This window comes from Phocoena sinus, chromosome X (assembly GCF_008692025.1).
Source record: "Phocoena sinus isolate mPhoSin1 chromosome X, mPhoSin1.pri, whole genome shotgun sequence".
NCBI classification, from domain to species: domain Eukaryota; kingdom Metazoa; phylum Chordata; class Mammalia; order Artiodactyla; family Phocoenidae; genus Phocoena; species Phocoena sinus.
Genome location: NC_045784.1, coordinates 85913835 through 86038748, shown reverse-complemented (window position 1 = coordinate 86038748; position 124914 = coordinate 85913835). Strand labels below are relative to the sequence as shown.

General features: G+C 41.1%; 3 protein-coding genes across 3 annotated transcripts; 2 read left to right on the top strand and 1 right to left on the bottom strand.

Moving 5' to 3' along the window:
* Nucleotides 1-13907: 13907 nt before the first annotated feature.
* TRMT2B (tRNA methyltransferase 2 homolog B) lies at nucleotides 13908-100248 on the top strand. The gene is given in 16 exon segments (XM_032618940.1): nucleotides 13908-13969; nucleotides 17518-17630; nucleotides 17633-17663; nucleotides 18364-18418; nucleotides 20697-20796; nucleotides 22376-22391; nucleotides 22393-22441; nucleotides 35893-35989; nucleotides 35992-36038; nucleotides 37217-37311; nucleotides 37576-37790; nucleotides 37961-38062; nucleotides 39429-39541; nucleotides 39543-39549; nucleotides 39779-39878; nucleotides 97324-100248. Coding segments are annotated over 16 exon segments (1230 nt in total). The 3' UTR covers nucleotides 97352-100248.
* XKRX (XK related X-linked) lies at nucleotides 48569-116480 on the top strand. The gene is made up of 5 exons (XM_032619176.1): nucleotides 48569-48626; nucleotides 49750-50032; nucleotides 103461-104749; nucleotides 108970-109238; nucleotides 114837-116480. Exons 3-5 carry the CDS (start codon nucleotides 104415-104417, stop codon nucleotides 115580-115582), a joined length of 1350 nt encoding a protein of 449 aa, XP_032475067.1. The 5' UTR covers nucleotides 48569-48626; nucleotides 49750-50032; nucleotides 103461-104414; the 3' UTR covers nucleotides 115583-116480.
* Nucleotides 65947-74684, bottom strand: ARL13A (ADP ribosylation factor like GTPase 13A). The gene is made up of 8 exons (XM_032620255.1): nucleotides 74626-74684; nucleotides 74186-74256; nucleotides 70383-70632; nucleotides 69384-69489; nucleotides 68684-68871; nucleotides 67762-67852; nucleotides 67487-67666; nucleotides 65947-66066 (listed from the first exon to the last, which is right to left on the bottom strand). Exons 1-8 carry the CDS (start codon nucleotides 74682-74684, stop codon nucleotides 65947-65949), a joined length of 1065 nt encoding a protein of 354 aa, XP_032476146.1.
* Nucleotides 116481-124914: the final 8434 nt, after the last annotated feature.

The following is a 124914-nucleotide window of genomic DNA, read 5'->3' as shown; positions in this document are numbered from 1 at the left end:
ATTTAAGGGCCTCCACATTTTGACCTCTGCCTCTCTTCAGAGGTTTATCTTCCAGTAATTCCCACTGCCACCCCTCATCTCCTGTCCACTCATGGTCCCATCCAACCTGAGATTTCCTACCTCCCCTACATTCCCTTTCCCTGCTCTATCACTCTTCATTAACATTCAGCCTTTTCTTCAATGTCACCTCCTTTGCCTTCCCTGATCCACTGCCAGCTGGATATGATTTCTCCCTCCTCTGATTTCCTGTGATAGGAACCAATATTTATTGATGATTTACTAAGTGCTAGACACTTTCCTTGACTTGTATTAACTAATTTCATCTTAACAGCAACACTGTGAGCTAGATATGAGTTCCTATTTTATGGATGGGACACTGAGGCACAGGGAAGTTAAGTAACTTGCCCAAGAGTATATATGCTAGTAAGTGGAGAGACAGAATTCAAACCTGGGCAGTCATTTCCAGAGCCCAGGTTCTTATCCATTGCTCTACTGCCTCTCTGTATAATATTTTGCATCGTAAATAGGGCACTTACCTGATACTGCCGAGCACTGTAATCACACAGTGTGCGCGTGCACGTGCACACACACACACACCTTTTTAAGAGGCAGTGTTCATTAAGAAAGAGAGAACAGTCTGGCATTAGACCCTGAAGGTCCAGGGTTTCAATCCCAGCTCTACCACTAACTCTGTGAACTTGGATAAGTCATTTATCTGAGCCTCCATTTCCACATTTATAAAATGTGAATGAGGGCTTTCCTGGTGGCGCAGTGGTGGAGAGTCCGCCTGCCGATGCAGGGGACATGGGTTTATGCCCCGGTCCGGGAAGATCCCACATGCCGTGGAGCGGCTGGGCCCGTGAGCCATGGCCGCTGAGCCTGCGCGTCCGGAGCCTGTGCTCCGCAACGGGAGAGGCCGCGGCAGTGAGAGGCCCGCGTACCGCAAAAAAAAAAAAAAAAAAAAAAGTGAATGAAAATTCTGCCTTAAAGGTTTGTTGTAAGAATTCCATGTTAGTAAATTGCCTAGCACAGTGTCTAACATAATGATACCTCAATGGATGTGGTTCTCTTTTTGCTTCTTCTGCCTTCCTAATCCACTCCACGACTAGTGTAGATTATAAGCATTTAAAGGGGAGGAACAACTTCTGTATATCCCCTACAGTACCTAGAACAACCCCTGTTGTGCACCAGATCCTAATATATCTTGATTGGGAAAAATTTGATGACTTAAATGCAAATATCCTGGGAAGTGGTAACACTTTAAGATTTAGCAATCATTTATATCTTATAGTGGAAGCATTTCAGACTCTTTTCTTATTATGATTCGACCTATAAATTAGTGAGTGACTACAACGTGCATACAAGTGAATTAGGCACTGTAGGAATACACAGATAAATGAGGCATAGACCCTGCTCCCAATGGGCTTGTTGCATAGTAGAGAGTAGGATTTGTTAGAGAGGAGAAAATTTCTTCATACGTAAAAGAAAGACTGGAAAGAATAAACCAAAATGAAATGTTTGTCTTTATAATTTGTTTTCCAAATGTCCTACATTGAATATGGCAGTAAAATGAGTACTTAGGGAAGCACATTCACATACTTAAGCAAATGATCAAAATATACATATGCTATTTTCCTTTCAAATTACATGATAATGGGAATAACTCTATTAATTATAAAAATGTATAAAATACTGAATAATAAATATTACAAGGAAAAAATAACTCGATCCCAGTGTGCAGAGATAAACATTCTTAATATTTTGATGGGTCAATATTTTAATTGACCTTTTTCTTAAATACCTATGTACAAAATATATATAAATTATTTTTCGAAATTTAATCCTACTATAGAGTCAGTTTTATGCCCTGCTTTTTTTTCCGTTGTTAGCAATTTTTCTGTATCATTAGACTGTCTTCAAAAACACAGTCTTTTAAAAATGATTGTATAATGCTCCAGCATCATTTGAATATACTATAATTCATTTAATTATTCTCCTATTGCTAGGTATTGATGTTGTTTCCATGGTTTTTCCTTCTGCATATCCTTGTATATCAGTCTTTTCTGAATTCCTGAATTTTTCCTTAAGATAAATTCCTAGAAGGTGAAATGGTCAAAATTATGAATTTTTCATATATACATATGCATATGTATACAAATTTAATAACAGCTAACATTTACTCATCACTTAGAGGATGCCAGATACTATGCTAAGTGACTTGCATGTATTGTGAGATTAGTACTATTAATTCTCTCCATTTCGTGAATGAGGAAACTGAGCCAGCAGGGAAGCAGCTCCCCAAGTCCAGAGAAGGGCTGCCACCTGTTGGGGTACTCAACTTAAACCTGTATTGTTCCTCAGTTTGCTGCTGCTGCTCCTTTAATTCATTTAGAAGATATGAATATTTAAAAGACTCGATACATATTACTAAAGAGCTTTCCAGGAAAAAAATTTACCCTCTGATCAGCAGTATAGAAATATATATGCATCACCACATCAGATCTTCATTGAGAGTATCAGTGCGTTTTTCATCTTCACTAATTTCATTATTTAGAATTTTGTGGATTATTTGTGTGTTACAACATTTTTTCATATATTTGTAGTATGTATATCTTCTGTTTATGTCCTTTGCTATTTCTATTTTGAGTGTTAGTGGTTTTTGATTGATTCATAAGAGATCTATATGACATCAATCATGTTTTAAATATTTTTCCAGTTTGTGTTTGTCAATAAATTTGATGGAGTCAAATCTAACAACACTTTTATGATTTTTTCATTGCTTTTATGCTTAGAAAATTCTTCCCAATCTGAAAATTAAACATTTGCCTATATTTCCTTAAAGCAGTTCTATTCTTTCATCTTTTTTTACATTTAATATTGTTGACTAACTCTATCCTCATTGGTCTCTGTGTTGCTTCTTTTATTGTATATCAGGTTCTTATCTTCTTCTAGGTGAGTCTCAAGGCTTTCTGTTCAGTCCTACTGATTTGTTTGTTGATTCTTGTGACAGTACTATGTTTTAAATATTATAACTTATGTATACATGTTAATATCTTATAAGCCAAGTCTCCCATCACTATTATTCTTTTTCTAAAATTTCTTTGCCATTCTCCCCTATTTATTGTTTTAGGTGAACTTTAGAATCACTTTATCAAGGTAAAATAACTTTGAATTTTGACTGGATTGAATTAAACATGTAATTAATTTTAAAAGTTGATATCTTACAAAATTTAGCTTTCCCATCCAGAAATATGGCATCAGTTTCCATTTATTCAAATCCCAGTTGCTGAGAGATGTACAAATATCCTTGTTTTCTTTGTGTAGAGCCTATACATTTTTTTAAAGTTATTCCTATGGATTTTATGCTATTTTTTTGTCATCATGAATGGATTTTTTTTCTCCATTATATCTTCTAACTTGTTGCTGACTTACAGGAAAACTATTGATTGGTATTCAACCACTCTGCTGAACTCTTTTCTGAACTCTCTTGTTAAATCTATGAGTGTTTCAATTGATTCCCTTGGGTGTTTTCTGGATAGACAACTGGATCAGCTGCAAATAATGACGATTTTTGTCCCCCTTACAATACTTAATGCCTCCTTTCTTTTTCACATCTTACTGTGTTAGCTACAGGCCAGCTGCTAACGTTTGCCTGGCCTGGGGCAAGAGTACAAATGGAGGCCCACTTACCACATGTCAAGGAACCATGATTTGGAGCACAAAAAGAAACATGAAAGCCAATGCTTGTTACTACTGGGAAACAATCATTGTTATGAAAGAATCTATTCCTATTGAGAGAGGAAGGACTTGACAAGTTAATTTGTGTTTTCTCTTACTAAGCACTTCCGCTGCTCAAATTCTCCCTGTACACCAAAGCAGTGTCTGACATCAGAGGCAGTGTAACTCACATCATGGCATTTGGATGTATTTGCCTTTTGTTGCAAGTTAGTAAAGAGCTATCATTTACTGAGGGCTTACCATGTGTCAAATGACATTCTAGGTGTTTTACATACATAATCTCATTCATTCCTTATAGCAACCCTAAAAAGTAGGAACTATCATTGTTAGGCTTTGATTAAGTAACTTACTCAAAGTCACATGCCTGTATGTCCCTGGGCTGGCATTTAAAACCCAGGTAGGGGGACTTCCCTGGTGGTCCAGTGGTTAAGACTTTGCCTTCCTAATGCAAGGGTTGCAGTTTCGATCCCTGGTTGTGAGCTAAGATCCCGCATGCCTCGCGGCCAAAATATCAAAATATAAAACAGAAGCAGTACTGTAACAAATTCAATAAAGACTTTAAATATGGTCCACATAAAAAAAAATCTTTAAAAGAATAAAATAAAACCCAGGTAGGTCTGAAACCAAAAGTTCATTTTGTTAACAACTACATTATACTAACTTCTATTTTTATCATTTATCATGATGTTGGCTATTGGTTGAGATGGATATTCTTTATCTGGCTCTGGAAGCGAAATAGAATACTGGATTTTTCAACTTGAAGTTGAAACTGAGCTGAGACCCTATACCTGGTTCCTACAAAGAGGTGGCCCTCTTTGTTGTCTCTTAGGGCCTGAGAAATTCTGTTCTTGATCCATCTCATTCCTTACATCTTACCACTTAAATATCTGTAGGTTTTTGCTTCAACTGTAGAGGTCTCTGGATGGTGACTACCCAAGGGTTCACAAACTCACATGCCTGCAGAGAGTGAAGAGTTAACATAAATGTGTAAATTAGTGAGACACTAGACAACAGAACTGGGTTGTTTTTTTGTATTGTGACCCCTGAATGCTCTGGAAATTCTGGGGTAACTGCTAATGAGGTGACCAGCTATAGCACAGATCATCCCGCATTCTTTTGGTAGTTCTCAAAGTGTGGTCTGAGAACCCCAAGTGGTCTATTATTCCCTTGAGGTATTTTGTGGGCTGCTCTCTTAGACTATTAATGTTACTTTGTTTCTGGTTTGCATTTACTTGTGTCTTATTCAAATAAGCATCATTTCCTCAGTTTGTTATGGGAGAGGTTTGCTGTGATGTACAGTAGATGTTCTGCAGAGTCATTTGCATTGTAATAGCAGTCCTGATTGAAAGACTGTGAGATCCACCCAAGAGTGGGTACAACACCCACATCTCCCATAGGGTCACAATCTGAGGACTTGCTCTGTAGACTGAAGTGGGATGCCTTAATTTTATTACTGGCTACCATCTAGAGAGAGATCGTTCTGTGCTAGGCACTGTATCATTACACTGCATTATATAAACCAGCCCATTTAATCCTCCAGACAGCCCTATGGAACAAGTCCAATGGGTTCAATTATTATGCCAGGTTTTACAGACGGAAGAAAGCGAGGCTCAGAGAGGTTAGGCCATCTTTTCCTAAGTGGCAGAGCTAGAAGTGGAGTCTGCCCCATAGCAGAGCCTATATTTTTGGATCATTATTGGTCCTTAAACTTGGTTAGCATTAGAATCACCTGGAAATGTGTTTTTAATGCATATTAGTGGGGCCCATCTGCAGAGACTCTGATTTAATTGGTCTGGGGGGGGGGTTCCCAGCACTGGTATTTTTACAAAGCTGTCCAAGCGATTCTAGTGTGCAGCTACACTAATGAACACCTCACTCTGCTGCCTTGAAACTCAGCGGCCTCAGCTGTATCTCAGGAAACTACAAGGCACATGGTGGAAAAAATGAAAAGAAAAATAACGTTATGGTGGGGTAATTGTTATGTTCAACGTGTGCCTCTGTCTACTGTAGGTAACATGTGTTCTTTATAAGGTAGGTGTGAACAACCAGCTCTAAGGAGAGCTTGCAAGGTAATGGCGCTTTCCTCAGCTTCACAAGTGGTGCTAATCGAGCCCCTCCGCAGCCTCAGACTGAATGTGTGAGTTATATCAAAATCCCAACTGACAGGTAACTATACTCAGCAAATACTGAGCTTCAATTTTAACCCTTCAGGTTACTTCCAAAGGAGAACCAAGATCACATGATACATGCAGCAGGTTTTTATAGCTGTCAGGACTAAGTTAGAAACTGAGCCTAACTCAGGATATGTCCAGTTCTTTCCAGAAATATTATATTCTATGAAAGCAGCCTATGCACTGTGTACTCCCCCAGGGTGGAGTCTCTAGTCAGTTGTCTGGTCTTCCTGGAGTGGCAGAGGTAGTGACTGAAACCTGCAGATCAGAACATCCCCAGGATCCCTGAGCGCTGAGCCACGAGGAGAGCACAAGCCCCTGTGCTTCATTTCAGCTGTAGGCTCTTCTGCTCTTGACCGGAGGCAGTAGAGTACAGAGTGCAGGTCCTATGCTCCAGCAGCATCAGCATCAGCACCACTTGGGCACTTGTTAGAAATGCAAATTATCAGGCCCTGCCCCAGACCTACTGAATCAGAATCTCTGGAGATGGGACCCAGCAATCTGTGTTTTAAGGAGCCCTCCAGGGAATTTTGATGCATGCTGGCATCAAAATTTGAGAACCGCTGGCCGAAAGTTAAAGGATTAAGAGTGGAGATGTGGCACCAGACAGTTGAATTCAAGTTCTGGTTCCAACACTTACTGTGTGACCTAGGGCAAGTTATTGATCCTTCTCTAAGTCTCAGTTATCGCATCTATAAAATACAGCCGCCAACTTTCTAATCTGTAAAATAGGTACTTACATGGAATAATGCACATAGAACACAGAACACAGTGGGAGGCACAAAGTAAGGATTCAATAAATGTTGGATACTCATTACCTTCTTAAATTAATTAATTAGTTAACTTTTGGCTGCGTTGGGTCTTCGTTGCTGTGAGCGGTCTTTCTCTAGTTGTGGCGAGTGGGGGCTACTCTTTGTTGCAGTGCGCGGGCTTCTCACTGTGGTGGCCTCTCTTGTTGCAGAGCATGGGCTCTAGGCACATGGGTTTCAGTAGTTGTGGCACGTGGACTCAGTAGTTGTGGCTCACAGGCTCTAGAGCGCAGGCTCAGTAGTTGTGGCGCACGGGCTTAGTTGCTCCGCGGCATGTGGGATCTCCCCGGACCAGGGCTCGAACCCGTGTTCCCTGCATTGGCAGGCGGATTCTTAACCACTGCACCACCAGGGAAGCCCTGGATACTCATTATTATTATTATATTGGCTGTTCTGGATAATCAACTTTCGTTTCCAATGTGATTGGGCTCCTCTGGAAAAGATCCTAATTATAAGATCAGAAACCAAATAGTGTATCTTAAACAACTCAATGGGAATGGGGCAGAAAGTATTTCATCTACCAGTTTCTTCACAGAATCATGGAATATAAAAGTGGGTGCATGCCTAAAAGCAGTCTAGTTCTACCATTCCATTCAGCCTAATGATGGCTCTTAAAAGAAATCCAGGTACATAGCATCAGGAAAGAAAGTAGAGGTGAGTCTCTTTATTATTGAGCATTTGCTGAGGATGGTGATTTGGAAAGAACTGAAATTTTAGCCTATAGGTAATTTGTAGAATTTGTGCCCTCAGTGCTGAGTCCCAAGCATGAAGCCAAGGTTCATGTACTGATGGCATTCCAGTGTAGAGCAGGATATGGGATAGGTGTCCCCATGTTATTTCTCTACATCTAGATCTAAGGGATGACTGTCAGTGCTGGGATGCTACTGACATTGAATTGCAAATTTCAACACTATAAAAAGCAAAGGGTTGAGACCTTATTAAGTCAGAAAATGAACATTAGCACTAGCCATGTAAATGTGAGGTAGTAAATATCTGTGTTACCCTGGAAACCAGAACATAAAGGTAGCTAGGTAGTTTGGTGACAGTTTCCAGGGTAATTCCTCCCACCTCCAACATAAGAGCTTTCCTATTATGTTAACTCTTTCTCTACATGCCCACTGGACCTTCACTCGATGTTGCACTATCATCTCCCTCTCCCAAAAGATTCCCTGATTTCCCTAAGTAAGTGCCAGTGCCATTCTCCTAAGTACTATTGTCAAAAACCCTTAACGTTTATCAGGGAACTGAAGGGCCCCAAAAGTAATGTGTATCTCCAAACCTAAGAGGTAGAGTTTAGAGAAAATTAGACACATAAATCAGGAAATGATAGACTCTTCAACTGAAAATTAAAAAAAAAAAAAGCTCACAGTGGATGAAACTAGCTGTCTATGACTCTTCCCCGAAGTGGCTTCTTGTAAATATAATTTGTAGATATACTGCAGATGAGATTAAGATGCTTCCCAATATCTCACCTGGGAGCTACCAACCTGGAATGTAATTCATGTAAGATGAGCTGTTACCTTGGCAACTGTGACATGTAATGAGGCTAGGAGGCAGTTAATATTGTAATGACAGAAGATTCTGGCAACTAGTTAGAGATGGTGGAAAAAGAACATTGGAGTGTCAGTGTTTATCCAGCATTGTTCAAGTAACAGGAACACTGATCTGGTAAAGTGTGTTACAAATAACCCAGCCAAAGAGCTCCCTCAAAACCATTCAGCTCCATATATTCAAATTACAAATGATCGTTAGTTTGGTTTCACAGGTACATTAATAGTAGGTAGGTATAACCTTGTACAGGAGATAAGAATGTCAGTCACTAGATACTGTATTCCTCACTGGCATTTGGCTTGTAAGCCAGTCTCCTATTAATCTGCTTAGTGTAAATTAGTCCCTCAGAGTCTAAATCACTTCCACGGGAACTGATGAAATCTAGTTCTCAGTTCCATATACTGGACTATGGGAGCTTCACCAAGATTCATCAAGTCACTTTTTTCTCTGATATTTTAGGTGTTTTTCTCTCCCCCCTAATTTTCAATGTAATGACTGTCTATTGTATAAAAAATTAGAAAGTACAGAAATGGAAAAAAAAATTGCAAATGATCACCCCAAGCCCACTCTCTAGAAGCAACCACTGAAAACAGCTGGCATATTGCCTTCCAATGCATTTTTTTCTTTACAAATTTAAAATCATACTGAATGCACAATTCTTTACCCTGCCCTTTTCACTTAAGGTTGCCTTCTACACATATTTCTATGTCATTATAAACTTTTCAAAGACACAATTTTAAGTTAAAAAATTTTTTAAATTAATTTTTGGCTGCATTGGGTCTTTGTTGCTGTGCGCAGGCTTTTCTCTAGTTGCAGCCAGCGGGGTCTACTCTTCGTTGCGGTGCGTGGGCTTCTCATTGGGTGGCTTCTCTTGTTGCAGAGCACGGGCTCTAGGTGCGTGGACTTCAGTAGTCGTGGCACTCGGGCTCAGTAGTAGTTGTGGCTCGCGGGCTCTAGAGTGCAGGCTCAGTAGTTGCGGAGCACGGGCTTAGTTGCTCCGTGGCATGTGGGATCTTCCGGAGCAGGGCTCGAACTCGTGTCCCCTGCATTGGCAGGCAGATTCTTAACCACTGAGCCACCAGGGAAGCCCTAAGTTAAATTTTTTATTGAAGTGTAACACATACAGAAAAGCACACATATGAAGAGTATAATAATGAATTTTCACAAAGTGAATACATCTTTATAACCAGCACCCAGATGAAGAAATAGAATACTACCAGCACCTCAGAAGCCTCCTCATACCCCCTGCCAGCCACTCCCTGCACCAGAAAGGTAATGCCATCCTGACTTCTAACACCATACTATGAGCATAATTTTTAGTGTCTAATAGTCTATGGACAGACCATATTTTACATAACCATTCCCTATTTTTCTAATGTTGGACCTTGAAGATGGTTTCTTATCTTTAACTTTGAGAGCCTTTGGGCATATATCTTTGTTCACATCTCTATTTCTTTAGAATAGATGCCTAGACTTGGAATTTCTGGGGCAAATAGTATAAAAATTTTAAAGGCTCTGGATTCTAATTGCTTTCCAGGAAGTTTGTATCAATTTACAATCCCACCAGCGATGCATGAGAGCATCTGCCTCACTGTCCATGGTCTACTTTGAGGAATATCAGTTCTTTTTAAAATCTTCATCAATTTTATAGATAAAATAGTATTATCTACTTGATATATAGTTTGCATGTTCTGTCATTATTAGTGAGGTAGAACAAAGCATTTTTTGACTAGTTATGTTTCTTTTCCTGTGAATTACCTCTCCGTGTCTTTGCCAAGGTCTCTATTGTGGTCATTGGATTTTTCTTATCAGTTTATATAGCTCTTTTTTTTTATATATAGCTCTTTATACAATAAAGAAAATGACCTTTTGCCATAGTCGTATATATTTTTCTGTTTGTTTATGATTGAATTTAATTATATTTTTGTCATATAGAAGTTTGCCAGATTTATGTAGTAAAATCTATGTATGTGGTGTTTTTTTCCCACTGCTAAAGTTCTCCTGCCTCCAAATTTCAGATGTATAATCATCTATATTTTATTTTAGGGCTTTTACGATTTGATTTTTTTTTTGACCTTCAACTAATTCATCTGGAATTTGAGTTGATGCCTGGTAGTAGGGCTCAAATTTTCACGGGCATCACTTGGGTGCTTGTTAAAAACCCAGATATTCTTGGGCTCTACCCCTCTCGGATTTTGATTCTGTAAGTGTGGGGTGGGGCTCAGGAATCTGCACGTGTTACAATCACCCCAGATGATTACGTTGCACACGGGCCCCTGTGCACATTTTGAGAAACTCTTGCAAAGTGCAGTGTAGCCTGCCTTAGTACAGAGACTCAGCACCTCCCATCTGGATGACTATAGCAGTCTCCCTCAGCTTCCAAGTCACTACACCCTAAAATCCATCCTAAACACAGCTGCTAAAGTTCACTTCCAGAAACATCTCATGAAAAATTCTTCACTAGCTGCCTGTTGTTAAGGGAACTAGATCAAATCCCTCATCCCAGCACTACAACTCCAGGCACTTCTTTTTTTTTTTCCTATTTAATAAAAATGTTTAATGCTGCCCAAAAGTATAAAAATACAGTATGAATGGCTCCAGGCCCTTTATCTTCCTGGACCTATTGATCTCCACTGACTTTGGCACCACAGTCCCTTCCAGCCGGGCCTGCCTCCTCCTGGGCCTTGGACATATATTTTGCTCATTCCTCTTTTCATGCTGCAGCCCCCACCTCCTCTCAGGTGATTAAAATTCTATGCATTAATTCAATTCTCATTCTCTTCCTTCCTTGACTACCAAGAATATCCTCTGCTTTTCTAGAATTACCAAAGCCCATGGTTGTGTATTCTGACTTTGTGAGCCTTGTCTTTCCATCAGGTCACATACTCTCGAGGGTGCAGGCTATGTCTATCCCTCATGGCCTCTAACACAGGCCTAGAGGCCTGGGAAGCACACCTGAAGAACATGGCTAATGGAACCAAATCAGCCCTAACTGCCAAGTGATTTTATTTGTTTATTTATTTTTCCAAGTGATTTAATACATGTTATTTCTGAGAGCTAATGAAATCTTTAGCCTCTCAGAAATCCTTTCTTTGGTCCAAAATGAGAATATTTGACAAATTTCTAGAGATTTCACTTTGTAGTGATTTGGTTTGCTGGTAACAAAGTTAAGCAAAGGTTATCTTGGTTTCGGCTCTTATTTAATTCAACAATATTTCTTATCACCTATGACATGTTCATTTATTGACTTTCCTGTTGAAGAGTCTAACCTTTTCTATAATATGGGATATTTTCCCCCTCTTACAAATGTAATGCTTTCACTTGTAGAGAAGAACATGGTTTATCAGATTAAATATATATAGAAATGTTAAGGCTAAGTAATTACATTATAGCTTCCTTAATCTCTTTTCTCTGGTCACCCCTCAGGGTTCTGCCTTCTCAAATGACAGACCTGCTTTAAATGAGTTCGATTGGATGCTCAGAGCAGGTGAGGGTGGGGGTGAGCGAAGATATGCCCTTTTCCTTTCAGTAGACAAGGTGGGATTCAAATCAGTTCAACAAATATTTATTGAGCTCCTATTGGGCACCTGGCTCTGGGCTAGGCACAACAAAAGATGCCAGATGAGAAATTATAAAGGAGCAGAAGGGCATGGGAAGGAGAAGAAAGGGGAAGAAGAGGTGAGGAAAGGAGTAGAGCTGGCTTTCTGAATAAGGGGATTAAGAGGAGAGAAAGGGAGAAGAGACCCAAAAGCACACTCTCTGGCCTGGTTTCACTTGCTAGCCCAGTGCAGGCTAGAAACCTGAAGCAGTGGTTTGCACTCCAATTTTGCTCAAGAGCCATTAGAGCAGTTAGGAAGGCCACAATCTGAGTCAAGCACTTACCTGCTCAAGTCTTTAGAATGGGAAGCAAAGATCTCTCTTTTTTTCTTTTTTTTAGTGGATTAAAAAATTTTTTTCATTAGGGTATAGTTGATGTATAATACTCTATTAGTTTCAGGTGTACAACATAGTGATTCAAAACGCTTATAGATTATACTCCATTTAAAGTTATTATAAAATATTGGGTGTATTCCCTGTGTTGTACAATATATCCTTGTAGTTTATTTATTTTACACATCGTATAAAGATCTTTTTTAAAAAAAGGTATATATGCACATGTGTGTGTATATACACACACAGTATATACAATTATTTTTGAATGATAATAGCTGACATTTATTGAGTGTGTGCTCACTCTGTTCTAAGCACTTTGCATGCATTAACTTCTTTAATCTTTATCAAAACCCAGTGAGGTAGGTACAATTGATACGGACATTTTTTCAGATGAGAAAAATGAGGCACTGAGCAATTAAGTAACTGGCCCAAATTCACACAGCTTATAAGTGGCAGATCTGTGCTTTGAACCTTGGTCAGGCTGACAATGTTTGCTGTTATGTGACTTATTGGTCCTTGTTTAACTTACTGCTGTACTCGATAGGGTTAATGCATTGCCTTGCACATAATAGGCATATTATGCTTTGAATAAATAACTGAAATGTTGACTATAAAGTGCTTTCCATTTAAGCCCAATTACTATTAAGCATACAAATCGAGCGTCATAAAATGTAGATTCACTTTGCTGTAAATTTTATTCTGTTAAAGTAACAGAATAAAAACAATTTTTTTTACAGCACATACGTGTGCATCCTTCAACGCTGCGATTTGAGGAAGCCACCCCGCTCTTCATCTCCCAATCTTCCAATCCATTATGGATCTGATGCCTGCAATTCTACCATTAGAAAACTATTCTTTTGGTTGTAGGCTACCCCTATAGAGGTAGCGCTGTTTACGCTACAGTAGTGAGAATTTCTAAGTGATTTAGGAGATTTATCCAGATCCACCAATGGGAGGGTGAGGAGAGCAGGCAGGGGGCGGGGCCGCGCGGAGGGGTCGCTGGGGAGTGAAGGGGCTGGGTCTTAGCGCAACGAGTGCTTTGGCGGAAGATTTCTAGAGAAGCGCCAGGACAAAGTCGGGGGAAGGGCTCACGAGACAAGCTTCCAGGTGTCGGGCCAGTCAGCGCCCAGGGGGAGCCCAGCGTCCCGTCGCGTCTGTTCCGGGAGTAGAGGCGCTGGACGCACCAGGAAGTGACTCTCCCCAGCGGCTGCGATGCGGACCCTTAGCTGATTTTGTCGTTAACCGCCTCCGGTTTGTAAGAAGATTTATAGGTTACGAAGGTAAGAGGGGTACGTGGAGTGTTCGAAAACCCGATTTATCCCCTGCAGTAGAGAAAACTGTTTACTGCGCCAGGCTGCCTCCTGGGCGGGGAGTTGGGAAGGCAGGCGAGGTGGGGGAGGGGACGACCGGACGCTGGCTGCATGTGGTCGCATCCAGCTCTGCGTCCGCCTGTGTTCTGACCTCCCCCTGTTCCCCTTGTCGGCTCTTCTGGCCCTGCAGCCCGCCGAAGTTCAGTGGTAGCCTTTCCTAGTGTCTCTTCCTCGTTACCCTTATTACAAACACGGTGGGCAGAACTTGCCCAAAGAAGAGAGGGATGGAAGGGCTGGTGAAGGGGGTCTGGTGGGGGAAGGAAGGACCTGACTGCACGTGGGCTGCAGTCAGGACGCAGCAGTACCCATCTGTCCGTCTGGTTTAGCCAGGAACCATGTCTGGGGCCAGGCCAGCTGCAAGAAGGGTGAACGGAGAGTGTAAGCAGGATCCTTTTCCGTGGGTGAACATTTGCTCCAAGGAGATTCTTGGCTCTGTGAGGATTAAACCTACTGCATAGTCTCTGCTTTGAACCTCTCTGAGCATTTCAGGCTGGTTAGCTATTCAGCCCTAGAGAGTTAGTATACCTTGCTCTCTGGCAGCTCTGGACCTTGGGTCTCTTTCTGATCAATTCCTGAGGCAGAAATAGAGCAGTTGTCACATTCTTTTTTTTTTTAACCCAAGCATTTATTTAAAACAGGAAACACTATAAAAACAAAATATAACTCACTTTGATTGGTATTACTATACTGCCTTGAAAACTATATTTCACTTGAGAAATTACTAAGTATGATGAGAGGCTCTTTACCAGGAGAGATGTCTGGTTGGCACCCTGAAATAGTAGAGTCCTATTGTAGACTATATCTGACCATTTGGAGAAATGTAGAAGGACAAGGGGTACAGGGCAAGTGGAGCACAGTCATGGTGGCAGTCACCAGGGAGAGGGCCCACACTCTCAAAAAGTCTAAATATCATGGGATAGAGATAGCTGTACTCAAATTCCTCAGCTCCCCTGCCCCTCTGCCAGCCCCCAGTGGGCCTGCAGTTTCCTTCTTCCTTCCCTGCCAGCTGGAGGGACAGGGCCCCTTTCCTGGAAGATCACCACTTTCTCCACCTGTAGTGTGGGCCTCCTCAGTGCCCCTCTCCATACTATTCTTTATTCTTTGTCTCCTGCCCCTTCGCTCATTCCTTTCTCTGGTTTTGCTTTTCAAATATACACATCTGTCTCACCTTGGAAAAAGGTCTACCACAGGTCACACATTTGGTAGTATTAACAGGTGGTCGTGAGTGGGCCTTAAGTTCACCACACTCCAGCAGGCACTGAGGTTAGGAGAGTTTTCGTGTGTGTGTTGTTTAAGTTTCCACGTAATTGTTCTTACGCTCACAGCACTCGCATGCATTATATCTCACCAGATTTACAGGTTGGACACATTAAGGCGCAGAGAAGTCAGGTGACACACTTCGAATCAGAGCCTGAGGCAGGGCAGTGACACATGTTGAACAGCTGCTGTGTTAGGCACAGACCTGAGTGCTTCCTATATATGAGCTCATTTAATTCTTACCACAACCCTGAAAGGTAGGTGTTACCAGTCATATTTTTATAGATGGTGACACTGAGATTCATAACACTTAAGTAACTTGCCCAGAGTCACAGAGCTAGTGAGAAGAAGAGCTGGGATTAGAACATGGCCCCAGAGCCCATGTTCTTAACGACGTGTCCCTTCCTGGGAGCTGGGTGGTGTGTGTTATTGTTAACATCTGAACTCCGGGCCACCTTAAATTTATTCTGTTAGAAATTTGAAATCCTCAGAATGCTTCCAAGCTATGACAGTTACTTTCTTTAGTACTTTGTAAACATACAAAATACTGTATGGGCTAAATATTACAGCACCCATGTCAGCATCCTCTAAATTATGTAGTGATCATACATACTAATTTTACAGTAATAGAGGGAGCCATGGAAGAATCTTTTTAATTCTTAAAATAAATTTATTTATTTATTTATTTTTGGTTGCATTGAGTCCATGGAAGAATCTTTGTTAATAAACCTATTCCATACGTTGGACTTGAAATGTATTTCATTATGAATTAAGGTATGACTTAACATTGGGATGAAATCCAAGGTAGAGGGCAAGGGCAAAAAGGTAATTTCATGGCAGATCAGTGAGGTGTCTGGCCAAGTCCATTCATGTGTCCTGGGTACTCAAAATAGTTAAACATCAATGATCAGGCACCATTAGGTAAATAGGCAACAACAGAGAGTCCTGTGTTGGAGGAAGAGGGGTTCCTTCCTCTTTCCAAAGTGAGGCCCTTCAGCTGTTCTAACTCTTCCAGCTTTTGACTCATAGTTACTCCCACTATTCCTTCCCCCTGCTCCCTTCCTTTAATATTGCCACCCCCATTCAGTCCCATACTGTCTTTAAACATCATGACAGTTGTAATTAACATGTATTGAGTTTTTCCCAGGCACTGGACACTGCTCAGAGCTTTACAAACATCTTGTCTATTTAATCTTCTGCTGAGTGCTTTTTTTTAACATCTTTATTGGAGTATAATTGCTTCACAATGGTGTGTTAGTTTCTGCTTTATAACAAAGTGAATCAGCTATACATATACATATATCCCCATTTCTCCTCCCTCTTTTGTCTCCCTCCCACCCTCCCTATCCCACCCCTATAGGGGGTCACAAAGCACTGAGCTGATCTCGCTGTGTGTGCTATGTGGCTGCTTCCCACTAGCTATCTGTTTTACATTTGGTAGTGTATATATGTCCGTGCCACCCTCTCACTTTTTCCCAGCTTACCCTTCCCCCTCCCCGTGTCCTCAAGTCCATTCTCTACATCTGTGCCTTTATTCCTGTCCTGCCCCTAGACTCTTCAGAACCATTTTTTTTAAGATTCCATATATATGTGTTAGCATACAGTATTTGTTTTTCTCTTTCTGACTTACTTCACTCTGTATGACAGACTCTAGGTCCATCCACCTCACTACAAATAACTCAATTTCGTTCCCTTTTATGGCTTAGTAATATTCCATTGTATGTATGTGCCACATCTTCTTTATCCATTCATCTGTCAGTGGACACTTAGGTTGCTTCCATGTCCTGGCTACTGTAAATAGAGCTGCAGTGAACATTGTGGTACATGTCTCTTTTTGAATTATGGTTCTCTCAGGGTATATGCCCAGTAGTCGGATTGCTGGGTCATATGGTAGTTCTATTTTTAGTTTTTTAAGGAACCTCCATACTGTTCTCCATAGTGGCTGTATCAATTTACATTCCCACCAGCAGTGCAAGAGGGTTCCCTTTTCTCCACACCCTCTCCAGCATTTATTGTTTCTAGATTTTTTGATGATGGCCATTCTGACTGGTGTGAGGTGATACCTCATTGTAGTTTTGATTTGCGTTTCTCTAAGGATTAGTGCTGTTGAGCATTCTTTGATGTGTTTGTTGGCAATCTGTATATCTTCTTTGGAGAAATGTCTGTTTAGGTCTTCTGCCCATTTTTGGGTTGGGTTGTTTGTTTTTTTGATATTGAGCTGCATGAGCTGCTTGTATATTTTGGAGATTAATCCTCTGTCAGTTGCTTCGTTTGCAAATATTTTCTCCCATTCTGAGGGTTGTCTTTTCATCTTGTTTATGGTTTCCTTTGCTGTGCAAAAGCTTTTAAGTTTCATTAGGTTGTATTTGTTTATTTTTGTTTTTTGTTTTTTATTTCCATTTCTCTAGGAGGTGGGTCAAAAGGGATCTTGCTGTGATTTATGTCATAGAGTGTTCTTCCTATGTTTTCCTCTAAGAGTTTTAATGTCTGGCCTTACATTTAGGTCTTTAATCCATTTTGAGTTTATTTTTGTGTATGGTGTTAGGGAGTGTTCTAATTTCATTCTTTTTCATGTAGCTGTCCAGTTTTCCCAGCACCGTGCTAAGTGTTTTTTATTATCCTTTATTTAGCTCTTGCAACCACTCTATAAGGTAGATGCTATTATTATTTGCTCCCCTGGTGTGCCAGAAAACCTCCAGGTTGGTCACAACTCTTTCTGGGCTCAGCATGTAAGGGAAACTTCACCCACATGATAGCCAAGAAGTGTCAAAGAAGACAGAAAAGTCAGAAGAAACCAAGACATTTGGACCACTAGATGATTCCTGGCAGGAAAGGTAAGGCCCTGGGTGATATCCCTTCCCCTTAACAAATCTGAATCTCTGGGCCTACTGAAATTCTGTACGCCTGACGTACAGTGTGGCATTTGCAGGGATTCAGGGGGGCACCTCAGGTAGGATACCCAGGGCAAACTTAAGACATCTAAGGAATGTTGGTGGAAATGCTTTGTGATTGCAGAAAATGTTCTCCTTGCCTTTATGTGTGTTTTTGGCAGAAAGAGAATATTAAACTGGGACCTTGTGTCTCAAAAGGTCCAGGACAGGTATACTGAAAACCAGGGACTTAGAGATGAGATGAATTAGAAATGAATAGTCCCACCGCAGCCATGCAAACACAAATATACCTCATTTTATGCAACAACTGTATTTTCTAAATCAAATTATATTTTAAAAGTGTTAGGGAGGTGAGCTATTTAAAGGAACGCAACAGTGAAGCCTTTTTGTAATATGATTAATTACCTCCTGATAAATCTGGATTTTTCTTATATTAGGTTTGCCCATCTGTTCGGCTTTGTTAAGTAGACAGCACCAAAATGGGCTCTCCTCCCAGACTCCATCTCCCCAGGGGCCTGAGAGTTAGGTCTTCTGAATGATAAGTAAAATGCCAGAGCAAATGGTGGCAGGAAGTACTTATGCGTAGTAGGTGCTCAGTACATATTTAGATAATGAATGAGGTGCCTGGATTATTTTATTCAAGGCTGGCTGATGTTGTGACGCCACTCTGGAGGCTGAGCCATGAAGAACAGCTCAAGGTAGGTACCCAGCTTAAGTCTTCACTCCTCCATTCTATCAGGTGCTAGACTTGTAGGAAGCTTGGCTGAACAGGTCTACCCAGATGCCCCAATGTGTCCTTAAACTCGATATGCTAATGACTCTGAAATTTTCACTTTAGGCCAGTTATGTCTTCCAAACTCTAGAGCCTTATATCCGAATGCCTGTTTCCTTTCTTCCTTGCTTTTTTTGGGGGTTATTCTTACAGCTCTGTGTGTGTGAGTAGCAAGTGCTCTTGCTGCTTCATATATAGCTGCACTTTCCAACACAGTAGCCACTAGCTACACTACATGTGGCTATTTAAATTTAAATACAGTCAATTCTGCTCTAATGCTTGTTTTGAAAATGAAAATTTGTTCCAACAGATTGATGTATTAGGGAACAATTTGAACAAAATGCAGATTTCATGTTTGCTTAGGAGTGATTCTGTCCATGAGAAACATGAGATGAAAGGGGATCTGTACCCGGCCAAACTGAGCTGCATAAGAATTTGTAAAATGAGCACCCACACACATCTCCCAGCTCCCTCAGATCACTGAGTGTGGTATGAGCCACACCCATTCACATCTGCTGTGAGAACTTTCTGTTCCACCCCCATAACCCTCCTTTCACCACCTCATGATAACTCATAAGTGGACAGCCACTTCCACAAGCAAGTTTCAGGTCTTTGTCAGGGTAATGAGCCATCCTTATTGTAGTGTTTATACATTGCTTAACCATTTAACATGTGCAAAACTTTTCTATGTTTATTAATTTCCTACCTTTTTTGTGTGTGTTACTGATAAATTTTTGGACTGTGTGTGCCCAACCCCATTTTCCCATGAGCCCTGAGCCCTGTGATTTGTTTTGAGTAACTTTGCATAGTATGGTTTAGGAATGCTTGTGTCACGTGATAGCAGAGCCGACTGTTAATTAAAATGAAATAAAATAAAAAATTCGTTTCCTCAGTTACATGAGTCACATTTCAAGTGCTCAGTAGCCACCTGTAGCTAGTGTAGGCTGCCATATTACATAGAACATAACACCAATTGAGAACATTTCCATTATCACAGCAAGTTCTACTGGACAGCACTAACATATAGCTGGAATGTTCAGTCTGAAAGGTCAGATGAAATGGTGAGCTTACACAAGAGCTCACTTGACCTTTTCCCAGTACCTCATTAGGTCTGTTGCTGTTCCATCATTCTGAGATCCTTATCTGCTGAGACCATGACCCAAGAATCCGTGGGACAACCTTCTCTTATCCTGTTTGTTTTCTATTCTTTGAGGTGATACTGCAGAAGTCTTTTGTTTCACTGGTTATATTCTTTTGCAGGTGAAATTTGAAGCTCAGAAGAAAATTTTACAGAGACTAGAATTTTACCTACACATGCTCAATGGCGTCAATGTGACAACAGCTGCACCCAGATCTGAGGGCCTCTGTTGTTTTCTCCATCCTATTATACCTTCTGTAAACCCCTACTTCCCTATCCTTTATCTACCAAGTCTCCTTAATAGCTAATACTATCAGCCAATACTTAACCAGGCACTTGCTGGGGACCAGGCCCTATGCTAAGTGAGTAACATGTATCATTGTCTTGTTTACTATTTACAGTTACACTGAGGGATAGACAGTGTCATTTTACAGATGAATACTTGAGGCTCAGAGAGATTAAGTGATTCGACCAAGGACACACATCTAGAAAGTGCCAGAGCTAAGGTTTACACTCAAGTTGATCTGATGCAGAGCCCACTTTCTCAACCAGTACGCTACTGCCTCCTTAGAAAGATTCCAGACTTTGGAAAACTTCTAATGAGGCCGCAGAAAGGCAGAATTTAATTTGTGGCAGAGGTTGGCAAACTATGGCCCTGAGGCCACATCTGCTCTGCTGCTTGACTTTGTAAATAAAGTTTTATTGGAACACAGCTGAGCTCACTTGTTTATGGATTGTCTATGGCTACTTTTGCACTACAGTGTCTGAGTTGAATAGTTGTGACAGGGACCGTATGGCCTGCAAAGCCTAAAATGATTTACTGTCTGGCCCTTTATTGAAAAAGTTTTCTGACTCCTGCTTTATGGCAAGATTGGAACTGCTTTCTCCTATGGAGTGTCTATGGAGTGTTTTGATCTTCTCAGTCATGGAATTTCACCTATGCCATACATTCCAAGCAAACATCATTTATTTTTTCTCATCCAGAGAACATTCTTTCGTTCTTTGTATTGTCTTCCTTGGTTTTATTTGACCTGTTGTCCCTCTCCTGTGCTTCTGCCTTCTCCAGCCTGTCATCAGTGGCTACCGAAATAAGTCCACCTTCTCTGTGAACTGAGGTCCAAATGGCAATCCAAAGACTGTGGGGTACTACCTGGGAACTTGGAGAGGTCAGTCGAAGGCTGTGACTAGTAGAAATAACCAAACAAAAACTGAGAGGAAAGGGGAGGGTGCAGAGAACAGTGTCTGTGGGAGTGGAGAGGAGTGGGAAATATGGTGGCCCTAAAGGAGAAAGTTGAATTGGAAGCCTTTGATGCAGAGCATGATCACAAGATTAATTGGAGATGTGGTATATATATACACAATGGAATATTGCTCAGCTACAAAAAAATGAAATAATGCCATTTGCAGCAATGTGGGCCTAGAGATTATCATATTAAGTGAGGTAAGCCAGACAGAGGAAAACAAATATCATATCATTTATATGTGGAATCAAAAAAAATGATACAAATGAACTTACTTGCAAACCAGAAATAGACCCACAGACATAGAAAACAAACTTACAGTTACCAAAGGGGAAAGTAGGGGAGGGATAAATTAGGAGTTTGGGATTAACATATACACACTACTATATATAAAATAGATGACCAACAAGGGCCTACTGTATAGCACAGGGAACTGTACTCAATATTTTGTAATAACCTATAAAGGAAAAGAATCTAAAAAATATATATATATGTATATGTATATATATATACATATAAAACTGAATCACTGTGCTGTACACCTGAAAATAACACAACATTGTAAATCAACTATACTTCAGTTTTTAAAAAGGCATTAAAAAATAAGATTAATTGGGGATACTTTTTGGTGAGTAGTCATTGTATTATAGTACTAGGAATCAACCTCCCCGCCCCCCAGCTTTCTTCCTCTAGAAGCCATATGCCTGAGACCTAGTAAGCACTTCATAAATATTGATGCTGGTGCTGCTGGTCTCATTATCATCATTGTTGTCAACATCGTCGTCGTCATCATTGTTATCATTTTATGTTACTTTCTGTACTGGGAGCAGTCTCCTGCTTATTAGAGACATGCCCTTTCTATTTCACATCCCCATATCCCTGAAAATTAAGAGCTTTCTGCGATAAATCTGCCTTAAAAGAACTGGTAGGGGAGGTGAGTGCTGGTGAGAGAAATCACAGTGGCATATTTCTGAGACTTAATTCCAGTATCCATTCCCAGATTCCATTCCTGAACTTACCATTTGCCCATTTTCAATAAATCCACTTGAAACACCATCATTTTATATTAGTCACACTGTTTAATATCTATATGCCTTAAACTACAGTTCATTAGGGTAGGCACTTGGCTTTCTTTTTTTCCCCTGTGTGCTGAATTAAATGAGTATATGACATCAGTGTTCTGTTATTCACTAACAGAAAAACAAAACCCATTACATTTTACTTCCCTCTTAAAATCTGAACAGAAAGCAGACATTATCATATTGCACATTTGTGGCATGAGAGAAAATATTGCGGACTAGCTCCATTAAGAATAAGCTTTTTAATGGCCAGACCAGGAAACAGGTTTTCTCTGAAAAATGGCCTTGAGCATGAATTAGGTACTTTGCTTCTTCATATTTGCATATGCCTCTTTGGGTTAGGGAATTTGAGTTGCTAGACATTTTATTCTAAATAATCTTTTAGGAAGAAAACCATGTAAATCAAATTCTTTTTCTTTCCATAGACAGGAACATGGTCTGTGTCTAACCATCTGAAAAACATCCCCAAGAAACACAGTCAAGTGGCACAGGTAATAAGGAACAAAGGCTGGTTGAAGATGACCCCAGGCATTGCAGTCTATAACGGCAGCATGCCTGATACTTTAATCTTAGAGCTCTTCTAGTGCTATAGGGGAGGAGGGGTTCTGTTCTGAAAGTGTAATTCTTAACGGTGGAGAGAACATTGCTAGTGTTTCATTTCAGAGAGGGTGGAGAGGAGGAGAGAGAACTGCATCCATTATTGCAAATGTCAAGCATCCAAGGAATTTAATACAAGGGAAATTTAGGACAGAGAGATACTGATGAGGGCAGGATAGCAAGTGGCAGGTGTCTGTATTTGGAAGGCTAGTGTTTTCAGCAGAACAAGGTTGAAGCATATCATGAGAGATGTGGGAGTGGGCGTAAGGCATCTACATCATTAGATTGGCCTCTGAGACATTTTAGTATCCCTCTATTTCATGTACCCACTATTTATTGAGTACCTACTATGTGTCAGGCACTGGACTAGGTGCTGGGGATCCAGTGGTGATTCAAACAAACATGGTGCCTGCCCTCCTGGAACTTAAAAAGGAAAAAGAAACAGGGCTTCCAACTGACATACTTGTTACCTGTTTATACTTACAGCACCCATCCTCCTAATGATTCAGCTTTCTGACACTTAGGGTGGTGCCTTCTCATAAGACACATCTTGACCTCAAAGATTTCCTGGCTAGAACACAGCTCCCATCATAGGATCATTCTCTGGAAATCTTCCTGCATGACCCTTGTCAGCTTCTTCTCCCATTGTCTTCAGTGACTATTCCAAACTCTTACCTCTCCTCGAATTTCCTATCCCATCACATTTACCCTTGCTCTTGACAGATGGCTGTGCCTGGTTCTTCACTGGAAAATTAAGACCAACAGATGAGGATTCTCTTAGCTGCTTCCCCTACCATCTACCAATTTTGCTGAAATCTTACCCCTCCTTTCCTTCCTATCTCAGTGAAATGCTGTTAGTCTTCTACCTGTCCAAGGCTATTCTTCTTCCTTGAAACACCATCTTAGACTCATCTCCTCTCTCCCCAGGTCCCTTATTCCTTTGTTACATTCCCTCTTTCTCCCGTTTCTTTACCTACTTTTCTCCACCTCTACCGGCTCTTTTCTTTCATAAACATATTCAATTAAAAAAATCTGATGGTTCTTGCCTCTGCCCCCAACAATTCCTAGAAATTAATCTTGCCAAATTCATCAGTGAGCTCCGTTTTGCCAAATTAAATGGAAACTTTCTGCCCCTAACTTACTCACCTTTTCTCTGCCTTTAGTACCACTTATTATTCTTATTTTCCTCCTTGGGAACACTGTCTTTGTTTGGTTTCTGTGATACCGTTCTCTGATGGTTTTCCTCCTATTTCACTGGCCACTTCTTAGTCGTTCTCATGGGATCTTTTTCTCCCTTTCTTTCCCACGATAAGTGTTGGTGTCCTCCAGGACTCTGTCCTTGGCCTTCTTTTTGAATATATTCATGGGAGATTGCACACCACTATAGCTGATGATTGGAATGACCACCTGTAAATTGACAACTCCTAAACTTATATTTGCATACCAGCTCCATCTTGAGCTTCAGGAGGTGGGGTTCCAAAGGCTACCGAACATCCTCACCTAGTTTTCCTGTAGAGCTCTTCAAATCAGCATTGGCCCAGATCCAGATTTCTCAACCTTCGCACTATTAACATTTTGGGTTGGATGGTTATTTATTGTGTGGGCCTCTTAGGTGCACTGGAGGATGTTTAGCAGCATCCGTGGCCTCTGCCCCTAGAGGCCATGAGTTGTGACAACCAAAAATGCCTCCAGATATCTTTTGTGGGGCACAATCGCCTCCGGTTGAGAACCATTGCCCTAAACTAAATTTACCCTCTTCCCTTTCCAAATGTGCCCTTTTTTCTCACGTTAGTAAATGGTAACAATGTGTACTAGAAACATATGTCCTCTTAGACTCCTCTGTCTTAATTCTACCACTTCCTCCTCGGCCACATATAATAAATCTCCACGTCCTTTCAGTTTTCCTTTCTTTTTTTTGTTTTCTGATTTATTTCGTTCAGTTTTCCTTTCTAAAAATACTTTGACTCTACCCTCTTCTTTCTATTTCCACCACCATCATCACCACTCCAGTCCAAGCAACTGGTCTCTAGCATCTGTATTGTTATGACTGTAGATATTCACTCCTGAGCCAAGTAGATGTACTAAGATTTTGTTTCCTTTATTGTACTGTTTTTTTCTTTCATTTTATGTTGTGGAAAATTACAAACGTGTAAAAGTATAGAATGGTATAACACACCCCATGTACCCATTACCCAGCTTCAGTAACTATCAACACATGGCCCATCTTGCTTTCACTATACTCTCACCCACTTTCCACCAGCCCCTTTGGATTTGTTTGAGGCAAATTCCAGACATTATATCATATAAGATATAAATACCACAGCATGAGTTTTAACAGAAAGGACTTAATTTTTTAACATAGTTTCATACCATTGTCACACCTGCAAATAAACATTTATCCCATAATATCATCAACTACCTAGTAAATGTTCAGATTTGGCACTGTTTTATCTCATAAAAAGCTTAATTGATATAGTTGGCTTGTTCAAATCAGGATTCAAACAAGGTATATACATTGCATTTGATTAACATGTCTCTTTAGCCTCTTAATTTGTAAGTACCTCTCCCTATTAATTTTTTTGTCCCTGCAATTTACTTTTTGAAGAAACTGGTTTGTTTTCCTCTGGAGATTCTCCCATTCTGGATTTTGCTGATTGAATCCCCTTGATATCACTGAATGTTCTTCCTCTATCCCCTGTATTTCCTCTAAGCTGGTAGATCTAGAGTGTTGATCAGATTCAGGTTTGATTTTTGGCAAGAATGTTTTTATATGTAGATATCTAATGGGCTCTCTTTCTTGGTGATGTTAACATTGAACAGCGGATTTAGGTGTCATCAGTCTGATTCACTCATTGAAAAGTTCCCTGTCAGTTTTTCGCTTAATGGTTTAGCTGTCATTAGTGATCAGTGCCTAGATCTCTTATTTCGGGGGGGGGGGGGGTTGCAGTGCAGTTCTGTTCTAAATCTATTATTTATTAGCTGGAATTCTTCTAGAAATAACTTTTCCCTATCAACCCTTTGGTTACTCTAAGGTACTCTTACAGGAAAGGCAGGATAAATCCTTGGTTCTTTCACCTTCCTCAAAAGATGATCAGTTAATGTGTTTGTTTTGGTATCATTAGGAACTCATAGATTTTTAACATACTTGATATGTTTCAATCTACTGCAGATACTAGGGGTTTTTTGGTACTCCAATTACTCCATTTTTGGCCAATTGGAACCTCTTTAAATTGGCTGTGAGACCTAGATGGCTGTGATAGTTCTGGAATGATAAGATATTTCTAGCACATCTAGTCCATTTTATGCTTGGGAGCTGGAATCAGCCGTTTCTTTTTTTTTTTTTTTTTTTTTTTTTTTTTTTTTTGCGGTACGTGGGCCTCTCACTGTTGTGGCCTCTCCCATTGTGGAGCAAGGCTCCGGACGTGCAGGCTCAGTGGCCATGGCCCACGGGTCCAGCCGCTCTGCTGCATGTGGGATCTTCCAGGACTGGGGCACGAACCCGCGTCCCCTGCATCGGCAGGCGGACTCTCAACCACTGCGCCACCAGGGAAGCCCTCAGCTGTTTCTTTAAGGAATCCTTGTCTCTGTTAGTGGGAAATGGCAGGGTGCTAGGTGCGTGCTTATTTATACTGAGTTGGTCATATTTCAATGCCTTTTTAGTGGACAGAGCTAGGAAATATTTTTTAAAAGAAAATATATCATGAGTTCACAGTAATATGTCCAAATCAAATTAAAAATTATAGAGTTTTTACTTAAATCCTTTGATTTTATGTTTTTATCTCTTGTCTCTTACAATTAAAACTTTAGTCCTGACAATATTAGAATACTTACAGATGACCCTTGAACAAGGCCATGGTTAAGGGCGCCAACCCCTGTGCAGTCGAAAATCCACTTCGTATCTGTGGTTCCACATCTGTGGATTCAATCAGCCATGCATTGTGTAGTACTGTAGTACACGTTTAGTGAAAAAATCTTCATATAAGTGGACCTGTGCAGTTCAAACCCATGTTGTTCAAGGGTCAGCTGTACTTATTTATTCTATCCTACTCTTTACATATAATTTCAGAACAACAATACTAGTATTATTACTAACAAATGATTACTGAAAAGAGCTCAAGATTTCTGTCCAGTTCTTTTTGTCCAATTATTGTGGCTCTGAAGGAATTCATCTCTGCAGTTACACCACCAACTTGACATGATACATGGATTCTTTTTTTTTTCTTCATTCTTCTTGCTTTCAAATTTTAGGGATTGATTTTTTTCTTTTTCCTTTTGATTAAATTTTTGTTTTATAATTTTGTAAGATATTTACATGGTTTCAAAGTCATATCTACAAAATAAAGGTGTATTTTCTTTTTGTTTTGTTTTTTGGCTGCACCGCATGCAGGATCTTAGTTCCCTGACCAGAGATTGAACTCGCCCCCCCTGCAGTGGAAGTGCAGAGTCTTAACCACTGGACCTCCAGGGAAGTCCCATAAAGGTGTATTTAAAGAGGTCTAGCTTTCACGTCTGTCCCCTCTGCCCAGTTCCCTTCCTCCTTCTATGGGTAACATTTTTATTCACTTTTATTTATTTTAAAAAATGGAAACATATTTGTATCTCCCCTTTTCTTAGCTAAAAGGTAGCTTAATATGAAAACAGTTCTGTACCTTTTTTCCACATAATAATATGCTTCGTGTTTTTAATATTTACAATTGTTATATCTTCTTCTTGGATTGATCCTTTGATCATTTTTTAACATCTTTATTGGAGTATAATTGCTTTACAATGGTGTGTTAGTTTCTGCTGTATGCTTCGTTTAAAAAAAAATAACTGCTTAGTCCTATGTAATATGATGGATTTTACAACTTTTAGTTTTCATTGGCTTGAATAATTACCTCATTTTCTCATTGGCTTAGTTTTCTCTGAACCTATTGCTAATTTTCTGAGTGCTCTAAGAGCTCTGTCAAACATTCATCAGTATTCTCCATATGGTCAAAAACTTGAGTTTAGTATTTTCCCTGAAGACCGTTTTTCTGGAGTCTCCATCCTAGGCTCCTGAGGCCTTTTGCCTAGCTGTTATCTTGGGACTCCTTTTGCTGTTCTTCTGTCTTTACCCCTGTTTCTCAGATCCCCTGTCTTCCTTTTTCTGGTTTACATCCTCATTTAGCTGGAATACAACCTCCATTAGCTTCCTGAGGAAGGGTGCCTAGGAGTAAACTTTGAGTCTTTGCATGTCTATAAATGTCTTAGTTCTTTCCTGACATATGACTGAGAGTATTTCTAGATTTCAAATACTAGGTTTGAATCATTTGCCTTTATAAATTTGAAGACATGGTCTCATTGTCATCTGGCCACTAATATTGTGTAAGTCTGGATGCTACTTTAAGTCCTATTCCTTTGTAGATAATCTCTCCCCTCTTTATTTCTCTAGAAGCTTTTAGGGAATCTCTGTCCGTGAAACTTCATGACCATGTGGCCCTTCTTTCATTCATTGTGATGGGCACTTTCTAGTCCTTGTCAAGCTGGAAACTAATACTTTCAGACATGGGAAATTTTCCTGTATTATTATTTTTTTAATTTATTTTTTATTTTTGTATTTTTGGCCATGCCACGTGGCTTGTGGGATCTTAGTTCCCCAACCAGGGCCTGAACCCGGGCCCCTGCAGTGAAAGTGCCAAGTCCTTACCACTGGACCACCAGGGAATTCCCTATTTTTATTTTTTTTTATTGAAGTATAGTTGATTTACAATGTTGTGTTAGTTTCAAGTGTATGGCAAACTGAGTCAGTTATATATATATATATTCTTTATCAGATTCTTTTCCATAATAGGTTATTATAAGGTGTTGAATATACTTCCCAGTGCCATACAGTAGATCCTTGTTGTTTCTCTATTTTATATATAGTAGTGTGTATATGTTAATCCCCATATCCTAATTTATCCCTCCCCTGCTCCTTCCCCTTTGGTAACCATAAGTTTGTTTCTATATCTGTGAGTCTGTTTCTGTTTTATTTTATGTATGTATGTATGTATGTATGTATGGCTGGCTGTGTTGGGTCTTCATTGCTGTGCGTGGGCTTTCTCTAGTTGCGGTGAGTGGGGGCTACTCTTTGTTGTGGTGCGCGGGCCTCTCGTTGTGGCTTCTCTTGTTGCAGAGCATGGGCTCTAGGCACGCAGGCTTCAGTAGTTGTGGCACATGGGCTCAGTAGTTGTGATTTGTGGGCTCTAGAGCTCAGGCTCAGTAGTTGTGGTGCACGGGCTTAGTTGCTCTGCAACACGTGGGATCTTCCTGGGCCAGGGCGAACCCATGTCCCTTGTATTGGCAGGCAGATTCTTAACCACTGCGCCACCAGGGAAGCCCTCTGTTTGGTAAATAAGTTCATTTGTATCATTGTTTTAGATTCCACAAATAAGTGATATCATACGATATTTATGTTTCTCTGTCTGACTTACTTCACTTAGTATGATAATCTCTAGGCCCATCTATGGGTTACTGCAAATGGCATTATTTCATTATTTTTATGGCTGAGTAATATCTCATTGTATATATGTACCACATCTTCTTTATCCGTTCCTCTGTCGACGGACATTTAGGTTGTTTCCATGTCTTGGCTATTGTAAATAATGCTGCTATGAATATTGCGGTGCATGTATCTTTTCAAATTAGAGTTTTCTCCAGATATCTTCCCAGGAGTGGGATTGCTGGATCATATGGCAACTCTATTTTTAGTCTTTTAAGGAAGCTCCATACTGTCCTCCATAGTGGCTGCACCAATTTACATTCCCACTGACACTGTAGGAGGGTTCCCTTTTCTCCACACCCTCTGCACCATTTATTTGTAGACTTTTTTTTTAATTGGAGTATAGTTGCTTTACAAAGTTGTATTAGTTTCTGCTGTACAGCAAAGTGATTCAGTTATACATATATATATATCCACTCTTTTTTAGATTTCCTTCCCATTTAGGTCACCACAGAGCATTGAGTAAAGTTCCCTGTGCTATACAGTACATTCTCATTAGTTATCTATTTTATATATAGTATTTGTAGACTTTTTGATGATAGCCATTCTGACTGGTGTGATATATTATTTCTTTAAGTACTTCCTCTCATTTTCTTTGTTCTCTCTATACCTCCTATTATTTGGATTTTGGACTCATGAATTGATTCTGTAATCTGCTACTCATTCCTCTTCTATTTTCCATCTCTTTTCCCTTTTGTTCTTCTTTTTGTGAAATTTTCTTGAAATAAATGCCAACATTTTTATTGACTTTTTTTCTACCACCTTTTAATTTTCAAAAGCTTTTGCTTGTTCTCTGTTCCTTTTGTATAGCATCTTCTTTTTTTAAAATAATGTAATATATATACACACACACATATATATTTTTTTTTAATCTTGCTTTTGCCGTTATTTTCCGGTTTTTTTTTTTTTTTTTTTTGCGGTACGTGGGCCTCTCACTGTTGCGGCCTCTCCCGTTGCGGAGCACAGGCTCCGGACGTGCAGGCTCAGCGGCCATGGTTCACGGGCCCAGCCGCTCTGCGGCATGTGGGATCTTCCCGGACCAGGGCACAAACTCGTGTCCCCTGCATCGGCAGGCAGACTCTCAACCACTGCGCCACCAGGGAAGCCCTTTTTCCTGTTTTTTGAATTGTCTGCTTCCTTCAGGGATTTTTTCCCCCTGTTTGTTTTGGGTATTGTCTTTTGCAATGAAGGCTTTAATCAAATAGCTGGTGGTAGTTGCCTGACTGTTCATGTTTAAGCATGAGGCTTTAAATTGATTGGCAATTCAGCTTGAGTGGGTTTGTTGATTCTTGGCTTCGCTGCTGGTGCTTGTGGGTGGGGGCCCATCTCTCTCTCTTGGGAGATCATTACTCTGGGACTATTCAGTTTCTTGAGAGAATTTACATTGAATCTTCCTGTTTCCACCCCTGTGCCACAACTCCGCCTGGTATTTCCTGGTATTTGTGTGTTCATTTTTTCCTAAGGGAAAAAACATCCCCAACCTCCTGCTACAGAAGGATAGAGGTTTTTGGTAGGATGAGGTTGTTTACCAGTTTTATGTCCAGACTTTCAACCAAACCCTGTTTTAAGCCCTGTACCTTATCCCATCTCTATCTCCTTGCACTTCAAATTTGAGCCTTTCCAGGCTTGTGTGGAGCAGGTAAGATTTACCTCTCATCAGATCCCCCTTTGTAGGCAATCCAGATGTAGCTTCCTTCATCTTGCTAAGTCAGTTGACATTCCAGTCTTTTATCTGGTTTGCTCTTGTTGTCTTCTCTCCCATTATCTCTGTTCTTTCTTTCATTTATTCATTCAACAAGTACAATTGAGTACCTACAAATGCCAGGCACTATTCTAGGTGCTTAGGATACAATAATGAAGAAAATATCCCTTCCCTTGTGGAACTTATATTTTAGTGGGGGGAGACAGATTTTTAAAAAAACATAATAAAGTAAATTATATAATATGTTAGAAGGTGATAAGTGCAGTGCTGGTCTGAATGTTTCTGTCCCTCCAAATTTCATATGTTGAAATCCTCACCCCCAAGGTAATAGTATTAAGAGGTTGGGGCCTTTGGGCGGTGCTTAGGTCATGAGAGTGGAGCCCTCATGATTAGGATTAGTGCCCTTATAAAAGAGGACCCAGAGAACTAGCTTGTCCATTCTTTTCATTTATTTGTTTAAAAAATTTTTTTTGGCTGTGTTGGGTCATCGTTGCTGTGCACGGGCTTTCTGTAGTTGTGGTGAGCGGGGGCCACTCTTCGTTGTGCGTGGACTTCTCATTGTGGTGGCTTCTCTTGTTGCAGAGCACGGGTTCTAGGCACGCAGGCTTCAGTAGTTGTGGCATGTGGGCTCAGTAGTTGTGGCTCATGGTCTCTTGAGCGCAGGCTCAGTAGTTGTGGCGCACGGGCTTAGTTGCTCCGTGGCATGTGGGATCTTCCCGGACCAGGGCTCAAACCCGTGTCCCCTGCATTGGCAGGCAGATTCTTAACCACTGTGCCACCAGGGAAGCCCCTAGCTTGTCCATTCTGCCATGTGAGGTTCCAGTGAAAAGACAGAAGCCGTCATTGAGGAAGCTGTCACCAGACACTGAATCTGCCGGAACCTTGATTTTGGATTTCCCAGTCTCCGGAACTGAGGAATTTTTGTTGTTTATAAGTCATCCAGTTTATGGTACTTTTGTTTTAGCAGTCCAAACAGACTAAGACAAATGCCATGGGGAAAATACAGCAGGATAAGGAGGATGAGAAATCATAAGTTTGGGGGAAATGCGGGTTGTAATTTTAAATGGGATCAACGTAGGCTTCATTGAGAAGGTGATATTTGAATAAAGCAGTAGTTTTCAACTGGAATTAGTTTTGCCCTACAGGGGACATTTAGCAATGTTGGAGACATTTTTGGTTGTCACCACTGGGGGGTGGTTGGACGGTGCTACTGGTATCTGTCTAGTGAGTAGAGGCCAAGGATGCTGTTAAACCTCCTGCAGTGCACAGGACAGCCCCCCACAACACAGAATTGACAATAGTGCCAAGGTTGAGAAACTTTGGAATTAAGACTTAAAGGAAATGAGGGTGTCAACCATGTGGAGGTCTGAGGGAAGAGCATTCTAGCCAAAGAGAACAGCCATGGTAAAGGCCCTAAGGTAGGAGTATGGCATGCTTTCTGGAGGAACTGAAGGTAGACTCAGAAGAGTAATAGGAGAAGAGGTAAGGTAGCTAATGGGGACCAGATAGTGTAGTGCCTTAGAGGTCATTGTTGGGACTTTGGCTTTTATTCTGAGCTGTTGGAGGTTTTGATTGGGGGGCGGGCATCTCATGATATGATTTAGGTTTTAAACAGGATCACTCTGGCTATTATATTGTGTATGGATTGTTGTAGGGAAAGGTAGAAGCACGGAGAGACTAGTTAGGAGGCTCATGTGGTAATCCAGATGTGAGATGATATAGCCCAGTGGGAGCAGCAATGGAGGTGGATATATCTTGAAGACAGAACTGCAGGATTTCTTGATTGATTGAGTGAAAGGTATAAGAGAAAGAGAGGAGTGAAAAATGGCTCTAGGTGTTTGGGAGGAGAAAGTGGAACAGTGGAGTTACTTTCTACGGAAATGGAAAAAGCTGTGGCAGAGCAGATTTGAGCAGGGGGAGGTTAGCAGCTCAATTTTGGACATGTTGCATTGAGATACCTATTAGGCATCTGAGTGGATATGTTAAATAGGTAGTTGGATCTGTTAGGATGAGGTTCAAGAATTAGAAATCTTGGAGTTGTTAACATGTAGATGTTATTTAAAATCATGAGACTGGAAGAGATGACCAAGGGAGTGAGAGTAGATAGAAAGAGAACAGGAACATGGACTGAGCCCAGGGGCATTCCCATTTTAAGAGGTCTGGGAGGAGAAGAGGAACCAGTAAAGGTGACTGAGAAGGGGCAGCCAGTGAGGTCAGAGGAAACCAGGAGAGTGTGGGATCCTGAAAGCCTAGTGAAGACAGTGAACTGAGGAGGAGGGGCTCATCAGCTGTGCCAGTGCTGCTGGTAGGTCAAGTAAGATGAGTGTGAATTGACCTTTGAACTGCATGACACGGAGGTCATTGGTGACCATAATGGGAGCTGTTTAGGTGGAGTGGTGGGGACCTGATTTCAGTGGGTGAGGAGAAGGAGAGGAATGGGAGGCAGTGAATATAGACACTTCTTTTGAGGAGCTTTGCTACAAAGAGGAGCGGAGAAATGGAACAGTGGCTGGAGGGGAAAGTGGGTTCGAGAAGGTTACTTTTCTTTTTAAAGGTGGGAGAGTTAGAAGAACATGCTTGTGTATTGATGGGAATGATCCAGTAGTGAGGGAGGAAAATGATGCAAGAGAGAGAGAAGGGAGAATTGGTGGATCAATGAGTTTAAATACGTTTATGTCTTTTTTATTCCTTTATTTCATTTTAGTGGGATTTTTAAGAGGAATAGCCTGTTATTTTAACCAGAAGGCCCTTTCACTCTTTTTAAAAATTTTATTTTATTGAGGTATAATTGACATGCAACATTGTGTAAGTTTAGGGTGTACAGTGTGTTGATTTGATACATTGATACAGTTGACCCTTGAACAACATGGGGGTTGGGGCGCTGACCCTCTGCACAGTTGAAAATGCACCTATAACTCTGTAGTTGGCCCTCCATATCCTTGGTTTTCCCGTATCTGCAGTTCCATGTCTCGAGTTCAACCAACCCCAGATTCAACCAACCCCAGATTGTGTAGTAATGTAGTACGTATTTGTTGAAAAAAATCCACATGTAAGTGGACCCACACAGTTCAAACCCATGTTGTTCAAGGGTCAACTGTATATTGCAATATGATGCTTAGGCATTCCCATGTAAGAATAGGAGTTTCAGGCTCTGTTTTATAAATGAAGAAACCAAAGCCTTGGCTCATACAATGGAGAAGCTGTATTTCATATTTACTTACCCATTATCTTCCAGGTCAGACTCAGTTTTTCAGTTCCCATCCTTCTAGGACCTCAAAGACATTTGAATCTTCTTCCAGAAAACATTCCTTTCCAACCAGCAAGTAAACAACAGTTGAAACAGTCTTCCTTTAAATCACCAACTTCAAAATTTGGAAAAATTTGTTCAGTATAAGTATAGTTAAGCATCTTATGTTGCATTTATATGAAATTATAGCAGAAGTGGTCAAGTGCACCCTTAATTGATTTTTACCCTCTCAAGTGGCACTGTTTTTTGGTGTAACTCTCCTTTCCATGCACTATTTTGGGTTTTTGTGAAAATACAGTGGATCCAGAACCCATGCATTATGAAAACAAGAGGACCTAGTAAATCAGATAGTGTGTCCTGTTGTGGCAGCAACTGGCTTGTGTTTGAAGTTTGGCTTTAAGGATTTTTGATATCTCAACACTGAATCAGGATTGCTTTTGACCTGTATTTACCAGGGGAAGATGAAGGATCCAACTAAGCTGGTTGGCACCTGGTTATATGAAGAAATACAGAAACAATGGGCTTACATCAGGAAGTTATAAGTAAGAATGGAATTATAGCAGCTTAGTAGTATATTAAGAATTGCTGCCAGGAGGAATTCACAGAAATGGATGATTATTGTATTCCACACTGTGTACACAACAAGCTGAAATTCTTCATACAGATACCTTTGCTGTTCTTTCATACCTTCTTTCAATAATAATTATTGAGCACTGGTTATGTGCTAGACTCAGGATACAACTCTGAGCCTTCATGGAGCATACTTTTTGGGCTATCATGGATAGGATCCCTCAGTAAGGTTGCAGGGCAGTGATCATGTTTCTTATATCACTGCATTAGTTTGCTAGGACTGCCATAACAAAATCCCACAGACTGGGTGGCTTAAACAACATAAACTTATTTTCTCACAGTCCCAGAGGCTGGAAGTCCAAGATCAGGGTGTCAGCAGGTTTGGTTTCTTCGGAGACCTCTCTCCTTGGCTTGCAGATGGCTGCCTTTCTGCTGTGTCCTCATGTGGGCTTTCCTCTGTGCACGTGCGCATCCCTGATGTTTCTGTGTATCCAAATTTCCTCTTCTTATAAGGACAACAGTCAGATTGGATTAGAGCCCACCTTAACTGCCTCATTTTAACTAATCACCTATTTAAAGGCCCTATTTCCAAACACAGTCACATTTTGAGGTACTGGGGGTTAGGACTTCAATGTATGAATCCTAGGGGGACACAGTTCAGCCCATAACACTCTCCTCTGGACCCCCAAAATTCATGTTCTTCTCACATGCAAAATACATTCACCCCCATTCCAACAGCCCAAAATTCTTAACACATTCCAGCATCAACTCTAAGTCCTAAATCTCATCTAAATGAAGTGTGGATGAGAGGTATCAGTCAAGGTATAATTCATCCTAAGACAGAATTAGCTATGAACCAGTGAAGTTGGACAAATTATCTGCTTCCCAAATACAATCGTAGGACAGGCATAGGATAGACATTTCCATTCCAAAAGGAACAAATCAGAAAGAAGAAAGGGGTCTTGGGTCCCAAGCAAATCTGAAACCTAGCAGGGCAAATTCCACTAAATTTTAAGGCTTGAGAATAATCCTCTATGGGTTGATACTATCCTCTAGGCCCACTGGTGTGGTGGGCCCACTGGGGTGGCAGCGTGGCCAACTGAAACCACAGCATTCGGACCCACCCTAATGGCCTAATTTTAACTTAAACACATCTTTAAAGACCTCGTCTCCAAATCTGGTCACATTCTGAGGTACTAAGCGTTCAACATACGAATTTGGGTGTGGGGGGATACACTTCAGCCCATAACAGTCGCTCAGCATGAATAATGAGCTGTCAAACTTTGTTAGTTTTGCCTGTGTAATAGTACTGTTTTCTTCCTAGTACTACAAAGTATTCCTTCGGCAGTCCCCATTGGAGCCCTGCCTTCTGTTTCGTGAAGGTGGGTACTGGCGTGAGCTCATAGCCCACACCAATAGCCAAGGCACACAATGGCCATCATCACTTTCCATCCCCAGGAATTAAGGCAGGTGAGACTCAAAGGATGGTAAGGAACAGCTTCTATAGCAGCCCTTACTATCAATATGCTGCAGTTGGTATTTGGAGGTTTCAGGGAAGATAGCAGAAACAATGCATCCATAGAATGTATGGGTTGGAAAGAAGAGTTGGGGATGATGATGAGGAGATGGCAAGGATCCTGTTAACCATGCTGCTGGCATAATGAAACCAAAGAGACTGAGGCTAGGTTACCAAGTTAATTATCATGTGAGGACTCCTGAGGATTTTCACAAGAACTTTGCCCATAGAACTTATTAGGTGTTCTACTAATTCCAGAAGCCAATTTAATAGAGACTAGAATATGGTCAGAATTTCATAATCTACATAATACTTTTACATTTGTAATACACTTAGAGCTTTCAAACATGCCTGTATCAAAATATTCTAATACTTATGTGATCATCTCAAGCAACTTGTGAAGTAGGCTGGAGAGGGAGAGGTATTGTTCCCTTCATTTCACAGCTGAGCAAATGGAGGCATAGAGGTACGCAACGTTAAAGAGCTAGTAAATAGCAAAGCTGTAGGGCTTGAACCCAGGTCGTTGATTCCTGGCCTTTTAACTCTATAGCTCCAACATAGTTTATTGTCATGTCCTTGTGTCGAGCTAATGGATAGGGCTCTCTGTAGTGACGTAAGAATTTTAAAACATTTAGAACTCGAAGAAAGGATTTAGTTACCGTGCTCATTCTGTTCCGTGCCCTTTCTTTCCTTTCTCTTAGGACGTGTGTCTTCTGAGGTGGTGTTTGGATGGGTGGATGGGATATTTGAAGTAGAGAAGTATGAAAGGAATTGAAAGGTTATTGCTTGTTTGTGATGGGACAAAAGCTTAGTTTAGCTCCTAGGTTACAACAAGAATAACTCTCACACTTTCTTTAGAGAACTATTAAAGAGGCTCAAACCAGAGAAAGTGCCGTGTCTGTTGTATAGCATTTGTCAAAAGCCAATAAGCAAAGCAGTGCTTCTGCTGAGATGTGAAAATAGCTTTTTTTTTTTTTTTGGTCCTACAGAACATTGCTTTAAGTGTTATCTATAACACTTGAGTAATGTGCCTTCTTGTCTGACTACTGCAGGGCTGATTACCATAGAGCTTGGAGAGAAAATTTGTAAGAGGTGGGTTTTTGCTTGACTCCTGATTTTGTGGTCTGGGCAGGAGGAGCTCTGTGTCCAGAAGGAGACTGTAAAGAAGTTTTTCACCAAAGGGCCAGGAGCAGTCTGTGACTTGACATCACTTTACTTCCAGGAAAGGTAAACCTGGGACAGCCCAACAGCAAGCCGCAGTCTTATGGCTTGCCATAGTCTGGGTTGTGGATTACTGAGGCAGCGCTGCTGATGACCAAGTGTTTGCATGTACCTCCATCCCCTGAGAGGGAAACTCCTCCAGAGCTCTCAGGGCCATGCCATGGAGGCTTTGTCTCCTAGCTGAGATGCTGGGGCCTCCCTCTCCAACCAACCACTAGAGATAGGTTGGCCTGCCATTCCAAGGTGCTTTCTTCTTTTATTCTTTTCTAGCACTACGACCCGTTGCAGCCATCAGCAGTCCCCCTACCAGCTCCTGTCTGGGGAACCCCACATCTTTGAAGATCTCCTGGGGTTGAAGATCTGCATCTCTCCAGATGCCTTTTTCCAGGTTAACATTGCTGGTGCAGAGATACTGTATCGGACTGTGGGGGAGCTGAGTGGAGTGAACTCTAACACCGTCCTCCTTGACATCTGCTGTGTAACTGGCAAGTGGCAGCCCAGGGCAGAATCAACATGCACCTTATCTCCCCAACACCATCCACGCAGCACCCAGGGCCCTTGCAGCCGAGGTGGGGAGTTGGTGGTAGTGGTGCAGGCATAACCTCATTGGTAATACCATAAAATACCCTCCTCTTATTCTCTCCTACTTCCCCAGGTGTGATTGGTCTCTCTCTGGCTCAGTATACCTCCTAGGTCCTTGGGATTGAGTTGGTGGAGCAGGCGGTAGAGGATGCCAGGTGGACTGCAGCCTTCAATGGTACACTGCTCACATTCTGGGGAGAAATTAAGAGCTGTAGTTGTTCTGTACTATGGGAACGGTTGTGTGGGAAAGGGCATCTACCGTATCCACGACTGGGGAGGAAGGGAAGGTGTTCTGGAGTGCTCAGAGTTGGATCCTGATGACTTTCTAAAAGAGGTCCCCCTTTTTTTTTTCTTTTTCTTTTTTTTAAAATTTGAAGTATAGTTGATTTCAATGTTGTGTTAGTTTCAGGTATACAGCAAAGTGATTCAGTTATATATATATATATATACATATATATATATATGTATATATATATATATTCTTTTTCAAATTATTTTCCCTGGGCTTCCCTGGTGGCGCAGTGGTTGAGAATCCTCCTGCCAATGCAGGCGTTCAGGCCCTGGTCCAGGAGGATCCCACATGCTGCGGAGCATCTGGGCCCGTGCGCCACAAGTGCTGAGCCTGCGCTCTAGAGCCCACGAGCCACAACTACTGAAGCCTGTGCTCCGCAACGGGAGAGGCCACAGCAATGAGAGGCCCGTGCGCTGCGGCGAGGAGTGGCCCCCACTCACCACAGCTAGAGGGAGCCTGGGCACAGCAATGGGGACCCAACACAGCCAAAAATAAATAAATTCATTAAAAAAATTATTTTCCCTTATAGGTTATTACAAAATATTGAGTAGAGTTCCCTGTGTTATACAGTAGGTCTTTGTTGGTTACCTATTTTATATATAGTAGTGTGTATATGTTAATCCCAAACTCCTAATTTATCCCTCCCTAATCTTTTTGTTTCTATCCGGAAAAAGCCTAAGGGAAGGAATAAGCCTAGCTGATAGGAAGGGAACTTGGCAAAACTTTGAATAATATAGAAGAGCCTTCTTGACATTAGACTCATGAGTCATCATAACAATACAATAGGTTTCAAACTATTTTTAGCAGTAGGACCTTTTCTTTGAACAAAGTCTTAGGCCAAGCTGCAACATAGAAAAAAGATTTTCTTTCCCCTCTACCTCACTTCTAGACAGCTCCTGAGGCTCCATGTGAAAGCCTCCAATATAGCAGAAGGAGCACTTGAGTTATAGTCAAGGTTCTCTTCTTGGTATAGGTCCTTATGTGCTGTGTGAGTCACTAAGTTGTGAAATAACACATCTACTCTCTCAAGCTGAAAGGCCTACAGAGATATTGCAAGGGAAAGCGCATTGGAAAAAATGAAGCAGCTTCAAAAGCATTTCTTTCATTGTTATGCAGAAGTATGTTAGATCTAAAGAGAAGATGGCAGAGCCCTCCCTGCTTTCTGTACATTTCTATAAAGCTGAAGCTCCCCACCCCCAACTGCTTGGCTTGCATTTTGAGTTATGGCACGTGGGCCTCTCTTTTGCAGGCATCACCAACTGTGAATTCCATACTGGTCTAGCAGAGAAGATTTTGCCACAGCTACTAAAGTCAAAGGAAGATGGGCAGTTAATTGTTGCTGTAGTGAACGCAGCCCGGGCCAGGACTGCGTAAGGATGACTAGATTTCCTGCTACAGAGCTAGTTAGGTATTCCCATGATGTCCACCAGCTTTGGTCTCTCATTTCTACACCATGTTAAGGCTGCTCTCAGTTAGCTGGCTCTGAACCTGCTTCTCCTCTTTTCCTAACCAGTGCTATGTGCCAGCCAGTTGCAAGTTTGTGATAACCTGGACCATGATAGTTTAATTATATTAATAGCAATGTGTTTCTTCCTTTAGATTACCAGGTGGTTCAAGCCATTCGAAACTATGGGGCCATCCGCATACTAGTTTTTGTTTCCTGCAAGCCCCATGGTGAAATCACAAGGAACATCATTGAGTGAGTCTTGACTTCGTTTTTAAATTATTTTTCCTGGGCTTCCCTGGTGGCGCAGTGGTTGAGAGTCTGCCTGCCGATGCAGGGAACACGGGTTCGTGTCCCGGTCCGGGAAGATCCCACATGCCACGGAGCGGCTAGGCCCATGAGCCATGGCTGCTGAGCCTGCACGTCCGGAGCCTGTGCTCTGCAACCGGAGAGGCCACAACAGTGAGAGGCCCACGTACCGCAAAAAATAAATTAATTAATTTTTCCTGATGGTCAAAGTAATCCTTATTGTTATGCTTATTGTGCAGAATTTGGAAAGTGTACAGAAGTATAAAGAAATAAAAAAGTCATTATACTGTCATCAAGAGTCAATTATAGGGCCAGGTCTTGGATGAGGCAAATAAAGCAACCCACATCAGGTACAAAATTTAAGAGGATGCCCCAAATCTTAGTAATCAAGTTGCATTTTTTTTTTTTTTTTTTTTTTTTTTTTTGCGGTACACGGGCCTCTCACTGTTGTGGCCTCTCCCATTGCAGAGCACAGGCTCCAGATGCGCAGGCTCAGCGGCCATGGCTCACGGGCCCAGCCGCTCTGTGGCATGTGGGATCTTCCCAGACAGGGGCACAAACCCGTGTCCCCTGCATTGGCAGGCGGACTCTGAATCACTGCGCCACCAGGGAAGCCCCAAGATGCATTTTTAATGCAGTATTTTCAAAAATTAAATCGTCCAAAATATCTGTGAACAAAATATTACGTTTTTTTAAAAAGTGAGATCCACTCCTGTACTTGCTAAGCCATGCCTCAGTCACCTTACTCTAGTCCTGGTCCTAGTTCCTAGTTCCGATAAAACTGTATTTATAAAAGCAGGCAGCCATCCTGCCGGCCATAATTTTACAATTTGATTTTCCAAATTATTGCATCAAGATATCATTTGTCTTGATTACTGAGTTTTTGGCACCCTCTTAAATTGTGCACCCACGGGGAATGCCTTTTGCTTCACTCCCAGTTCTGGCCCTGCTCAATTATTTTGATTTTTGAAATGTTTTCTTCTTGTAATCTCTCTCTCTTTTTTACATAAATAACACAATTTCTTTGTAATATTCGAACAACATAGGTGGGTATAAAGTACAGATGAGGGAATTCCCTGGCGGTCCAGTGGTTAGGACTCTGCACTTTCACTGCTGAGGACCTGGGTTCAAGCCCTGGTCTTGGAATTAAGATCCCACAAGCTGTGTGGCACAGCCAAAATAAATAAATTAATAAATAAAGTACAGATGAAATACCTAGATGAAACAAGTGAGAATTAAAAGGAAATAAATTGAGCTTTCAAGTCAGTGAGCTAGAAGAACAATAAAGCTAACGAAAACTGAAGGAAGAAATCAATAACATTTTAAAAATCCAAATTAATGAACTACAAAGGCAAGACAGAAATAGAGACACAGAAATAGAGAACAAACGTATGGACACTAATGGGAAGTGGGTGGGGGGATGAATTGGGAGATTGGGATTGACATATATACACTAATATTTATGAAATAGATAACTAATAAGAACCTTCTGTATAGCACAGGGAACTCCATTTTGCTGTACAGTAGAAACTAAGACAACATTGTAAAACAACTACACCCCAATAAAAAAAAACAAAAACCTATAGACTCAACAAATAAACCAGAAGGTGTTATTGGAAGAAGAAAATAAAATAGATAAGTAAACCTAATCAAGAATATGAAGTCTTAAATGAGAAAAAGGAGCATAACTATCGATATGAAGAAATTTTTAAAAATATAAGAAAGTACTTTGTATAACTCCCTCCTAATACGTTGGAAAACCTAGATGAAATGGGAGATTTCCCGGAAGAATGCAAATGGCTAATATTAATTCTAGAAGCTACAGTAAACCTAAACACACCAGTACCCATGGGAAAAAATTGAGAAAGTTGTCAAAGAGCTTCTTCTACCCAAAATAAAATCATGAGGCCCGTATATTTTCACACTTATTTCCTTATCTTTTCCTGCATACTCTTCCAGTTGTCCTTTATTTTTATTTTCATTATACAGTTTAAAAATGTTTTTGTATACATATCATGAAGGAGGCACCTCAAATCAATGGGAAACAAATGAACTATTTAATAGATGGTGGTGGACAACTGGGTAGATAAGGCAAAAAAAAAAAAAAAAAAAGGTTGGATCTACATCTCATGTTGCAGACCAGGATAAATTATAGAAGAGTTAAGAGATTTAAGTGTAAACAGGGGAAATCATAAATGTACCCTAGGAAATCAGAGAATTTTTTTTATAATCTTGGAGTGCAGAAGCCCTTTCTAACTATGAAAATTCAGAAGACATATAATAAAAGGTTAAATTTGGCTACATAAAACAAAACTTCCTTCGTTACACCATACACAGAAATAAATTCAAAATGGATTATAGAAGTAAATGTAAGAGCTTGAAACATGGGAGTAAATCTTTGTGAACTTGGGTTAGGCAAAGCCTTCTTACATATAACATCAAAGACCCAAGGAACAGCTACAAGAAACTGTGTGTGTGTGTGTGTGTGTGTGTGTAACTGAACATCATCAAAATTAAAAAAAACTTTTTGTGCTGCAAATGATACCATCAAGAAAGTGAAAATATGAAAAGACAACCCACAGAATGGGAGAAAAGATTTGAAAATCATTTACCTGATAAGGGACTGGTATCCAGAAGCCAGACACAAAAGGCCACTTATTCCATTTATAGGAAAATGTCCAGACTAGGCAAATCTCTAGAGACAGACAGTAGATTTATGGTTGTCTAGGGCTTAGGGTGGGGGGTTTCAGGAGAAATGGGGAGTGACTGCTAAGGAGTTAATGAAAATATTCCAAAATTGATTGTTGTGATAGATGCATAATCCTGTGAATATACTGAAAACCACTGAACTGAATAAGTGGTTGAGCTGTGTGAATGATATTGCAATAAAACAGTTTTAAAAATCAATAACTTGCATGATAAAAAACACCAAAAGCAGAGGAAACAACGTACAAACTGGAAAAAAATTTGCAGTTCATATTACAAAGACTTTTTTCCTTAATTTATAACAAACTCCTGGAAATCAGTAAGAAAAACAACAGCGCAAAAGAAGAATGAATGCAAGATATAAAAAGAAAACATAAATGTGTATGAACCATGAAAGGATGCTCAGTCTCTTCCATTATAGTGGAAGTGCAGATTAAAAGTACCCTGGGATACCACTTTTTGTATCTCAGATTGGCAAAAGTTCCAAAGTTTGATAATGCACTGTTGGCAATACTATGGGGAAACATGAATTCTAAAAAGTTACTGGTCAGAGTGTAAATTGGCACTATCCCATGGAGGGAAATTTAGCAATATAGATTAAGATCATAAATTTATATATACCTTTTGACCCAGTAATTCCATTCCTGAGGCTTTATCCTACAAATATACTGACACACATGTAAAATGACATGCATTGATTGATTGATTGATTGCAATATTGTAACAGCAAATGATGAGATGTCCTAAAAGTCCATCAGTGAGGAACTAGTTAAATCAAATATGTACATCCATACAATGGAATACCATGCTGCTATAAAAAAGAATGAAGGGCTTCCCTGGTGGCGCAGTGGTTGAGAGTCCGCCTGCCGATGCAGGGGACACGGGTTCGTGCCCCGGTCTGGGAGGATCCCACATGCTGCGGAGCGGCTGGGCCCGTGAGCCATGGCCGCTGAGCCTGCGCGTCCGGAGCCTGTCCTCCGCAACGGGAGAGGCCACAACAGTGAGAGGCCCGCGTAACGCATAAAAAAAAAAAAAAAAAGAATGAAGATGTTCTCTGTTTACTGATATGGAAAGATCTCTAAGGTACGTTATTTTCTGTTAACAACTTTATTGAGATATAACTCACATATCATAAAATTCAACCTTAATTAAAATGTACAATTCAAAGGTTTTTGGTACATCTCAGACTTGTGCAGCCATCACTACTGTCTAATTGTGAACACTTTCATCACTCCAAAAGAAACCCTGCACCTCTCACCTGTCACTTCCCATTTTTTCCCAACCCGCTGACCCTAGGCAACCACTAATCTACCTTATGTCTGTATGGATTTGCCTATTCTGCAGAATTCATACAAGTGAAGTTCTTTGCAAATGTGGTCCTTCACATCTGGCTTCTTTCTCTTAACATGATGTTTGTAAGGTTTGTCTGTGTTGTAGCATGTAGCAGTACTTCATTCCTTTTTGTGGCTGAATAATATTCCATTCTATGGATATATATACCACATTTATTCACTCATCAGTTGATGGACACTTAGGTTGTTTCCACCTTTTGGCTATTATGAATAATGTTGCTATGAACGTTCATGTGCTAGTTTTTGTGGGGACATATGTTTTCATTTCTCTTGGGTAGATACCTAGTAGTGTAATTGCTGGGTCATATGGTACCTATTTTAACCTTTTGAGGAACTGCCAGACTATTTCCAAAGCAGCCTCCCATCTTAAATTCCCTCCAGCAGTATATGAGTGTTCCAATTTCTCTACGTCCTTGTTAACTCTACTGTCATCTTTTTTATTATACACATCCTAATGGGTGAGAAGTGGTACCTCCTTGTGTTTTTGATTGCATTTCCCCATGGTTAATGATGTTGAACATTTTTCATATGTTTATTGGCCATTTATATATATCTATCTATCTTTTTTTTTTTTTTTTTTTTTTTTTTTTGCGGTACGCGGGCCTCACTGTTGTGGCCTCTCCCATTGCGGAGCACAGGCTCCAGACGTGCAGGCTCAGCGGCCATGGCTCACGGGCCCAGCCGCTCCGCGGCATGTGGGATCTTCCCGGACCAGGGCACGAACCTGTGTCCCCTGCATCGGTAGGCGGACTCTCAACCACTGCACCACCAGGGAAGCCCTATATATATCTTCTTTGGAGACCTGTCTATTTAGATCTTTTGCCCATTTTTCAGTTGGGTCATCTTTTTATTATTGAGTTTTAAGAATTCTTTTAAAATTCTAGATATAAGTTCCTTATCAGATATATGATTTACAGAAATTGTCTTTTCTGTGGGTTGTCTGTTCACTTTCTTGACATTATCCTTTGAAGCACAAGATTATTTAATTGTGGTGATGTCCAGTCTGTTTTTTCTTTTGTGGCTTGTGATTTTGGTTCTGAATGGAAATAGCAAGGTATGCAGAATTGTTGATATAATGATAGCTATCTTTGTAAAAACGGACAAAAGGTGAAGAGAATATTGATTTGTATTTGCTGTATATGCATACAGAAACTGGTAAGTTTTATAAGAAACTGATTAATAGAAAAACGTTAAGAAAATAAAGGATTTCCCTGGTGGTTCAGTGGTTAAGTCTCCGTGCTTCCACTGCAGAGGGCACCAGTTCGATTCCTGGTCGGGGAACTAAGGTCCTACATACTGTGATGTGCAGCCCAAAAAAACAAAAACAAAAACAAAAAACTGATAATAGTAGTTATCTATGGTGGGGGAAAACTGCAGGGATGGGAGTCAGAGGTGTGGAGAAACTTCACTATATACCTTTATATGTTTCACTTTTGAATAAAATGAAAATATTTATTTTGCAAAACAATAGATTAAAAAATGCAACGATTAAGAGTAAGCCTAGGATTCTGCTAACACTCAGACTGAGTAAAACAATAAACATGGCCTCAGAAAGGCAAGAAAAAGTTACTTTGAAAAGACAGTATGTGCATATGGTAGGAAAAAAAAACAGTACATAAGAGTGCATGTGCATGCAGTGAATAATGAGTCTTCTTATTCCTGGCTCCTAGTCCTTCAGATGTCACCACTCTTCCTAGTTTCTTGTGTAACCTACCAGATATATTCTGTGTGTGTGTGTGTACATCGCTCTTTCTTTTGTAAACAGATAGAAACAGACTATAAACACTGTTCTGATGGACCTAGAGATTATCATATTAAGTGAAATAAGTCAAAGACAAAAAAATCATATGATATCACTTATATGTGGAACCTAAAAAAGTGATATATAAACAAACTTATTTACAAAACAGAAATAGACTCACAGACATAGAAAACAAACTTATGGTTACCAAAGGGGATAGTGGTGGTGGTGGGGGAGATAAATTAGGAGTTTGGGATTAACGTATACACACTACTGTGTATAAAATAGGTAAACAACAAGGACCTACTGAATAGCACAGGGAACTATACTCAGTATCTTGTAATAACCTATAATGTAAAAGAATTTTAAAAATATATATATATATGTATAACTAAATCACTTTGCTGTACACCTGAAACTAATACAACATTGTATATGAACTACAATTTAAAAATTTTTTAAAAACCCACTATTCTGCACCATGCTTGTCACTTAACAATAGATTTTGGAGATTGTTTTACAATGATGTAGGATCTGCATCAGTACTTAAAGGTCTACTTAATTTTTAAAATAGGCTGTATAGTTTTAACTTACATAAATATATAATTTAACTTGTCCCTTTGAAGGGACATTCATCCTAATGAATTTTGAGGTTGTTTCTACTCTGTTGTTACCACAGTGTTGCAGTGAATGTCCTTGTACATATATCTTTGTGTATTTTTGCAATGACTATGTATATGTGATGAATAAGTATGTGATTGATAGTATATTTATTAGATAAATCCCTGATGTGGAATTGCTGGATTAAAGGATATATGCTCTTAACGTTTTCATGTATTTTCTAACAGAGCTGTAGAATCAACTTATCAAAAATATTCTTTTGGGCTTGTGATTGGAATTTATTGATTCCAATTAATTAATTTAAGGAGAATTGAAATCTTTACAGTATTTTTTCTATACAGGTATGTGACCTATCTCCAATTACTCTAGGCTTATGGAATTCTCTAAATATAAACACGTATTTTTTTCCCAATACAGGTCTTTTTTCTTAAGATTAATACAAGATATTGTAAAGTTTTTATTGCTTTTATGACAGGGACCTTTTTCATGATATTTTCTAACTCGTTATTGCTGATTTTGTGTCAAGCTACCTATTCTTTTATTTGTTTTACAGGTTTTCCAGTTGATTCTCTTTCATTTTCTTGGTAGCTGGCCATATGATCACCATATAAAAGCAGTTTTGTCTCTCTCCTTCTAATACTTTTTTTTTCTTATTACATTGGATAAGAAGATGTTCCAGTGTGGGAGTGATAGTGAATATCTTGTCTTGTTCCTTATTTTAATAGGACAGTGCTATTCAAACGACTGAGTGTTAGCCAGGGAAACAAGAACTCATCTGGTTTGTTGGTTTGAGTGTAAATTAGTACAACCTTTTTTAACAAGGTTTAAAAAGGCTTAGTCATACATATCTTAGGGCCTTAAAAACATACAGGCCCTTCAACTCAGCAGTTCTGCTAAATAACTAAAAATGTAAGCAAAGATATAACTGTAAGAATATTCATGAAGGGACTTTTTGAGATAGCAAAAGGTTAGAAACAGCTTACATTTCCAATAGCAAGGAATTAGATAAATAAGCTACATTACATTTATTTAATGAAATACCATATAGCCAATAAAAGTGAGGTAACTACATATAGTGGAGAGATGCTCATGATGTGTTATTATGTGAAGAAGCTGTTGTAAAACAGTGTGTATAGTATGTACAGTGTGACTCCACTTTAAGAAACCAATTTAAATGTACATATTTGGAAAGATATATCCTGAAAAGTTAGAAGCACGTATTCTTCTCTGAATGGTGAGTTTATAGGTGAATTTTTGTTCTCATTTTTACTTGACTTCCTGTGATAAGGGAAAAAGTAATTTGCTTAGAAAGTTTTCAGTAGAATAATTCAGTAATATATATATTAATAACCTATTGTGTGCAAATCATACAGAAAAGGGTATGACTCAGGCCCTTTGCTCCATTCACCATTGAACCCCTACTCTGTCACACACTGAGAACACAGAGATGAATAATAAGCAGTTTTTGCCTCATTTCTAGCCTCAAAAAGATTATATACTCCCATGAGGAAGATGGTTTAAAAAACCCAGGTAGTTACATTAAATGTGATAGCTGTGGGAACACAGAGGAAGGGCTTAAATTTTAAGGAATTGTGTTCCTGTAGTTTCTCCTTGGTTTATCAAACTGAATATTTTTTCTTTGAATTTTTGAATTTTATTTTATTTATTTTTTTATACAGCAGGTTCTTATTAGTTATCATTTGCCTTATGTATTGAGGTGCTTCTATGTTGGGTGCATATATATTTATAATTGTTATATCTTCTTCTTGGATTGATCCCTTGATCATTATGTAGTGTCCTTCCTTGTCTCTTGTAACATTCTTTATTTTAAAGTCTATTTTATCTGATATGAGTATTGCTACTCCAGCTTTCTTTTGATTTCCATTTGCATGGAATATCTTTTTTCCATCCCCTCACTTTCAGTCTGTATGTGTCCCTAGGTCTGAAGTGGGTCTCTTGTAGACAGCATATATATGGGTCTTGTTTTTGTATCCATTCAGCGAGCCTGTGTCTTTTTTTTTTTTTTTTTTTTTTCCCCGGTACGCGGGCCTCTCACTGTTGTGGCCTCTCCCGTTGCGGAGCACAGGCTCCAGATGCGCAGGCTCAGCGGCCATGACTCATGGGCCTAGCCGCTCTGCGGCATGTGGGATCCTCCCGGACCAGGGCACGAACCCGTGTCCCCTGCATCGGCAGGCGGACTCTCAACCACTGCACCACCAGGGAAGCCCGAGCCTGTGTCTTTCGGTTGGAGCATTTAATCCATTCACATTTAAGGTAATTATAAATATGTAAGTTCCTGTTACCATTTTCTTAATTGTTTTGGGTTTGTTTTTGTAGGTCCTTTTCTTCTCTTGTGTTTCCCGCCTAGAGAAGTTCCTTTAGCATTTGTTGTAGAGCTCGTTCGGTGGTGCTGAATTCTCTTAGCTTTTGCTTGTCTGTAAAGCTTTTGATTTCTCCATCAAATCTGAAGGAGATCCTTGCCAGGTAGAGTAATCTTGGTTGTAGGTTCTTCCCTTTCATCACTTTAAATGTGTCATACCACTCCCTTCTGACTTGTAGAGTTTCTGCTGAGAAATCAGCTGTTAACCTTATGGGAGTTCCCTTGTATGTTATTTGTCGTTTTTCCCTTGTTGCTTTCAATAATTTCTTTGTCTTTAATTTTTGCCAATTTGATTACTATGTGTCTTGGCGTGTTTCTCCTTGGGTTTATCCGGTATGGGACTCTCTGCACTTCCTGGACTTGGGTGGCTATTTCCTTTTCCATATTAGGGAAGTTTTTGACTGTAATCTCTTCACGTATTTTCTCAGGTTCTGTCTCTCTCTCTCTCTTGTCCTTCTGGGACCTTTGTAATGTGAATGTTGTTGTGTTTAATGTTGTCCCAGAGGTCTCTTAGGCTGTCTTCATTTCTTTTCATTCTTTATTCTGTTCCACAGCAGTGAATTCCACCATTCTGTCTTCCAGGTCACTTATCCATTCTTCTGCCTCAGTTATTCTGCTATTGATTCCTTCTAGTGTATTTTTCATTTCAGTTATTGTATTGTTCATCTCTGTCTAGGTGTTTGTTCTTTAATTCTTGTAGGTCTTTGTTAAACATTTCTTGCATCTTCTCAATCTTTGCCTTCATTCTTTTTCCGAGGTCCTGGGTCATCTTCACTATCATTATTCTGAATTCTTTTTCTGGAAGGTTGCCTATCTCTACTTCATTTAGTTGTTTTTCTGGGGTTTTATCTTGTTCCTTCATCTGGTACATAGCCCTCTGCCTTTTCATCTTGTCTATCTTTCTGTGAATGTGGTTTTTGTTCCACAGGCTGCAGGATTGTAGTTCTTCTTGCTTCTGCTGTCTGCCCTCTGGTGGATTAGGCTGTCTCAAACTGATATTATGATTTCTTTCTACAGGTTGTGCTGTCCTCCAAACTCTGCTAAGAAGCTCCTTGGCGAGCCTTTTGTCCTAAGACAAGCTGTGCCTGTGGATCTGTTCCCCCACACCCCGCACTGTGAGCTGGTGCTTCTCTTCACTCAATAAGCAGCCTCCTACAAGCCTGCAGGTTCTTTGTTAAGGCTGAAGTGTCAGTAACTTCCAGGTCTAGCATATTGCTACATCGCTGACCCTGAGAGCATTACCGAGGAAACCAATCTTTGGACCCTGAGCAGGAAGAATATAGTGGACCTCCTACCTGAGGTAGATTTATAACCTTAGTTTTCACGTTTGCTGCCTCTCTTGCGTGTTTGCCTGGTTGTGACCACTCCTTAGCCCAGGATCTAGACTGTTCCTTCTTTTTGCTGTCAGTCTATCATGGCTCCCTTGATCCTAGTTTACAGTCTGTCTCCTCTGTCTAGCTCTGCCTGTGGTGGAGTGACAACTGAGCTTTTCTCCACATCTGGTCATAATTTCACATTGACTCGGGTTTCTGTATTTGCCTGGAGATTTTACTAGATGTGTTCTGCATTCATGAGGTAGCCAAGGATTAGAACTAGAAACAAGTCTAGCTTTTTTAAAAAGCAGAGTAAGCTATGAAATGATTGCAGAGTGACTGTGTGATCTCAGTAGAGATTCATTACTTTGGGTTTTCTAGGCTTTGAGGCTTCCAGAACAGCTTTTAAAAATGTGGTTACCCTTAGGAGCAATACCACCAATTAGCTCTCACCTGTGGAGGGAGACGTGGTTGTAGTAGAGACCCTATGGGAAAGGAGAGCTTCAAAGAAGAAACTAAATACCTATAATTGGGCTGTGTAGTATGGGTATTGAAACTGACATTCTCTAGTCATGATTTCTTCAACTCTGTAGTTGTTCTTGGATACGTGCCCAACAATTGAATTATGTTTTGAATCTTAACAGACTAAGGACGTGTAACTTAGTGAGCACTGTCTGATTTACAAATTGATATCAGGTCAGCTAGTGTTTTTAATTTTTCTCAATCCTAAATACCTCTAGAGAAGCCCCTTTCTCAGAAAAATATGGCTCTTAAAGCTACTATATAAATATCCATATAAAAAATATTAGAAGGAAATAATCTAAAATGACAAAAAATGTTGATTAATGGTAGTCAGATAAGTTTTATTCCCATTTCCCTATCTTTCGTTTTATGTAAATAATATATGTTTGTATATTATATACATTATGTTTCCATTTCCCTAGTTTATTTTATATAAATAATATTATATTATTTTATAGCTGAAAAACCTTAATGTAAAGCATAAATGAAAAGCGACTTTTATTTTCTCCTCCTTTGTTGCCTATATCTGTAAATGGCAATCCCATCTATTAGTTATGTAAACCAGAAGTTGGAGTTATCTTTCTCATTCTCATATCCAACTGCCGACCAGGTGGATTCCACCTGGATATCTTCTAGGTACTCTGAAATCAACATATCTAATGTTGCATGCTTCACATCTTTCCCCCAAACCTGTTCTTGCTCCTATATTTCCAATCTTTTTTTTACATCTTTATTGGAGTATAATTGCTTTACAATGCTGTGTTAGGTTCTGCTTTATAACAAACTGAATCTGTTATACATATACATATGTCCCCATATCTCTTCCCTCTTGCATCTCCCTCCCTCCCACCCTCCCTATCCCATCCCTCCAGGTGGTCACAAAGCACCGAGCTGATCTCCCTGTGCTATGCGGCTGCTTCCGACTAATTCTCTATTTTGGTAGTGTATATATGTCCATGCCACTCTGTCACTTTCTCCCAGCTTACCCTTCCCCCTCCCCACATCCTCAAGTCCATTCTATAGTAGGTCTGCATCTTTATTCCATCTTGCCCCTAGGTTCTTCTGACCATTTTCTTCCTTTCTTTTTTTTTTTTTTAGATTCCATATATATGTGTTAGCATACAGTATTTGTCTTTCTCTTTCTGACTTACTTTACTCTGTATGACAGACTCCAATCTACTTAGTCACTCAAGCCAGAAGCCTGGGAATTATATCTGAGTCCTTCCTTTCCCATACGCTCTGCCCACATGCAGTGTATCACCAAGTCTCCATCCCTACAGGTTACCATCATCTCTCACCAGATTATTTACTGAAAGGGCCATGTTCTTAACTTGTGCTGCTGTCTTCATTCTTGCCCCCATCCATTCTGTTCTCTACAGCCAGAGTGAGTTTTCTAAAATGCCAGTCTCATTGTGTTTCTCTGGTGCTTGAAATCTGTCTGTTATGGGCTCCTTCTTGCCTTTAAAATTAAGTCTCAGATTCTTCATGAAGCCTCAAAGCCCCTTCGTAATCTGGGTAGCCTCATTTTTCTATACACATTGAGTTCCTTTCCTTGAAAAAGATAATTTTTTTCCATTCTGGTCCTTTCTTATTCTGTTTCCTCAGCTGGGAATGTGCTTTTTTCTTTTGGCTAACTCAACTCATTTTTCTATTTTTAACTTAGCTAGCCCCTAAGGAATATCTGATGAATAAATATAGGATTAGCTGTAGGTAATCAGCTTCCTGGTAATTCTGTTAGTGTTACACCTTGTAAGTAAGATGATCTTAGAATTATGCTTTCGTCATTTCTATAATGAAAAGTTTTAAGCATACAAGAAAGTTGAAAGAATAATACAATGAACACCAGTATACCCACCGCCAGGATTCAACAAATGTTAACATTTTGCCATATTTACTTTATCTGTGTGTGTATCTGTTCTTTGATAAACCATTTGAAAGTAAGTGGTAGACACCATGACACTTCACCTTTAAACGTCTCAGCATCCATCTTCTAAGTGTAAGGACATTTTTCTACATAACCATAATACCGTAAGCCCAGCTAAAAAAGAAATTACCAGTACCTCACTGATCTTTGCTAGTGTTATCCATTGTCTGGTACAGTGCTTCCCAACGTGTGGTCTGCAAACTGCTTGATGGTTCAGAGGGAGATAAGGAGCTTGTACCAGAGTGTGTATCAGTGCACCACATCCTTCATTGAGGAAGTTTTCTTACCAAAAATATGTCAGCCAGATTAAATAGTGTGATAAGTGACCTGGTTCATTTACATCTGTGGGCTAGCTGAGTAGTACGGCTCTATATTCAGGTTTCCCCAGCTGTCCCCTGAAGTCTTTTATGGCCAGTTCACATGTTGCATTTGAGTGTGGTCTCTCTTTAGTGTCTTTTAATCTAGAACAGTCTCCCCACTTTTTGTTAATCACTGACTTTTAGAGGCCAGGTCTGCCCCACTTATGAATCTTTCTGACTGTTGTGTGTGTGCCCAACTGTCCTAGTTTTCCTGGGACTCTCCTGGTTTAACACTGATCCTGCATCCTGGACAGTCCTCAGTCCTGGGTAAACCAGGATGGTTTGTTTTCTTATGATAGTGTTTAGCTTTCCCTTCCAGCACCTGAGTTTCCTGTAAACTGGAAGTTGTTAGGTCCAGAGGCTTGATTAGATTCAGTTTTGATAAGTGTGCTTCATAAATAATGCTGTGTACTTCATGTAGCATCCCATCCAGTGGTACATGATGGCAGTTGTCCACTCTTTAGTAAAGGTGATGGTTAAGGTGGTGGCCCTCAGAACTCTCCATGTAATTTTAATCTTCTCTTCCTAATTAGCAAGAAATCTGGGGTGTTACTTTGGTACCATGTGACTGTCCTGTTCCCCAATAACCTCTCACCTAAAATTTCAGCATCCATCAATTCCTGTTTCCTCACTCAGTAATTTGTTTTTCTAATTTTTAAAATGTATTTCCTGACTTTGTGATTTAATCAGGGGTTGCAAGATGGTGATTTCCTAATTCTATCATCCAGTCTGTTTCTTAGCTGGCATTCTTCTGTAAAGATGAGCTTTCTCTCATCTATAGGATATGAACCAAAAAGATCATGTAAAGGCCTAATTCTTTTCCCTCGAATACCAATTTTCAGAGCAAGTTGATGTAATAGTTACTTCCAATAGTAGAGAAGTAGTTTTACTTATTGTTTTGGAAGTCACTTAATTCATTGTTTTTCTTAATGTAAATTCAGTGCTTTACATTCAGTTCAGCATTTTCTTTGTAATGCTCAAATTTTCTCCAGTTTGGCCAGTGAGAGTCCCTTTAGTCCTTTTGACATGCTTCCATGAGTCTTTGAGCACTTCCTTAGATTCTGACAGAAAATTCCTAGGCTCAGCATACATTTCTCTGGCCTAGTCCTGGAATCAGCTGTTTCCAAGGAGCCCTGGTTCCTTTTAGTGGAGGATGGATGCTGGATGTTAGAAGCAAAATCTAATAGTACTGGGCTTCCCTGGTGGCACAGTGGTTGAGAGTCCGCCTGCCGATGCAGGGGACACGGGTTCGTGTCCCGGTCCGGGAAGATCCCACATGCCGCGGAGCGGCTGGGTCCATGAGCCATGGCTGCTGAGCCTGCGCGTCCGGAGCCTGTGCTCCGCAACGGGAGAGGCCACAACAGTGAGAGGCCTGCGTACAGAAAAAATAAAAAAATCTAATAGTACTGTATTCCAATCTGTGAGCTGTAAAACATTAGCACAGTGACCAACTGTCCCGATTTACTCTGAATCTGGAACTTTCGGTGCTAAAACCAGGAGCGTCCTAAGCAAACCAGGACAACAAATTGGTCACCCTAAATTGGTCACATTGTTTTTTTATTATTATTTTTAATTTTATTGAAGTATAGTTGATTTACAATTCCCATTGTTAATACACAGTAATGATTAAGGAAGAATAGTGGAAATTGGGATTGGGACATGTGGACCAGTAGTAGCTAAAGTAGCTATAAATTCTCAGGAAATTTAAGGGTTTATACTAAATGATCTCTTCCAGCTGTAAAATATCTAGGTCTAGGGCAGCGGATCACAAGCCTCAGTGCACATTTGTATCACCTTTAAAAACGCTGATCCCTGGGCCTCAGACATTACAATTTAATTGGTTTAGGGAGGGGCTCAGACATCAGTATTTTTTAAATGCCCACCAGTGATTCTCATGTGCAGCCAAGGCTGAGAACCAGTGGTCCACGGGGGGCTCTACCTTTCAAAGTGTGGTCCCTGGACCAACAGCATTGGCAGTCACCTAGGAGCCTGTTAGAAATGCAGACTTTCAGGTTCCACCCTAACTGGATCAGAACCGCTGAGGGTGAGGCCCAGCTATGTGTGTTTTATTTAATGTGCCCTCCAGGTGATTCTGATGCACACTCAAGTTTGAGAACCACTGGTTTAGAGTGACAGTTCTCAGCCTTGGTTGTGTCGACTGAAATAAAAACACATAACGTGAGAGCTGTGAGTTCAGTTTTATTTGGGGACTTAACTGAGGACTAAAGCCTGGGAGACAGCCTATCAGAGAGCTCTGAGGAACTGCTCCAAAGAGGTAAGGGGGGAGGTCAGCATGTATGTGATTTTGGCGAAGGGGATATGTGCAACCAAGCACACATCCTGGTAGAAGGTTGCTGCTAGTCACGAGGAACAGACATCTTAGCTAATGATTTTAGTGCTTTTCTAAGTATGGGAAGATGCAAGAATCTGGGTTCATAAAAATTTTTCCTGAAAATATGTAACTGAGGGCCTGTTCTGCCTGTTTTCCCAGAGCAGAGTGCCTCATTCTTGATCTTCGCTCTGCATTCCTTTCAGGGTGTACTGTAGGTAGAACTGGATGGTGGACAATATTCTTTGTTTTACAGTTGCAATATTAGAATCACGTGGGGACCTTTTTTTAGCATTTTTAAGCAAATTTTTACTTTTAAAAGTATTTTTATTTAAGATATGTATTTTTTTAAATGTTTATTTTATATTGGAGTATAGTTGATTTACAGTGTTATGTTAGTTTCAGGTGTACAGAAAAGTGATTTAGTTATACATATACATATATCCATTCTTTTTCAGATTCTTTTTCAGATTCTTTTCCCATATAGGTTATTACAGAATATTGAGTAGAGTTCCCTGTGCTATACAGTAGGTCCTTGTTGATTATCTAGTTTATACATGGTGGTGTGTATATGTTAATCCCAACCTCCTAGTTTATCCCTCTCCCTCACCTTTTCACCTGGGTACCTTTTTTTTTTTTTCTGGGGACCTTTTAAAACAGAGATTCCTGGATGTCATCCCCTCAGAGATTGATTTAATTCACTTTGGGTGTGGCCCTAGCCTCATTATTTTAAAAGCTCCCTAGATATCTCTAATGTGTAGGTAAGGCTGAGAATCATGGTCTAGGGCTTTTTTCCTCCAAGCCCAGAGTTTGGCTTGGTGAGTAAAAATGCACATGAAGTTGCAGGTAAAAAACTAACTAGTTGGATAATACGTAGGTCAAATAGCTTGCTTTTCTGCTTCCTCCTTGTCTACATCCATGCAGGGTCTCTGAGCAGTGGTTTGCAGCCCTTTGCAAAGGTTTTCATCCCTTTAAAGTACTTTATTTCCCATTCTTTCTGCAGTTATTTTGGTGGGTGTGGTAGGGAGTGGGGCTTAGATACCATCAGTTACTAGTGATCCTAGACAAGCCTTAAAAGTTGACCCTCATACATGGCAAGAGAAAAGTGAGCTCATTTTAATATTAAAGTAGGACAGTTGTTCTAAGGGTTTGTCCTCAGCCTGCTTCCCACCTGGCTTCTAGAACTGGCTTCTTCACATTAGGCTCATCTTAGAGTTGCTGAACGTCTGAGTGCAAATTTTGCCATTGCCCTTATTGCAGGTGTGGAGTTGCACCTATGGCCGTGCTTCTCAGTCTTGGCTGCACATTGAACTCCTCTGGGAGTTCAAAAATTCCTGGTTGTTTGAAAAATCCTTCTCAAAAAATCCTGGTTCCTGGGACTTGAGCACTACCCCCACATCTTCTAATTTAATTGGTCTGGGATGTGGCCCAAGCATCTGGACTTTTTAAAGATGCCCCGAAGATGATTCTAACATGCAGCCAGGGTTATGATCCTCCGATTAGGGCTGTGGTTCCCAAACTTGTCTGCACATTAAAATCCCCTGGGGTTCTTTTAAAACTTCCAAAACCCAGGCCACACCCCAGATCAATTAAGTCTTCACAGTCTCTGGGGGTGGGACACAGGCATTGGTAATTTTGAAGTTTCCCCAGTGATTCCCATATGCAGCCAGCCTCGAAAACCACAGGGTTAGGGTATTTGATTGTTTGGAGGCTGGGAGAGAGAAGAGAATGATTGTCATTTGCTGAGATTTAAGTCTTCCAGCCCTTCACTTTTTTTTTTTTTTGGCGGTACGCGGGCCTCTCACTGTTGTGGCCTCTCCCGTTGCAGAGCACAGGCTCCGGACGCGCAGGCTCAGCGGCCATGGCTCACGGGCCCAGCCGCTCCGCGGCATGCGGGATCTTCCCGGACTGGGGCACGAACCCGCGTCCCCTGCATCGGCAGGCAGACCCTCAACCACTGCGCCACCAGGGAAGCCCCAGCCCTTCACTTTTAAAATCACGTTGCCAGTTTATAATTTACAGGGTCATCATTGTCATTTTTCTAAGAAATATATTTCAAAATGGAATGCCATATACTCATGAACCAGTTGAAGCTCCCTTAGAGCTCATCAGTTAGTGCAAGTGTGAAAAGACAGTTGAAATGGAATATAATTATTGTGTCCCAGACTTTAAAAATTTCCATCAGCTGATTTGATTTCATCATTATATGTATCTGCACATTATAGTTCCCATTGTTTCTCATCAAAGGAGACTAAGTGGCAGGGTGGGGGTGTGTGTGTGTGCAATGCTGACATCTAGCCCAGAGCCACAAAATGGAGGAACATGTCAATATCCTCAAGTTCATTCCTAACTGTTAGGGATCCTCAGGGTACACAGAGGGGAGAGTACTTTTCTCTGAGGACCTAAAAAAGGAACCTAAATATATAAAGGTATTGGGATTCACTGATTGCATTTACTGATCACCTTTACTTGTAACCAATCCAAGGAATACCTAAGGAGAAGAGAGGGCTGTTACTTAGCTCTTTAATGGTCTCTCTCCTCCAACTAGACTGTAAGATTTGAGGGAATAAGGGCTGTTCAGTGTTGTATTTCTGTCTAGCACCCAGCACAGTGACTGAAATGGAGCAGGTGCTCAGAGCGGCAATATAGCATACTGGCCAAGACGACCAGCTCTGGAATCAGGCTGACCCAGCCTTGAATTCTGGCTCCATCACTCTATGCTGTGTGACCTTGGGTGAGTTACTTAACCTCTTAAATCCTCTGGAAACAATATTTGTAAAGCACTTTGCAAATTGCCTGGCACATAGTTGGCATGGATTATGGGGGGAGTTATTCTTGATTATCCGATTATTTGTTGAAGGAATAAATGGATGTTATAGCCTGCTTTCCCTTTCCTCAAGATTAACGAGTCAAAATAACCTAATCAATTTGGTTTTTGTAAGATTTCAATACTTAATTTCAGGCAAACAAAACCAAACACACATTGGAAAGAGTACCTTCCCTGTTGGTGTGGGTGTTTCTCAGCATTTATGTTACACTCAAATATTACAGCTTCTAGTAAAAAGTTTCAATACAGTTTGAAGAAAAATGACACATAGGAAACAGATAAGGCCATCCTGCTCATTTTGTCACCTTCATAATATTGGTTGCTAAAATAACCCACTTGTCAAATCCCTTTGTACTACTGTGAGAAGTGCTGATGTAAGACATGTTTTCTGAAAATAACCATGATGAGGTGTTCTGAATTAAGGGCTTTGGTACAGAAGTGATAGAGTTCCCTTCTGGGTAGAATAGCTCAGGATCATAAATTGCCCAGACACCTACTGGCTTACCTGTTCCACCTCCTAAAAGGAAACTTGTTTCTAGGTGTGTTTTTTTTTAACTAAACATTCTATATATAATCACTACATGGGATCCTGGATTGGATCCTGCACAGAAGAAGGACATTAGTGGAAAAACTGGTGAAATATGAATGAAGTCTGTAGTTTAGTAAATAGTTTTTGTTTTTTGTTTTTTTGCGGTATGCGGGCCTCTCACTGTTGTGGCCTCTCGCATTGTGGAGCACAGGCTCCGGATGCGCAGGCTCAGCGGCCACGGCTTACGGGCCCAGCCGCTCCGCGGCATGTGGGATCTTCCCGGACCGGGGCACGAACCCGTATCCCCTGCATCGGCAGGCGGACTCTCAACCACTGCGCCACCAGGGAAGCCCTGTAGTTTAGTAAATAGTATTGTGCTAACATTAATGTCATAGTTTTGATCAATATACCAGAGTTATATGAGGTGTTAACCTTAGGGGAAGCTGGGTGAAGGGTATATAGGAACTCTTTGTACTATATTTACAACTCTTCTGTAAATCTAAAATTATTTCAAAATACAAAGTTTAAAAAAATATCTACACATAGTCTTTTAAAAACTGAACATACTGATTGGAAGCTAATTCTAGAAAAACCAAGTCTGGGCAGGTGTTGAAGCCAGGACCCCAGAAAGAGAATAGTGCTCACCCAGACACCCAAATATGTGCTAGATGTTTGGCTAACTCTAAGCACTACCAGTGACAAGGTGACAAGGGGTGGGGTTGGGGGAGAGCATTTAGCAATTCTTTTTCAATAAGGAATTTCTGTCAGCCTATCAAAAAACAGTTCCTTTCTCTCCATATAAGCTAGCTTAGTTCAAAACACAGCAGTCCGACTTCAGAGAGGTCCAAATACATGTTTCCTTAAACTCCCATCTTAGAGTTTGGTGGGCTAGGTGTTTTGAAGGAATTTCTCCTTGGAGTGCTAAACCTGAAATGATAACATGCCCTGATCTTGAGAAGGGGCGTGGGAAGAGGAAGAATCCAGTCATTTTAAAGCACCAGCCCCCTTAGCATTCAGTTCTTTATTCCCTGAATTAAATGATCTGCAGAGTTAACTCCTGTGTCACTTAAAAGACAGGTGCCTCAGTAACCTAGCATGACCAGTACGACAGTTTTAAGAAAGTGTATTATAATAAAAGGTGTTGTGTGTGTGGGGGGGTGGAAACTCAAAGGACTGTGGTGCTCTTCATTTTCTTTGGTTCTTTAGGGATGAACTCTTCGATGTGTGTTTTCCATAGTTCTGATTTGCATGTGTACCTATTTCCTACTTTGCTGTTTTCATGTAACATTATTTCACATTCTGGTGCCCACCTGCACAGTGTGCATAGTTTGCATCTTTAATGGCCGTATAACATTCCATTGTATCGAATAGCAGGATCGTTCTTAGGGCTGGGCTCATTTTTCTGAGCAGATATAAAAGGCCTGCTGTCTCTTAGCATCAGAGGTCTATTTTAGCTCCCGGAAGTGGCGACTGGCAGGAGCGTGGGATTGCGTGGGATTCTTGAGTCATCATAGAACGGCGCAGTTTGAGGCTTTGTTAACATCGTTCTGCCCGGCACCTGACAGCAGAGCCTCCCGGGCTCCCTGAACCTGAGCTGGGCACTTCAGGGGCACCGGAGTGGATGTACAAGCCCCCTGACTCCCACGACCCTCAGCTGTTACTATCTCCCTGCCAACAGCAGGACGTTCCTCCTGCTTTCTCTCTTGCCTGGGATAACAACTCCACCTGTGTTTTCCACGTAACTTGATATGGAAGAAAAGGCAAGGAGGAGTGGGAGGATGGATTATTATAGCTAAAGGAATAAGGCACAGGTCAGGGTGCCATGGCTGCAGTTCTTTTAGGCACACCTGTGAAAATAAAGTGGGATGGGGGGATGGTTTCAAGTCCTGGAACGCTGGGCGATAGAGCTCCTGTTCTCTACACCCCTTCCTGTCAGAAATCCAAGTTTGGCCCATCCAATAAAGGGTTTACAGGGGTGAGTGACAGAGCAGTGAGTCCAGGCATGAGCGCTATTCCACCCATAGCCAATGGTGTTTTATAGTTAAGGATGCTAATTGGCAAAATTCTCCTGAGTGGTGTTGTGTTCGGTGTATTTGGTTAGGTCTTGCCAGTTGCAACTGCCTTGAAAATGAGTGATTTTTAATAGGATACTGGGAGGGAAGAGTGATATTAGAAACACCACTGGGATGGCCCAGACACTCAAATCTCCATGGGATTTGTGACTAGGTTAGCTATTCCTGGTTTCCATCTCCACCCCTAAATTACCACAGTTCTTCCTTAACCCTTATGGTGTACTGAATCTCTGACCCATGTTCTGCAGATCATACTGGATACCAACCTTACTGATTGGGCAATACACGGTGGGTAGAAACAGCATATGAAGAGTAGTAACAAGATTTCAGGAGTAAAAACCATTCAGAGCAGAGGGACACCTCTACCTATACATATGGAATTCTCTAGTCCGAAAGCCCAGGCCTGTCTTTCAAGACAAAGTGGACAAGTATCCGGAGCCACATGGGGCTTGTTGAATGATGGGCCAGGGTTATATGTTCAAAGTGTCTCTGACAGGAGCTAGACTTTAAAAATCCTGGAGGAGGGAGGCCAAGACCTTGACAATGAGAGAAACTCCAAGGCAACCGCTTGCCTGAAAGAAAATTTACCCTCAAGGCTCAAGAAACTCTCACTGATCTTGGTCCCTGGGCTGCCACGCTAAGACAGATTTGTAAGACCTCTTTGGCAGGTTTAGGATTCTCAAACCTGGGAATCATTGCTTGGCAGTGGTTATAGTTACCCTAGATCCCTATACTATTTGTATTTTAGAATCTAAGACATCTCTCTTTGGGTTGTTCTTTGCAGAAAAGAGGATACTTCTCTCAGAAAGGGGGTATAGCTATCTAATGATCTAAGATCCTCCCCTAATCATAATAATAGTAGCTAACATTTCATGAGCTACTTATTTTGTGCCAGGCACTCTGGTAAGCATTTTGCTCTGGTTTGTCCCCTTTGATTCTCCCAACAAGCCCGTGAGGTACATACTCTTATTCCAGTCTTCACTGGGGAAAATTGCTTGGTCACCCAGCTTGATAAAGGGTTTGGAGTATGGTAACAGCCTGCAGCAACAAAACTATTCACTCAAAAATAAATAAGAATACACTGATGATGAAAAATCTGAAAGAGAAATTAAAGAAACACTCCCATTTACCATTGCAACAAAAAGAATAAAATACCTAGGAATAGACCTACCTAAGGAGAAAAAAGACCTGTATGCAGGAAACTATAAGACACTGATGAAAGAAATTAAAGATGATACAAACAGATGGAGGGATATATACCATGTTCTTGGATTGGAAGAATCAACATTGTGAAAATGACTATAGATTCAATGCAATTCCCATCAAACCACCTATGGCATTTTTCACAGAACTAGAACAAAAAGGTTCACAATTTGTATGGAAACACAAAAGACCCTGAATAGCCAAAGCAATCTTGAGAAAGAAAAACGGAGCCGGAGGAATCAGGCTCCTGGACTTAAAACTATACTACAAGCTACAGTAATCAAGACAGTATGGTACTGTCACAAAAACAGAAATATAGATCAATGGAACAGGATAGAAAGCCCAGAGATAAACCCATGCACCTATGGTCACCTTATCTTTGATAAAGGAGGCTAGAGTATACAGTGGAGAAAAGACAGCCTCTTCAATAAGTGGTGCTGGGGAAACTGGACAGCTACATGTAAAAGAATGAAATTAGAACACTCCCTAACACCATACACAAAAATAAACTCAAAATGGATTAAAGACCTAAATGTAAGGCCAGATACTATAAAACTCTCAGAGGAAAACATAGGAAGAACACTCTATGACATAAATCACTGGAAGATCCTTTTGACCCACCTCCTAGAGAAATGGAAATAAAATCAAAAATAAACAAATGGGACCTAATGAAACTTCAAAGCTTTTGCACAGCAAAGGAAACCATAAACAAGACCAAAAGACAACCCTCAGAATGAGAGAAAATATTTGCAAATGAAGCAGCTGACAGAGGATTAATCTCCAAAATTTACAAGCAGCTCATGCAGCTCAATATCAAAAAAACAAACAACCCAATCCAAAAATGGGCAGAAGACCTAAATAGACATTTCTCCAAAGAAAATATGCAGACTGCCAACAAACACATGAAAAAATGCTCAACATCACTAATCATTAGAGAAATGCAAATCAAAACTACAATCAGGTATCACCTCACACTGGTCCGAATGGCCATCATCAAAAAATCTAGAAACAATAAATGCTGGAGAGGGTGTGGAGAAAAGGGAACCCTCTTGCACTGTTAGTGGGAATGTAAATTGATACAGCCACAATGGAGAAGAGTATGGAGGTTCCTTAAGAAGCTACAAATAGAACTACCATATGACCCAGCAATCCCACTCCTGGGCATATACCCTGAGAAACCACAATTCAAAATGAGTCATGTACCACAGTGTTCATTGCAGCACTGTTTACAATAGTCAGGACATGGAAGCAACCTAAGTGTCCATCAACAGATGAATGAATAAAGAAGATGTGGCACATTGTACAGTGGGATATTACTCAGCCATGAAAAGAAATTAAATTGAGTTATTTGTAGTGAGGTGGATGGACCTAGAGTCTGTCATACAGAGTGAAGTACGTCAGGAAGAGAAAAACAAATACTGTATGCTAAAACATATATATGGAATCTAAGGGAAAAAAATGGTTCTGAAGAACCTAGGGGCAGGATAGGAATAAAGACACAGATGTAGAGAATGCACTTGACACAGGAAGGGGGAAGGGTAAGCTGGGACGAAGTGAGAGAATAGCGTTGACATACATACTCTACCAAATGTAAAGTAGATAGCTAATGAGAAGCAGCCGCTTTGTGACCACCTGGAGGGGTGGGATGGGGAGGGTGGGAGGGAGACAGAAGAGGGAGGGGATATGGGGATATATGTATACATATAGCTGATTCACTTTGTTATACAGCAGCAACTAAACATTGTAAAGCAATTATACTTCAGTAAAGATGTTAAATAAGAGTATGCTGGCTGTATTGGGGGATATTCTTTAAATTTTTATTAATCATTTTATTATTTATTCATTTTATTATTATTGATTGATTGATTGATTGCTGCGTTGGGTCTTCATTGCTGCCTGTGGGCTTTCTTGAGTTGTGGCGAGCGGGGGCTACTCTTCGTTGAGGTGCGTGGGCTTCTCATTGTGGTGGCTTCTCGTTACAGAGCATGGGCTCTAGGCGTGTGGGCTTCAGTAGTTGTAGCACGCAGGGTTCAGTAATTGTGGCTCGCGGGCTCTAGAGTGCAGGCTCAGTAGTTGTGGCACACAGGCTTAGTTGCTCCACAGCATGTGGGATCTTCCCAGACCAGGGCTGGAACTTGTGTCCCCTACATTGGCAGGTGGATTCTTAACCATTCTGCCACCAGGGAAGCCCTCTTTAAATAATTTTGGTTGATAGATTTTATGTAGGAAAATTTGGTTGACACCCAGGAACACATATATTGTACAAAGGGAAGTATGCCAATATACTGAAATTCAGTTTTGTCAGAGGTCGTTTCAACCTAAATTCTCCACCCTGCCCATATTCATAGATAGCATTCCCACACCCTTTTAGCCATACTTTTCCTTCTCTCTTGGCTGAGAAAGTATGCCTGCCTCATAGACATACATGCCATATAGAGAAATGTGGGTGGTCCAATTTTCTGAAGAACCTTGGTTTGTTGAATTATAGTCTCCTGCCTGATAAAACTGTTCTTCAGTAGAGATATTTGCTGCGTCCCTGGGTGAGAATGATTGTCAGCAGAATTCTCCAGTGATATTTATTGGGCAAATTGGAGGAAAGTAGGTGGGTCAAGAGTGGCCAGAGAAGCCCCAGAGAGGGTGTAGTACATTGGGACAGGGAAGATAGCACACTGGCTTGGCATGCAGGAGATCTGGATTTTAGGAGCATGTCTGTCAGTGATCACTCTACAGTCATGGGCAAGTCACTTAACCTTTCTGTACCAAATTCCTAATCTGTATAACAACTGGGGTTGGACTAGAGGTTCTGTAAGGTTCCTTCCAGCTCCATGACTAATAAGCTGAGCCTTAGTCAGAATCCTGTCAAAGACCCACAAAGTGCCTGGGGTGATCCTCTTGGACATGAGGCCATATGCAATGCATAAAACAAATGCTGCAGTCTTTGACAGTGTCAGGCCCTCCAGAAGGGGTTGTGAGACTGATCCTTTATGTGCCAGGTTTCTATCTCTCAGAAACAATTATAGGCTAGTTGGTTTATACTGCTTGGTGAGACCACATAGGGTAGGAGTTAAGAGCCTGAGTTATGGAGTTGGAGCTTAGTTTGAAAACCAGTTCTGCCATTTCCTAATGGGTGCCCTGGGGTAAATGATTTGACCTCTCTGAACATTAATTTCTGCCTCTGCAAGATGATGATAATAGAACCGACCTCATAGGCTTGTGACGATGCAAGGCAGTAATGTATGTAAACCACTTAGCCCAGCGTCTGGCAGAATGGAAGTGCTCACTCACCCGTGTCTGCCACTACCATGGGTGTGCTTATTGCTGTTAACGTAGTTCTGACATGGGCGTGGTGAGGCTTCAGCATCTTTCCTGGGTATAGCTTTCTCTTTCTGGGTAGAGTTTGAGCAAAGCATAAGCAGATCTTTCTGGCCTAAAGTAGCTCTAGAGTCAGATCTGGATTTGGTTCCCTGCTCTGCATCTTACAGGCTGTGGGACCTTGGATAAGTTATTTAACTTCCCTACCCCTTAGTTTCTTCATCTGTAAAATGCAGGCAGGTATACTGCCTATCCCCAAGGTTTTTGTGAATAAGATAATGAACGTGAAGAGCTTAGTGCTGCGTCTGACATCCAGAAGGCACTCAGTAAATGGGGGCTGTGGTATTGATGGTGAAAGTAACAGCTGAACTAATAGTGAAGAATGATTACCACCACTACTACTGCCTTCCTTGGGATGGAGAGTTGAATGTGTTTAAGCTCGTACGGTTTTTGCATACCTAACCTAAGTGTTAGGAGAGACGGCAATTGCTATTCCTGAAGGGACAGCAAAAGAATTGTTGCCAGGCTTCTCAGACAGTGGTAGGGAATTTAAAACTGAGTTGTTTTCGGAGGCATGATTGAAAATGATTCAGCAGAGCATAATTCTCAGCAGAACAGTTCTGTTTATTTATGCCAGTCCCCTTCCACCCAAGAACATAGGGGGAAAATGTAATTCTAAACTGACCCTGTACTTCTAAGGCTCAACTGCAGTTGGTCACCCACAACACGTTGTTCACAAACTTCATCGGGAGCATCTGGGTACAAAGACGTCAAGGCTCTGATCTTCTTTGCCAACGTTGTCTTCACTCTCAAACGGATGCCCCCTAACTGTTCTTGAGCCTCTCGGTGGGGATAAGATTCATTTTATGGCTCGAATGTCGATGTACAGGCACAATGGGAGTTCTCAGGGATATTATGTTAGAGTAGGTGGAGTTGTAGGGGGACTGTAGAGGTAGTAACAAACAGAAATTGAAAAACTGAATAATCCTAATGGTTCTGTAGATGAACCCATTTACTAAAGGAGGGATATGAGATGTTTCTTTTGACTTCCCTTCATTTTCCTCTTTAGCACTCTGTTAAAAGTCTGAAAAAAGAAAGAAAATAGGTAGTCACTGCAAGCAAAGCTAAGCAACAGGCTTCCTGTCCATCCAGGTGAGGAGGGTGTTAGCTACTTTCCAAGGTCCCCAGTGTCTTCTCTCTTTTTTGCCCTTGGTTCTGAGGTTATAGAAATGAAAAATGGATTTCAATTTTGGACAGAGATTTAAGGGTAGATTCTGACATCTAGAAAGACACTTCCTCCACTCTTCTGCCAGATTCCATCCACTCACCTCTCATCCTCCTTCCCAGAGCAGTACCTCTCTCCTCCTCAATGTTCCTATCTAGGGCCCTCTGTGTAGGTGTAACAACCCAAGGCTCTGGGGTAGCCTGAAAGGCCAGATCCTTTGGAGAGCAGAAGTGACATTATAATATTGACAGTTTATTGTCATGGAGACTGGGGCCAAGGAACACTGAGATGGAGAAGACATTAACAACAATGGGCCTTTAAGTCCTCACAGATTTTTTTAGTGCCTTTAGTATATTGGGAGAAATCATATATGATTATTAAAAAAATTTCCAGTAATACAATACATTTTGGCTCTTCTCAAAATCACCTAGAATCGTACCCCTAGAGAAAACCACTGCTTGTGTTCGGTGATTCCCCTCCAGATATTCTATGCATGTGTACACATCATGCTGTATATGCTGTGCTCTCAATTGCCATTTTCTCTAACAAAACTTCGAGTTGTGGAAAACTTTCCATGTCAGCAAATATAAGTCAACATTAGCCCTTTTAAGGTCTGCATAGTATTCCATTGTGTGGGTGCACCATAATTGATTTAGCCATTCACTATTGTTAGGCATTTAGCTTGTTTCCAACTTTTAGCTGTTATACACAATGCTATGATTGAACAACCATGAGCATCCTTTTTGTGTACTTGTGTAATTATCTTTGGCTTCAGTTCAAGACATGAGATGATTGGCTCATAGGGTTTCCACAGTTTTAAAGTTCTCGATATATATCTATTGAGAGAGAGAGGAAGAGTAGGAGGGAGACATACAACCAAACTACTCTCCCTAAAGGTTGTACCAATTTGTACTTCCACCACTGGAAATCATAACCTTTAAGATAACCTTATAGCCATCCAAACAAAGATCTTGGGGCATCATACTGGATGGCCAGATGGTGATCCCCAAGCACTTCATCTACATATCTTTCTTCTGACCACCAACCATAGTATGAGAAAAGAGTTTTGGACTCAAAATAGGAATACTGTTTTATAAATTGTGAGGAAAGGCCTTTATATCTTTTCTTCTCTGACTAACCACTGATCCAGGATTACCTTCAAAAAGATTTCTCAGCATATGGAGCTGGGGGCTCTGATTGTAGCCAGGCTCAGTGGTGTTACAAGCTCCATTTCCCCCATAACATTCATCCTCCTCCTTGGGTTCGTCTAAAGCAAATGTTACTGATGTGTTCTTTTTAGGTCTTATTATACCTTCTTTCTGTATAGCAGGAAGATGAAGGAAAAAAAAGTCAGTTGGTGCCCGAGAGCTCAGGGATTGGTCCCTGGGGCAATAACATTTAGTGAGCCACTTACCTGTAGGATTGGCTTTAGAGGCCTAGGTTCCATTGAGTGTTGTCCTAGGTGCTGTCTTTTTTCTTCGGACTTTCCCATCGTGGTAGTGAAGCTGGGGAAGATAGAAAGGACAAAGCCATAGTGAAAACAGATGCAAGCTCCTTAATCAAATCCAGCTATCCCCCCATCCCTGCCATATGTCTTTGGAACAATTAAAGGGACAACAGAACAAGAGGACATTTAGTCCTTTTATTCCTCAAAACCTTGATCACCCCGTTTTCTTTATTTTTCTTCTTCTTTTCCATATTCCTGTTCCCTCCCATCTTTCCTTATCATTGGGATGATCAGAGAACAGGAAGCGGAGAATGTGGGGTACCTCCAGGGTATTTAGCCATAGAATATTGCCAATAAGCTCCTTAAGGGGCTCGTGCTCCTTTTCTCCTCTCTGTGACAAACCAGGGAATTGAAACCGTGTTTTGGAGACAATGTAATACTAATGACTTAACTTATCCCACTGACGTGACCACTCAAATTGTGCCGAGGGGAGGGTGTACCTAACAATGTTGGTATGTTTGTGGTCACTGCCCTCGCCCCATTTGGGCCAACTGATCTTGAGAGACTTGCTCAGCACCGCACAGAATCCATGCCCCTCCCAGAACTCACTGCTTATGTTGAAGACTGACTTTTGCATCTATTCTTTTTTTTTTTTTTTTTTTTTTGTGGTACGCGGGCCTCTCACTGTTGTGGCCTCTCCCGTTGCAGAGCACAGGCTCAGCGGCCATGGCTCACGGGCCTAGCCGCTCCGAGGCACGTGAGATCTTCCCAGACCGGGACACGAACCCGTGTCCCCTGCATCAGCAGGCGGACTCTCAACCACTGTGCCACCAGGGAAGCCCTTTTTCATCTATTTTTATCAGTACACCTAATAGAGACAGCTCGGTACCTGTCTGATGAGCATATTTCCCCAAAGCCTCTGGTGCTCTTGGGGGCTGGGATGCTCGATGGGAGTGGCTGTTGGTGAGCACACAGCTCTTCATATTTATCCCCAATGGCTGATAACAGCCAGCGCAGGCCTCCAATTATAGGCTCATGGTTCCTTCTTTGGCGGTTTTTGATGGCTGAACAGGGCTCCTGTGACAAAAAGAGAAGGCTCCAGCCCAGCAACCTGGGACCCCTGGGGCTCACAGTCCCAGTCACCCTCAGCCAAAGAGCACAGGTGCACATAAGCTCTGCTGTGTCTAGAGAGGCTCTTAAGACTTCTTAGGAGATTCTCAGCATTCACTCCTGAGAAGGTATATGAAAGGTACAAAAGCTAAGATCCTTTAATCAAGTGTAATGTCTTGGATGTGTGATCTTGGACAAGTCACTCAGAGTCTCTGAGCCTTAACTTTCTTAACCATAAAATGAAGCTATTGAAACTTCCAACTTTAAAGAGCTATTTTGCAGGCCTAATGAGAAAACAGATGTGAAAGTGTTGTAAGAGTGTGATATTTATTATCACTGTTGAGTCAGAAATCATCACTGTAGTTGTTGCCTGGCAAAGAGAGGCTTTGCCTAAGACCCGGCATAGGAGGCTGATTATGGGCCAAGGGAGGCATCGGCCTTGCTTGAGAGGACAAGGGAGGGGAGGGCTGGACACTTACCACTCGGCACAGGGACTGGTTCTTGTTTGTTAGCCTTTCCAGCAGCAGATATTCAGTAATATCACGAAGTAGCAAGGCGTCCTTCTTGTCTTGCTTGTTGGCCAGGCTAAAGCCGGGCATTGGAGAGAGGGAGGGAAGAAGAGAGGAAGAGTAAAACTGAGATAGAGGCCAAGGGAAAGAAAAGAAGGGAAAGAGGGGGACAACCAATTCTGGTACAGCTGCTACATATCCAGGGACTAGCTTTTAAGCCATACCCAGTGCGGTGAGCCCGACATTTTTCTAGCCAACTCTCAGTGGAGGAAAGAATAGCACAAGTAATTTGAATCCGAGATAATCCCCAGGCCTCATTTCTCACTTCCTCTACACTGCACCATCAAACTTTAATTAGAATTGCTAACTGGGATACGAACGAATTTGGCGCTTCTACATCCTCCCCCAAACTCTGTCCATGCTTGGGTTGGTGGTCCTAACGGGGAACAAAAAAGGCTAAAAGGGAGTGGGGGAGGGGTGAGGATTGACTGGCCACCTGAATCATCACCCTGGGGTAAGAGTTAGTTACATAACTCTCGGGCAGTTTACCAGGGGAGGAGGCCATTGGCACTGGATATACAAAATAGGGGTTTTCTGCCATCATCTCAGGGTCAAAGACCGAAGCCAGAAAAAAGAAGCAAATTTAGGAAGGCAGTCTTCAGGAAGAGTCGAGGGATGTTTTGGGGCGGGGGGTGCAGTGGAAGATCCAGATATTACTCTCCATTTCCCTCTGATGCTTGCCTTCAAAATTACCTTTGCACAGTTAGGTAACAGGTTCCCCCATGGCAGTGCCTGGTAGAAAGTGGCTCTTGAAAACAGCCCCCAGAGGACTGGGCCACTCCCCCTCAGCCAAAGAGGAGAGGAAGTCTAACTGGATGTGACACAGGGACCACTTAACCCTTCCTCTGTCTACTTCGTCTAAAGGCACAAAATGGGAAGGGGAAATTGGACACAAAGGCAGACTCTTACAGTAGGATGGGTTTCCCGGCCACTCTTTCATCAGACAGCAGGTGTGGTAAGATGACCTTCACTTCCTGCATGCGGCTTAAGTCACTGGAATCCAGGACAAAAACAAGTCCATGTGCCTGCGCGTAGTAGCTTGGCCAGATTTCTCGGCCATTCCTGTCTCCATTCAGGTCGTAGACGGAAACTTCATAATCATCCAGCAGGAGTGTGGTCAGTTCAGGTTTCATACAACCGCCCATCCTACTGGGGAGTACTATACATAGGGGAAGAGAGGAGAAGCAACAACAAAACGGGGCTATAGTTAGATGAATTTGTTAAACGATGATCTGAACTTTGACTAGAGCCGGCCCTGAGGAATCCTACGAATGTATCCTGCCATCTGGCTCATGCTCGCCAATCCATCCTCCTAAACCGCACTTTGCTCATGCTACCCTCTCCTGGCTCAGTAACCTTCCGTGAGTACCCACTGCTCCGAAGGTAGAATACAGACTCCTTTGCCTCCTAACCTGCCAGATCCATCTCTTCCCTGACTGGTGTCCAGGGTCCCTGGTACCCAGTCTCTTCCTCCCTATGCTTCTTGACTCATGTGCCTCTCTACCCCCCACTCCACATGATTGTCATGCTCTTTCTTGCCCTGGGCCTTCACAAGATGCTATTCCTTCTGGTTAGAACACTCTTCCACTACTCTCTGCTTGGTTAACACCTATTTTGTTTTTTAAATATCAATTTAGATCTTGTTCCTTCTAGAAAGTTTTCTCTAACTCACACCACCATCCCCCACTTTCTTCTGGGCTTACCACCATCACAGCACATATTACAGTGTTATAAATTCTATGATTTATTTATCTGGGTTATAAACTGCAACAGGATAGGAACCCCTTCAGTTTTACTTACTGTTATATACATAATGCCAAGCACAGAGGTTGGCACACAGGTGCTCAATAAATATTTGTTGAATGAATTTGATGAGTGAATGAATGAATGAACAGGATGCTCTTCTCTCGCATCCTTTCTTCAAGGCCCAGCTCAAGTACCACTTACTTTAGGAAGCTTCTCTGACCAGTCCAGCTCTCACTTCTCTCTCTTTTTGAACACGTGACCTGTTAAACTGGTCCTTCACCTCATTCTGTGCATGTCCTGTCTCCCCAGCTAAAATCTAAGCTCTTTGAGGGAGGGGCTCTGCATTCCCTTATGCACAGTAGGTGTTCAGTAAATGTTTATGGTGCCTGTTACTGTGGATGAGCATATGAAGTCCTCTTCCTCCTATCTCCTCCGAGAAACCATGCCAAACTCAGATACCTTTGCCCTTTCAAGGCTATGGCCAGACCATACAATCCCACAGGGTATTCCACCCCTCACTCAGCCCCCAGAGAAATGTGGTTCAGCATGACAGTCCATAGACACATTCCAGTCTGTTGAACTGACCGTTCTGGCCCAGCTCTCTGCCCATATTAGTAGCAAAACGATTTTATAGATTCTCTACACTCATACCTGGGAGTTCTAAGACCAGAATCAGTAGCTTCTTATTTATAGTTTCAAATCTACCTGGAACATTTTCCATAGGATTGCCAGAATAAGTCGTTTAGCTGAGAAGTTAATAGGATGCTTTCAGATCTTTGGAAATGTATGATTATACACACATTTACATGTATACATGTCTATATGTGTGTATATGTACATATTATTACATTTTAATGTCATCTCATAATGTCCTCTTCTGTTTTTATGTTAGTCAATGATTTATTTTTAATTATAGCTTTCACAGAACATATAATTTTCAGTCACAGCTTTGATGTGTTATTTGTTATGTCTGTATTAGACTACTTAAAAATAATAAGTGAAGAGGTTAAAACTCTAAAGGTAATTTTAAAATCTTGTTTTCTGTATCAGTGCAAGCTTTATCTTTCTCCATTTTTTTTCTTTTTACTTGAAACCTTACCATTTCTTCAATAGTTCAATGTACTGTTGGCAAACTCTAGATGCCACCAGAAGTTGTCCCCTGAAAATTTACATTTCTCTTATTTCCTCTATTAATTTATAAACACTCTGAGGACAGGTACTGAGATGAATCCATTTCTATATCCCTAGCAGAGTGTTGCATAAAGCATAGTTTGGGGACTGTCTGCTTTAGAGTTACATGTGGGTGATTGTTAAGTCCTACCCTGTACCAAATGAATCAGAATCTCTAGGCTTGGGACCCAAGCATCTGTATGTTTAGCAAACTCCTACATTTAACAAAATCCCCAGGTGATTCTTCTGCACCTTACATTTTGAGACCCACTGCCTTAAAGAGCAGTAAAATTCATGCCTGTTGTGTCTCAGTATCATCTGGTGCGCTTGTTAAGATTTTGATTGCCTGGGCCTTCTCCAGGCCAAAATATCTGAACCTTCAGGTCCCAGATCAGTTGGTGTGAAAGCTCTTCAGGTGATTCTGATTTTTGGCTCTCAGTACTGACTATGCTTCAGGATCACCTGTGGAGCTTTTAAAACCTATGACATTAGGGCTCATTCTCTGAGAGTTTGATGCCATAGATCTGGGGCGGGGCTCAGGCAGCATTTTCTTTTAAAGCTCCCCAGATGATTGAAATGTATAGCCGGGTTTGAGAGAAACTGCTTTAAACGCCCTCATTTAGGGCACCTGCTTGTGCTCATGCTTCGGTTTCTTGCCCCATATGACCGTGCCAGACAAAATAGTTATAGTGAATGATAATGGCTTATGTCCCCAAATATTTTATAGCTGGTGTCTTCAGAGATTCACACAAGTTACTACTTGTAGATTGGAACTTCCTCCCTAGGCTATTATCTGTTTTTGGCAATCATAAACATTTGCAGGAGCTGGTGGGGGGGGCAAGCTATTGCATTTTGGGTACAGAGGAACCTACTAGATTGACTCTGGCAGTCCTGCATGGACAGAGGTGGCCTGAGATGTTCTTTAGAATGTGACATCAGTGGCACTTTGCTTCTTAGCCATTAAAAACTTCTCCGTGAATGAAGTCACAACCATAAACCTATTGGTTTATCAATCAGCCCCAAGTTATTCACCAAGCACAAGGCAAGTTATACAGTAACAAATTAAATAGACTCCAGGCTCTGTCCTCCAGGAATTAGAATAGAAAGCAGATGCTATTCTCATAGGCAAAATAGCATAGGGCTAATTACAGATGAGTGCTTCCCAAAGCTGATTGGCCAATTGAAAGGCCTGGGGAGTTCTTAAAACATAGATTCCCGGGCCCCACCCAGACTGGATGGGAATCTAAGGGTGGGGCTGAGTTGGGCTCTAAAAATTATCCCCACTTTTATCAGTAATTTTGTGATTTACCCTGGCTCCTTGATTTTCTTGGTGCTGCTTACCTTTTTACCATTTCTGCCAATCAGAGAATTGGGAGAGGCAGTCAAGTCTGCTGCCCATAAGGTGGGATACCAGGCTGAACCATTGGCTAAAATGTGCTTGGGGCTGCCACTCTGAGGGTGGGGGGAGGGGAAGAGAGGGAAAAGTTGGAATGAGGCAACATGTAGCCTGAGGAGAATGGTGGAATGAGGGAGAACATTCATTCCACAAGTGAATGAGTACCTACCTGAACGTACTAAAAGTACAGAGACTGAAGATACAGAGCTGAAAAAAATCCATTATTTTTCCTCAAGGGTGTGTGTGTGTGTGTGTGTGTGTGTGTGTGTGTGTGTAAGTGTTTACCTTAAAAGAGGAAACTCAAGGGTCATGAAGTAAGGCTAGGAAGGAATGATTGTTTCATTGGTTGCTGGGACCCATGGGAGACCTAAACCAGGATCTAATACTCTCAATTCCTTACGTCTCTGGAATGCCTTCACAAGAACAGTTTTGCCTGAGTTGTCCAGTCCAATGATAATGATGGTCACATTCCTAGAAATGGAAAATGAGCCAAAGCTTTAAAAGTACTGTTACTTCTTAGGCTAAAGAAAGAATTATACTCTTCCTTGGTGTTTGGGGCTCTGCCTGCAGTGGTCCCAATGCAGTAATAAAAGGCACATCCAGGTGGTAGAAGGTGGTGTGGGGACCCCTCCCCAAAGCCTCCAAGGATGCTTTTCTTCCCTGATTCACTTGCCTTGTAGAATTGGCCATCCTCCCCCAACCCTGCCCTTAATCTTGTAGACACTACTTAGTCACTTCCCCTAATAATATATATCATAAAGATTTGTTCTTTGAGGAACTGTGGGCAGGTACATTGGAGGAAATGGTGGAACAGGTCTAGAGAAATAATTACAGTATTACCTTCGTGTCTCTTCAGTTGCCTTTACACGAGGCCAGCAGGAGGTCAGTATCCGGAACATGATTCAGCTTAGTTCTTTAATATTAAGGGAAACAAGTAAACAAGAAATCAGCCCCATTATTAACTTTGAACCTAAATCAGCTTATGAGTACACAGGTACTGATAAACAGGAAGCCTGGGACTGTCAGAAGTCCATTACTTCATTCTATCCAACCTTGTCTATGTCATAGAGGGAGGGACTGGTTATCGTCAACTCTAGTGGCAAAATGGGGTGATTCCTTATTAAAGCAACCCACATAGGCATGATGGCATCAGGTGTGACCTATCCCTTCAGCCATAGTTCATTCCTGTTATGAATATCTTCATGCAACCTTGGGGGTGCGGGTGGGGTGGAGAGATGCCTTGGAGAAGAACCAGCTTAGAGTTCAATTGGAAGACCTGTTCTAATGAACAACAGTTCATTGGGCTTGGTTCTCTTACTGCCTGTGCTTCTAAAATGTGGGTGTTGGTGACCCACTATCATAGATTTCATACAATTCCTAGTGCTATAAGGGATTTTAGAGATCATCTACTCTAATTGATTTCAAACATCAGTCCAGGTACCCTACTCTCAAAGATTCTCAGGGAGCAGCATAAGCTCCCCAGGTGATATCAAAGTACAGCCGTATTTGGAAGTGATTGCCTAAGTAGAAAGGGTAATTTACACAGTCACTTTACAGTTAATCCACGTTGTAGCATGTATTAGTATTTCATTACTTTTTATGGCTGAATAATATTCCATTGTATGGATATGCCACCTTTTGTTTATCCATTCATCAGTTGATGGACATTTGGATTGTATTTACTTTTTGACTCTTATGAATAATCCTGCTATATACATGTGTGTACAAGTTTTGTGAGGACATATGTTTTCAGTTCTCTTGGGTATATACCTAGGAGTGTAATTGCTCGGTCATATGATAACTCTATGTTTAACCTTTTTAGGAAGTGTCAGATTGTTTCTACATTTTACATTCCTACCAGCAAGGCAGGATGGTTCGAATTTCTCCACATCCTCACCAACTCTCATTGTTGTATTTTTTTATAGCCATACTAGTGGATGTGAAGTGGTATCTAATTGTGGTTTTGCTTTATATTTTCCTAATGACTAATTACGTTGGGGCCCAGAGCTGGGGGAAGCTCTGGTTGGGTTAACAAAGGACTTGGGCTGATACTCAGATGGGCTTTTCTTAGCTATCTGATGAGCACAGTGTATGTGCCAGCTTATCAATGAATAACTTAGCAGGGTTCTGCAGAGTCACCCACTGTTTTAGAGAATAGCCATCCCCAAATAGGGACTCACATTTCATAGCATGTTTTAGAGCATAGTTCATTCCCTAGAAAATTATTTGGATTCCCATAAGGACCTCCTGGAGAATAGCTCTGGCTTATGCCAGATGAAAGGGAAACCTTATATGTGGCCTGTGATCAAAACCAGCCTTACTCCAGCTTTGCTCATGAAGCTGATAAGACCTGGAGCCTGAAACACCAGAGTCTGATTGTCTGGGTTCCATGATAGCCATCTCCCTTTGAGACAAGAAGTAGCAGCTTCATGTCTACTTCCTGATAATTAGCAGAGCTTCCTAACTTGATCTCAGGCAGTCTGTATTTGTTAGTACCACTAAAAAAGGTCAAACTGGCATCACACAAATTCTTCATTAAGAACATATCTTAAAGAAGGATCACGTACCACAACGTTCATTGCAGCTCTATTTAGCCAGGACATGTAAGCAATCTAAGTGTCCATCGACAGATGAATGGATAAAGAAGATGTGGCACATATATACAATGCAATATTAGCCATAAAAAGAAATGAAATTGAGTCATTTGTAGTGAGGTGGATGGACCTAGAGTCTGTCATACAGAGTCAAGTAAGTCAGAAAGAGGAAAACAAATACCATATGCTGACACAAATATATGGAATCTTAAAAAAAAAGTTTCTGAAGAACCTAGGGGCAGGACAGGAATAAAGATGCAGACATAGAGAATGGACTTGAGGACACGGGGAGGGGGAAGGGTAAGCTGGGACGAAGTGAGAGAGTGGCATGGACATATATACACTACCAAATGAAAAATAGATAGCTAGTGGAAAGCAGCCACATAGCACAGGGAGATCAGCTCGGTGCTTTGTGACACCTAGAGGGGTGGGATAGGGAGGGTGGGAGGGAGAGAGACGCAAGAGGGAGGAGATATGGGAACATATGTATATGTATAGCTGATTCAGTTTGTTATAAAGCAGAAACTAACACACCATTGTAAAGCAATTATACTCCAATAAAGATGTAAAAAAAAATAAAATTAAACCTACCATTTTCAGATTTCTTATCTACAGAATGGAGATAATGATACATTTTGCTTACCTTGGGGTGGTTAATTATGTATCTGATTAGAAGTTGGTTCTTTTTGGGTGAAAGAAATAGGATGGGTAGAGTAATAGGAAGGTGTATTGAGCTTTCTAGCCTTCTTGCCAGAGTAACACAGCTTAGTTGCCCTCTTATGAAGAGTAAGTCCATGTCCTAACAGTGGCTGTCAAGGTTCTGGCATATCCATGGCAATCACTGCCTGGTTCATAGCAGCCAAACCCCCACATCTCCCTACCTTATCTGATTAAAGCTAATTACTAAATGAACTTTTTTTTTTTTGGCTGTGTTGGATCTTCACTGCTCTGCGCAGGCTTTCTCTAGTTGCGGTGCGTGGGCTTCTCTTTGCGGTGGCTTCTCTTGTTGCGGAGCACGGGCTGTAGGTGCGCGGACTTAAGTAGTTGTGGCTCACAGGCTCTAGAGTGCAGGCTCAGTAGTTGGGGCACACGGGCTTAGTTGCTCTGTGGCATGTGGGATCTTCCCGGACCAGGGCTCGAACCCGTGTCCCCTGCATTGGCAGGCAGATTCTTAACCACTGCGCCACCAGGGAAGCCCACTAAATGAACTTCTGGTCATCATGGTTTTTTTAAGTTTACAAAGTATTTATATAGAACTTACTATGTGCCAGCACTCTTTTTAGCACTTTATACATATTAAACTCACTTAATCCTTATTATAACAAAAAATAGGGGCTATCATTCTTTTTAAGAGATGAGGTTCAGTATATTAATGCATATATGTGGAATCTAGAAAAATGGTACAGATGAACCAGTTTGCAAGGCAGAAATAGAGACACAGATGTAGAGAACAAACGTATTGACACCAAGAGGGGAAAGTGGGGTGGGGGGGGATGAATTGGGAGATTGGAATTGATATATATACACTAATATGTATAAAATAGATAACTAATAAGAACCTGCTATATAAAAAATAAATTTAAAAAAAAAGAGAGAGGTGAGGTTCACAAAGAGGTTGAGTAATTTGCCCAAGTTTACCCAGCTAGTTAGTGGTAAAGCCCAGAATTCAAACCCAGGCAGTCTGGTTTCAGAGTCTGTGTATTAAGTTAAGGGACTCACAGGCTGTGTGAGTGAGATTTCAGAGACCAGAGAAACTGCCTCAGCTCTGGGCCTTTCCATCTTTTCTGGGACAGACTATATTGTACTTCTTTTTTTTTTTTAAAGTCAACTTTAAAAAAAAACTTTATTTTTTAGAACAGTTTTAGATATACAGAAAAATTACAAAGATAGTACAGAGAGTTCCCGTATACCCTGTACACATTTTCCCCTTTTATTAAGTGTTGACCTAAATCACAGAGACTGCTGGTTATTTCTCCAGCAAAAATGGGTTTATTTGGGATCAACAGAGAATTACAATTTGGGGTCTGCAACCACGACAAGCCAAACATAAGTACCCCTCACAGCAAGGAGGAGAAAAGGAAGTTGGGTGGGCTATACTAAACAAAAAGTCCATTCAAGGAATTGAGAGTTTGAAGTATTGTGGCTTTTCATTGGCTGAGTTGTGACAATCTCATTGGCTGAACTCTTGTCAGGCAAGAAAAGGAAGTCTTCCTGTTGGTCTCTGCTGTTGTCATAGGGTGTGAGACCTCCCCCTTCTAGCCTCTTGACTATTTTAATTGTGGTTTTTGTTTATTAATTTTTACATTTCCTCCTTTTGATCATGATCGTTCTCTGAAAGCATCACTGGTTAAGAGGTTTTCTGGTTTCAGTGGCTTTTTGTCCCTCAGTGCCAGAAGGGACCTTTCCTGGGTGTAGTGTCCCACAATGCAGGGAAAGTGCACATGCTGGAAACTTATTGAGGTCACATTTGAGTAACAAGGAAGGGCAGGAGGGACAACTCTGAGGCACTTTTTATCTAAAGTCCATATATCATCAAGATCATAGACATTGGAGATCATATGACATGTTGTATCATCATCAAAGGATTGGCAGACAAACTTCTGACAAGCCTGTCCTAGATATCTTTGGAAAGCTGTCTCATCAGATGTTGTCTGCTTCAATTCTGGGAACTATTTACTTTCAGGTCACCAGATGATGTGCAGGTCCACTCAGGGTGCGGTGCTTTCTTTACATGTGTCATGTGAATCAAAGAGTCTGTTCCCTGGAGTTTGATGGCACAAGGGTTGGTTAGCAGTACCTGATAGGGGCCTTTACAGTGAGGTTAAAGAGAGTCCTTCTGGAGGTATCCTTTTTATAAATTTTTTAAATATTTATTTTATTTATTTTTGGCTGTGTTGGGTCTTTGTAGCTGTGTGCGGGCTCTCTCTAGTTTGCGGTGAGCGGGGGTTACTCTTCGTTGCGGTGCGCGGGGCCTCTCATTGCAGTGGCTTCTCTTGTTGCAGAGCATGGGCTTTAGGCGTGCGGGCTTCAGTAGTTGCCAGCACACGGGCTCAGTGGTTGTGGCTCGCAGGCTTAGTTGCTCCACAGCATGTGGGATCTTCCCGGAACAGGGCTTGAAACCCGTGTCCCCTGCATTGGCAGGCAGATTCTTAACCACTGCGCCACCAGGGAAGTCCTGGAGGTGTCTTTCCAGTAGATGAAATCTCCAGGCTGCGAGGGTGCTTAAGGTCTTTGTCTCCTGAGAGCGCACTGTGAAAACATTGCTCTACTAAAACATGGTTTATTTTTAAAATTTATTTATTTTTTGTGGTATGCGGGCCTCTCACTGCTGTGGCCTCTCCCACTGCGGAGCACAGCCTCCAGACGCGCAGGCTCAGCGGCCATGGCTCACGGGCCCAGCCGCTCTGCGGCATGTGGGATCCTCCCGGACTGGGGCACGAACCCGTATCCCCTGCACTGGCAGGCGGACTCTCAACCACTGCGCCACCAGGGAAGCCCAAACATGGTTATTTTTAATAGAAGCGATTAGGCCTTTGCAATATATTTCTCATTTTGTCAGTTGTGGGGCAAAAGAGGTAGGAACCAAGTGCATTGAGTGACCTGTGACTATCTCAAAGGGTGAGCGTTTGAATTCCAAAAGGGATGGATATAAGATTTAGAAGGATCAATGGCAGTGCTTTTGGCCAACGTATTTGGAAGGCCCATACAAATTTTGCCAATTGAGTTTTAATAATGCCGTTACTTCATTTGACTAAACCAGAGGATTGAAGGTGCTAAGTGCAGTGAAACTGTTGTAAAACTGGCCAAACAGCACAGACGTCAAAAATACCTGACCAGTAAAATGGGTCCCTTGATCATTATGAAGTTTGAGAGGATTTTCCCAGGTAGGTATAATATTTTCCAAAGGACTTTAGCCACAGAAGAGGCAGTAGCCTCTCTGCAAGGGAAGGCTTCAGTCCAGTGTGAAAACATTCAGGCCATGACCAAAACGTATTTATTTACATCCCTGAGATGGAGGAAGTTGTATGAAATCCAATTGCTAGACCTTGAATGGTCTATAAGGCAGTTTAAAATACTTGGGAGCAGTAAGAATAGGCTTCCCTGGGTTGTACTTTGGACCAGTGGGACAAATGAGGTAGGCATTTTTTTAGCTTTGTTAATGTTTCCCGACGAATATTGATTCATGAAAGTTGTAATTTTGTCAGTAGACCAATGGTTTAATGCATATACAATGATTAGGAGTAGGAATATTAGAGTCTTCAATAAGGACTGAATTGTTATTTGATCTGAACCAAAGCTTTCCGCCTTTTATCAAACCAAGAGTTGTTGAATTTCCAATCTTGTGTTTCCTTTTCTGAGGCCAATTGTTGGGCTTCTCCAGCCAGTTTTTCTAAGTTATCATTTGGAGAAATATCCCTTTGGACCGTGACAGAAGTTTGACTGCTTTTGGTTCCTTTAAGGGCAGCATTCCCTGTGGAACTGTCAGCAAGGTAATTTCCCTTAACTTCCAGGGAGGTCAAGTTTAGAATTTTCTGGAATTTTAATAATAGATTAAGTGGCAGGTAAAAGTATTACATTCAATAATTCCTGAACATAGGGGCCATTTAAAATTTTACTTCCACTGGAAGTTAGGAAGCCATGTTGCTTCCACAGTATTCCAAAATCATGAGCTTTTCCAAAAGCATGTCTACTATCAGTATAAATATTGGCAGTTTTGTACTTGGCTGAAGTACAGCCCTGTTGGGCTGAAGTAGCCATAGGTAAAGATGCTGCCTCAACAACATAAAAAGGAGTTCCAATAGCATCCCCAGCACAATATTTACTATGATCACCTTTTAAAAAAGAACCATCAGCAAACCATGAGAAGTCAACATTACCCAAATGATTTTCCTGCAGATCATCACGAGGCATCAGGAGGTGATACATAAGTGTTAAGCAGTTGTGAGGGACTTCGTTGATGATGGAGGAGAGAGGAGTCACAGGGTTAATGTTATTACAACCTAAAAGAGTTATGTGAGGAAGTTAACAAAAGGACTTCTTAGGAGTTGAGGTGGCTGAGAAGTGTTGAGTGTGATGAGAATTCAGAAGGGCTTCTACTGCATGAGGTACAAAAATGGTTAAAAGGGATCCCACCACGATCTTTTTGATAGCCTTAACCAAAAAGGCAGTGTCAGTAGTGGCTCTAAGGCAAGGTGTGGGGTGGGGGTGTCCCTGTGCCACAGGGTCCAGTTGCTGGCTATAATACCCTGTGGATCAATGGTGGTCCCCATGTTTTTGGGTGAGTACCCCAAAGGCATTGCCTTCCTTTTCATATATAAACATGGAAAAGGGAATCTGATCGTTCAATGCCCAAGGGTGTGTGGGTTCATCAAACTCTCCTTTAAGGCCTTAAAGGCTATTTTGTCTGGTTCTTCCCATAAAATTGTGTTGGGGTTGCTCTTTAGTAAAATATACAGAGATTTGGCTGTAAGAGAGAAATCTGGAATCCAGTTTCAGCAATATCCACCTAGCCCGAGAGAACCTTGTAGTTGGCGCTTAGTTTTGGATTTTCAGAAACTCAGGACATCATGAAGCCTTCTGTATCCAGGTATAGCCCTTTTTCTGGTATCAGATGCCCTAAATATCGAACCTGGGTTTGGGAAAACTGCAGTTTTTTCCTTGGCAACCTTACATCACTTTAAGGCTAAAAGCTTTAGCAAGTGGATGCTGTTTTCCTGTGAGGAGGCTTGAGAAGGAGGGCAAAGAAGCAAAGCATCCACATACTGCAACAAAGTAGAACCCCAAAGGAACTTTATACCATCCAGATCAGCCTTCAGGATTTGTGAGAAATAAGGACTCTCAGTAAAACCCTGAGGCATTACTGTGCAGGTGAATTGTTTCTCTTCCCAGATGAAGGCAAAAAGGTATTGGTTAGAATGTGCTGCATAAATCAATCATAGTAAAGAGTTTGCTTCTGTTGGAAACGGATGTTAGTAGCATATGAAAGTCCAGAATAACAGGGTGTCGAAGGATAACAGTCTTGTTTATTGCTCAGAGGTCCTGGACAAACTTCCACCCTCAGCCCTTAGGTTTTCTTGCTGGTAAAATCAGAGGACTACAGGGATTAGTACAAGGGATAATGAGGCCTTGAGCCTTGTTATCTTCTATTAAGGGCTTTTTACCTTGAACGCCTTCTTTACTTACAGGGTGTTGATTAATTCTGGGAAGAAGTTTGGGGGGGTATTTGGATCTTGATGGGATGTACACTGTGAATTACCAATATCAGTTTGCCCACAAGGAGGGTAGTAGCTGATCCAATAGGGACAAATGATCAATGTTTCCAGAATCAGCTGTAGTACCATCAGAGACAGAGCAAATAAAAGATGTCAAAGGGTCATTTAATTCACCTGATTGACTGCTTTGATGACTACTGTCAAATTGTAGAATTATTTCTTCCTTTTGGGAGAGAAAAATTCTGGCATGACGCTGTACTTCTCTAAGAAGACTCAGTGAAATAAATGGATAGGGGTGGAGGAACTAAGGAGAAAAGGGTGTGTATCTCTCAAAGGGCCTAAACAAAAGAGAATAGGTTCAGAGACAGGAACCTCTTGAGGTTCATTAGGGATCCCTACTATTTGAACTGCCTTAGTGCTCCAAGGTAGAAACCATTTTATTGTAGTGGGGTTGAGCATCAAGAGTGTGGCTCTGGTGTCAGGGCTGGAAAAGATTTATCCTTAATCTGGAGAAATGTTCTTCAAGATAATTAAGAGGGAGGGATTGGGAATAGCCCTTATAGTTCCTTTGAATCCTATCATTGAGAATTGGGAGGATGTTGGATAGACAAGTTAGAAGGCTGAAGGCACCTGAAGTGCTTAAATTGGTAACCAATCTCTTTTCTGATATCCTGGCTCTTTGCAATAATAGCAGAAACTAGGAGGGTTTTGGTTTTGTTTAGGGGCCTCCATTTGCTGGAGTTGAAGATCAAGAATTTTAGCAGTTTTCCTTTTATGTGACTCATCTAGAGTGTAAGAGAGCTGGTTTGCCAGATTAACTAAATCTGGAGTGGACAAAGTTTCCCATTCCATCCTCGTCCTTTTTACTAGAAGAGAAAAACCCTGGTTCAGCCCACTAATAAAAATAGAATTGAAAGCTACCCAGGAAGAACAACATCTGAGGGAAGATTAGAATTTTCCTTAAACACATTCTGAAGTTGATCATAATAGTCATAAACAGGTTCATTAAGTTTTTGTGTGCAAGCCTGAATTTTGTTCCAATCAACAGGCTTTGGAAAAGCACTATGAATTGCTCTATAAAGTCACTTAGCGATTGCCTGAGCTTGATTGGTAAATAGGCTGGTCTCCCAGTTGTAATTCTAGAGACCTTTCAGGATTTCCCCAGTTGGTGATTTTCATCCAAAGCTGGGCCTGGCCTTCACTGACAAGCATATGAACTAGCTGATTTAAGTCAGAGTTGATAAGTCTGAATGACTATATTAAATTCCTCAGCATATCTGTAAGGATTTCAGTTACTTTGGGAAAATCTTTGACTATAGCTTTGCAGTTCCACTTTAGTCCAGGGGATATAAAAAAATTAAGAGTTTAGTCTCTGGATCCTCACAAGGCTTAATTTTAGAGAGACAGGTTCTGGTAAGTTCAGAGGAAATGGCAGTGGGGAGAGTTTCAGAGAAAAGGGCAAGTTTGGTGAGAGAATTAGTATGGGGGAACTGAGGGTTACAGAGGAGGGATAGGTGGCATAAAAGGGAAGAAGGAGGATGGCACCGGAGGCAGAGCCAGGGGAAAGGAATAAGATGACACTGGAGGCGGTATCTGTGATGCAGAAGCCAGGGAAGAGGAACATGAGGCTTTTGCAGCCATTCTATCTTTCTTTGTTTGCCTCAGAGGATCTTAAAATCTTATTTTGCAGAGATGCAATTTTAGGCTCCTGATAATGTTTGGAAGCCTCAAAATAATTGAAATAGGCATTCCATTCAGTTTTGGAAATTTTACAGGTGTGGTTGTCAATTTGGTCTTAAGAAAAGTAAGTTTGGAATTTCAGTAGTTCTCCATAATGACCATTCATGTTCTAAATTGCCTTTGGTTAGGCTGGTCCATTTACTTAGAAATGTACATGAGGAAGGAGTGCGGTTTTTTGTTTTTGTTTTTTTTCCGGTACGCGGGCCTCTCACTGTTGTGGCCTCTCCCATTGCAGAGCACATACTCTGGACGCGCAGGCTCAGTGGCCATGGCTCACGGGCCCAGCCACTCCGCGGCATGTGGGACCTTCTCAGACTGGGGCACGAACCCGTGTCCCCTGCATCGGCAGGCCACTGTGCCACCAGGGAGTTCCAGGACTGCAGTTTTTAAACATAAAATCAGCCAGGTTCCCTGTAGGTAAGGGTGCCCTCAAGTATTTAGATAATTGGGATCCCATTTCTCAGAGGTTTTTCTTTAGAGTAAAATAGTAATTTTCAAACAGCCTAAACAGCTTAAACAGGCTCAAACAGCCTGCAGGACTACTACCAGCCAGTTCTAAGGGAACAATCTAATCTCAAAGGAGCCAGGCCACAGGCTGCTCAGCACAGCTCTAATGGAGCACCCTAATCCTGAAGGAATCGGGCTGAAGGCTGAATAGCACAGTTCCAATGAAACAACTCCTGTTCCAAAAGAAATCAAGCTGAAGGCTACCACAGTTCCAGTTGGAATAGCCTGATTTCAAAAAAAAAAATAATAACAGGCCAGAGTGCCAAAGAAGTACTCACTGACAGAATAAGGCCTTAATCAGAAAGAATAAACCATTAAAATAGATCCCAAATAAAACCTGGAGAGCTTCAAAACACAAAGAGGGCAGGAGCTTGGATCCAGGAGAAAAACTTGCCCTTAAACCTCGGGGTCAGCAATAAAAAACCGTTCAGTGGGATTTTTAGTTACCGTACCTGTCTGTGCACCAGCCTCAGAGTTGTCGGGGGTCTCCTCTGGATCCCTGTATGGGCCCCCAAAATGTTGACCTTAAACAAACAGACTGCCAGTTACTTCTCAGGTAAAAGTGGATTTACTCAGAGTCAGCAAAGAATTGTAATTTGGTGTCTGCAACTGTGGTGAGCCACAGGCAAGTCCCTCCGCCACAAGGAGGAGAGACTTCTTAGTGACAGTTCGAAGAGGAAGTTGGGAAGGCTAGTAAGCAGAGAGTCCATTGGAGGAATTGAGAGTTCGAAGTATAGTGGCTTTTCATTGGCTGAGTTTTGGCAGTCTCTCATTGGCTGAGCTCTTGCCAGGCGAAAAGACTAAGTTTTTTTTTCTGCCTGTTGGGGGCTGCTATTGTCGTAGGTTGTGAGAGCTCCCTTCTGGCTTCTTGACTCTATTTTATTTGAGGTTTCTGTTTGTTAATTTTTACAATACCTCACACTAGTATTTGTTAAAATTAAAGAGCCAGTATCGATACATTATTATTAACTAAAGTACATACCTCATTCACATTTCCTTAGTGCATTCTCTTTTGCCTTTAGTGTTACAGACTCCACTTATTTCCAAAGTCAGTTGGGTCACCACACTTACCCTGCCTCCTTCAATGAAGTTGTTTCATACGTTTGTAATACACATACTGTAATAAGTTAATTTTGTGTGTCAACTTGACTGGGCCATGGGGTACCCAGATATTTGGCCAAACATTATTCTGGGTGTTTCTGTGAGGGTGTTTATGGGTGAGATTAACATTTAAATAGACTGAGTAAAGCAAATTGCTCTCCCTAATTTGACTTCATTCAATCAGTTGGAGGCAGGACTAAGAACAAAAAGGCTGACCCTCCCCCAAGTAAGAGAGGAAGGAGTCAGAAGTCTGACTGCCTTTGAGTTGGGACATTGACTTCTTTTCTGCCTTCAGACTCAAAGTGAAACAACCCAGGCTCTTCCTGGGTCTTGAGTCTGCTGGCCTTTGGACTGGAACTACAACCATCCACTCTTCTGGTTTTCAGGCCTTCGGACTCATACTGGAACTAAACAGTCAGCTCTCCTGAATCTCTAGCTTGCCAATTCACCCTGCAGATTTTGGGACTTGCCAGACTATATAAATGCATGAGCCAGTACCTTATAATAAATCTACACACACACACACACACACCTCCTATTGCTGGGATGTGAACAGCTACATGTTCTTGCATCAGGACCTCCTTCTATCCTACCCCTTCTCTCCTGCCTCCAGTTCTCTGCCTCAAATACTCCTCCCACCCTTCACTTTCATGGTTCGTTCTCATCTCTCAGTTCTCTCATCTTCCTGTCACCTCCTCAAAAGAAGCCTTCCCTGACCCAGGTTATTTCCATTTCCCTTTTCATCCCTGTTATTTTTATTTTAAACAACTTTTTAGTTAAAATAAAGATACAGAAAACTACACAAAACAAAACTTAGCTTAAAGAGTTACTATAAAGTGAACACCCTAGTAACCATCATCTTAATATAATCTACATGTTTATCCTCTATTCCTTTCTCTTTTCTTTTCAACATTACCATACCTTAAAATAGACTTTAAAAACCCACATCTATACAGTTTTAAGACACATAGATTCATGTATCCACCACCACAATCTATAGACAGAACAGTTCCATCACCCCAAAAAGCTCTCTGTTGCTATCCCTTTATAGTTTCACCTCTTCCCCAACCTCCCCCACCCCACTAACCTCTGGCAACTAATAATCTGTTTTCTATTATTATAGTTTTGTCATTTCGAGAATGTTATATATATGGAATCATACATTTATGATTAAAACTGGCTTTTTTACATCAGCTGCATGCCATTGAAATTCATCCAAATAGTTGTATATATAAATAGTCGGTTTCTCTTTATTGCTAAATAGTATTCCATTGTGTGGATGTACCACAGTGTATTTATTCTATCTTTTGAAGAACATTTGGATTATTTCTAATTGGAGCAGTTGTGAATGGAGCTAGAATAAACATTCATGTTCAGGATTTTTTTTTTTTTTTTTTTTGCGGTACGTGGGCCTCTCACTGTCGTGGCCTCTCCCGTTGCGGAGCACAGGCTCCAGACGCACAGGCTCAGCGGCCATGGTGCACGGGCTCAGCCACTCCGCGGCATGTGGGATCCTCCCGGACTGGGGCATGAACCCTTGTCCCCTGCATTGGCAGGCAGACTCTCAACCACTGCGCCACCAGGGAAGCCCTATGTTCAGGATTTTTTTTAACAAGATGAATGTTTATATTTTTTTAATTGAGGTATAGTTGATTTATAATATATTAACTTCAGGTGTACAAGATAATGATTCAGAATTTTTCTAGATTATACTCCATTTATAGTTATTATAAAATATTGACTGTTTTCCCTGTGCTGTACAATATATCCTTGTAGCTTATTTATTTTATACATAGTAGTTTGTACCTCTTAATCCCTTACCCATATCTTGCCCTTTCCCCTTCCCTGTCCCCACTGGTAATCACTAGTTTGTCCTCTATATCTGTGAGTCCGTTTCTTTTTTGTTATATTCACTAGTTTTAGTTCTTAGATTCCACATATAAGTGATAATATAGTATTTGTCTTTCTCTGTCTGATTTATTTCACTAGGCATAATGCCCTCCAGGTCCATCCATGTTGCTGCAAATGGCAAATTTTCATTTTTTTATGGCTGAGTAATATCCCATTGTGTGTGTATGTGTGTGTGTGGGGGGGGTGTATAACTTCTTTATCCATTTGTCTGTTGATGGTATATTCAGGATTTTTACTTTTTATTTTGAAATAACTATAGATTCACAGTACAAGGAGGTCCTATGTACATTTCACCTGGCTTTCCCTATTATTAATAATAGCTTTTATAACTATAGTACAGTATTAGAACTATGAAACTGACACTGATAAAAATGCACAAACCTTACTCAGATTTCACCAGTTTTACATGAACTCATTTATGTGTGTGTATAGTTCTATGCATTTTAAAAAATAACAGCTTTATTGAGACATAATTCACAAACCATACAATTCTTCCATTTAAAATGTGCAATTCAGTGGTTTTTAGTATATTCAAAGAGTTGTGCATCCATCACTGCAATCAATATTAGAACATATTTTCTGTAAGTTTTGGTATGTTGTATTTCCATTTTTATTTGTCTCAAGATTTTTTTTATTTATCTTTTGATTTCTTCTTTGACTCATTGGTTGTTCAGTAGCATTTTGCTTAACCTCCAACTATTTGTGAATTTTCTGGTTTTCTTCTTGTAATTGATTTCTAATTTCATACCATTGTGTTTAGAAAAGATGTTTGATATGATTTCAATCTTCTTAAATTTATTAAGACTTATGGCCTAACATATGATCTATCCTGGAGAATGTTCCATGTGTGCTTGAGGAGAATGTTTATGTTTATGTAATGTTTATGTAATGTTTCTTTTCAACCTACCTATGTAATTATGTTTGAATTGGATTTCTTGTAGACACCGTGTTTGGGTCATGTTTTTTTAAGCCACTCTACCAAACTCGTTTTTTAATTGGTTTTTTTAGGCCATTGTTGATATGTTGATACATTGTTGATATGTTAAGGCTTATGTTTCCTGCTTTATTTTTGTTTCTTGTTTGTTCCCTCTATTTTTTGTTCCTCTTCTCAGTTTTTTCTGCCTTGCTGTGTGTTACTTAAACTTTTTTTTTTCAATTTTTAATTTTTCTAGAAAGATATTTATTTATTTATTTTTGGCTGCATTGGGTCTTCATTGCTGCAAGCAGGCTTTCTCTAGTTGTGTCGAGCAGGGGCTACTCTTCATTGCCGTGTGCAGGCTTCTCATTGTGGTGGCTTCTCTTGTTGCAGAGCACGGGCTCTAGGCACGCAGGCTTCAGTAGTTGTGGCACACAGGCTCCAGAGTGAAAGCTCAGTAGTTGTGGCGCATGGACTTAGTTGCTCCACAGCATGTGGAATCTTCCCAGACCAGGACTTGAACCCGTGTTCCCTGCATTGGCAGACAGTTTCTTAACCACTGCGCCACCAGGGATGTCCCTTGAACCTTTTTCAAGAATTCCATTTTGGTTTATCTCTACACGTTTTGAACATATTTTTCAATAGATTTTTTAGTGGTTACTCTATTACATTATACATAAGTAATTTATCACAGTCTACTAATATCCACATTTTCATCTTTGGGAAGCTTTCAGCCAGTTATTTCTTCAAATACTTTTTCAGCCCTATAGTCTTTTTTCTCTTTTTCTGAGACTCCAATGATATAAATTCCGTTCTTCTTTCATTTTCCCACAGCCCCCCTGAGGCTCTGTTAATTTCTTTCCAGTTACTTCCTGAAGGGTGTGGAAGTTCAGCTCCTTGCTAGATCTCCTCAACACCAGATGGAAAAATGGGGAATGGAGGGTTGACTCTCACTACCTCACAGCTGCCAGGTGGAGATGGCCCCACTAACATTACTCCAGTGGGCTAATGGAGTGCCAGCTAGCACCACCTTGCATTGCCTTGTTCCACTTCTTTGCTACCAGGGAGGTGGGGTGGAAGTTCTGTTCTCTGTTTGGTCCCACTGATATCACACTTGTAGGGGAAACAGAGGGCCAACTCTCCCTGTCTAACTGCTGCCATGAGGGGCCAGACATGGGTGACTCTATTTGGCACCACTGACACCACAGGGAAGGGACAGTTTTTCCTTTGATGTTTGGTTAGAGTAGGTTGGGTATTATCAAAAATATTTTCTGTTCTGGCTAGGCAGCCATTTCCCTGATTAAAGGGAACAATCTTCTCTTGGGGCTTTTCTTGGTCTGGGCCTTTTTGGCAATTTCAGGTTGTAGTCTTCTCCAGTGCCTTATCTGCAATATATGGGAAGCAAAAAGAAATCCCAGGCAACTCACCACTGTAGTGTTCCTCACATCCTAAAGTCTCCAGGCAGTCCACTTTCTTCTTTCCACTTTTCAGAGTCTTCCTACACTTAATTGTTATTTTGTCCAGGTTTTTTTTGTTGTTGTAAGAAGGAAGACTAGAGAGAAGTGGGCCATTAATTTTGAAAAAATATTTAATTATTTCTTTGGGTATATTTTATTGTTATTTGTGTGTATTCTTGAGTTGACTTTAATTCATTTTTTGTCAGTGAAAATAATTCATGTATTATCAGTTGAAATATATTGGAATAAATAAATGAATTTAATGCTACAGCTTTCTTATGAGTACCACTTTAGCTGCATATCATGGGTTTTGACTTCCTTGCTGATCATTTCTAAAAAGTTTGTAATTTCTGTTTTGATTCTCTGTTTAACCCAAGGGTTACTTAGAAGAGTGTTTTAAAAATGCTAAGTGGATAGATGAGCACAGAGCTGTCCTTTGTGCTTGCATATTTCTACGTAAGGCTAGGCAGTTCTTCAGAGAGCCTTTTTCTGAGAAGCTATCATAGAAAAATGAGATTAAAAATTTGAATCCTGCTATTCTTTCCTTATTCTTCATTCTTTAGGTGTTTATCATGTACATATATTCAGTAAGTCTCAAGATGCTTGGTCTTGACAAGGAGAAAAAAATAAAGTTAAGACATAGTTCCTGCCTTCAAGAAGTGTACTATTTAGTTGGGGCAATGGTATATATACCGCAAACTAGTTAAATAACAATACCTGACACTAGTGACTAAATTACTGGCAATGAGGGTCCAGAGAAAAGGGAAATCACTGTAGGCTAAAATAGCTGGGGGAAGACCTTTTGAAGGAGGGAGAAGTGTTTGAGTTAGAACTTAAAGGTAAGTAGGTAAGATTTAAATATACAAGGAGGAAAGGGAAGAATGTTTCAGGCTGAGAGACTAACATATCAAAGGCCACCTTTGATAGAAATGGGAAAGTTGAGTTATGGTGATAGAGGAAGATGATTTCAGTTGTAGCTGTGTTGAGTTTTGGATGATTATAGGACATCTGATGGGGAGATACCCTGGAAGTTATTGATCCTCATTTGGTGATAAACTAGTTGAGTTTAGCTTTGTCTAAAATAGTAGTCTGTTCTCTTTTGGCTTGGTCAGAATAGTATTCTGTTTTGGATAGAATTTCGGTTGAGTATATGTGTCATGGATGATGTACCAGATATCTTTTGCTTACCCTTCCTGATCCACCCTCTGCCCTTTTATACCCTGCTCTGTGCCCAATCTGTCTCTCTGTGATTAATCTAGGCTCTTGCAGTGCTTCCAGATAATCATTCTGAAGCAGTCTTCGGAGTATCATAATGTGTAGGAGTGCCAGTTCGTGGAATATTAACAATAGCTGGCATTTATCAATTACTTACTCTTTCCATGCACTGGGCTATACATGTTTTATATGCATTATTTTACTTAACCTTCACAGCAAACCTATGAAGTAGGTAATTTTTATCTTTTTATAGGCGAGGAAACTAAGGCTCAGAGAGATTAAGTAGCTTACCAGAGATTTCACAGCTAAGAAAGCAGAGCTGGGATTTAAACTCGGGTCTGTCTGGCTCCATAGCTCATGTTGTAAGCACAAAGTATGGTCCTGGATCAGCAGCATCCAGGAGCTTGTTAGAAGCACAGACTCTCAGGTGTCACCTCATATTTCCTGAATCAGAATCTGCATTGTAACCAATCTCCAGGGGATTCACACATACATGAAGGCTTGAGATGCAGTGATCTAAACCATGTTACTTTACAGTCTATTACTGAATACCATAGAAAGTTCTGTTTGATTGGTGCTAGGTAAAAAGAACATTTTTTTAAAAGGTAACTATGTGAGGTGATAGATATGTTAATTAGCTTGATTGTAGTAATCATTTCACAATGTATAAATGTATCAAAACATCATGTTGTACACCTTAAATATTTACAATTTTATTTTGTCAATCATACTTCAGTAAAGCTGGAAGGGAAGAATATTTACCATTCTGTGCTCTTTAACATTGGTATCATGTGGCCTTGTAAGTGGAATCCACAAAGCCAGAGCTGTCATTTTTTGAGATGAGGGCATTGAGAGCCCGTTCGGAACTCGACTTGTTGAAAGGTGCCAGGAAGCAGCCAGAGCTGCTGCTCTTGTGGAAAAGAGACCTTGGCCTTTGGTCGCTGCCAGATTTTTATGATTTACTTCAAACATGTTTAACATACACTTTTACATGCACCTTTATAGCACCTTTAGCTGCTGAATTTAAGAGACTCCCAAATCTGTGTACACTTGGCTAGCCCTCAGAAAAACTGATCTGCTTAGAAAGTGTGATTTAATGTCCTTAGGCTCCCCTTTCTACAGTGTTATCATCCCACACCCATCCCTTAGTCACTACCTCCCCCCCATATCCTTCCTCTCACCTCTTTCTCGTTCTTGTCCATATCTCCTTTAAGAAAGCATATCAGATGATAAACCTATGAAATGTGCTCCATCTCACTAGTCATCATGGGAATTAAACTTAAACCACAATGAGATCCCACTACACATCCATCAGAGTGGTTAAAATGAAAAAAGACCCACAATACCGTGTACTGATGAAAATGTGGGCCAGTTGGAACTTTCTTCCACTATTGGTGGTAGTGTAAATTGGTACAACTACTTTGGAAAAGTATTTGCCAGTGTCTGCTAAAGCTGAACTTATGTATACCCTATGACCAAGTAATTCCACTCATGGATTTTTTTAAATTGTACATTTTATTTATTTATTTATTGCTTGCTTGATTGATTGATTGGCTGAAGTATAGTTGATTTACAATGTCCTGTTAGTTTCAGGTGTACAGCACTCATGGATTTTTAATCAAGAGAAACTCTCCCACATGTGAATGAGGATACGTATGCACGTACAGATGTCCACTGAAGGATTTAGTTTGTGATAGTCATTCAGGTTGTTTTCCATTTTTTACTATCAACAGAATGAATACATAAATTATAGTATGGTGAATTCATCTGATGATGTTCCATAAAGCAGTTGAAATGAGTTATAACTACATGTAGCAATATAGAACTAGAGCAAAATGTAACAAAACCATACTGTTGAGAAAAAACTTGCATAAAATTCTGTATAATTACGCTTATGTAAAATATAAGAACACAAAACAATACCCTATAATATTTATGGTACATGAATGGATAGTAAAAGGAAAAAAGTTCTCACTAAATATTTGTACACACACACACACACACACACATGCATAGCCAGTTAGTGGCAGAGCTAGGAAGAGAAGCCAATATTCCTTCTTTTTCTTTTTTTATTAAGACTTTATTGTTTTAATTAATTTTATTGACGTATAGTTGATTTACAATGTTGTATTAATTTCTGCTGTACAGCAAAGTGACTCAGTTATACATATATACATTCTTTTTCATATTCTTTTCCATTGTGGTTTATCAAGGATATGGAATATAGTTCCCTGTGCTATACAGTAGAACCTTGTTATTTATCCATCCTCTGTATACTAGTTTGCATCTGCTAATCCCAAACTCCCAATCCGTCCCTCCCCCAGACCTTGGCAACCACAGAGACTTTTTTAGAACAGTTTAATGTTCACAGCAAAATTGAGGAGAAGGTACAGAGATTTTCCATACTCCTTATTCTTCTTTAACCTAAGTAATGGAGGCTTCAAACCCTAAAGGGTCTGCATAGTCATTAACATAGCTCCCTGTCTCGAGTAACTACGCCTTATGTAGCTCAGAACACATTATAGGAGCCTGGTGAGTTTAGGGGATCAACAGGTTGTCTCTTTTACATGAAGTCAGGGCTCAGAGTTGCTATAAACTTTTTTTCCCTATATCCTCACCCTCGGTGTACTGGCCACAAATGCTTAAGTTTGACCTGCTTAAATAAGGGTATCAGTAAACAGGGCAATGTGAAACACTAGTAAGTAGGTGACTGTTCCAGCCTAAAGCCAGACTCCTCCAGCATTTCTATTATGTTTGACTACCTCTAGTAGTAGCTGCTGGACACAAAGTCTAGCCCAGAGAACAGAAAAGCTATAAACAGTCTCCAGTGTAATTAAAATGGACTGTTGGCAGAGTGCTTGAATCGAAATTCCAAGTCCTGAACAACACAAGTTTTAATGTTAAGGGCCTACAGGGTATTTAGCAAAAAACAGAATTCCTGAAAATGAAAGGCAATATATGGTCCCTGCTCTCCCTGACCTACTATGGTTACTTTTTCTCAAGTACTTATTAAGTGGGTTTAAATTCCCCAGGCTGTTAAGACCTTGAAAATCTATCAGAGGCCTATGTGAGATAGAATAAAAGAGAGTTTTAGAAGGGCAGGGAAGAAAAAGGGAGAAAAGAAAAGAAGAGATTCCCTTCGATGGGTTGTTTCCTTTCTTTGATGTTGTCGTTGATGGTCTGCCTTGCCTATTTTAGGCATTTGATCTAGTAATGACCCTTGAGAAAAACCTTAAGAGAGGTTTAGGTTTCTAGTCCAAGCACCACCACTTACTAGCTCTGTGACCTTGAGCAAATCAATTAACCTCTTTGAACTTTAGATACCTCATCTATAAAATGGTGATAATAGTATTTACCTAATATGGTTGATGAGGTATGTAAAATGCTTAGCACAGTGCCTTGCACACAGTAAGAGCTCAGTATATTAATGGTGATCGTTCTGGTTGTTACAGCGTCATGGAAGCAAAGGAGGAGAGCATTTTGAGTAGACAAGGGATATCTGCTCTACATAATGCCACAAACAGCCGAGGGGTCAAGGAGGATGAGAGCTGAGAAAAGGCAAGGGTTTTGAGACTTGATTAGAAATGCTGAGTGATATTTACATTCGAAACTTACCTTCTGAGCTCCTTATTTTTACTGGAAATAGGAATCAGAGTTTAAAAAGAAAATGCATCACTTTTTTGTGGTCAGGATACATATTTACTTAACTTCACAGCAAGCAATGTTTATAGGGAGTGTATATAAGAAGGTAGCTGTGGCTGTGACAGCCATAGCAGACTCCTACAATGCTGTCCATTAGAACTTTCTGTGACGTGGAAATGTTCTCTCTCTGTGCTGACCAATACACATGTGGCTGTTAAGCACTTGAAATGTGGCTAGTGTGACTGAGGAATGGAAATTTTAATTGTATTTAATCAATTAGCTTAAATTTAAATAGCCACATGTGGGTAGTGGCAGCCATCAATCTAATTGGGGAAGCAAGGCGTATACTCTTGAAACCAGTTAAATACCAAAAGGATTGAGGTCAGACAGTAGAGACTTAATTGTTCAATCCTTCTGGTCTGGAGAGTTTAAGGATTTTAAGTCTTGTAGAGCAGGTGAAACTAGGGCTTCACCTTGAAGGATGTATAGTGTTTGGATAGGAGGAAAGAAGGCAGGAGGTCATTCCAGATGGGTAGGAGGGTGTGGGCAAAGGTTTAGAGTTAGAAACGCTTCCTATATGAGAAGTTAGAGGACAATGGCCTTTCTAGAATAGAGTATTCATATCAGGAGTTAGATGGGTTGGGGCCAGGTCATGGACAGCCTTGAATGCTAGAACAAAGTGTTTGGGCTTTGTCCACATAGGCCAATGTTTTGCAAAGCTTGTTTAAAACACAGATTCCCAGGCCCCACCCTAACCTACTAAATCAGCTTTTCTGGGTCACAGCTTAGGAAATCAGTATTATAAGTAAGCTCCACAGGTGTGTATGATGCACATTCAAGTTTCAGATCTATCAGATAGGCAGAAAGGAGCCCTTGGAAGCTTTTTGATCAAAGGAGTGACATGTTGATAGAGGAATCATAGGAAGCTTGATAAGGACAGAAGATGTAGGATATAGAAACTAGCCAAGGAAACCATTTAAGTGACTGTTCAGATATGGACTTCACAAATCCTGATCTTTCTGGCTGGTGTCCTTGGAATTGTTCAGTCGATTCCTAATATTTCCCTGCAGGCCCTATTTGAATTATCCACACAATTTGTTTGTTGTTTTAAATGACTAGGGCCCAGGCACCACAGCTTGACTGCCTAGGCTCAAATCCCAGCCGTACTATCTAAGCTGTTTTAGCTCAGACAAGCCACTTAACTTTTCTGCGCTTCAATGTCCTTATCTGTCAGCTGGAAATGATCATAACCCCATTCCATAAGGGCACCGTGAGTATTAAATCACATCATAAACGACTTACAACAGCACCTGCCACATAATAAGCACTCAATTAATGCTGGTATTAATATTATTTAAACTAAAGAGCTCTTGGGATTTCCCTGGTGGTCCAGTGGTAAAGAATCCACCTTCCAATTCAGGGGACATGGGTTCGATCCCTGGTCGGGGAACTAAGATCCCACATGCCACGGGGCAACTAAGCCTGTGTGCCACAACCACTGAGCTTGTATGCCTCAACGAGAGAGCCCGTGTGCCACAAATTACAGAGCCCACGCACTCTGGAGCCCGTGCACCACAACTAGAGAGAGAAAACCCACACACCACAACTAGAGAGAAGTCCGCGCACCACAAAAAAAGATCCCACGTGCCGCAACTAAGACCCGACGCAGCCAAAAAAAAAAAAGAAAAAAGAAAATTAATAATAATAAAAGAAAACTAAAGAGCTCTTTCATTTATTCCAAGTTATATAATAGTTAAAGCTAATCTTCACCAACAAAGTGTTAAATTTGCCCATCCAGAATATTAAACCCAAGCCCTAGACTTTTTGCTTAATGAGTTGTATTTCAAAGCATGATTCTTCACTAAATTTAACATATGATTATCCTTCATAAAATAAGTCTAAATAGAGGACAAATTGTTCTTCCCACTGAACGTTTTAATCTATGGTTAGTTCTTGGCTATGAATTATATATCTTTTAAAACTTTGTACCTTTTATATTGCTACTAGCTTTCAGTGAATGCTCTTTATGATATTCATTTCAGAAAAAAAGAGTGAACTCTTTTTTGTTCTTATAGGGGACTGATAATGGACTGATAATGCAAAGATATATATCTCATCTGGTGTCAGTGAGCTCACGATGTACTGTGGGTGCAGTGACAGCTTTTTCAAGGAATGAGAAATTCTCTTTAGATGCCTACTTGGTAGTTTGTGAACTTTTGGCTTCTGCTTCACTTTTCTTCCAGGCCTCACCCGAATAGAAGCTTCTCCTAGTCTCTCCAGTTTCTGTTGACAGTCAGCTGCCTGAAGCAACTCTCAAGATGTACCTTCAAGCTTGAAGGCAGAGAGGGAAGGAAACAGCTGAAGACCCATCATAGCTACCTACACACTTCTGAGACAGGCTGAGCCAAGAAATTGCCTTAGACTCTTCTTTCTGCTTTCAGAAACAAAGTCTCTTCCAACTTTGTTCACTTACGTTCTGCTAGATGGTTGAAAAAGATGGGTTTGTGACATGGCTCGTTAAGGTTCTTTTTTATGTTTTGAACAGATGAATATCTATTTTCCCTACTACCATCACCCTCATTGTCCATTTCCCTTCACTGGAGTCAGTCACCGTTACCAGTTTCTTGTGTATCCTTCTTGAGATATTCTATGCATATTTGTATATGTACACCCCTAATTTTTATACAATTGTAGCATACCATAAATGCTATTCTGCACCCTACTTTTTTCACTTTTTACATAGAAGGCTGTTTCATATCAGTACATAAAGAGCTTCTTTATGGCTACATGGCTGCACAGCGTTCCATAATTATTAGAGATATACCAGAATTTATTTAAGCAGTTCTTTGTTGGTGGATGTTTAGGTAGTGTCCAACCTTTGGCTATTATAAACATGCTTATACATATTATATTTCACATGTGAGAGTATATCTCTAGGAGAAATTGATTAGGACACTTGGGTCATTGGCTTGTTCAGTTGCTTGGTGGCGATAAAACCACAGTACTACATGTGGAATCAAAGATTCTAGGAGGCCTAGCCATGCCTAACTACACCGATGTCATGAGATGTTAAGCTAGACAGAATCTTGGAGATCCCAGAGAGGACCAAGATCACTCAAAGATTTAGAAGCAGATCCAGGATTAAAACCCACAGTGTTTTACTCCAGTCTATAATGTAGCTCTTTTTACTACACCACACTGCTGTGGGTCAGAGAGATTTGGCATGGCCTGATTTCTGTCCTGCCAGGCAGGACTGTGCATTATCTGGCCCACAGTGATCTCACTACCCTGTCTTTACATGATTTCTCTTCCCGGGATCTGACTTTGCCAACCTAATTTATCCTACTTTTCCCTGCTGCTCTGACTTCCCCCACTAATAATAACTCCATCTTTTTTAAAAGTTAGAACTGAAGTCCTTGACAATTGGGGGACCCTTTAGTAGTAAAGCCAAGTAGGAGAGGCAGGAGTACTGGGAAGGATGTCTGGTAATGGCGTAAGATTTATGATCTTACACAAGCTTTCTACTCTTAGTTCATCCGTTGAGTCATCGTATAGTGTAGGAGGAGTCCCTTTCTCCTCTTGGCACGGCTGGAATATCTCCTTTCCTTGGCCATAAGGTCAAACACCTTAAGGTCCAACAAGCATATAATGTGCCCAATAGGAAAGAATATGAAAGTGTGTGCGGATAGTTTAATTCTTACTGAATTGTGCTAGGGAGCAAACTACAGGTGATATTCTTTCGTGGGCAGCCCAAGGAAATCAAGGACCCGTGTGTGGACTGACTCTTAAGTCTATCTTCACTTTGGCTCAGGCCACAGAGGGGTCAACTGCTGCCAGTATTTATGAAATGCGCACTATGACGATGGATAAAATTGTTTTAGGAGCAGATTGTAGAGCTATCCCTGGGACAGTTTTTCTCAAGTTATGATCCTCTGAGCACTTGCATTACTCGAAGGATGGGGCCCTGGAATCTGCAAGTAGTCTTCTTTCCCAAATAATTCTTATGTGAATGTAACTATGAGAACTACTTCCTAAGGAATGGTAAATTGAGAAGATGGTTGTGAGCCTTTGAATTTGGGGTGGCCTGTAAAATTAGTGAGAAGAGCTGACCAGCAATTCCAGGTAGTATATGGATATTTCATTTGAGAGGATATAAAGACTGGGTTAGGTGCCTCCTATGTGCTTCCACAGATTCTGTGCTTCTATCATAACCCTCGTCACACTGTATTGTAGTTGAATGTTTTTGTCCCTTCCCCTATAATCCAGAGGGTTCTTAGTTGTGAGCAACAGAAATTGATTGGCTAATTTAAGCAGAAAATGCTTGTCTTAAAAGCGTATTAAATAGCTCCCAGAATCACAAGTTGGACTGGAGAACCAGACTCAGGGCTACACAGCCAACATCACAGCTGTCACCATTACTACCACCATGCTAGCACCATTAGTGGGTTGGCTTAGGTCCTCAGAGATGCAGAAACCAAGCTGGGATTAGATATGCAGGAGATTTATTGGGGAAAATGTCAGTGAGAGAATATAGGGAGGAAGCTGGGAGAGATGTTAAACTGCAGTGTAAATCTGACCTTTATGGATGAGAGAAGGAAAGAAGAAGGTTAGGTAGGAAGTGTCGTAGACTGAAGTGCAGTGCTAATAAAGTTTGACCAGGCTGATGGGGAGTTCTGTTGCCACAGTCACAGGCCACATAGTCCTGTGTCTCCCAGAAATGGGCCTGACTTAGTATCCCTGCTGTGCTCAGTCACTGGCTGGGAGCAGTGTGGCTTCAGAACAAAGCAGCAAATATTGGGGTGAATTTAAAGCACAGCAGCTGGGGCAAAGGTCAGTGACACTTCCCACATTGGAAGAAACAAGAGGCACATTTTCATGACTGTCTGAATTGGAGAAGATTGTCCACTTCTTTGGGTCGCTGGCTCCCAATTCAAGGGATGGATCCTTGGATTGAGGGAGCCTAAGTCACATGCCTGTGCCCCAACTACAAGGGGGCCCTGTTTCTTAGCAAGAGTCCTGTGTCCTCTCCCCCAGATAAAGGGTTCAAATGCTGTACAGCGACACCCCTAAAAGGACAAATGTCTATTATACCATTACACTCTGTGAACCCCTTGAGAGCAGAGATCTTTGTCTTACTGCTATTACAAATAAATGTTTATTGAAATAACTGAATGAGTGTGGCCAGCTAGTGTTCAAACGACCTTGTACACACACACACACACACACAATCAATCAATCAATTTAGCCATCAGGGAAATGCAAATGAAAAACCGCTAGGATGGTTATAATGAAAAAAGATAAGTGCCGTTGAGGATGTGGAGAAACACAGTGCTGATAGAAATGTAAAATGGTGCAGCCACTTTGGAAAATGGATGGTGAGGGAGTGGCTTGGAGAAGGATAATCAAAAGTCTTTGTCCTCAGGGAGCTTAGAGCAAGAAGAGAAGGCCCAGAGGATACCTGACTGATTTTGCATTACATATCTCTTAAGGATTCTAACAGTCCAAACCGAGCATTCTACAGACGGAAGCCATTCTTCCATCCTAACTACTGATTCTCCAGGCCTTGTCCATCACCTCTCACCAGATAGTGTTCTGTGACTGGACTATCAGCCACTTGCAGCACATCTCTCTCCTTCCTCTCCTCTTCCCTCATGGATGCCAGCTACCTCTTATTAATCAGCTCTGGCTGTAGGGGCTTTGTAAGCTCAAACCTATCTCCGAACCTTATGTAGTTCAGAGGGGTTCTGAAAGCTGATAAATATGCCAAGAGCTTTTCGATCAAACTGCTTTTAGAACCGTTCTCTGTTCCTGCTGAGTCGGGGGCTGGAGGTAGGGGGAGTGGGGAGTCAAATCTTGGGTCTCCCTTTCTTGCAGAACCAAACCCCTGAACACGGCCTAGCATTCAAGGGGAAGCACGGGGTTATCACCTCAGATGATCAGTCCTTGGGAGAACAGTGCTCCTAATGGGGAAGGGGTTCCCAGGTCCTCAGCAGTCTGATGAGTATCAACAGTTCCAGGTCTGTAGTCTTAAGAAGAGTAAAGGGCTGGAGTCTAGAGATTGTCTAAAAGAGGAAGGAGAGTTGGACAGAAACAGGGCAAATTCTCAGTCAGTTTCTCCCAGCAGGGCAAAAGGAACAAGGAAATAAGAGACCAGAGGATTTAGTGACCTAAAGCGCCAGAGAGTCCTAGGGCTGAAAACAGAGAAGCTAGTGGGTGAGGGGGATCAAATGGCAGGAGATTTACACGTATATATCAACCTTGGGGGTCCAAAAAAAATGTAACAGTAGGGTCTCTGCCTTCAAGGAGCTTATGGTAATTTAGTGGTGAAATAAAGATTAATATACTTGAAATAATTTATAATTTGGTGCTAAACTGTGGGATTGACCCAAAAAAGTGCTGTAGGAGCTCTGAGAAGGGAGAGATCATGTGGGCTGACATCCTCTGTGAGCTGAATGGCTGACTGAGGCAGTAGGTGCCCCACAGGACTTTATGCTCCAGCTACAGTGGCTACAGCTTTTAGAGATGAGTGTGCCTGAGTCTTGTATGTTTTCCTGGAGGAAACACAGGGGAGGAAGCTTCATCATCATCACTATTTGTTAATCACTATCATCAACAAGAACCACAATAAACATTGAGCATCCCTCCCTGAGTCTACACTTCTGTTTAGGAGGCAGGGCAGACAGAAGGAGTTGAAGGACTAGAGCAAGAGAGTACATGCCAGTAGCACAAAGACAGAGGGAAAAGTGAGAGCTGGGGAGGTGAGGGAAGGCTTCCTGGAGGAGGTAATACTTGAACTGACCCTTGAAAGAAGATTAGGCTTTGGGCTAATGCAGAAAAGAGTGAAGGGGGTTGTAAATGGCCTCAACATGGCACTGAGAGAGCAAGGCAAGTGTGATTGAGAAAACCTGCTGAACTGAAGCAAAGGGTGTGGCAGGGTAGCGTGGGTGATGAAGTTGGAGAGGAAAATAGTCTGATGATTATAGAGAGCCTTAAATGTCAGACAGAAGGAGTCATATTGGAACAAAGTAGGAAGGCAGTGTAGATTTGTGTATTTGGGGAATAGGGCACAAGGAAGAAGGAGGAGAGGCTAAAAGAAAAACATGGGGATTCTACATTCTTCCTAGTTTCAGTCTCCCATGTCAGGGTGGCCAACTCATCCCAACACAGCAAACAGATGAGTTTCTCACCCTACTTGTGATCCATCTTGGGAATAGGTCCTGAAGAAGCCCACAAGAAGTTCTGTACCGTATACTGTTGGCAGAGAACTTTGTGCCTTTTGGAAAGGCCCAAGCCATCAACACTATGAAGTGTTCTCAGATAGCATTGCCCCGCCTTGTGAAACAGAAAGGAGGAAGGGTCAGCCTCCTAACCCAGCTGCTAACACAGGTACAGACCAAGATGGTACATCTGCTTCAAAAGCAACAACCTTTTGAAGCTGATCTGTTCTTGAATCAGCCCTGGGGAAAGGAGACAGCAATTGCAGGAATCTTAAAAACCAATACAACAGCAAGACTAAGCCTTTCTTGAAGGCATCATTTTGGTGGCTGCTACTTGGCCACTCCTCACATAGATCTTTTTTACTGACTTCCTGCAGCAAAAGGAGATTGGCACAGGCTACATTTATATTATTATCAGGAGGCAGATGTTTTCTCTTTTCCCCTGGGGTTTAGAATTATGCAAATGAAAGCACAAAAACAAAAGCTCAGCAAGGTGGGGGAAGATTGCTCTTAAGAATCTAGGCAATTTTCAGAGCTCTTTAAGACACACCTCTCAGTTCTTACTAACAGCTCTCCTGGCTCCTCTCCAGTCTATTTAGAATTTGGCACCTCTTCAGAACCTTACAGCCAAAGACCTGAAAGTTCATTCTTAAGTTCCCATCCTGGCCTCATTTTGCAAGTGGAGAAATCAAGGCATATAATATGGGTCTGTGGGCTAACTTTGAGTCTTTCTTTGACATTCCCTCTTTCTCTTTCTTCCTTCTGCTACATACACTCTCGCTTGGAAAGGAAACCCTACGGCCCAATTGCCCCCCAGGTCTCTCCCCAGCCCCACCTTGATAAAATCTGTAGGGCAATAGGACCTAGGGAAATTCAACCCTGAGGCCGAGAGAGACATTCCTGCTTAACCGCCTGGCTTGGGCGAGTGTGGGAGCGAGCTAGTTAGGGAGGGCGGGGTAGAACTGGAGGTCTGCTTCTGTTGGCGAAGAGGAAAGCTGTGGCTCCCTCCAACGGGTCCGCGGGTCGTGATGAGAAGTGCTTCTGAAGGTTGGCCCAAGCCCCTTTTTGTCGCGCCTCTATGCACCGAGCATCCTTCATCTGCCCGCCCTGGAAGTCGCAGGCTGGTTTTGTTTGGCCCCAGCTGTCTCTCCCATTTCGTGCAGCCCCGCCATCGTTGCCTTCGTTCCTGAAGCCACCGACCTCTCATAGCTGGAACTGCGAGCCAGGCAGGACCCCGGCAGCAGACGGCGCCCAAGAGTTTGCCGACATCCGTCGGGCCGGGTTGGCGCCCCGCACGTCGTGTTTTTCGCTAGTAAAGTTTCTCTGTGGAAAAGAAGCCCCTCCAGCTTTCTCTTGATCCTGCAGCGGGCGCGTGCTTTGCTTCTCTCCCCGGTGACTGCGCTCGGGGCCGGGGTTGTGACTTTGCTCCTGTCCCTGGCCTGGCTGCCTTGGGGGCGGAGCTTGGGGAATTGGAGGAGCCGCCGTGAGAACTCTTGACTGAGCGCGGGTGCGGAGAGACCGCCGGCGAGCAGGCGAGCTAATAGCCGCAGCCTAGCATTAGCTAGGGTGCCTGGGCAGTGAACTGGATCCCCGAAGGGACGCTCAGGCTGCGCCCCCTCTTCTGCCCTGGCTCATTTCTCAGCTGATTTGAGAGAGCACACTGGTCAGGGCTCCTCAGGAGGAGCTGCTGAGTGTCGGTGCCCGCGAGAGTGGCTGGCTACCCGTCCTGCCTGGGGGGCTGCGAAAGGCGGAGCCGCCACGGAAACAGCTGTCCTATGGTTCTTGACGCGCCTGGAATTGGACTCCGGACTGGGCGCTAAGATGCTTGCTTTTGCCTTGTCCAACTTCCACAGCACGTAGTTGACGATTGGAATCCTGGGCCAATCAAGAGTCTAGTTTCAAAGTGGTACTCCTGGGATCTTCATCCCAGACTCCAACAAGTCTAATTTGAGACGAGAAGAGAGCGGTCTCCTGCTCTAACTAGTAGATCTCCGTTCTGGAATTGGACTTGACAGCTCTCCTCACCAGTACTTGCACTGCAGTGGCTACAGGGTTCTCTTGGGAGGTGGGGATGGGAGTGCTCTGAAGACCAGACCACAACACTCAGAACCTCGACAATGGACCGAGTTTTTGAAATTCCTGAGGAGCCAAGCGTGGAGCCGATATCCTCTCTGGAGGAAGATGTCATCCGTGGGACGAACCCCCGATTTACCTTTCCATTTGGCATCCTCTTCTCCACGTTTTTGTACTGTGGGGAGGCAGCATCTGCCTTGTACATGGTTAGAATCTATCGGAAGAATAGTGAAACCTACTGGATGGCATACACCTTTTCCTTCTTTATGTTTTCATCCATTATGGTCCAGTTGACCCTCATTTTTGTCCACAGAGATCTGACCAAAGACAAGCCACTATCATTGTTTATACATCTAATCCTCTTGGGACCTGTTATCAGGTGAGCAACTTTTAAATCTTTTCCCTCCTCCCCTACCCCCCAACTGTGCAGAGAAAGATGAATTTAATATTTTTAAGACTGTTACTGTGCCTTGAATCGAATCGATTCTCCCATTCCCTCCCACTCTTGGTTTCCCTGCCTACCATCCAAAAAGTCTTATCTGCAGTCTTAAGTGCCACCACAATGAACATATGGCATGTACCTGTGTTCCGAAACCATGTATGGTACCGTTAATAAGACTTCATTTGACAATGTTTGCTATCTGGATTCGGGTTGTGAAATTGGTATGAGACCAACTGATGTGGTCACCTTGTAAACACAGGCTATAGCTTCAGAGTGTGTTGTTTTGACTCTGCCTTTTAGATGCTCTTTAAATTGGATGGAAGTTCCTTACTCCCTCCATCCCATCTCACATTCAGTTTCTTTACCCTGAGTTGCTTGGGCTGCTGCTACTGATATTTTCAGATTTTCTGGAGTTATTTGACATCTGGAAAGTATTTTAAGCCATTTGTGCTCATCTGGTACCCAAACCCATTGTAGTTTATTTTTCTCTGTCAGTTTATTGGTCTCCTATTTATCTCTGTATCTTTCTGCAATAAAGGTACACGGTTAGAAGGGGGCAAAGGAAGATAGCCTATCTCTCCATCTGGATGCTGTAGCACAATGTAATAGTATTGAGTCTTTCCATTCAGATCGTTTTGAAGGGACAAGAATGTGCCTTCAGGGAGATCAGCTGGGTGCTTTGTGACCACCTAGAGGGGTGGGATAGGGAGGGTGGAAGGGAGACACAAGAGGGAGGAGATATGGGGATATATGTATATGTATAGCTGATTCACTTTGTTATAAAGCAGAAACTAACACACCATTGTAAAGCAACTATACTCCAATAAAGATGTTAAAAAACAAAAGAAAGAATGTGCCTTATCCTAGGGATACAGGCATCTGTGTCAGAAGTCTCAGCTGGATGCTATGTGATTTTCAAGGTAGAGAGATGTTGCAAAACTTCTGAGGTCAGTAGGAAAGAATGGACCAAATTTATCTTGATTGCAAGAGAGGCAGAAACTTGCAGTCAGCTGAGGAATATGGGTCAGAGTGTTGATGTTGTAATTGCAATGGGAAGATATTTCATCCTTAGAAATAAACACAGTCTGAAGTTCAGGATGGAACTGCCCCCTTTAAAAAAATTTATCAATATGTTTAAATGGGGAGGAATTGATTACACTCCATCAGCGAAAACAGAAACAGTGGCCTGGAATTCAGGAGACCTGGAATCTAGTTTGCCCTTGTCATTGACTAGTTACATGGCCTTGGTGAAATCCCTGAAGATGCCTTGAGCCTCAGGTCCTTCATCTGTAAAATAAATGGGTTGGGCTAGATGATGGGTCGTAAACTCAAACACTTACAGGGGCCAGGCAGGTATCATAAATGAGTGAAGCAAGCCAAGGATGAGAAAAAACAGTAGTTTCATGTGTGATGATAAGTAAAAATGAAGTCTCGGTGTTAGAGAAATGATGGAGTTAGTTAGTGAGTACTGTGGTAATCTGGAGTCCGCAAGATCTGCCTAAAGGAGGCCAGCCTCTCTACAGCTCCAGCCCATTGTTTCCCTGTTGGAATTCAGACCCTGTATCGCCAAGGCCGCAACTTTTCAGGACAAGCTCCCAAGACAGGATTTTATGTGAAATGGAATGATTGAACATGTTGACAACTGATTTTGGTAATTAAATAAAAGAACTGTCTGGGCCAAACACGCCACAGCTGTTCGTCAGATGTGACTCAGCTGGCCTATGCAACCTCTGTACTAGGTAATCTAAAGGGCCTTTCCAGTTCTAAATCTTGAAGTTAAACTGTGAAAGGAAGACCTCATCTCGAACTTGGAACCAAGATGTCATTTAGAGATGTCATTAGAGGAACAAGGAAACCATTCTTCTTGCCCTTTTCAAATGCAATAAATTGAGTTAACGGATCAATCACTCTTAAGATGCAAATTTCAGTAAGTTCTGCCCCAGCTCCGTTTTCGACTTCTCTTTGCTTTGTGGCCTCCCAAGCCATCTTTGATTTGGACCATCCATATGGAGTGTTGAGTACTATGTTTCATTTTTGTCATTTAGCTCCCACTAGAAATGATTGGAAAGCATTTATAATCTCAGTCAGCTACCCCACAGCAGGGAAAAAATAATTAAAAGCTCATAAATCATATCCTTGATAATGCTTATTTTCAAGGCAAATTACTTTTTAGGTAGGCAGGAACTTGATGAATGCTATTAGGCACATGAAGGTGTTTGGAGGCCCTCGCTCCCTTATATGAAATGCAAAGATACTTCTGAAAATGAAAATGTACTCTCATTTGCTGCCGCTTATAAGCAAGGCAAACACGCTTACTTAAACCAGTAAATGGCCTTAAGAATAGAAGCATAAACAGAATTCTTCATGCCACTGCCTCCCCCAATGTTTTATTCAGCAATAGTATTGATGGGCTTGGGTTAAAAATCTAAACTCTCTTGGTGGAAATGCACTTGTGCATTTTTCCTGAATAAGAAGAGAAAGTTGCTTTTTTTCCTTTTCTGTTCTCTCCTTCCATCTTTTTCTCTCCTGGATTTTAGAGTTTTCCCTACAACATGGATGTTTCAAACTACGTGCTTTAGCCCGGTACACATGCACCAATCTCAAAGGGATCCTGTGGAAAAATGATACAAATGAACTTATTTACAAAACAGACTCACAGACTTAGAAAACAAACTTATGGTTACCAAAGGGGAAAGGTGATGGGGGGAGGGATAAATTGGGAGTTTGGGATTGACATATACACACTACTATGTTTAAAATAGATAACCAACAAGGACCTACTGTATAGCACAGAGAACTCTGCTCAATATTCTGTAATTACCTAAATGGGAAAAGAATTTGAAAAAGAATAGATATATGTATATGTATAACTGAATCACTTTGCTGTACACCTGAAGCTAACACAACATTGTAAATCAACTATACTCCAATATAAAATATTTTTTTTTAAAAAAGGGATCCTGCGGAGAATGGCAGCCAGCACTGTTCCAAGCTTTTCTATCGGGAGCCAAAGGCCTAGAGAGCATATAAATCTGAGCTCGTCTTTGGTCTGGTTTTTTTTGTTGTTGTTAAATTACATTGCCATTATTAATTATTATCTTCTCCTTCCATCACTTCTCACCCTGTATTCTTTTTTTCCTTCTAACTCTTTCATTTATTCAGCAAATATTTATCAAATGCCCACTATGTGATAAGGGCGGTGAGTAAGATAAATGCAACCCGTGCCCTCAGCCTATCAGGAAAGACTGCTTAATTTTTGACACAACTGTTCTTACTTAGAAGAAATAGTTCACAGTTTCCATTTATTTCAGTGTGAGTGGGGGAAGTAGTAACTCAGGTGTTCCAAAACAAGATGTTCTAGTTGCTTCTCTTTTCACCACATCAGAACTGCTAAAGACTTCTGATTTATATGGGGGATATGGGACGGGTACAGCAGGAAATGTGGTCTTAATATTATTTCAAGGATGATAAGATCTCCTAAGTATGTTTTACTCTTTGTAGAGAAAGAATGAAGTTTAAAAGGCTATTGTTCCCAAACAGGTCAAGGGGCCCCAGAACAACCTTTAAAGAGATCTTTTGAGGTTCCCTAGGTATATAGTATATTCGGTTCTGAGTTGTCAAGCCTTTTAAGTACCTTCGTTGCTAAATGGCTTTCCTGTGTATTTGAGAGATTTTTCCAGATCCCTTCCAAGACTTTTTGGCTGAGACAGTTATAGTTGTGGGCTTTGTTTTGAAAAAGCAGAGCTCAAAAGCTCTGATTATGGAGCTGAAAGCTTTGAATAAGGAACGCTTTACCTCAGGAACCTGAGGTGTTATGAAAACCAGAGCCTTTTGGAACCTTCATCATTTTCTCTCAACAAATTTTTCATGTCTTTGTGTTCTAGCCATTTTTCTGTCACAGGCTTATTCTTAAGTCCTCAAACACTTCTGAATTGGGGTTCTTAGGTTGGTCGATTGCCAACCCAACACAAAGGATTTAGACTGAAGTGACACGTGGAAGGCATGACCAACTCCTTGCCGCATGAGAAATGAGTAGAACAGGAGAGAAGGAATGGCAAAAAGAAGCACAGCCCTCCTGAGTTATTTTTCCCCCCTCACTACAACTTTCCTTCCTAGGACAGCTTTAGTTAAGTACTCATGATGCTTTACTTCTGCAGATGTTTGGAAGCCATGATTAAGTACCTCACACTGTGGAAGAAAGGAGGGCAGGAGGAGCCCTATGTCAGCCTCACCCGAAAGAAGATGCTAATAAATGGCGAGGAGGTGCTGATAGAATGGGAGGTGGGCCACTCCATCCGGACCCTGGCTATGCACCGCAGTGCCTACAAACGTATGTCACAGATCCAAGCCTTCCTGGGCTCAGTGCCCCAGCTGACCTGTCAGCTCTATGTGACCCTGATCTCTGCAGATGTCCCCCTGGGTAGAGGTGAGTGGGGTCAGGAGAGGGGAGGGCTCCACTGAAATCAAGGGTCTTAGAAATCTAGACCTGAGTGTCCAATATACTGGCCACCAGCTTCATGTGGCTATTTAAATTATTAAAAATTAAAAATTGATTTCCTCAGTCATACTCGCCACATTTCAAGTGCTCAGTAGCTATGTGTGCCTAGTGATTACTCTATTGGTATTATAGAACTAGTTCTATTGTACAGCACTGAGAGTCAGCTTGGGGAGCCAGACATCTCCGGCCTACCAGATTTCTGAAACTGGGGTAAGGTGTTTAGACTAAAAATGCCACAGAAAAACCCTCTCTGGACCCAGAAGAAGCGAGTAATACCAGAAGCCAGTAGGACATGTTCCCTACCCACAGTGTTTAAATTGTACTGAGTGTGTTTGGTTGGTTGGTTGGTTTAGGGATGGCTGCCTTTAAGTAAGAGGTTCCCAAATATTACAGATCATGAGAAAACATAATTACTGGATGAAAGCTTCCTTTAAAACTTACATCCCATACTCAGACCTGAATCAATCTGAGTGTGGGGAGGCCAAGAATCTGCATTTTTTAACGTACCCCAGTTGATTCTGATCAGCCACTTTTGGGAACCACTGATTTAATCACTCCTTCCAACTTCAGTGGGGAGAAAGAAAAAGGGGTGTGGAATGAATACTGATGCGAGTCAGGCCTGGTCCCGGTTCTGACCTTCTCTGTAATCTTTAGAGGAAGTTACCAAAGAGGTCACTGTCTTAATTTCCCACTTGTAAAAGAGGGATCCCGAGATGAGTAAGCCTCTAGCTTGGGCTGGAGCTGGTACAGCTGTGGGTACAGCTTTGGACCGTTGCCTTATTATTAGGTGCTGACCCTGCTTGGCAAAGCCCTATGTTTCAAATAAAGGAGGAAATGCGCCCTCTTTTTTTCTCTACTAAGAATTGTTCATGAAGTTCTACTGGTCTTGAAGCTTTTTACATACCTAGAATTGACAGTAGTATGGGGAGAAAAATCTGGAAATGATGATGCTCTTCCTCCTGAGAATTTTGAGGGTAATTAAATCATCTAATTAAAATATGTATGCATTATAAAAGTAATACATGCACAAACCGGATGGCCTGCAGGTAATTGTATATGCACAGACTATTTCTAGAAAGATATGCAAGGAACCATTTACCTCTAGCGAGTGAAAATGAGAAGTCAGCTGACTTTTATTAGCTTTTACTTTATACCCTTTTATATGGTTTGGATTTCTTTTTACCATGATCATGTATTACTATTTTTGGTCCTTATTCTTTTTAATTATAAAAATCAGACATGGTTATGGTAAAGACTCAAAACTGTGCAGAACATATACAAAATAGGAGATGTAATCTCATTTCCCAAAGGTAATCTGTTTACCATTTAGTGTATATCCTTCCAGACTCTTTCCTTCCTCCCTCCCTCTCTGTCTTTCTCTTCCTTTCTTTCTCTCTCTCTCTCTCTCTCTCTTTTTCTTTCTTTCCTGTGCTATACAGCAGGTTCTCATTAGTTATCTATTTTATACAAAGTAGTGCAGACTTCTTTTTATTATGTAATATAAACATACATATAACATATATATGTGTATATATATATTTGCCAAAAAAGGAAAATTAAACATTCTATTCAGCAGCATGTTTTTTTTCAAAAGTATGCCAATATTTCTTCAACAGTTATCTATATATATAATAATAATGATAAATATACTATATATTTCCTTTATATGAATTGGACCATTCTTTCTTATTTCCCTAATCTTCTGTTGGTAGGATTAAAGTTTGTTTATAATTTTTCCATCCATGCAAAAAAGTTTTTCTCTGATTACAGACTATGCTCCTGTGAACATCTTTATAAGCACCTGTGTACTGGAATGAGACTTTGTAGAATAACTTCTTAGCAGGAGAATTGCTGGGAGAAAAGATATGCATATTTAGAATTTTAGCAGTACTGCCAAAAGGTTGCATGAATTTGTATTCCCACCAGCAGTGTATGAAGATGCCTGTTTCTTTATATCTTAAACTAAATATTTATGTAATTATAAAATAACTGTTTTAATAATTTACTTTATGAGTGAAGCTGAGCATCATTTCAAGTTTGGTCATTCTATTCTTTAAATATCTTATTTATATGTTACTCACTTTTTCTAGTGGGTTGTTTATCTTTTCCTTATTAATTTGGAGGATCTATTTACTTATTCTGGCTATTAATCCTTTCTCTGCTGTGGATAAGTGTGTATGTATACATTTGTATAATGTTCTGTATGTGTGTACATACACACATTTAAAATGTGCATATATATGTCATACATGTAACAGATGTGCAACACACTATATGTAAGAGACAATATACTTGTAGTATTTTCTGACATTTTGAAGTATTACATTTTTATATATTCAAATTCTTTATTGCTTTTAGGTCTTGTGCCTTTCAAAGGCCTTTCACAGCTCAGATCTAGTAGAGCAATTTAGCCTGATCTTCCAAACAGAATGAATTTTCACAATCAGTTTGTCAATTCCCCCACCAGAAAACAAAACAAAGCAAAACAATAACAATAAAAGAAAAAACATTTTATTGAGACTGTGATTGGGATTGCATTCAATTATTTAGGTTATTTTGGAGGGAGTTTACATCTTTACAGGATCAATCAATTTCATATTAGAAGATAATTTAAGTCTCCATTTCGTTAAATATTTAAAAATCACTTCATCGAGGTACAATTGACAAACAAAAACCTCTACCTATTTAATGTGTACAACTTGATGAGTTTGGAGATAAATATACATCCGTGCAGCATCACTACACTCTGTGCCATAAATATATAAGACCCGTAGCAATAAAACTATACTTGACCCTGGGTATCTTCAGTGGATTGTTTCCAGGACCCCCTGCGGACACCAAAATCCGTAGATTCTCAAATCCCTTATATAAAATGGTGTAGTATTTGTGTATAACCTGTGTACATCCTCCCGTATAGTTTACATCATCGCTAGGTTACTTATAATACCTAATACAATGTAAATGCTATGTAAATAGTTATGAATATGATGTAAATGCTAAGTAAATAGTTGCCAGTACATGGCAAATTCAAGTTTTGCTTTTGGAACTTACTGGAATTTTTTCCCGAGTATTTTCTATCCATGGTTTTGGTTGACTCTGTGGATGCAGAGGGCCAACTATATACAAGTTTACCGAAGTACATGTCATTAAATATTTTTAAATATACTTCAGTAAAATTGTATCATTTTCTTATTATAGGTTTTTCACATTTTTGTAAGGCTTATGTCTAGATGTTCTATCAGTTTTGAAATCACCTGATTTCCTAAGTGTCAGGGTAACACCTAAACAAAGTAAATGCATCTCCTGTACTTTTGGAAATAAAGAATGGTGATGATGATGATGATAATAGGAGCTAACAGATAGCATTTACTATGTTCCAGGAATTTCTCTAATTATTTCATTTAAATCTTCACAACAACACTATGAGATACTTATTATCCACATCTTACAAATGAGAAAACAGAGGCACCAAGAGGTTAAGCAAATTTCCCCACAAGGTTCCATAAGTAATAGATGGCAAAGAGGATTGGAATGCAGGAATCTGCCTTTAGGATCCGTGTTTCTAACTATAGGTCACTCTACAAAGGATGTAAGGGAATCTTTCTACAAGGCCTTGTTTTCAATTCTTCAGTGATTTCTCCTATTAAAAACTTTCTGACAACACCCTCTCTTTTAAGGTTTTGTGAACTACTTCTTGGTTTTAGTTTTCCTCACTTTCACCCACCCTCCTGTCTTCTCTTTGCTACCCCTTTTCTTATTCCTTTTTCTGTGGGAGGCCGTCTGGATCAGCATAGATGAGCAAATTTCACTAGCAGCATTATGACCTCTTATGGCATGTGTCTTTTTGTAGGGAGACAGATGGAAGGTGTTTTTACATTTATTGGAAGCATCAGGCTTTCTGCTTTTTATTACACTACTATCAATAAATGAGTTCTAAATTTAAGGGAAAGCATCACCACACTTGGCTGGCTGTACATACACCCTGATGTTCCAAACTCTACAAGGAGCATCAACTCTTGAGGATGGGACTTAGAGTGGTTTATAAAGCTAAGAGTATATCAAATCATTATGCTGTACACCTTAAACTAATACAATGTTATATGTCGATTATATCTCAATAAAGCTGGAAAAAATAATAAATAATAAAAGTAAAGATAAGAGTAGACACTTTAAGAGAGTCTTCCAGTCTTTGAGACTGCAACCCTCTGCTTAGAGCTGGAAAAGATCTCGGAAACAACGCTGTGCTTCTTTCTGGGTTTCTATCGGAAGGTCTTTACTTTTCTTGCAGATTAAATTGACATTTCAATGGCTCTAGTTCCCTGGATCCAGTGTTTTTATGGGAACAGAAAGCTCCAGCTTTTCTTTTGGATGAGTATACTCCGGTGTCTCACTCTCCTTGAGAGCACTAGATTTTTCTTAGTGATTGGTATCCTCTGATATAAAGAAAGGAAGAAAAGGAAAGACCACTGTGTGACCTATAGTTGAGACTTAGGATAGCAGGATTAGAGGGCATCCTGATCCTTCAGGGCCCCTACTCTAACGCACAGTGGTATGGATGTTATGGGCTAGGAAATAGGATTTAAAAATTTTTAAACCACTCTGCCAGAAGTTTGGGGACTCCTAAAGTATACCAAAGCATTGGGAAATTGGTATTGCTGATGAGTAATACAAGCAACTCTAGAGTATGTCAGTGACCTAGGGGACTGAGGCACATGGATATTCAGTGAGTCGCACAAGCTCTCACACTGCTGAACCAAGCACTTCTAACCGTAGGTATGTTATGGTGCCTCTCTAAACTCAGAATTCTTCATTAATTCCACAAACATTTGTTGAGCACCTACTATGCTCCAGGCAGTGTGCTAGGCTCTGGTGATACAGCAGTGAACAAAATAGACATGGTCCCTTCTGCTCTCATGGAATTTCCAGTATATATTTTATGTTCTAGAAGCATACACAGACAAGATTAGTTCCTTGAAGAAGATGTTCATCAAAGCAGGGACTTCTATAACCAAAGGCATTCTCTCTGAGTCTCCTAAGACTGGATTTTTTTCAGATCAAGTTCTCTCTGCCTCCAGCACTATTTTCTCAGAAGCTTGTTTCATCAGGTAGATGCTGCCCATCCCTTTATATATACTCTTCTTGTGTTAGTGACCTCTCAATGCTAGTGACCCCTCAGTGATGGTTCTGAGGCCCACTGTTTTTTTACTTTATTTTGTATGTTTATATGATTATTAAAATATTGCCAGTATATGTTCATTTCTTATTTCATGGGAAATTTAGAAACTAGAGAAATGTAGAAAAAATTAAAAACTGCCCCAATCCCTGTCACGCAAAATAATTTAGTTTATTTCCATTTTCTTTCTGTGTATGCTGTTTGTTTACATAGCTCTGTTCATTCGTAGGTTTGCTCTTGACTTGGGCCCTTGAGTCTCACCTATCATCTGTCTGGACCTCTGGGTCAGAGTACAAGCTTCACCAACATTGACTGATTATCTATTTTCTTCTGTTTCTTTTTTTTTCTTACAGCTGTGCTAATAGTCTTTTCCCTGATATCTGTCACCTATGGGGCTACCCTCTGCAATATGTTGGCTATCCAGATCAAGTACGATGAATACAAGATTCGCCTTGGTCCACTAGAAGTCCTGTGCATCACCATTTGGCGGACATTGGAGATCACCTCCCGCCTCATGATTCTCGTGCTCTTTTCAGCCACCTTGAAATTGAAGGCTGTGCCCTTCTTATTGCTGAACTTCCTGATTATCCTCTTTGAGCCTTGGGTTAAGTTCTGGAGGAGTGGTGCCCATATGCCCAATAACATTGAGAAAAATTTCAGCCGACTTGGCACCTTAGTGGTGTTGATTTCCGTTACCGTTCTCTATGCTGGCATCAACTTCTCTTGCTGGTCAGCTTTGCAGTTGAAGTTAGCAGACAGCGACCTTGTTGAGAAAGGTCAGAACTGGGGACATATGGGCCTGCACTATAGTGTGAGATTGTTAGAGAATGTGATCATGGTCTTGGTTTTTAAGTTCTTTGGAGCGAAAGTGTTACTGAATTACTGTCATTCCTTGATTGCCTTGCAGCTCATTATTGCTTATCTGATTTCCATTGGCTTCATGCTCCTTTTCTTCCAGTACTTGCACCCGTTGCGCTCACTCTTCACCCACAATGTAGTGGACTGTCTCCACTGTGTCTGCTGCTACCAGCACCCTCGGGGCAGGGTTGAGAACTCGGAGCCATCCATTGATGCTGAAGCAAGGCAAAGCATTGTCTGATTCTGTCTTTTGGGTATTTTGGGATGGGTTGGGGTTGCCAAGAGCAACTGTGAAATGGAAGGAGACGATGAGGCTCATGGGTGAGTACCCACCAGGACATTGTTTTGAGTTTTCTGAAAGCCTATCAGAAGAAAGAGCAGCCCCCAAATAGATTTTATTTCCTTAAGATTGACTACTATGTTTGGACACCAAGGTAACCACTGTGTACCTGGGAGGGTCAGATATATCATTCACATTCCTCCCACCCAGGTCAGCTGTCTGGCTGTCCTATGAGATAACTTACCTCCATGCACCTAAGGCTCTCTGTGACCTTTAAGCTCTGCTCATTCGCTTGAGCATTACTGAGGTTTCTGTGGGCTGAACCGAATGGCCCAGAATCCCACCAGAATATATCCTGACTGATCAGAGGATGTGCCTGCTTATCAGCTATGGGTACCTCCCGGGAAACAGTCTGACTTATGTGAAACCTGTAACTGTGAACGTGGCTGGGGTCTTTTAATTCCAGTGAGAAACACTGATTAAGAGGAAAACCCCCACCATTAAAAGAGCTGCTCCTTAAATGAGTTAGCCATTAGGACTTTACTAGTGATCACTCATCAAGGATCTTTCCTTTCAGTGGCCCTTCAAAGGCACACTCTGAGGAGGGAGTACAGAGTGGGTTTCCTTCAAGGCATAAAGCAGAATGACTATCTCAGGGACCTGCATGGGCCTCCACTGTGCTGAGTGGAGTGGCTGAATCAAAGCTCTCACTTCATGCCTCCTTATCAGGGATTCCCTCCAACCTGGCTTTTCTGTGCTCGTTGACCAACATTTGATGTATATCTCAGAGAAGCTGAACTGTAATTGAAAATGTTTCTAATGTGTGGAAGAAATGAAGATTGCTTTGTGTTTCCTACTATCCTGAGTATTTTGTTGATTTGTTTTTTAGGGGAGAGAGAGGTAATAATAGCTAGGACATTGCCTTTATGTTGTTTGGGGTTGGGAGAGTAGCTAACACTCCAAGGTAGAGTGAAGGCAGAGGAGGGAAACGAGATCACATTAAATCATCATCGGTACTGCTTTCTGCCCACAGGATTTTATTTTCTAATAAGGAGCATATGCTTATCAACCATCTGCTCACTCCCACACCCCCAGGGGATGAATGCAGTTCTCCCTTCCTTATGTATCTTAATGTTTATATCTTATATGAGTTGGGTATTTTGATGAGAAAGTCAGCTGGATGCCTCTAAAGTCACCAAGGAATTGAAGTTGCTATGGCCACTGCCTATTGGGATCGAGTATCCCAGCATCTACCTAACTAATGCTTGCCCCTCACAGACCAGGAAAGTGAGAAGAACTCCTAGTAGCATGTACAGTTGTGCCCACCACAGTGCTGTGAAGAACTGTGAACAATCTAACCTAAGGCTTTTCATTCTCATCCAGTTTTACTCTTGGGATCATGTTAAGAATTTATCTTTAGCCATTTCCCCTCCTCTTATACAGTGTCAGGACATTATGTTGGAAGAGCTCCCTCTTCTAAGTAGCAGGGCTATGAGCCAGAATTGTCCTATTTGCTGATATGTCTAGTGTGGTTTTCCCATCTTCAACCACTGTTTGGGGCTAAAAGGATTGCATACTTAATTGGGGGAGAGTGAAGTGACTTGCTTTGGATCAGTGGAGATTTCCTTTTTCAACCTAACTCCCGCATTCCTCATCCTCATCTTTCATGATGGAGATGTAGGTTGTTGTCATAAGAAGCACACACTGCTGTCCTCTGACTGTTATTCAAGGTGAATTTGAAAGAAATAATCTACCAAACCTCCAGAAGAACACACTGCCTCTTTGGAATTCAAGCAGCAATTTCTCTCTAATGGTTAATATGCCTTCCATTAAGAGCAAGAGCAGTGTGGAATTATAATTTGGTCCATAAAAGCCATGTGGCTCAGCTACTTAAGGGTCAGATGCTTTGAGAACACAGAGACACACAGTGAGCAAGGCAAGCCAATTAGAGCTGGAGTGGAGATACACACAGGGCAGAAAAATGTGCCTCATGCCAGACCAGGCATATTTCCCCCCATGTATCCTCTCCAGCCTCACTGACTTTATATCCCAGGAATGCAGCGAGTTTAGGGTAAAGAGTGTGGAGCAAGTTCCATCTGAAAAACCTGCTGCCCTTAACCTACAGAGAAGAGACACTGGTGATACATTACACAAATGAACCTTCAGAACCTCCTATAGGTGGTAGCCTTTCTGTTCCACAGCAATCTCATAAATACACAGGAGATGAAGAAATTGTGGAATACGGGGGTAGAGCAGAGGAAAGTGCTCCCTTCCACCCGCAAACACTTCTTTAATTGACTACTCTCTTTTTATCCTCAAATCTTAAAGTAACACAGGGTACTTTTGTAGGGGCAAGTCTAACGGAGTGGGAGAGGAGGCAGAGATGGGGCCAGCAAATGGGTCTTAGAAAAGGAGTGCAGAATCACAAAGTTTGGGTGTAAATTCTAGGCCATTGTAACAACAACTATCCTCGTGTCATTGGAAAGTCAGTAGGCTAAAAAGTATGGGCAAATGAACATATTAAGGAAACGTATTAAATAAACTAATGGTCGTCAATTTCATTTGCTCCACAAATGCCTTAAAGACTATGGGCATAGAACCATGAGGCACTGTCAGATAATTAAATACTAGCTAATATTTATGAGCACTTACGATATGTGTGGCATAGTCCTATATATGCATTATTTCATTCAATCCTCAAAACAACTCTTAGGAGGGTAGGTAATGTTATTCCGCATTTTACAGATGAGGATTCTAAGGCACAGAAAAGTGAAGTGACCTGCCTGAGGTCACAGAGAGTGTCAGAGCCAGATTCAATCTTGGGCACTCAGGCTCCAGACCTTACACTCTTGATCATGATGTAAACCTCTAAGTTCTCTTAGGTCCTTTGTGAAATTATTTTAATATGTTAGTGGGTTCAAGAATATTTTATGGGCTATGGCTGGGTTCATATCAAGCATGCTTTCTCACAAACACTCCTTATCAAGGGACACCACTCAGTTCACTCTAGAGAAGGGTCAAGTCCTAAAAAAGCTTAGGATGAAAACCGAGCATGTGTTCACACGCACTTATAGGCTGGGGACTGGGAGAGTTAGGAAGTGGGGTGGCGGGGGAGGGGAAGGATAGTGAAGGGAATCATTTCCTTTCTAGTTTCAGGATTTTGTCTCCTGTATATTCTTAGACACACACCTTCTAGACCCTGGTTGTGGGAATAAAACTGGAGGGAGCAATTCCCAGTCAGGTTTGTATGAGTACTTCCTCCAGAAATAACCAATCAGAGCAGGGTAGTGCTGAAGCTCATTCTCTTATACTTTCTCTTGCCAACACTGCTCTTACTCCTGCTGAGAAGCTGACTCCCAGAGCAGGCCAGAGGATGGGGATGGTACAGAATAATGCCCCTCTGGGAGCTGTCACAGTCCTGAGAGACTAGGTCAACCTTGAGTGCTCTTTCAGCTAGCCCCCCTACCCCTGCACCTCACAAGGTCATAGTCCTTAGCATTACAGAATTGATTGCTACTTCCTGGGATAGGGCGAGGTGGGCGGCTGTAGGGTTGGGTACTCCCCAGAACATTCCATCTAAATCCATGAGACTCTGTCTCTGAGAAATCTTTTAGTACAAAATCAGTTGACTCTGGACCCTCCAAAATATTTATCCAAGAATGGAGATGCTCCTTCTCTGAAGCTTTTGCTATTGGGCTTTATTACTATTGGGAGGCGGGGATATTGAGTAATATCCTCTGAACTGAGAAGGAACTTTAAGACTGAAAAGTGAAGCAGGCAACTCCATAAAGTACAATTATGAAGTTTATTGGGGGTAACTTACATATAGGCAGGATCGGGTGGATAATGATCCAGAGGTATTCACAGCTGCACTTTGTGCCCCCGAAAGGGGCATGGGGGAGTTTAAAGGGCCAAAGCTAAAAATAGAATCTGGTTACCAAGGGAGAAGCACGGCTGCACCTATGGAAACCAGGTTTTTTTCCTCCCCCACCCCAGGGGTCTCATTACCATTACCCATCTATGTCAGCAGAAGGTATTCTTCTAGTTTTCATGTCAGATGAAGGCAAGGGTAAAAGTTGATAGGGAACTTATCTGGCTTGGGTGCATTCCTAGTGAGCAGGCTAAAGCTCAGTCATGCAGAGAGGGGAGGGGGTAGGACTGCGGGCCTAAGATGGAGCTGACAAAGTGGAGTCAGTGTGGTGCAGCCACACAATTACTATCTTCAGGGGACACATATGCCCATAATCTTATCATGCCTTTCCTCCTAAAAGACTGGCACCATCAGTCACACACGTTAGACCTTAGAGCCTGTGGGGTGCACAGTGAAAGTATGTTATGGGCCTTGGCAACAAAGCTTATACCATGTGAACCTGGGAAGCAGCAAGGCCAATCTGTGTGAGATATGAGAACTACCTGTGAAAACACATTTCGATGTATAGAAGTAACTAACATCTGAATAACACTTTATAATATTCAAGACACACACATATTGCTCTCTTACCAATGTGCCATTGTTAGCACAAGCCCTCTGAGTTGTACACATGAATTTGCATTGTACTAATGAGAGGGATAAATTAGGAGGATGGGATTAACATATACACACTACTATGTATAAAATAGATGAACAACAAGGTCTTACTGTATAGCACAGGGAATTATAATCAATATCTTATAATAACCTATGTTGGAAAAGAGACTGAAAAAGAACTGAAAAAGAAACTGAATCACTTTGCTGTACACTTGAAGCTAACACAATCTTGTAAATCAACTACACTTGAATTAAAAAAAGAAGAAGCCTGGCAAGAAGGATGATGTAATAAGGATAAATAAATTTAGCCATGAGTGTATTAAATAAATAAATAAATACAATAGCTAACTTTCAATTCAATTCATCAAACAATTATTAAACTCTTATTCTGTGCCTGTAAAACCGATACAGATATCTCAAAGTGCTACATAGATGCTGAAAGACAAGTGAATCCAAAATATCAAGTGTATAGCAGAGGGAGGAACACTCCCAAACTCATTCTACGAGGCCAACATCACCCTGATACCAAAACCAGACAAAGATGTCACAAAAAAGAAAACTACAGGCCAATATCACTGATGAACATAGATGCAAAAATCCTCAACAAAAAACTAGCAAACGGAATCCAACAGCACATTAAAAGGATCATACACCATGATCAAGCGGGGTTTATCCCAGGAATGCAAGGATTCTTCAATATATGCAAATCAATCAATGTGATACACCATATTAACAAATTGAAGGAGAAAAACCATATGGTCATCTCAATAGATGCAGAGAAAGCTTTTGACATAATTCAACACCCATTTATGATAAAAACCCACCAGAAAGTAGGCATAGAAGGAACTTACCTCAACATAATAAAGGCCATGTATGACAAACCCACAGCCAATATCGTCCTCAATGGTGAAAAACTGAAATCGTTTCCACTAAGATCAGGAACAAGACAACGTTGCCCACTCTCACCACTATTATTCAACATTGTTTTGGAAGTTTTAGCCAAAGCAATCAGAGAAGGAAAAGAAATAAAAGGAATCCAAATCGAAAAAGAGAAAGTAAAGATGACATGGTACTATACATAGAGGCTCCTAAAGATGCTACCAGAAAGCTACTAGAGCTAATAATGTTTTCATAAAGTAGCAGGATACAAAATTAATTTACAGAAATCTCTGGCATTCCTATACACTAATGATGAAAAATCTGAAAGTGAAATTAAGAAAACACTCCCATTTACCATTGCAACAAAAAGAATAAAATATCTAAGAATAAACCTACCTAAGGAGACAAAAGACCTGTATGCAGAAAATTATAAGACACTGATGAAAGAAATTAAAGATGATACAAATAGATGGAGAGATACACCATGTTGTTGTATTGGAAGAATCAACATTGTGAAAATGACTCTACTACCCAAAGCAATCTACAGATTCAATGCAATCCCTATCAAATGACCACTGGCATTTTTCACAGAACTAAAACAAAAACTGTTACAATTTGTATGGAGACACCAAGGACCCCGAATAGCCAAAGCAATCTTGAGAACAAAAAATGCAGCTGAAGGAATCAGGCTCCCTGACTTCAGACTATACTACAAAGCTACAGTAATCAAGACAGTATGGTACTGGCCCAAAAGCAGAAATATAGATCAATGGAACAGGATAGGAAGCCCAGAGATAAACCCACGCACATGTGGACACCTTATCTTTGATAAAGGAGGCAAGAATATACAGTGGAGAAAAGACAGCCTCTTCAATAAGTGGTGCTGGGAAAACTGGACAGGTACATGTAAAAGTATGAAATTAGAACACTCCCTAACACCATACACAAAAATAAACTCAAAATGGATTAAAGACCGAAATGTAAGGCCAGACACTGTAAAACTCTCGGAGGAAAACATAGGCAGAACACTCTATGACATAAATCACAGCAAGATCATCCTTGACCCACCTACTAGAGAAATGGAAATAAAAACAAAAATAAATAAATGGGACCTGATGAAACTTAAAATCTTTTGCACAGCAAAGGAAACCATAAATAAGTCAGAAAGACAACCCTCAGAATGGGAGAAAATATTTGCAAATGAAGCAACTGACAAAGGATTAATCTCCAAAACTTACAAGCAGCTCATGCAGTTCAATATCAAAAAAAAACAAACAACCCAATCCAAAAATGGGCAGAAGACCTAAACAGACATTTCTGCAAAGAAGATATACAGACTGCCAACAAACACATGAAAGAATGCTCAACATCATTAATCATTAGAGAAATGCCAATCAAGGCTACAGTGAGATATCACCTCACACCAGTCCGAATGACTATTCTCAAAAATTCTACAAACAATAAATGCTGGAGAGGGTGTGGAGAAAAGGGAACCCTCTTGCACTGTTGGTGGGAATGTAAATTGGTACAGCCACTATGGAAAACAGTATGGAAGCTCCTTAAAAACCTAAAAATAGAACTACCATACGACCCAGCAATCCCACTCCTGGGTATATACCCTGAGAAAACCATAATTCAGAAATAGTCATGTACCACAATGTTCATTGCAGCTCTATTTACAATAGCCAGGACATGGAAGCAACCTAAGTATCCATCGACAGATGAATGGATAAAGAAGATGTGGCACATATATACAATGGAATATTACTCAGCCATAAAAAGAAATGAAATTGAGTTATTTGTAGTAAGGTGGATGGACCTAGAGTCTGTCATACAGAGTGAAGCAAGTCAGAAAGAGAAAAACAAATACCGTATGCTAACACATATATATGGAATCTAACAACAACAAAAAATGGTCATGAAGAACCTAGGGGTAGGACTGGAATAAAGACGCAGACCTATTAGAGAATTGACTTGAGGACACGAGGAGGGGGAAGGGTAAGCTGGGACGAAGTGAGAGAGTGGCATGGACATATATATACTACCAAATATAAAATCGATAGCTAGTAGGAAGCAGCCACATATCACAGGGAGATCAGCTGGGTGCTTTGTGACCACCTAGAGGGGTGGGAGGGAGGGAGACGCAAGAGGGAAGGGGTATGGGGATATATGTATGTGTATAGCTGATTCACTTTGTTATAAAGCAGAAACTAACACACCATTGTAAAGCAATTATACTCCAGTAAAGATGTAAAAAAAATATATCAAGTGTAAGTGATGTTGGAGGTAAATAGGCACTCTCATATATTACTAGTATGAGAGTAAAATATTCACACAAATTTTCAGAAGGCAGCTTGTCAGTATTAGTCAAAATTAAATGGGCATACTTTTTGTCTCAGAATTTTAACCTCTAGGATTTTTTCCTATGGAAACATAGCCACAATTGTGCAGAGAGATATGTACAAGAATGTTCACTGAGGCACTGTTCATAACCATGAAAAACTGGTAACTTAAATTTCCATCTACAGGGAAATGACTAAATTCTGGCAATTCCATAACTGGAATACTGTCCAGTCATTAAGAAGAATGTGGGTGGGGGCTTCCCTGGTGGTGCAGTGGTTAAGAATCTGCTTGCCAACGCAGGGGACACGGGTTTGAGCCCTTGTCCGGGAAGATCCCACATACCACGGAGCAACTAAGCCCATGCGCCGCAACTACTGAGCCTGTGCTCTAGAGCCCGCAAGCCACAACTACTGAGCCCATGTGCCACAACTACTGAAGCCCACATGCCCAGAGCCTGTGCTCCGCACCAAGAGAAGCCACTGCAATGAGAAGCCCACGCACCTCAACGAAGTGTAGCCCCCACTCTCCGCAACTAGAGAAAGCCCACGTGCAGCAATGGAGACCCAACGCAGCCAAAAATAAATAAATAAATAAATTTATTTTTAAAAAAAGAAGAATGGGGTAGGTGTATACAGCATGTGCTGAGTGAAAACATAGGTGAAAAAAAGCAAGTTGGAGAGAAAAATATATAGCATAAGGTTATGAAGAATTACTCAAAATTTGGAAACAGGGGTGTGATAGGAAGAATGATACCCACTCCCTCCCGCTCTGCCCCAAAGATCTCCCTTGTTCTAATTCTCAGAACCTGTGAATATGTCATGTTACATGGCAAGGGAGAATTAAGGAGGAATTGAGGTTGCTAATCAGTTGGAAGGGAAATAGGAAGTTACCCTGGATTATCCAGGTGTGCTAGATGTAATCATAAAGGTCCTTATAAGAGAGAAGGTAATGTGAAGATGGAGGCAGAGATATTTGAAGATGTTACACTGTTGGCTTTAAGATGGAGGAAGGGGCCACAAACTTAGAAATGCAGCTCTAGAACCTGTAAAAAGCAAGGAAATGGATTCTCCCATAGAGACTCCGGAAGGAGCAGGGCCCTGCTGACGCTTTGATTTCGGCCCCATGAAACTGGTTTTGGATTTCTGACTGTCAGAACTACAAGGAAATGTTCTTTTTTTTTTAAATAAAAGTACCTAGTTTGTGGTACTTTATTAAAGTGGCACTAGGAAACTAATACAAAGGGGAAAGATGATGATTACTTGATGCTTTAATGTCACGTTGAGAGCATTTTCTAACAGGCTTGTTTAAGTGTCATCTGACTCTCTAGGTCTAAGAGAAGTGTAATTTAGCACAACTGATCAGGGTTTAGTCATTTTACAATTCTGTAAAACTGATACAGTGACATTTTCTGTCCACCTAAATAAGACACCATGATTATGGCTCTTATTGCTCTGTTGGACATTTATCAGTTTTGAGTCTAACTTAGCAATATTATTTTAACATTCCTTTGTTTTTTAACTGACTATATATAAAATACCAGTTC

What these genes read in the sequence shown, in the direction of transcription:
- ARL13A (XM_032620255.1), bottom strand. Translation starts at nt 74,684, where the DNA reads ATGTTCCGGATACTGACCTCCTGCTGGCCTCGTGTAAAGGCAACTGAA. An exon ending in GCAACTGAAGAGACACGAAG is followed by an intron (nt 74,257 to 74,625) that starts GTAATACTGTAA and finishes TTCCATTTCTAG; the next exon opens with GAATGTGACCATCATTATCA. An exon ending in GCCGGGAAACCCATCCTACT is followed by an intron (nt 69,490 to 70,382) that starts GTAAGAGTCTGC and finishes GCCCGGCTTTAG; the next exon opens with CCTGGCCAACAAGCAAGACA.
- XKRX (XM_032619176.1), top strand. Translation starts at nt 104,415, where the DNA reads ATGGACCGAGTTTTTGAAATTCCTGAGGAGCCAAGCGTGGAGCCGATA. An exon ending in CTCTTGGGACCTGTTATCAG is followed by an intron (nt 104,750 to 108,969) that starts GTGAGCAACTTT and finishes TTACTTCTGCAG; the next exon opens with ATGTTTGGAAGCCATGATTA. An exon ending in AGATGTCCCCCTGGGTAGAG is followed by an intron (nt 109,239 to 114,836) that starts GTGAGTGGGGTC and finishes TTTTTCTTACAG; the next exon opens with CTGTGCTAATAGTCTTTTCC.